Source organism: Rhodamnia argentea, chromosome 8, assembly GCF_020921035.1.
Source record: "Rhodamnia argentea isolate NSW1041297 chromosome 8, ASM2092103v1, whole genome shotgun sequence".
In the NCBI taxonomy this organism is placed as follows: Eukaryota; Viridiplantae; Streptophyta; class Magnoliopsida; order Myrtales; family Myrtaceae; genus Rhodamnia; species Rhodamnia argentea.
The window spans coordinates 10,490,273-10,612,168 of record NC_063157.1 but is presented as its reverse complement, the minus strand read 5'-3'; the positions used below and the strand labels follow the sequence as shown (position 1 = coordinate 10,612,168).

Here is a 121,896-nt window from a genome sequence, read left to right as displayed (position 1 = left end):
TGGTAAAAAATGGGAAAAAAGAAAATTCCCTTTCCCACTAGGATGTGTGGAACGCTGGTTGGTACGTTGTCGTATGCGAGCCCCACCAATGACGTGAGATGCTCCGGTTATTTCACCATCCTTTGGCGTGATCCATGAGCCACGAGCACACCCACTACGAGCATCGCCGGCCGGTCAAGTCTTCCGCGGCTGTCGTCCGTGATCCCACATTTGAATTAGGAAAATTATCCGCGGAATAGGTAAGAATCTTATCCAATTTGATTATTTCAAATTATTGTCTATTTTGAGCGGACATTATCTCATCCGATATTGACTTGGACATTCTTTTTTAAAATTTATTTTGTCATTTCCTGCTCGAGCTGGTCTCAAGCGATCACCCAGCGGCCGGCCACAAGGAATGCCCAACGAGGGCTGCCCTCACCGGCTACCCTTTGCCCGCGGCTGGCAAGGGTTTGGGTGGTGAGGAGGCCCAATCACCTATTAGCGGCGGAGAAGCATATGGAACGTAGAAATCGAGAGAGGCCTTTTGCTCTGATTCCCGTGTACTTGTGCGATGACCTCGTCGATTCTCGAGAGCTCACAATCACTACACGCTCGATAGGATCCGGGTTGCCTCTTGCTCGCTTCTTGCACAACCCCACCATCTCCGCTTCCTAGGATTCCAGTTACTCGGACAAGAGAAGAAAAAAGCTATGGTTTCATTGTTTTCGTGTTATTAAGTTTTTCTTGAGAAAACAGAGGCGTGTTTGATTATTCATGTGTCAACAGAGGTTGTTGGTGAGCATATTGCAATCTAACGCAGATCCTATGCGGTACCATCCAGTGAGACCAGTGCAGTATTCAGTAATGAACTGGGTTTCTGTCCACCCAGTGATAATCTACGTTTTTGCTTATTAACTTCAAGTGGAAAAGTAGGTCGAGCTTCTCTTTTCTCCGTCGAGTTCTTGATTGAGCACTTCTACGTCGAGATGTGAGTTTGAGACCAACAATCTGATGTAAGTATTCGGTCCAATCTAATGCAATCACCACCTGGTCGTAGAAGCGACAACTGTTCCGATTCACAACAGATAGATTTGGAAACTCTCGGCTTCACTTCACTTCCCCATTTTCATACATGTTCTGACGAAAAACATGCAATCAGACACATACTTCACATGGCCTTGCCTTGGACTCATTTCATTGGCCACTAGGGTTTCCAATATATGTCAACAAAACATGGGGCCTTCTTGTCAACATGAGCGCTCTTGGATTCCTCTCCTTTTTTGCCAAATCTTGGAAGCATAGAAAGAACTCAGCATCATGAGAGCTCGGATGCCCTAGGAAGTAGAAGCTATCAAAGGGTCCCATGAATGGGCAAACATTATAAAGCACTTACCATCTTTCATTTCTTTCTTTAAAGTAAACATTCTTGGCATTCATAAAAAAAATTATACAAGGAAAATGAGGCATGGGTTAACGATTTCTCCTGGCCAACAAATGAAGGAGAAGATATAATTATGCGAAATGACGTGTTACTTTTCGTAGCATAGGGAGACCGTCTTCTGTATGTCGTACATATCACGTGTCGGGATACCAAGGACGATCCTAATTATGGTTGATCAAATGTTCTAATGTGCATTCGTTGCCACGTGATTAGGCATAAATCTTTTAGTGATGTTGGATTTCAATTGCTTTGGAACCGGAACCTTCATTTGAACTGCTTACTGCTCTGATTGAATTCAGTTATCATGATGGAATCTGGAATAAATCAATCCCTACAATACGAAATCTGACCACAAAGATAACATTACATAGGAAGGCATCAGCATCAGGAGAATTTTGACAAAAGAGCACTTCATTGCCACGCTTCTAGACATGATCCAAGAAAGAGTTCCAAGTCATCTTGTCCATTTTCTTTTTGACTTCTCCGCCTTTGGGTCGGTTCAACCATGTAAGCTCGTCACTTGCTGACATTGCACTGGAAATTAAACTATATTCCTTTTGAAAATACACATTCCACTCATAAATAACATCGTGACTCCCCATAACCTTCGACAAAAGACACAAACCATGATCATAATCGATCAACATTTTCATTGTATTTTGATACCTCTTGTTTGATCATATGGCTAGCAAGAACAGAAAAACGATGATAAAAATTGCCAATTTGAAGTGCAAGCTAGATAGTACATATGATTACCGATAATGATTGATTCGGCAGTAGTCAACGTTGCTTTCCATCACCTACCAAATTTGAAGGGTATGTCACGGTTAAAAAGAATGAACAACGAATTGATAATGAATACTGAATAGAGTGTGCATGACTACACTTTCGGAGTATAAATCCGTTTGGTAACACAATTTTTAAATTAGAAATCCGTTTGATTGTGCAACTTTAGTTTCTATTTTTATTTTTATTTTTGGAGCATATATTTACTTCAAAAGTAGTTTTGGAGCCAATTGGAGAAGTAAAAAATTTTACTTCTCTCAAGAAGAAAAAAAATCCAACTTCTGCTCGGAAGTTGATTTTTAGAGCATAAGTGTTACCATGCGCATTAGGGTTTACAATTGAAACTCAAAGAATACCCAATTTCCATTGAAAGGATGATGACATTCCAATTTGGAGAAATAGAGTCCTTGAATCTTCTTCATTGTCCCACTGGGCTCGAGTCTCCAGTAGACGTAAGGGACTGACAATGTCGATCTGATAATGTCGATCATTAGCACCAAACTAGCTGAGTACCCATCTGTTTTAGGTCCAGAATATAAACAACATTTTGCTTGTCTTATGGTATACTGATAAGTTGTAGTAATGTAAGAAAACCGTTTCCATCAATTTTTGCACAGACAAAGGGAAATTAGCTAATAGTACCTATGCTTTTTTACATCATGGGATCGTGGTAAGATGAAAGTATATACCAATTGTTGATGTCTAATTTTTAATCAATTTTTTGAAAAAATTAATAGAAAAACAATAAAAATTTATAAAAATTGAAAATTGACTTTGGAACCCTTGGCCAAGCGCAAGGAACCGATTTTGAGCAAAAAATATTTTTCTAATTTTTTCAGTATTTTCGGAATTTCTTTTCATTTAAAAATAGCAAAAAATACCCAAATGAGGTTAGGAAAATCTGAAAAAATAGTCAAAATCTTCTTTTAATTTCATGTGTTTTTGGCCACTTTAGAAATCGAAAATTCGATACGGGTCATGAAAACTCCCTAATCCACACACAGTTTTGGCCTGCCGGTTCAAACCAACCGGACCGGTCCGACTGGTCTGGTCTGACTAAACCGCACCCCACGAAACCAAAAAGCAAAGCACAGTCGCCAACAGAAAATAAGAAAGCTGGAGCAAGAGCGGGAAAGGCAGCAGGGGCTGAAACGGAAGCGCGCCCCCACTCCCTTTCCGTCCGGCGGAAAGTCTGAGGGCCCCAAACGCCAAAACGAGCTTAAGCAACCTGCATGCCTTGGCCCACCCCCCCACCTAGAGGCTACGCCTAAAGCCCAGCTGCTCCTTGGGACTTGCTGAGCACAAAAGTGGAGCGAGAGGGAGATTTCAAAAGGAGGTAAACGAGAGCAGGCAACACAAAAAAAGAGTCCGGGAGGAGCTCTTTAAGAGCTGGTGAGCGTCTCAGAAAAAGGGGTAGGGAGTCGGCCCGCTGCTCTCTCCACTGGATTTCCGTGGGGGCTCTGGCTCAGTTTCAAGGGGGTCCCTTCACTGACCTCCACATCTACTACTCCACGAGCAAAACAGAGAAGAAAGGAGAGTGAAGAGAGAGCTCTTAGTGGGAGGTGTTAAGCGTGAGAGCTCACGCTCAAGGGCTTTTTTCCAAATCAAGTTAAAAAATAATAATGATTACCAAATCAAGTGTAAAAAAAATTTATTTACCAAATCAGGTGCCGCTCGGCAGCAAGACTGCCGAGCGGGCCAAAAAAGCAAAAAACATTGCCCGCTTGGCAGCCTTATTGCAGAGCCGACGGAGCGCATATTTTTTTAAAATTTTTTATTCCCGCTCGGCAATCCGATTGCCGTGCGGGAGGAACGCATACTTTTTTTAAAAAAAATTATGCTTGCTCGGCAGTATGACTGCCGAGCAAGCACTCATCTTTATTTTAAATTTTTTTATGGTTTTCTTTTTTAATCATTTTTTAATTTCTTTTTCTTATTTTCTTTTAATCATTTTTTTATCATTCAATTTGTTCTCTGGAATGGATAAAATATTAATGAAATTCCTATATAATACAACGGTCTGCGTTAACGAGCGAGCGAATGAATGATCGAGGCCGCGGAGCGAATGCTCACTCGTTCGCTCGCTCGGTCCGGGGGGTCGAGGGTCGCTTGTTCGTTCACTCCGCGGCCTCGATCATTCGTTCGCTCGCTCCGCGAGGTCGAGGGTCGCTCGCTCTTTTGCTCGCTCGTTCGTTCGCCCCGCTGAACGAGCGAGCGAACGAGCGAGCGTTCGCTCCGCGGCCTCGATCGTTCGTTCGCTCACTCGTTAACACGGAACATTGTATTATATAGGAATGTCATTAATATTTTGTCCATTCCAAAGAACAAATTGAATAATAAAAAAATGATTAAAATAAAATAAGAAAAAGAAATTAAAAAATGATTAAAAAAGAAAACAATAAAAAAATTTTAAAAAAAAGAAAGAAAGGGTTGAGTGCTTGCTCGGCAGTCATACTGCCGAGCAAGCAAAAATTTTTTTTAAAAAAAGTTATGCGCTCCTCCCGCTCGGCAATTAGATTGCCGAGCGGGAATAAAAAATTAAAAAAAAATATGCGCTCCGTCGCCTCGGGAATCAGATCGCCGAGCGGGCAATTTTTTTGCTTTTTTGGCCCACTCGGTAGTGTGACTGCCGAGCGAGGGGCCGCTCGGCACCAAGACTGCCGAGCGGCACCTGATTTGGTAAATAAAATTTTTTTACACTTGATTTGGTAATTATTATTTTTTTTTAACTTGATTTGGAAAAAAGTCCCACGCTCAACACAGAAGGAGTGAAAAAAAAAAAAAAAAAAAGGTAAGAGAGAGAGAGACGGACAAGGAGAGTTCTGAAGGGATTCGGTCTGCTGCTTCTTCGGAAAACGCTCACCTAGAGCTTAAGAAGGAAGCTCATACAGGAGAGGAGGGGTCTTCACGGGGCAGGGCAGTTTTGAGGGAGTGCTCCGGGAGCTCGTGTGGGAAATAGCAAAGAAAGCCGAGAAAGAGCTTCCCGGGATACACCACCGAAGAAGAAAGAGCGAGGGATCGAGCCACCATACGTACGGCGACGGAGCCGTCGTGGAAACCGACAGAACGCGCGTAGGGGAGGACTGTGTCTGAAGAGGCGGGCTCGATGGTTCTGTCGGCAAAAAAGGGAAAAAAAAGGGACAAAAGGTGAAAGCTCAGGAGAAAACTGTTAAGAAGGGAACCTTGGTGAAGAATTCTCGACAAACTCCTCAGAGAAGGTCGGCTCTGCGGAAGAAGCCAAAAGCGTAAGAGAAGAAGGCTGAGGGAGAGCTCGTGAGAGCCCGAAGCATCAGACCCCACGGCGGTGACGGGCAAGCAAACCCGACGGCTCCGACGCACGAGCGAACGGCTTCAAGCCTCGCAAGTCCAGGGAAGGAGCGCACGTGGACCCACGGCCGGCATCGGAGACGGCTGGTCATCACCGGTCCAGAGACGGCACGACGGCAGCCCGTGGTTGGAGGCCACCCTCGTAAGTTAATCGAACTTCGTTGATACTTGTTGCTTGCTCGGATATGGAAAACCGAACGAGAGAACGGCAAAAAATCGGTGGTCGGGGTAGTTGGTACGTGTGAGCCTGGTTTACCATGGGTGTTTCGCTGGAATTCTGTAGGTGAGACCGTGAAGAGGTCCGAGGGAAGAAGACAGATCCAGAAAACAAAAAATCAAGGAAAGAGAAGATTAAAAAAAAAAAAAAGAACGAAAAAAATAGAAAAGCAGCAAATAAAAAGAAAGGTTTATGAAGGTTGGGGTTGTGTCGTTCTTTAGCTGCACCCGCAGGGTTATAATTGAACTCGGGCAGATATTGGATTTTAAACTGAGCCCAATCAGCATAGAAAATTGAGCAAAAGAAGAAACAAAAGAGTGAGAGAGGTCTGGCGTTTTCGGGTGGGGGGGGGAGTCTAGAGCAAAGAGAAAGCGGCTAGCAGAGCTCGTTCATGAAGGAAAAGTACAAAGAACTAGTCTGGTTTTCGGCGGCTTAAGGAGAACGGGTTCGCTTGCTCTCGGTCTCGCCTGACTAGCCACCTCCACAGTACCATCCGTCTAACTTCCTTCCGGTCCATCTCTTCCCTCCGATTCCATCATCTCCCGCACTCACCATCTCGACTTCTTCGGAGAACCAAGGGAGTTCTCCCTTGAGGACAGGAAAGGGAGCTCGTTGGAGGGATTGAGAGCCCATTTTTCATACGAGAACCTCACCGAAAGCTAGAGAGAGGATACCTGAGGGCGAGAAAGAGAGTGCCATGTTCGAAGCCATCGCCGCCGCACCAACGCCGCTGTTGAGCCTCGCTGGGCTCGAATCTGTCCCTGGCCCGACGGCCACCGCCTGGCGGCAGCCCGTGGTTGAAGGCCACCCTCATCAGTTGCTCGATCTTTGTTCTACGTTTGCTTCGTACTTAATGTTGGAAAACGAAATATATATAATAAAAAAAAAGGGCAAAAATCGAGGTCGCAGGAGTCGTTCAGTCCAGCCGGAGTGTTGGTCCAATGATGTTGGTGTTGGTCGGCGTCGTCCGAAGTGGTGGGGCCAACGGTCGACGGCTGCCGACGACGGTTGAAGATGACGATCTTTTGGAGCTCACCGTGACGTTCATGGAGGAAATTGTCTGCGTAGAAGATGATGCGGGTAGAGATCAGAAAAAGATTTTTTTTTTAAAAGAAAAGAAATAGAAAATAGAAAAAGGGATTAATGAAGTACAAAACACAAAAAAACGTGAATAATGGTGCTCGGATCAAGTCAGATTAGAGCTGGTGTTGGGCTACGCATGAAGGCTGGGCCAGATCTAGTTTGCATTTGGCCTTTTTGTCTTAGACCAATTCGGGCTCTTAAGCCCGAGTTGGGCGTCTGTGGCGCGGGCCGGGTCTGTCGGCCCGGTCCAGATAATTTTTGCGAAATAAAAAAATAGTAATAAAAAAATTCGAAGAAATCATAAAAATTATAAAAAATCTCAGAAAATCACAGAAAATAGGAAATGGCTAGATTAGTCTAATTTCCCGACTTTTGAGACTTAGGACCTAAAAATGACGATTTTGCCCTTTTGGGCAAATCGTCCCGTGTTTGAAATCAAACCCTAAGTGAATATTTCTCTAAGCCTTCAAGGCTTCACTAGGGTAATGTGATGCGATTTACCTTTGTCATTGACTTTTTTATTGCGCACATTATATGGCTTGATTGTGATTGATAGGACAGACTCACACCCGCATGAACACGTTAGAAAAAACACCCAATTCTGGTACCGAAATGGCGTCGATGGAAGCATCGGCATAACCAAGTTCTCGGACCCTCAATCTCTGGCTGCATAGAATCGAACAACTTCTCCTGAGCATGTTAGAAAAAACACCCAATTCTGGTACCGAAATGGCGTCGGTGGAAGCATTGGCATAACCAAGTCTCCGGACCCTCAATCTCCGGTTGCATAGAATCGAACAACTTCTCCCGATCGCTCGATAAGGTTTTCGGTCTACCTTCTCCAAAAACCGGTGGCGACTCCTTTTTGCATGTACGCATACACATGTCACTTGATCACACCGAGATCGAACTCGATACCTCCCGTCGCGATTTGGTATAGGCTTGGAAAGGCCCGAGCTAAGCATGTCCTAGAGGCTTAGCAATCCATTTACCGGATGTTTTTGAAATTGGGTCGTGACACCAACAAGCTAATTAACACTTTTATTTTTGCTCGCAACTGATTCTTAATTGAAGTTAAAGAACACCAAGAAAAGAACTTTTTGGACAATTTAACAATGAGGCTACTTTTGTTAAATTGCAACATGCTCAAGAAAAGAACAAATCAAAGATCCAAAACTCGAAAAATACTTCTTTTGCTCCCGTGATTCCTCCTTCCCTAACGAGAGAACACCGCATGAGTGTGTTTAGACTTTAGCGAGAAAATATCTTCCCAAATGGTGAAGTACCATCAATTTATCTTGTTAAGGGTCAGAGTCCCAGTTAACAAAATCTTTGTCTTTTCAAGAAAAGAATGAAAATTTATCGTATAGTCAAGGAATTTAAGATGTTTTCATGCTTTTTCTTTATTCATTTGAGAAAGAACTTGAGTTGTATCGGCAACCATGGTAGAGACTTTCGTGCATCTATTTTTAGGTTCGTCCCCGCCCAGTCATGTCAGTTGTGGACATTCTCCAAATTCAAGCAAAAGTGTCGATTCCAATTCACATGCCTACGGATACATTTGAACTTTCCACCAAATGCCAATTTGGCTTAAATGGAATGATCTTGGAATCATTCTCCAAACTTTACATAAATTCAAACATGGCATAAGAAAAGTGAAAATTACATAATCTTTCAAACGAATTCGTCCAGTATTTATCAAAAAATGACAAAAGAGGAAATTATGGGCTCTCATGCCATACATATCTGTACAAATTCAGTTCCCATTGGAGCTCCACCTAGTCTGTAACAACCTGGGCCTATCACTCGCAAGATATTGTTTCTCCGAGGGCCGCTCATACAATCCCCAAAAAACGTGTCTCGTAAGTTAAGGGGCACTCAATTTTGTATGAGCTAGCCCAAGACCTTCCTCCTACGCGATGAGGGATATCCGTGGGATGTCACATAGTCAATTTGGAATAAGCTCATTTTGAGGCTATGTTGGATATAATTCCTACGGGAATGTGTAATAAAAAAATAGTGCCAAAATTACAGAACACTACCCCGTGGAAAGAGTAAATCAACTTCCACCCGTGATTCCTCCCTCCCTTACTAAAGAACAAAATTCTAAGTGTGTGTAGCGATATAAATCGTTCCATATGATGGTTTCTCTTACCAAATTCTTCTAAAAAGAGTTCACAGATTAGTAAGTAAAACAATGAAAGTTTAGTCTTTTTTTTCGTGGTTTATGTGTAGCTCTGGCTCTGACATTCCTAACAAGAATGTTCCCATGTCATTTGTTTGCAGTCTTTGGACATAGTCTTATCTAATTTTGTAGCATTACTTTTAATCATCATTTTTGAGATCCTTATGAATCTTACCCTATAAACTTGATGTAATATACTTGAATTTAACTTTTCACGGGAACCGGGTGTTGGTTAATGCAAATAATTTGCTCCAAGATCTTTGTAAAGAATCGTTTTATAAGACAAAAACAAGGCGAAATTCGCATTCAGTAGATAAAATGACCAACAAATTCTAGACTCACCTCTAAGATATGGAATACGTAGCCAATACTATAAATAGGGGATCATCATATTTTTTTCTGGCTTCAATATAAATGACAACTTCCATTAGGTTCTAAACACAAATCACCCTCCCATCTTCTAGAATTGAGACGCCAATGGCTTTTCTTCATTTCTTGTGGCTAATTGATTTGTTCTCTAATTGCGAGTCCTCTCCGGCTATCTCTCACTTTCAAACCTACATAGTCCACGTAACTTCCCTTGACGGCCATGAGAAATAACATTTCTTAGTTGAAAAATCTTGAATCCTATTACCATTCGTTTTTGCCCACAAGCTCTTTCATATCAGAGAACCAAACGCGTTTGCTTTACTGTTACAAATACATGCTGATCGGCTTTGTTGCGAGGTTGATTCTTGATGAAGTCGATACAATGCAGAATAATCTCGGATTTGTGGCGGTTGAACTGGACCAAATATATAGACTTCAAACAACGCACAACCCCGAGTTCTTGGGCTTACCACTACGTCATGGATCTTTCGATGGTTCGACTCTAGAAAAAGGAATTATCATAGTTGTCATGGATTTGAGTGTAACGCCGAACTACCATTCATTCAATGGAAACGGAATGCCTCCTCCTCCAGCCAAATGGAAAGGGAGGTGTAATTTCAAGCATTCCCAATGCAATAACAAGTTGATAAGCGTCAGGACCTTCCACAGCTTGGCTAATGTGACTATTCCACCTATTGATGATATGGGACACGGTACTCACGCAGTTAGCACGGCTGCTGGCGCGTCTGTACCGCATGCTAATCTGCTTGGGATGGCCAATGACACAACAAATGGCATGGTTAGGTATGCTCACCTGGCCATGTACAAAGTATGTTCAAACAAATTTTGTTTCACATTAGACATCATAGCCGGAGTTGATGTTGTATTGGCAGACGGCGTCGATGTTATCTCTTTGTCCATAGGCGGCTTTTTCTCCCCTCCGTTTTATATGGACGATCTTGCAGTGGCGAATTTTGCAACCATTCAGAGAGGGGTCTTTGTGCTCTGCCGGGAAATCTAGCCCTTTCTCAAGCAAGCTATCAAACGTTGCTCCGTGGAGTCTTAGTGCGTTGAAACCCCCCGAGTAACACCAAAAAAGAAAAAAGAACTTAAAAAAATGTTTTCTATAGTTCATTTTATTTTTTTTAGAAAAAGGGAAATTTGGGGTCAGAATCAATAAAAGAACGTAAGATGATGGGATTGGATAGGAATGGGGGCAACTCCAAATAAGCATCAGATTCCAACGACCATTAAGAACAGGAGATAGGAGAAGCAAATGGAAGAAACTCAAGCTCGCCCTCGACTTCGACACCGCCTGCCTCTACGTTCCTCAGACCCTCGATGACTCCCCTCCTTCCCATCCTTCAGACACAAGGTTCTCCGACTACACCTCACTCTCCCTGGTCGACCGCTTACTCTTCCACCGCAAGACCGTCGATATAAAATAGAGGGAAGGAAAAGCCACCGATAGATAAGGAGATAACGTCGACCCTGTCTACCAAGGCAGCATCAACTCTGGCTAGGATGTCCAACATGAAACAAAATTCGTTTGAATACACTTTGTACGTGGCCAGATGAGCATACCTAGCCATGCCATTTGCTGTGCCGTTGGCCATTCCAAGCAAATTGGCATGCGGCATAGATGCGCCAGTAGCCATGCTGGCTGTATGAGTGTCGTGTCCCACATTGTCGGTAGGTGAAATGGTCACATTAACCAAGCTGTGGAAGGTCTTGGCGCCTATCAACTTGTTGTTGCATTAGGAAGGCTTGAAGTCGCACCTCTCTGTCCATTTGGCTGGTAGAGGAGCATTTCGTTTTCGCTGAATGAAGGATGGTCCGGTGTTACACGCAAATCCATGATAATGATGATAATTCCTTTTCCCAGAGTTGAACCATCGAAAGATCCACGAGACAATGGTAAGCTCAAGGACTCGGGGCCGTGCGTTGTTTAGAGCTTATATATTTGGTCTAGGTCAACCGCCACAAATCCGGAGTTGTTCTGTATTGTAGTGACTTCATCATGAGTCAACCTCGCGGCAAAGCTAGTCAGCACGTATATGTAATAATAAAGAAAGCACGTCTAGTTCTCTGAGGCGGAAGAGCTTGTGGGCAAAAACAAGTGGTAATATGATTCAAGATCTTCCAATTGAGAAATGTTGTGGCCATCAGGGGAAGTCACATGGATTATGTAGGTTTGAAAGTGGGAGGGAGTCGAAGAGAACTGGCAATTGGAGAACAAAGCAATTAGCCACAAGAGATAAACGAAAGCCATTGGTGTCTTAAGTCTAGGAGATGGGGGATGGTTTGTATTTAGAATCTAACAGGAGCGGCCATTTGTATAGAAACTAGATAAAAATACGGTGGTCCGTTGTTTATAATATTGGCTATGTATTCCATGTCTTAGAGGCTGGTATAGAATCCGTTGGTCAATTTATTTACTGAATGTGAATTTTGCCTTGTGTTTGTCTTGTCAAATGATTCTTTATAAGAATATTGAAGCAAATTATTTGCATTGGCCAACACCCGATTCATGCGAAAAGTTAAATTAAAGTATATTAGGTCAAGTTTACAGGGTGAGGTTCATAATGATCCCAAGAGTGATGGTCCAAAGTAGTGCCACGAAATTAAATAAGATTATGTCCAAAGACTCTAAACAAACGACATGGGAACATTCTCGCTATGAATGCAGAGCAAGTGCCACATATAAACTGTGGAAAAAAGACTAAATATTCATTATTTTACTTACTAATCTGTGAGCTCTTTTCAGAAGAATTCAATAAGAGAGACCATCATATGGAACCGATGTGTGCTGCTACACACACTTGAAATTTTGTTCTTTCATAAGGAAAGGTGGAATCTCGGGTGAAAATTGATCTGTTTTTTTCACGGGTGGTGCTCTGTAATTTTGGTACATTTGTTTATTACACATTGTTGTAGAAACTATATCCGATAAACATGGTCCCAAAATGAGCTTATTCCAAGTTGACTAGGTAGAGCCCTAATTGGAATTGAACTTGTACAGATATGTATGGGGATGAGAGCTTGTAGGTCTTTTGTCATTTCCTGATAAATGTTGGATGGATGAAGGATTATATGATTTTCACTTTTGTTTTGTCATGTTTGAATCTATGTGAAGTCTGGAGAAGACCGATTCGTCACCGTGGCCAGTGTACAACCAAGAAGAAGGAAAAAAGAAATGGATTTTTTTAAAAAAAATAATTAAAAAGAAAAGTAATGAGAATGAGTGGAGTTAGGATACAGAGTTAAGTTAATCTATGACACACAAATTTTTAAGGCCACTGATTTTGTCTGTTTGTTTGCTGTTTTCTCCTTAAATCTTGAAACAATGGTGAATTAGCCCTCACCGGCCGCTCATGTAATGGTCGTTTGTGCAAATCTATACATGAGAGCCTGCCTCATCAACTCTCTTCTCTTGTACTGTTGATACGGCAGGTAGGTTACTTTGGACGAGAAAAAACAGTAAGTTAACACCCTAGATGATGTCTGCATAAAGGATGTCTTGCACTTCTTTGCTCTAAAAATCATAATTGAAAACTGCATGAGCTATGAATTAATGGAAGAGATGCTCAAAGAATATGTTTACAAGGAGCGACAAAAATCAATTGTACATCGGTCGACACACGAAGGGATATATGCTTCTGAATGATGGTTTATGAAGGTACTGGAAGCAAACACGAAATTTGTTACTAAGGATGCAAGAAAGGCTAACCTATTTTACTTGCCATTTCGCTCTCAATTGCTCGAAACCTTGTGTGTCACTCAGCATGTTGCAATTTACTTTTGCTTGTCATTTACTGAGGATTCCATCACAGCACTGGAGCATGTTGCAATTTGCTTTTCCTTGTCATTTACATCGAAATAGCTATTTTTCAATCACAATTTACTTTCAGAAGTTGGCATGCCACGTCTTTCACTTATGAAATCCATGTCCATCCGATTTTAATGACTCGCTTTGGACCAAGTAAATTGCAACATGCTCAAGAGAGCATGTTGCAATTTACTATGCCTCGTCATTTATATTGAAATAGCTATTTTTCAATCACAATTTACTCTCAGAAGTTGGCACGCCACGCCTAGCACTACTCAAATCCATGTCCATCCAATCTCAATAACTCGCTTTGGATTAAGTTTGATCACTCTCTGGTCGAGCTCGAACAAGAGAACAAGCTTTTTGGTTCGTTTTCCCAGTCACCTATCTGTCAGATTTGCCCCGATCAAATTACATCCTACACTTTTCACAAGCTAATCGCTCTCGTTTAATCGGACGATTTAGTAACAAAAGCATCAGACGTGCGGACAGTTGAGGTTAGTACACAGTTGTCCTAAAGAAGGGGCATAACATATTTTGGCAAACTTTCTCGACCACATACGTATCATCCCATGAAACAGGTTTAAGGAGGTGTAATCCGCGTCATTAAGTAGTTGTAATCTGCCCAAAATCAAAAGGCACTTCTAGGGGTGGATGCATTGGAAATTCGAGTCGCCCAATAGCGAGGGTTAATTGATTAGTGAAAGAAGGCTCCTCTCCAGCTGATTCCCAAACGAAAAGTAAATCCTGTCGTTTCATTTCATTTTTTCAATATCAAATAATTCATTGGCTTACCTGATGAAGAAACCATAGCGAATTTCATTTTTCTTTTTGTTTTTGCATCTCTAGCCGACGAGGGCTAGCGATCCTTGCCTAATTTGGGCGAGGGCATCACTGCCCTCGCCTGGATCTTGCCGATGGCCGTGAATGCCCCCGCTAGCCAAAGATGTAACACAAATCAAAGAAATGAAAAAAAAAAAAAAAAAAAAAAAGGAAAAGGAAAGAAAAAATTAAAAAAAAACTAAATATTTTTAAAATTATCCACGTGTACACCGGCCGCTCACTTCAACGATTTACACAAAAAATTATTCAAAAGGGCTATATTGGTGGATTTTCAAAAATTTTGGGGCTAAATTTGCGTAATTGATAGGTTTATAACTGAATCGACATCTCTATAATAAGTTTAAGACTTTTTTAATAATTTTCTTTTTAATGTGACATGAACTCACAATAAACCTCGCGTACAAAGTAAATATATCGCAAAAGCATGCCTACAAAAATAAAGATATCTTAAGAAGATTCTATTACCGATTCTTTTAATCATCTTATTGCCTTCTAATTGAGAAAAAAGGTATGTATGTGTGTGTATATATATCATTTTCCCACAAGGATGGCGCAGGTGGGTATGTTGTCGTATGTGAGCCCCACCAATGACTCGAGACGCTGGTTCACCATCATTGGCTGCGATCTGTGAGCCACGAGCACCCCCGCTGTGAGCATCGCCGGCCAGTCGAGTTCCCTGTCTGCTGTGAGCCTCGCAAATCCTTTGCCATCGTCTGCGATCCCGGCATTTGAATTATGAAAGTTGTCAGCAGAATAAGTAAGAATCTTATCCGATTTGATTATTTCAGATTACTGCCTATTTTGATAGGACACTATCTTATCCGACGTTAACTTTGACAATTTTTGTCAACCTTTTATCTTTTCATGTTCGGGCCGGTCTCAAGCGATGGCCCGGCAACCAGCCACAAGTAATGTCTGGCGAGGGCTGCCCTCACCGGCCAAACCTTGCTCGCGGGGCAAGGGTGGGCCTGGGTGAGAAGGCCCAAACGAATTGCACATGTCACTGATTAGTGGCAGAGGAGCTTGGACAAGAAAATCGAGAGAGGCTTTTTGCTCTGATTCCCGTGTGTTTGAATTGGTGCGAATCCGTCTCACATCGGTCACTTGTGCGATGACCTCGTCAATTCTTGAGAGCTTACGATCACTACGTCCGATAGCGTCCCGGTTGCCTCTTGCTCGCTTCTCGCACAACCCCACCATCTCCGCTTCCTTGGATTCCAGTCACACGGACGAGAGAGAGACAAAGGCTATGCTTTTATTGCTTTTGTGCTATTCAACTTTTTCTTGAAAAAAGTGGCAGATTTGATTATCCATGTGTCAGCAGGGGGGTTGGTCAGTGTTATTTGTGAGCTGCTGTACATTGATTGGGTTTTGCTCTTTTGACATGGAAGCAGAAACTTGCAATCCACTGGCCTTCCAAGGTTAAAGTAAATGTGATTCCCACCAAAATCAGCTGGTACTCCCTTAAGGCTAGCATGTCACTTTCAATTTGATGCTTGAAATTAAGGGTTCTATAATTAGATTAAGCCCTTAAGGCTTAAACCCTGTGTAAGCCGAATTTTGTCATACTGATTACTGTAGACTTTTCATTTCGTTCATATTGAGTTATATCTGTTATAGCTTTGATTATATTGCTGCATTTTGTAGTTTAATATCGAAAACCTCGACTCCTCTGCATCACTTCGATTCATTCTCCCTCCTTCAGTGGCCGGTACTATTACCGTTCAGAAGATCCACTTTGTCATTCGTTTTGCTCGTAAGAAAAACAAAACTGACATCCGTCTATCATTTACATACCCCTCTAGTGACCATGTGAGACTAGAACATACCACTGACTTCCTTTGAAGTGCATCAGCTTCCTGCATTTTCTCTTTTAACTTTGTTCTCACAGTTCGACATAGCCTTTTCTTCTTGCAGGGTCACTTCCCTCAGTTGGGCCTAACATGGATTAAACCTTAAGTTTACATTTCCATCTACAAAAACATATCCCATTGATCCCGAACTTCAACCGGCCGGCACCCCCTGTGAAACCTTAAGTGAACATTCCAAACACAGGCGATTGATCTGAAAGTTCGACCGGCCTTTGGAGCTACACTACGAAACGCGAGAAGTTGTGCCCATTAAAACGGGCAAGCATAACCAAATTACGGTACGATCTTCTAACAATGTCCTCAATAACGCTTTTACTTTGGGGCATGAAAGCAAGGCCTTTTCATCTCTATAATCATGTAATGCTTGCTTCTTTATACCAGGCAACGTGAAAAGTGATCGAAGTCTCAACATTTTTTTTGGGTTGGAGCTCCCGCAACCACCCTTCTGATTGGTGGGTCGGTTAAAGCATCGACATCTACCATATTTATTTACGTTTGTGGGGTGATGTGGAGGATAGTAGAAGAGGTCAACAGTCAACACTTGCTTACATATATATACGATATGTCACTGAGACGTCAGAGATCACAGACAAATTATCATGGTGACTGGTGAGGATATTGAGGTTGGAACTTATACACAGCTAGTGAATATACACCGAAATCTCTGAGACAAATCATCAAACAGGTGATGCGCGTTCGGTTGAGGAACGATACGAGACTGCAATGGATTCGGATTCCAGGCCAGACCTATACCAAGTCAAGGCGGGATATTCAAAATCAAAGAAGCAGTTTCAAGCACAACCGATCCTGGTTTCATTTATTATGTCAAAGGCTTCATGAGCTATTTTTGTTCAATATCATATTTTCCCCCCTTATCCAACCGCGGGTGTTTCAGCGACATTGCCTTTTTTGTCAATCAGATCATATACTCGGTTACAGCAATAATCATCAAGTCTATATGCATCCGGTGGTACCAGTATGACCATCACGTACGGATTGTCCTTCTCGATCACCACCTTCGCTTTGTCTCTGCTGTGTCCCAGGCCATACAGATCGTTTCCCTGCAATTGATTTATCCACCTCGATCTCAGATTATGTTATCGTGCCTAACTGAGGTCGCATTCCTCAACATTCTACGATACTTAAATATGCTTGAAAATAAAAATTATTGGTAGCTCTCATTACCAAAAGGATTGATGTATGATTAACAATATCGCAAGCTAAAAGAAGAGAAATGAAAGGAACATAAGCCTTTTGGGCGGCATACCCTTACGACACATCGGTAAAGTGCAAGTGCAGCAAGGTTGGTAAATGTCCATGCTTCTGATCTTCCTTGTGATCAAGTTAGAGGCAAATTATGGGTGTGTATGTTAATACTTCTTGAAGTGAATTTCTGTTCCAGAAGTGCTTATGGAACAAAAATTCATTTGGTAATGTAACTTCAAGAAAAAAATCCGTTTGGTAAAAAATTTTACTTACGAAAGAAATTTCTACTTCCAAAGTGAATTTCCACTTCTGAAGTTGTTTTTCCCCTAATTTGAGAAGTTAAAAAAAATAGCTTCTCCAATTCAAGAAGCACTTCTCGCTTCACCCTCTTTTTATTACGCCATCACCCTTTTTTCGATCATACCCTCCTTCGCCAACCTCTACCGCCGTGGATCATCACCGACCGTCCCCCATCGCCGACCTCCACCAGCTGTTGCCCACGACCACCGCCGATCATCATCCGCCCCCGCCCACCACAGACCTCCATCGGCCGCCACCTACCCAACGCCCCCGGTGGCCAACCACCGCCGACCTTCGCCGGCTACCGCCCATCGCCCCCCGCAACCACCTACCGCCGTCGCCACCGACCACGACTAACCTTCGCCAACCACTACCCAAGTCTCAAGTCAGCTAGTTCACAGGCAAGGATATCAAAAGCCTATATCAATTCGACCAAAACTCCCATTGCCACGATCATATTCAAAGGGACCACATATGGAGACCCAACTGCTCCCGCACTTACTGCCTTCTCTACAAGTGGCCCGAGCTCGGTTAGCCCCGGAATTCTGAAGCCGGACATTATTGGTCCCAGTTGGACATACTAGCGGCATGGTCATTTCCTGTCGGAAATGATACGAAAGCGAAGTATTACTTCAACATCCATTTTGGCACTTCCATTTCATGCCCTCACCTCTGCGGCATCGCCGCTTTGATAAAGGCTGCTCATCCAGACTGGTCTCCAGCGGCGATTAAGTTTGCTATCATGACTTCGGCTAAGCAGCTGAACATCAAACCAAACCCAATCCTGGATGAAAGACTTCAACCTGCCGGATGTCTTCGGCATCGGAGCAGGCCATGTCAATCCTGCAGAGGCCATTGATCCTGGATTCATTTACGACATTCAACCCGACAATTACATTCCTTATCTCTGTGATCTGAGATACACCAGACTACTCGACGAAAGGAAGCTCAACCAAATGAAATTTTTCGCTTGGAAAGAATATAAACAAGAAACAACAGAAACGATCCATTATGATGATTTGTGCTTAATTCTGAAGGAGGTGCTTGAAGAACGAGGGGTGTCGGTCTTCATTGGAAAGATTGCGACAGTCACTTGAGAAGAAACACAAAAATAGGGAGAAAAAGATTCTGTTCTTTGATCAAGAAAATGGGTTGTAGACAAAGTCAAATGTTGAATCTATCAATGCAATTTGCAGAAATACAAAAGTTGGGAAAATTAACCGCAACTCTCGAATTAATTTTCCATATGCTACAAAAATTTACGATAAGAAATCACCAAAGCATCTATTTATACGCAATGCATTCATGATGGAGATACCGTCGGTTTGTGCGTATCGGGTCGGTTGCAGGTCACTTCAGAATCTCCCTGGGGTCCATGGAATAATTTCGTTGCCAAGCGCATTACGGTCCGACTTAATTACAGAAGAAGCATCAAAGTTTAATGAACATGAACCCAAAATGTACGTTGTGCTATAACTAGACGCTTCATGATCAAGATGTCTCAGAAATACGTGGTCAGGAACTGAATAAGTTGAAAGCGCACTTGGATCAGTGGAACGGATGATTAATCGATCCGCGTGTGAACGCATTAATGGATGACGATCGCATCGCTCGGTCGGACCGCATGATACACCCAGAAAGACATTTCGCTTCGCTTATTCTCTTGAATAGTACCTCTCCATTGCAAAATTGAAACTTCAGACTACCCGACGAAAGGAAGCTCGACCAAATGAAAAAGCATATAAACAAGAAGCAACAGAAACGATCCCTTAGGATGATCTGTGCCTAATTCTGAATTGGAACGATTGCGACACGCACTTGAGAAGAAACAACAAAAATAGGGAGAAAAAGATTCTGTTCTTTGATCTCTCTGCGGTGCGATTTGCAGAAACACAAAAGTGGTATTAAATTAACCAAAACTCCCAAATTAATTTACCATATGCTACAAAATATGACAAGATACCGCCGGTTCACACGTAGCAGATCAGTTGCAGGTCACTTCCGAATCTCGGTGGGGGGGCCATCGAATAATTTTGTTACGAAGCAAATTACGATTCAACTTAGTTACAGAAGCATCAAAGCTTAATGAACAAGTAGACTCGGGTCTTAAATATACATTGTGATGCATAATGAACAAGACGACTCAGATAATACGGAATAGAAGATTAATCGCTCCGTGTATAAACGCGCTAATGGATGAGTAATGGATAATAGTTGACATATTAAGAACATTCCCCTTTAGTTTGTTACTTTTTTGTTCGATAGAATCTGGGTTTAGTGATGCGCATCATTTGTTTATAGAATGCAAAGGGGAAAACGAGAGATTCTGGCTTCTCTTTCAGTGTTTATTCACCAAATAAGACTTCCAAAATGATATTACGTATTACGGGATAGGACTCCCATCCAATGTCGAGAGCTAAGCCCGTCAATTGCAACATTTTTTTTAGCTCTTAAGCGCCGTTCCTTTCGCGAAAAATGACGTATTTCAGAAAAATATTTTCCTGAAAGTCATTTTTTTATGAAAATGACAATATTTTTTGGTATTTCGCTGAAAGTTGAAAATAAACTGAAAAATATTTTACGCCATTCGGTGAGGAAAATAAATTTCCTACATGCTCTCCTCTTAAAAAAAAATTCAAATTTTTAATTATTTTCATTTTCTCTTTTCTCTTTTCTTTTTCTTTTTTCTTCGGCCAATCGCCGGCCATGGCGACGGCCGACGAGCCGAGCCTTACAAAATCTAGCAAGGTCTCGGGCGAGCGAGCTCAAGCCTCACCTCACCTAGATCTAACAAGGCGAGCCTCGAGTTCGCCGGCCTAGGGCAAGTTAGAGGCTCGCCTCACCGACCCGGAGCGTGGCCAAGGCCGCCTATGACCGGCGACCTACAAAGGAAGAAAAAAAGAAAAGAAAAAATAAAATATAGAAGAAAAAAATTATTAAAAAAGAAAGAAAATAAAAATAAAAATGAAAATAATTAAAAAGTAAAGGAGAATAGGGACGAAAAATGAGAAAAAATATTTTCCTCTTTTTGAATGTGTTTTTTCATAAAAGAAAAATATTTTTCTTGACTCGTTGAATTTTTTTGAAACGAACGCCATAAAATTCAAAAAATATTTTTCTGAAAATTATGAAACTATACAGAAACTCATATTCCAAAACCATGATATAATACATATATCAAACCAAGTATGGATTGTTTAATTTGAACAAAATTTCATACGGCTTAGAAACATTCATTAAATCACCATCATAATTCAAACATCAACTAGCCGAGTTTATTGATTAATCTTTATCAAATCGCACGTCAATAGCCTATTCCATCGACATATACATGACATTTGCTTGACCTCTCACGGGTCTAAGCACGATCAGCAAAAAGGAATTCAAAATATTCGTAAGCCGCCAAAGCTACACCACACGCCGGCGGCACGCCAGCCAATAGCATGGCACGACACGGCCGCTCGGTTCACGGGGCTCCGGATCGTCCCGCTACTCGAGAAACCTCTCGTTTAATTCATGTGATGTCTTCACAACTCATGTGATGTCAAACGGTGCCGTGTGATCTTGGTTCTTTGTCACTCGCCAAAAAGTATATGACCCTTGCCTTTACTGCTAATAAAGACAAAAGAAGAAAATAAAAAGAGAAATAAAAAGACTTGCAAATGTTCGAACCGACGAGCCAGTAGCCAGTAGCCAGTAGCCACCCCCAACGAACAGGCGACTCAGCTTTGACCGCTCCTGTCCTTTTGATTTGACGTCCGTTCATTCTGCACGCGACCAACTCCCACGTGTGCTCTCTTGCTCGTGGGTCCCACGGCTCATGCTTAACCTCATGTTAAAGAGGCACACGCGCCAGCCCCACTCCCGGCTGTGAACCGCGGGGCAGCTCTCTTTGACCATTACTTTGTCCGTTTGTGACCAAAACTTGATTTTGATTGCATCCTCCCTGGACTCCCATCATCATCACTCTATCCCAAATCCCAAATTCATCACCACCGTCGATCAGCGCGACTGGTGCATGATGTGGTGAATCCCACCGCACGTCATTATGAAGCTGGTCATGCAATTGCACGTACTGTGCATCGGTCGTCGTCTTCTCCTTCTTCTCAACTCCTTTTGGCTTCCAATTAGGGCATATTAGGCTCTTAAATTACATGTTTCATTACAGATCTACAGATTCGGAGAAGAGTATTATATTTCTTATCAGAGTATTATATTTCTGATCTGCGCCACGTTTGATCCGGCACGGATTCATGTTGACCGCCAATCGGGTCTTGACCGAAAAGATCGGCTTGTCTTTTCGTGACACCATTAGAGATTGTGTAAGTATGTGAGTAGGCGGAAATTTATGCTTGTATTGCACGAGCTTATGATGTTTTACATGAGTATAAAAGTTTAAACCTGCAATCGAGTTTGTGGTATTGATGCATTTTAACCAGATCCAAACATTTGTTAATGTTAAATTATACGTCATCTACACCGATACCAAGGTTCTTGATAATTAAAAATGGTCTTAGTCTACCAAATGACGTTGAACTCGAGACCAGATCTAGCTGAGCCTCCTTGAATTGAACCGTCTTTAGGTTAAATTCACGAAGACCCAGAAAATGAATCATTACCATCCATCTGAAAACTGAATTTCAATTTAGGTTTAAGATGCTGAGAGAGAGATCCGACCCGACACGTATGGATTGGATTGCAAATTTTTATTTGTATTCATGTAAATGTCTATGAACAAGGCTCTCTACAGAGTGCTTCTGTATTTTTCTTCTTCTAGTCTCTAATCAAAACCCAAAATCTAAGAAGATGGCCAAGAATAAAATGGGGCTAGGAAGCTAGCATCATTTTCTCGATCTGATTTTGATCTTAGCTCTGTAAGAAGGTTTCGTGGAGGCCGCCGTCGCCGAAGCATGGACGTGACTCTCGGACGATTTCTGGATCTTGTGGTGATTCTGCACGGAAGCTTTGGATGGAGGCGACGGCGGCTTCTTCCTCCTCTTCATGCCGAAGGAAGAGGAAGACCTGCTCTTCTTGTCGCTCTCCCTTATCGTCTCGAGCTTCGGCTCCCACCGCCTCCACGACCCCACCAGCTGCGAGTAATCCCGCTCCAGCTGGGGCGTCGTGCACACCCTGCCGACGGGCTTCTGCTCGCCGTCGCCGCGGCTCTCGCTATTTGATTCCTTTTCGACTCGCCCTCCCTCCTCCATAAGCTGCGATATGAACTCGTCGGACATGCGTATCCGGAGGCACCCGGAGGGCGTCCTCTGGATGTCGAAGGGCTGACACCCGGCGGCTTTCCTCACGAACGCGTTCCGACAGCTATTGACGTCCCGCGAGAGCGGTCTCGGCTTCTGCGACGCGACGAAGGAGGCGACGGTGACGAAGGTCAGGACGGACTGAAAGAGGTGCTGGGGCAGGAGGAAGTACTTGTGGCCGAGCTGGAGGAGGTCGTGCTCGGACAGGGCGGGGATCTTCTGGCCGATGTAGAAGGAGTCGGAGCGGCAGACGAGGTGCTTGGGGAACTGGGCCATGAGCTCAGAGGCCGGGATCGGGCGGTGGTAGGTCTTGACGAGGCCGTCGGAAAGGATGAGCTTGACGGTGCCGGCGTCGGAGGGCGGCGCGGGGGAGGGCTCAGGCTCGGGCTGGAGCTGGACGCAGGAGACGTGGCTGCCCATGAGTTGGAAGCACCAAGGGATCATCTGGAGGTTCAGGAATTTATAGATGCCCATCTTTTCTGTCTCAGCTCAAAAGGGAGAACCAGAAAAGGGAAGAAGATGGGGTCCAAAACAGACAGCTGAGGTGAACAGGGGAGATGATGGTGGGTTGGCTTTGATCTTTGACTGACTGCAGCTATAAAGAATTGTGTATCAAAAGGTTTCAACTTTGCATACACAGAGAGGTGAGAGCTGGGTAGGAGATCAAAATGAGCTGGTGATGGGGGGGATGACGACTTTATAAGAACAACAAAGGCTGAATCTGAGAGACAGAGAGTGAGTGTGCGACTGTTGAACGAAGATGGTGATGGTGACTCTCTTCAAAGAGAGAGAGAGAGAGAGAGGCGTGAGAGCCGCGTAAAGCTTTTTCTTTCGCACACTACTGTGCATTATTAGTAGTTTATTACTATTGGAATTGATTTTTTGTTGGGGGGTTTGAAAGTCTGACAACTTGGTTTGACCGACTGGGATTCATTTGATCTTTTTCCCTCCTCCCCACGCCAATTGAGGCCAACACCATATTTTTCTTTGCGACTCTTATCTGGCAATCCATGTGTTGTTTTCAAATTCCGCCTTGCGATGATAATAAATCTCATCATACGAACTCGGAGATTCTCTCTCTCTATCTCTCTCTCTCTCTTCTGTGAGTGAGGAAGTGAGGGATTCTTGAAGCTGGGTCGTCTGCAACTTTTCTGCAGTTGGGGGGAGGGTGGGCCAATCATCCAACATGTCCCGTTCCACCAGTCCAATTTTGAGAAGCATCGGTGGGGGCTCGTCCCGCATCTGCCCGTGTGGTCACTGTGGAACCGAAGAACGAGGGAAGCGTAGGCTGACTTGTCTCACCGTTCGTACGTACTTGTCTCGAATGATGGGTGAATAAAAAAACGTAAAGCTCGGTTCGAGAAACACTTTATTTCCTTAAGGGAAAATTCCGAAAAAGTACCCCCAGTGCTCTCTATTTTTAAATTAGAGTTTGAGATAGATATGATTTTAAGAAAAAATTTCAAATAAGAGTTCGAAATCCTCTCGTTTTCTCAAATGAAGGCTCGAAGTGAATCTTACTTCAAATAAATGCTCGAAGTGACATTGTATGTTTTAAATAAGGGTCTAAAGTGAATCTAACCTAAATGATATTTTCATCATTTTCCATTTTAATTCTTTGTTCAATTTTTCTCTATTTTTTTTCTTTTTTAAAAGTTAACAAAATAAAAATAATAATAAGAAAAAGCCACACAAGCAGGAGGGGTTGTCGGCCCACCGCCGGTGGGGGGTCGGCGAGCGAGGCAAAGGCTAGCGGCGTTGCCGACACCTCGGTCAAGACCCGTGACTCCATCGACCGGAGGGGAGGGCCTTTGGCCCTCGGGAAAATCGGGAGAGGGTCGGGCCCTCTCCCGGATCCGGGCGAGGACCGGCGACCCCCGCCCAAATTCGGGAGATCAGTCCTCCCGCCTGTGTTTTTTCCTTTTTTTATTTTTTTTATTTTAATTTAATTTTAATTTAATTTAACAAAAAATTAGATTAATTTACACTTTTACAAAAATGCCCTTTATCGGCTGGAAAATTTGGCCGACCAGCCGGCAAGGTGAGGCCCTTATTTAAAACAACCATGGCCACTTCAGGCCTTTCTTTGAGATAGTAATTGCACTTTAGACCCTTATTTAAAATAAATTCGACTTCATGCCATTATTTGAGAAAATGATGGCACTGTGAGCCCTTTTTTGAAAATTTCCCTTCCCTTAATGCAAACAACATTCTATCACCTTCAAATTTATTTTTTTCTTCGGGAAGATTTTGCTGAACAAGATGAAGTACAACTTTTTGACCCATCAATTGGGGCACTTTTTCAGCTTAATGTATTCCGTAATGTCGAGTTATAGTGGCTTTGAGCATTTTGGATTTGTCTCGTGAATCGGTGCAATCTCACTACGTCAAAGTTCGGCTATTGCTATTGTTCCGTTGATAATTCGATTCGACTCACATCCGCTACCATCCCGTGTATAAATATAAAGGCGAGACTTCACGATAAGATGGAATATGATTTCCTTGCTTAGCCCTTTTTATTTACTTTGAGAAAGTGATTGTTGATACATTTTTTACCTATGTAGTAATAGTTGATTTTTGTGAAATGAAAGAGCATGGTACACTACTTTCTTGGTCAGTAGGTGCGCTATTTTATTTAGTATGTTTTATTCTATTTTATTTCGATATACAATATTGGTCAATTTCTTCTCTAAATTTTTTTTTAATATCTTAATTTTTTTTAAGATTTTATCCATAGCTATTTAATCGGTATTTTAATATGAAAAAACGAATTTTTTTTTCGGTTACTTTCAAAAACAGAACAAACTATTTAAGTAAACCCAACCAAGCCACCTCTAACTACATCGAGTGCATAATGGTGTAAAACTCAAGCTTAAAGGCGCTAACTAAATGCACAATCATGTGCTCTCAGTATTAAACAATTAAAGAACTACGTGTGTCGCCGGGTAAAAAAATATCCGGAACATATTTTTCTTATATCGTTTGAAATAAACAAAAAATGCACATTTACCGATACTCACACGAATTTTCCAATGTGCTTCTCAACTTATCAATTATACAATTAGATCCTTGAACTTATAGAATTTTAACAAATTAATGCCGCCATAGACAATTTATGCGAACCAAATTGCAAGTACCACTCCTAACAATACATTGGAGCAAATTTTCAATAGCTTTTCATTCCATAAAACACCGATCATCTCAACATCAAACTTCTCATTGGCACTGACCGATATGTCAATCTTTAGCTTGTTGGAAATTCGATCGTAGGTAGACTTGAATCGATCAAAAGGATTCTACAAGTTGAAGAATTTCATTGCAAAACTAGAAATTCGAGACCCATGTCGAAAAATAACGGAAAGTTCAAGGATCATCCATTCACCCTTTCCTGCGAAGATCGTCACGGTAAGGATTTCTTAACAAGGTTACTAGAGATGTACTAAAGGAGTACCCTTTAACAGAAGAGCTAGAACAATAATCAATGAAAAATCTGATTGTGGGGGGTTCGCATATTCACATAAAAAAAAAATCAAGACAAAGGAATATTTCCTTCTTTGGTCGACGAAATGGGTGACAAACTGCCTACAATTCCCAAAGATTGAAATTTTTAGGCCATTCTTAATGAGTTCGAGCTCAATGTCGGACCACATATATAAATTTAATTATTTCTTCACGGGTCCCAGGGTTTCTCTTCCTTCGAAAACTTTATCCGCAGATTTCCTATTCTCTTCGATCGAATTCTGGATTATTGCTTCAGCTGACCGAACTAGAAGGATATTATTAAACTAGACATTGCAAGGACAATGTTACCAATTCTACTACCACTTAAGATCGATCACAAAAGATGAATTTTAAATTTAAGTTCTAAATGTTTCTCAATACAGAAAAAGTTAAAATTTCAAAAAGCACATTCAGGGGCCTGTCTGTTTATACTTTAAAAAAATGGAAAAAGCTTTTTTTTTCCTTTTCCTTTCCTATCAAAATATAAATTATTATTCAGATTTATAAATAAAAAAAGGTATGAAAAAATGATATTGAATATTTGTGCCAACATTTGAACGTCGTGAAAGTCTCGACAGTTTCGAATTTAAAATAAAAGGTCCAAGTGCGTGTTTTTTTAAGATTTAGATCAAACAAGAAGTAAATATCGATCTAGACAGGTCGGGCAAATTGAGACAAACTCCCTTTGAAGACGAATTATAGTTCATACACGTATAATGGTAAATGCGATGGGTGCCGATAATTTCTATTTTTGCTAAGTGAAATTAAATGTGATGGGGGTTTTAAAAATGGATTTACACAACTCCAATTATTTTTGGCTCCCCTTTCCAACTGCCCCCACTGACATCGAGACTGCCGAAACGATGCCCGCCTTGTAAGCTACTCCTCAAGAGTTAAAATGATAGCGTGCGACTCGGATTTCTGTCTGCGACTTGTTGACCCATGAAAGACCCCGTCGAGAAAAATTTATTATAATTTCGAGGAATATTTCTTTTTTTTATTTTAATCTCTTGGGAATTAATTAAATAAATTGGTGAGGAAGTCTATGTTAGCTTGTGCTTCGTAGAGTCGCTGACAGTTCCGAGAAAAACACCGGCGCTTGCTAGTTTGACCCGACTTATAATAAGCTCTTCTGGCAGAAATTAGGGCACATTAATTTATTACAAACTGAAGGGCAATATGGTAAATACGGTTCAACTTTGTGACCTGGTGCCAGTGATGGCATTGCCGCGGGGGGGGGGAGTCCCTTTCAAAGATAAAAATGAAGGATTAGTGAATGATTTGAGGGATTAGTGAATGATTGAGAGGAGAGCAAATTTTAAGGAATGTAATGAATTCAAAGATGTGTGTTGAATATCTCGATGGATTAGATGGATTTATCGTCATGAATGACAAAGGGGGTTGCTTACGTAGAGACGTAAGAGTTTTATTTATTTATTTATTTATGGGCTTTATTGATTAACATTATAATTATTAATTGATCTAATAAAATAAAGAGATGAGATTTCTTGAAGATAAGGTTTCTTAATTAGTCCAACATGGGACTAGATAGTGTAGGTCGAGTCAAACCTTATCCGAAATGAGAGGGTAGATTACAAACTCTATAAAGAGAGCTCAAGTCTTTCCTCTAAATCCTAATGCACAAATAACCTCACATAAAGAGTCGTTTCAAGAAGCGATGTGTGAGGGGCAGTCTCCTTGAAGCCAGCAAAGCTCAATCATCGTTATTCTGCATCAAGAACTGTGGATTCTAAACAAGTCGTGTAAATTCCTCTATTTTAAGATTGTGATTCGTGTATCTAATTATGGTGATCTTACGGCGCTACTTAAGGTTACAATTGCAGCTTACATGGCAAACACAAAAACCCAACTTCGAGAGAAAAGGAGGCGAGTAAGGGGGTGTATGAAAATGTTTCCGAAATATAATTTCTTTTCCAAACCTATTTCTAGAACAGAAATTCTTTTGGTAACGCAATTCTATTTTTCTATTTCCGAAACAAAAAGTTGTTTCAGAAATAGATTTGAAAAAAAAATGAGAAATAATAATTTTCTACTTCTCCGAGAAACAGAAATAGAAATCTCACTTTTTCTCAAATACCTACTGTCACCTACCACCACCCGCCGGCCGCCGCCGCTGTCCGCCGTCGCCGGCGGTCACCGCCGCTAGCCGCCACCGGCCGTCACATTTTCTAGAAGTAAAAATTTTCAACTTTTGTCAAATAAATTTCAATTCTATGATCAGAAATTTTATGTCGTTATCAAACGCATTTTTTTGCTTAAAAACTTATCCAGAAACAAAAATAGAAAAAATTATTTCTTGCCATAAATCTATTTCTGAAATAGAATGATTATTATTCACCCCCTAAGAATTTGCAATAATTAACTCCGGAGTAGTGGCATAAATAGTCCAAACTTGATAGCCTGCCTCGAAAAATAGGGTACATGTGCGTCTATTCTCTAACACATCCTCTAACCTCTTAGCTCTGTCTTAACGCGAAAGCAACCCGTGAAATACCAACGAAACGGAAAATGATCTTGGGAAGGGTATAAAGAGATTCTTCGATTACTTATGCCAGATAAATGATCCTTTTTATTCGATAGATGAAGCTAAAAAAAAACTATTCAACATGAACAACATATGTGTTTGTCGTCTCCTGTTCCGCTTATTTGTCTTTCACACATACTCCCAAGTCCTTGCTTCTCGGCAGCCTCTACGATGTGATCGAACGCACGCAATCTCGGGTTCAGAATAGAAACTTCGATCCGCAAACCAAACAAAGAAGGAAATCGTGGCCAATATGCCAATCAAATCCATTCAATGATCACCTAATCTTTTGGGGATAGATGTTGGCATCAAAGGAAAGAGGTGGGGTTCCCCTTCTAGAGTCTCGATGAATACAAAGAAAAATTTAATCAATTGTTCGGCGGCTGGCCGGTGGTCTCGGAGCTGGGTGGGAACAGCAAGAACCATGTCAAAATAGGCGTCTGATGACGAGAGGCTTAAAACTTCCATGTGGCCAAATTGATCCATCCCAAGCTGATTACGACGGGCGATGAGGTGACGACCACGACGATACGAACGAAATCGACAGCTTTTGCTTTGTCGCTGTGGCTTCATCGTCCTCGGACTGTCCCAACGACTCAGATGTCGCTGCGGACCCACGTGGGAATATTTGCTTAAGCCGATAGCCTAATCTTTGACTCCGGGACGCACGTGCGAGGATCTTTGGCAGAGGCAAGGGTAGGAAAGAAATTGGGACGACAGGAAGGACAAATTCTGGTCTTGACCAATGCACACGAATTTTGAATTTTTTTTTTTCTCTTGGGATTGAAGCTGTTCGTCTTTTGAATGTGTTCACTGGTCGAAGCAGCGAGTCTTTAATGGGCGATGCCAACTCGATGATTTCGATGGTACGTAGTTGTTGCTTGCTCCGAATCCTAAGTCATTCGTTGAGATTTTGTCCACCTTGGAATAGTAGTTCGGATTAAGACAGAAGTTCACATGCTTTTTTTTTTTTTTTCTCTCTTAGGATTGAAGCTGTTCATCTTTTGAATGTGTTCACTGGTCGAAGCAGCGAGTCTCTAATGGGCGATGCCAACTTGATGATTTCGATGGTTATGTAGTTGTTGCTTGCTCCGAATCCTAAGTCATTCGTCGAGATTTTGTCCACCTTGGAATAGTTGTTCGGATTAAGACAGAAGTTCACATGCTGTTTTTGAAATTTTGCAATTAAATCCGAAGATTGAATAATTATATAAACGATCTATAAATTTTAGCCTAATATGACTCAATATGTGATCTGATTCCTAAAATTTTAATTTATTCTATTTGATCCATGAACTTTTAATTTATTCAATGTGGTCCTTGAGCTTTTGGTACATGTTCAATTTAGCCCATGGACTATATGAAAATATTTAGTATTATTCCTGATTTTGAATTAATGAAAGGACAACAATGAATATTTTCATATATTCCATATATCGTAGGAACTATAGAATACATACCAAATGTTTACGAATCACATTGAACAAATTAAAAGTTCAAAAATCACATTACACATTGAGACAATATTCAGGGACTACATTGAACAAATTAAAATTTCAAAAATCGCATTGTACATTGAGCCAAAGTAGGGGTGAGCAAATCGGATTGCCCGAACAGGACCGGGACCGGTGGTCCGATTCCCAATTCTAGAGGGAGCAGTCCGGTTCTCGATTCTAGGGTCCATCATGACCGAACCGCCCAGACCGGACCGATCGATTTTTTTTTTTTTAATCAAGAAAACTCCATGCGCATGAAGTTTTCTAAATCTTGCCTTTTTAGTCCCCAAACGAAATGCTGTTTTTTTGTCCACCTTGGAATAGTTGTTCGGATTAAGACAGAAGTTCACATGCTGTTTTTTTTTTCTCTTAGGATTGAAGCTGTTCATCTTTTGAATGTGCTCACTGGTCGAAGCAGCGAGTCTCTAATGGGCAACGCCAACTTGATGATTTCGATGGTACGTAGTTGTTGCTTGCTCCTAATCCTAAGTCATTCGTCGAGATTTTGTCCACCTTGGAATAGTTCCTCGGATTAAGACAGAAGTTCACATGCTGTTTTCTAAATTTTGCGACTCAACTAAATCCAAAGTTTGAATAATGATATAAATGGCCCCTAAATTTTATCCAACGTATAATTTAGTTCTCGAATTTTTAATTTGTTCAATTTGATCCCTGAATTTTTAATTTGTTCAATGTGATCCATAAACTCTTGATACGTATTCAATTTAGTCCATAGACTATATGAAAATATTTAATGTTATCCCTGATTTTGAATTAATGAAAGGACAACATTGAATATTTTCATATATTCCATATATTGCAGGGACTATAGAACACGTACCAAATGTTCACGGACCGCATGAAACAAATGAAAAGTTCATGGACCACATTATACATTGGATCAATGTTCAAGGATCACATTGAATAAATTAAAATTTCAGAAATTACATTGTATATCGAGCCAAAGTTAATGGACCATCTGTGTCATTTTCCCTCCAAAAATTGCACTTAATCCGTCCATCCGATGCTCATGCTGACGAGCCTAAGCAATGTAGCTCGAACGACAGGAAGGTGAAGCAAATTGGCCCATCCTTCAAACAGCCAAGACGATCGGATTTTGAGGTTTCTTCGGAGAGTCGTTGGGATTGAAATCAAAGTCAGAAGAACTAGAAACCGAAGTTTATTGAAAGATCGATTTGGGCAGAGGAAATTAAAGGGGCTATTTTCACCGAACTGGGAACTTAACCTATGAATTCCAAGCTATTGTTTGCTAGCCGAAGGCAGAGACGTCTTGTTCTAACAAACTAGGACTACGTGGTACTGGATATCATCCCGAGGCCGTCACGCGCGCTAGGATCGCGGCGAATGAATTTTCCAGCGAGATCGGCTTCGAATTAGAGGGCCAGGGTTTTCTAAACCCGCCATTCGATCTCGAGTCTCCTCCGAGACCGCCGGGCCGTTGGTCGGAGGCCTCGAGAGATGCAGCTGGTCAAAGAGGCCTTGCCAATTCGGAATATGGTCCAACGGTGGACTTTGATGGCTTTTACTCAAATAGGTCGGGAGCCATCAAACTCTATCGGCTAGGGAGTCTCGACTTGAAACGAGACCTTGAGCTCTTCTTGTCCATCAAACCCGTCACAATTCTTCGGTAATCACTCGACATGCGTTGATTGTGAAATTACTACTATTCAAAGAGGACCAATAAGATGTTTGAAGAGTCTTGAGAATTCAATTAAGTGTTGAATTTAAAGTGCGTTTGATTCACGAAAAACTTAAGATTTGAAAAGTATTTTTCAAAAAATAATTGCTTGTGTGGCCTACAAAAATAAATAAACGAAAAATATTTTTTATCACTCACGAAAATAGTTTAGTATGTATTATTGTCGATGATAAAAAAAATTATGTCGATTGATTTCTCTAAACTATATAAGCAATCATTTTTTGAAAAAAATGTACTCTAAAAACCTTGGATTTTTTGTGAAATGAACGCACGGGCTCTATTTGTTTCGTGAAAAAAAAATGATTTGAGAAATATTCTCCAAAAATGATCCATTCTCTTACATAAATGAAGGAACGGAAAAAAAAAAAAAATTCCCGTCCACAAAAATATTAGATATAAATTGTTGGGGATAATGAAAATATTTTTCATTGACTAATTATTTCAAGCAATATAAGCAATTAAAGGAAATATTTCTTTTTTTGTAAATCATTTATTTTTTGAGAAACAAACCGAACCCTAACGTGTGTTTGATATCGCTAAGACCGATGAAACCGTGCACGGCATTGTCACCGTATTACGAAGTGTTGTAACTTGCGTACGTTGCAAAACTTAAAACTAGGCGAGACAGCCTCTTAAAAGCCGTTACAACTATGAACAATTTGTCAATTATCTCGTCAAATTCGCAAAACTCTTTCTTATACTCGTAATCGCTGCAATGAAAGCCATGTCAAAGAGGCTCTCAATGAGATATTGAAGAGATTCAGTCAAATAAAAAAAGTTTTAACTTAATCGAGTCGGAAAGATAGGTCTACGAGTTGATGTAAAACCAACCAATAAAAATCAGACTAGGATTATGAAAATCTTAAAATTCAGTGTAATTTTCAATTTTAACACTCACTTTTCAATTTTTATCTAGCCAAGCTCTGTCTCTCATAAGTTCTAATTTTCCCGTATACTTCACAACTCTGGACACTATCATCTAGTAATTGTCTAAGGACCATGTAATTTCCCTCGACCGTGAAAAACCTCGGTAAATTAGAGAAACCTATCATAAATAATTGTCCTTGGATGTCGTAATTCCCCTTGTTCAATTGTAAAGTCGAGAATTCTTCCTTCTAACTCGCTTCTTGGTCTTCGATGCCCTCGGTTAGTACAAATGCTCTCGATCAATGTATTGGACTGTGTCCATTTATCTATCTCTTGACTCAAAATGAGAGCTGATTTAAAGAAGGATCTTAGAGTGTTTAGGGTCGGGCTACGAAGGTCCGTCTCTTAACACCTTCTTTTTTCTTGTCATCGAAATCATTTCATAAAAACTTGCCATGGTAAGAAAGAAGAAGGGAACAAGCACATTTGGATAGCTTGGCGTCCTTTTTAGGTACCTTGTGTACACTTTCTAGAAAAGCAATCGAGATGAAAGCCGCAAGAGAAGAGGCGACCGAGTGAGGATAAACTTACCTACCTTGGAGTAGGACGATGGAGAGCTATATGTTGCGTTCGGGAAAGATCAATCGCTCTCGAAAAAGAATCTATCGATCTTCTCCCAATTGGTTGAGCAGGACAATGGAGAGTTATATATTGCGTTCGGGAAAGATCAATCACTCTCGAAAAGGAATCTATTGATCTTCTTCCAATTGGTTAGAACGCATAATGGGAGCTCTGCCTCTTTACAGATCAAGAGAGTCGAACCCCTTATCTGATACTAGCATCTTCATCCCCATTTTTTCTTTACCTGAGCCCCATGCCTATATATATATAAGAAGCATCTCACTCCTGGTGCATGAACAGTGGAACCGCGGTAAGCTATTAACGGTGGAGGGAGGGGTTGCTGTTTTTTTTTTTTCAATAATCTAAAGGTCCGGATTTTTTCTGCCGTAATCCTACGGCTCAAAACGGGTCCTATATAAACGGGTAATGGAGCTTAGATTTTTTCCCATTCACAAAAGAAAAACAAATAGAACATCCAGAGGACCTTGCGTTCGGATCGGGGAACGTTCCCCCTTCTTCGTGATTCGCGACGTAACCTCGTTGGACTGAGGACTGACGTCGGATACATTTGCGTGCGACCCACGAATTCGTCATAAGTCCCCCTTTTCTTTTGCTCGAACGGAGGCCGCCGTCCTCAGCCGCCGTCTTCAGGTTGCGGGAGTTCGGGTGATTGGGGAGGAGGCTTGGGAGGGACAATGGGAGGCAAATGGTGGAAGATCGCCGTGTTCGTTGGGGTAATAGGGGTGATGAGGGAAGCGAACAAGCGATATGGGTGGGACAAGGAGGGTGCGCTCAGGGTGCTTGAAGAATGGTCTGACCGGCTTGGCATATGGGCGATCCCTGCGTACGTTGGGGTTCACACCCTCAGTCTCGCCCTCTGCCTCCCTTGCGCCGTCTTCTTGGAGGCCGGAGCTTCTCTCCTCTTTGGCTTCTCCACTGCCGTCCTCTGTGTTTTCGCCGCCAAGTTGCTTGGGGCTTCGCTCTCATTTGGGATCGGCAGGTACGGTTCTCTTATTCGATTTCTGTCCTATAATGAAGTTCGTGCTGGTTATTGTGTGGATGGGTAACATTCGGTACTTGGGTTTTGTATGAATCTGCATCTTGCTAGTTTCCCCAAGCTCCACTGTGCTTGTGCTTTCTTTTTCGGTGGGTTAATGCGATGAATGGTTCTCTTTTTGCTAAGCCATAAATATGAGGAAGGTAACTTTGTGATTGTGATCGTGTTTTCAGAGATGAGATGATTTTATCGCGTAAATCAACCTTTTTCGAGGGATCATGTGCGCAACAGGGAGTTCCCGGCTGATTAATTCGCATCACATTTCCCCTTATTGTACTGTTTTGGGTGGTTTTTAGGTTCCCGTGTGTTATTTAGTCTTCTCCCAATTCATAGGCCCATAGAATCTCAATTTCCATATGATAATTCGGTCTCGTCATGAGCATCGTTGCAATGGGTAAAAGGGTAGATTCGTTTTTCTTTTCATGGGGACAATGGTTGCTCTATTAGCCACCAATTCTAACTGTATGTATGATGATAGTTTTATGTTTCTATACAACCCTAGATATGATATGATATCATAAACTTAAGAAGAGATTCTCTTTTCTTATCTAAGAAGCCCTAGATATGTTGTGCCTATGAAAACCATTTCAGACGTTCCAAATATTTTGTGTGTGTTCTTATTGGAATTCCTTGTGTTTATATATGGATGCTGAGCGCCTTATTTGCTGTATGTCAACATTAGAGTACTTTTGCCTACTCCTAATTCTTGCCTGACTGTCCGATCATTAAGGTGCCAATATGTGAGAGGTTATGTGAGTATCCAAATGTAGTTTAAATCTTACATTAGTATTCGGCAATATGTGAAGATATCAAATGTTAACAACAAATAGCGGAAGAATTTTGATATATGCAAGCGGATCTGGTGCATCATGTATTTCAGGGTTCCTGGGCTTAGGCATGCGTTTAGGGTTCATTACATCAGATACAGATCTACCCAAAGAATGTCCCATAGTTGGCCTTCTTTCTATTGCTATAATGACTAAGGAGGCATCAACCTCGTATTATGCTTATGCTAAGCATAGGCATCAACTTTGTAGTGTGCTAAGGACAGAATAACGTTCTTTTGCTGATATTATTACCAGTATTCGATACTGGGTTATCATAGTAGTACTTTACTTTCTCTATTATGGTAAGTTGCTTTGGTGAGGTCCTGCAGAAAGTTTTCTTCGAGCTTTAGTGACATTCTCTAATGAACAAGCAATCTGATGCAGTTTCAATGTCATGCTTATCTTATCTTTTAAAGATACTTTGATTTTTCACTTTAGTGCCTCTGGATTGGCAGACTTGTCACTATGCTTCTGCTTAAAATAGTTTGTTCTTCTCCCTCCACTTTTATGTACTCAGCGGAAGCCTTCAGCTTCCAAGTTTCTCTACATCAATTGATATACTCTTGCTTTGTTTCATTTTGCAAAACAATCTCGTCAGAAGAAAGCATATCTGGAAAATGATGCCTGGATTGTGTGCAGCAAACTTGTTCGTCGTTATCATTGAAGCATAATTTTGATGCATGCGTATTACTATAAGAAACTCCTATATCACCCAATGTCCTCGTTAGAGTCGTAACTTCATTGGTCAACAGCTTTTTTGTTCTAATCCTTAACAACTCAACAAATTAACTACGATTCATGCTTTAGTTCGACTATCTTTTCCTTGTACTTGATTACTGCGTTTAGAATCTATCTAAGCTGACCTATGATATGTGCCCCTGAAATTTTTCTTTATGCTATGCCTCTTTCAACATTACTCCAATATGAATCAGGTTTCCTTCATTCACGAGAGACATTATAACGCTTTGGTTTCCTCAGGCTAGTTTTCAGGAATTCAAATTCGGCAATGGAGTGGGCTCAAAGCAACAAATACTTTCATCTGCTTTCTAGGGGAGTTGAACGAGATGGTTGGAAATTTGTTCTTCTTGCTCGGTTCTCACCAATACCATCATACATAATAAACTATGCCCTGGCTGCTACCAATGTTGGGTTCGTGTTGGATTTCCTCCTTCCCACGGTCATTGGTTGTGTGCCGATGATCCTACAGAATACATCCATCGGCAGCCTTGCTGGTGCTGCCGTGGCCACAGCTTCTGGAACTAACAAATCTAGGGTCTGGTCGTTCTTGTTTCCCATGCTTGGGATTTTATCAAGCATTCTTATATCATTGAGGATCAAAAGTTATTCCTCTGCTATGATGGTGGATGAATCTTCTGTTAATAAGGGTAGTGATAATCATGGCAGTACTACTGATTCAGCCCACAGTTCATCCGGCTGAAAAGAGAGTAAGGACGTCAAGAGAAGACGGTGATAAATCTAGAAACCCTCTTTAGTTTACATATCTCACAAGTCTTTTGGTTTAGAAGATGTTTGCCGCTCTGGAGATCTGTTCTTATCATCCAGAGGCGGCTCTTTCATGCATTGTTGACTGACATGTTAAAGTCTTGGAAGTTTGTTGCAAGGATAAGTCATAGCATTTAACAAATCACGCAGGGAAAGCTCTAGGCCTCTGCTCTGACTTTCATGGTAGATTGTAACATTGGTTCTCTAGAGCCTGAGATTTTATTTTAACTGGTTCCTTCCTTTTGGACTTGAGTTCAGGTACGTATCGTTACATTGTGAGATGCTCAATTTGAAGTCTCTCGTAGCGTTTGGCTTCCATGGACTATCACTGTTTCTTCTGTTTCTCTCTCTTTTTTCTTGATTTATTCAAAAAGCTGTGCCTTCTGCGATGATGATCATCCATAGTATTTGGCTAAAAGAAAGAGGACCAGTCCAATCGTTTTGCATGGTACAAAGCATCAAAACTCACTTTTAGGAGTGATCAGGACGGGCATTTGTACTTGCCTTCTATTAATGTTGATTTTGAGTTCCAATTTGTGGCAGTTTGCAAGGTCCAAATTGGTTCGGCCCATTGTGTTTTTGTAAGAAGTGAGCATGAGAGGCCTTTTACATGTTGAGAGATTTGCTTAATGAGCCGCGTCATATCCTCCCATCCAAAGAGGCCTTTGTCAGGCTTCTCTGCAACAGCAAAAGTAGCATATTATCCTAGCTCTGCAGATGCAACGAGATCAACTCAGCATAGCTCGGCCGAGGTTGGTCACGAGATTTTTGTTACCATATGCCATATGGGTGCTCATTAGTTACTATGAACTTTGGGCTATGTTTGTTTCGTGGGAAACATTTTTCGGGAAAGTATTTTCCTCATCTTCCGGTGTTTGATTCGCTTAGGAAAATGAATTAATGGAAAAAGGTTTTCCTAGTTAACAGAAAAACTATGCTTAATTCAAGAAAATAATTTCTCCTTTAAGTAATCGAAAATCATTTTCCAAAATATAACTAAGTATCGGAACTTGGACCCGAAACTCTATGCTTGGTCATAGAAATCCCAATGCTAGTTGTCGAGTCCATCGACGTCGGGCCCGATGCCTCGGTGCCCAGGCCCAGGGCCACATAGGTCGAGCTCGGATCCCCAACACGTGGGCCCGGTCCACAAAGGTCATGCTAGTTCCTTGGTGCTTGGGATCGGGTCCCCGGTGTCCGAGCCAGGGACTATTGAGGCCGAGCCTCGGGACCCCACTGCCTGCGCTTGGGTCCATCGAGGCTGGGGCCGGGACTTTGGTGCCAGTACCCAGTTGCTCGGCTGCCCATGTGCAAATTACTAACACTTGAAAAGTGCATGTCTATTTAGGAAAATCAAATTAGATTTTTCATTACCAAATGACAGAAAATATTTTTTAGGTTATTTTCAGATTTCAGCAAAATATAAAAAAATAGTCTTTTTTAGCGAACCAAACGGAGCTCTGTTGTGCTCGAATTTTGAATCGGAATATTTGAGGAAAGGGGTACATGGAAGTTTTATTCCGTTCCTCTCTTAGTCCTGCACTACCGCATTCTCAATCTTGTAAAATGAGAGGTAGTTCTCGTATATTTTTGTTTCTAGGGATTCTTTGATCCAGACTTCATGGATGCTTCCTTCAAAATCCCTCAGCTCGCGAGCAAACCATTGTGAGGACTGCAAGACGGAGAATATAATTCTCTCCGCCGGGGTTGACTCAGAGATGTTAAGTTTCGCGAATTCCTTCCTCCTCATGCTCGTCCCTGAATTGTCGAGTACTCTTACTCTATACTTAGTCTGACTCCGATCGTCGACCACTTTCTAACCTTTGATCACTAATTCCTCCCTACAGCTTATTTTCTGGGCGATTTTGAAGTTCAACGACAAGGAATGGTTATCAACCACTCGAAGTGGGCGAATCCAATGATGAAAATGGTCATTCCCATCCGTCAAACGTCCATAATGTACTTTGATTGCGAGTTTCCCGCACGAGGCAGCTTCCCGTTCGATCCTGTTCGGAACATCAGGCGGCTATCAAAGATCCCACCAATGACTTCAATTTGACGGATCGATACGATGCTCTGCTTGCCGAGTCATCCAAACTTGACCCTCGAAACCCGCAAGATTTGATAGACGAGAAAAGTTTGTCCTAGCGGCCAAGAGCCACATTTCTTCCACAGTCCTACCTATAATTTCCATCGCCATTGACTTGGTCTCTCGATACGAACAGGCAATTGAAGCTTCACTTAAGAGGAGTGAACCAAGGGAAAACCAAGTTTTGAGTGCGCTTGAGACAACCAGCTACTTCCAAAACACGCAGCGGTTTCTGTGGGCAGAAAGAGCAGACAGTCCATGTACAATCTGTTTGAATCGTCAACGTTGAAGCATTCCTTCCTAACATGTCGTGGAGTCAATCTGTGGGCATAAGAAGAAGGGGAAGCGAAGCGGAAGTGTGCTAGGTGGGCCCTTATGCAACTTGGAAGATTCCAAGTTGCTGGTGAGACATCATTCGTGACCAAAGAGACGATATCGCACAGGCCTCAACTTTCAACAAGCCTAGATCTGTTCATTGACTCAATGCCAATTTCTACTTTTCTCTGTTACTTTCTTTCCTTTCAATATTCTCATATGTGAAAATGGAAGAAATTATTCAAAAAAGTACTGATTCTGTTACATTTTTACCAATTCAGTCCTATGTCTTTTAATTTTATCGGATGTGTCATAACCCTTTTTTCATGTTCTGCCAATTATGTATATCCGGCGAATTATAGTCAGGAATCGATAAAGTAGACGTCAGCCATTTTACGTAACATAATTGACGTTGACGTGAATAATTTTTAACTATGATTGAAAAGAGCTGGCGATCCTTATCTGGTCTGGATGAGGGCGTCGGCGCCCTGACCTCGATCAATCATTGATCTTTCACTCGGTTCTTCCAATTCACGCGATTGAGACACATGACGATGCCGATCGTTGTCACGATTTTGGAACAAAGCTAAAAGGGGGTCCCCCCTCGGCATCCACATGACCAATAGTGGACAAGTTGGTGGCATCTCATGATCGTCTTATCAATTAGCATATCCTCTCCCCAATACCAATGCACACGTGTAAAAGATGGCTGGTGAAAAGTATGAAAACCATTTAAATAAAACCGAAAATATAACGAGGAAAAATAATTAAACAGATCTCCCGAAAATTCAATGATTCACATGCTAATTGTCCGAAAACAGCCGTCCATTTGCGCCTGTCAATTTAGAGTAATCATCCTTCCTTAGTGGCGTGGTTTAGTGGGACTTCCCACTACAAGAGAAATCGTTCTCGTACCAGCTGTAAATAATATGCATTCGTCGCCTTCCACGTTTAAGACCTCGGTGTTTTTCAAAACCAAATCTAGGATTTCGTGACTCAAAAAAGTCGATTAGCTTTGATCTTTCCTGTACGATGTTTGGTCCCTCGTGTCATTAAATTAATCGAAAAATCCAAAGTGGGTTGGTTCAACTGATAAGAAAATCGTAACAATTCCAACTCTTGATCACCGATAAAGTTTTGATCAAGAGTTTCGTGGAATCATATATTGCAAAGCATACATGTCCCATCAACAGATGATAATCTAAGTAGCACCGACATTAATGCGCAACACACGATACAATATGTCTACACATCAATTTTAAAAAGATAGAGAATATCAACACATTAGGACTCGTTGTATATTAAATATATATTTTTATATATACATAATAAATTATTATGTCGGCGGTGTTTCTTTTTTTAGTGATTCGTGATTAGTTTTTTTTTTTTTTTTATGACTAGATATATTCATTTTGAGGTGGCTGGATATATGATTTAAGTATAATATTTGATAAACTTACATTTTGACCCCTAAATTGTTAAAAATGCTTAAAATTGATTATGTGCGTGTCGGAATGTTAGACTCGCGTATCACTAGCGCATCTGGAGCACTAAACACTTGTCTGTTGCATGTCGGAGAGTGTCGAAGTGTTGGATAGTATCGGACAAGACACGACATGCCCTCGGAGAGCAAGCGTGTCGGTGCTTCTTAAATAATAATCAAGGGTATTTTCAAGGTATCTAATTGATGAATAAATCGAAAATTAAGTAAGGAAAATGAACAAAGAAGTGATCCTATAAACTTCGGGTATACATCTCTGGTTAGTGTTACTGTTACACGAGAAAACAACTCCCTATATCTAACTCTATATTTGCAATTGCATTTTTTATCAGCTTAAAATCTAATATGAGGCCGTGTCATTCGAATCCCGAGTAGGGACAAATTAATCTCGAATTAGTATGTGCTTACGCAAAAAATTACAGTACCGATTTTCTACGTATACGACGCCGCTGCCCAGCTTTATTTATACAACTTTCTTGTTGGCCTGCAGCATCTTTTTCTTCAAGCTTTCTTCAAAAGTTCTCCTTGTGGAAGTCGAACTTGGTGGAGGTCTTGTGAGAGAAATCCAGAGCCAAGTGCCTCAACTCCTTCGTCAACGCTGGCGCCCCACAATAGAAGACTCCTGCAAAAAGTTGTCGCATCGTGTCCAAACCAAACAACGCATTACGGACACAAATAATGTGACGAATGGTCCGAATCAACAAAACATCACTAACTAAAAAGATAATGGCAGGCAACGGTGTCAGGTCAAGTGGGGACGCACCGACTCTAGTGTCCGGGTGATGCAGCGCGATGTCCTTGTAGACCTGGCGCCAGTTGGGCTTGGCGAAGTGGGACTTGACCCGGGTCCCGGACACGACGTCGACCCCGTTCTTGGCGTGGTTCAGGGACTGGAGCATGGCGATGAGGGCCGACCGGGCGTCGCCCTCCTCGTACACGCTTGTGCAGTAGTTGTGGAGCTCGATGACCCGACGCTCGTCCATCCCGGCCACCTCGTCCATGATCCCCTTGAACCAGTCGAACGAGCCCTGCTCCCGGGTCACCCAGTAGAAGTAGGCCTTCCTGGTCCTGAACCCTCCTCTGCCATGGCTGCTGCTCCTGTGGCTGGCCTTGTGATTGCTTCTGTCGTTGTCGTCCGGAGTTGGTGGCGAGATTTCCGACGAAATGACGTGGTCTTGCTCATATTCTTTGACTTTGATGTTGTTGATGATGTCCTTGACGATGCTGACCATGGGGGTGGCCCCAATCCCTAGCCCCACCAGGAGCACTACCTCATACTTTTGGTAGTCTTGTGCTGGGGCTCCATATGGACCGTCTATCAATATCTTTGGGAAGCTGAACAAATTGATTAAAAAAAAAAATCATGGATCAACTAAGTATTCAGTATATCTCCTAGAACCATTGCTGATTATACCTTAAGATTAAAAAAAAAAAAAACTAACAAGACTTTTTCGGGTCTTAATCTTCTTATCTATGTTGGATTCGGTACATCTTTTCTTGATGCGATACGTTTGATCACAGGGTCATTTCCTAGTATTTGGAGTCTCGACTTTCATAAACCTTGACTCAAACATTCTTTTTAAAATTATGCACGCATGATTCATGTGAACTGCACCTGTGTAGGTAATTTTCTCACCGTATAATTGCCATATGTCTTGGGAAAAAGATCGATAATCTCCAGATTTAAATGTTTTAATTTTTCTCTAATCTCTCTCTAGTTAGTGCAACTTAAAAAGAAAGTCTTACCAGGGGATGCTTCCTCCCGGAACGCAATCAGCTCTCAGCAATCCGCTCCTCCCAACGGGTGGAGGTTGGCACACCTACCAATCCATAATAAATTAGTAAATAGCTCACACGCAAAAGAAAAAACCCTAGAAGAACTATTAATCCCGCTAATTAAACCAACCTCCGAGAATACGGTTTTCAGTTGCCTCGTCCAATCTCCCAATGTCCGAATGTGAACGCTGAGGTAGTCATCTCCCGGCGACGAAGTGATCGAGAATGGGTGCCTGCTCATGGATCAAAACGCCATGTCTTTACTATGCTCGAAACTTTGCATAAGCTTTACATATGCATCAAACCCTATTGTTCTCCAGCAACGACCGCTCAACTTCGTGCATCATCACAAATCAGAGCCAAACATTTTCACGTTTTGTAAATTGAGATTAGGCGATCAATTTTATCCGGGCATCGCCGACGTGGACGCCTTCCGACCGTTTTATGTGGCGCAACCGGTGCTGATGTAGACAATTTTTAAAATATTGATAAAATTAAAAGGTTTGTAACTAAATTGATCAAAGTGCGATAAGTTTAGGACAATTTAGACAATTTTCTTATCAAAAATCATCACGAGAGAGAGAGAGAGAGAGCTACCATTCAAAGGGAGAAACAGCCTTGCAGTTCAAGAACATGTACTGCCCACTTCGGTACTTGAAGCCATGGGGCTTCGACATGTGAAGTGCCAGTACATTTCCTGGGTAGAGCGCCACCTGCATACATAACCCATCAAATTGTAATTAAACATGCATGACATCTTCATCGGTTGAGGAATATATTATTCCTTGATTATTTGCACTTGATAATGATAATCAGAAATATGCAGATTAATTACGGCCGCCTTGGTTCAGGGTTTATATTAGAAGACCTTGAGAATCTTGACCGGTTTGATGCTGGACCGGAAAGCCCGTATCAACCTTTCACATGCGTAGAGCGTCACCGGCACCGCCAAGTACATCCATGTCTGCGACAATAATTAAGGAAGATTATAACGATTGTGACTAAATTTGTAACAAATTGGAAGGAGGGAAAGGGAAGCTGACCGTCTTCTGGTACCATTTGTGGGTGAGGTAGAGCTTGGCCCCGTGGACGACGAGCAGTGAGTAGACCGCGACGAAGAGGTGGTGCGAGTACCAGAAGGCGTTGAAGCCCGTGAGCTTCTTCAAGGGCTCCGGCAGGTCGACCTTGTTCCGCCTGAACCACGGCATAGCCAGAGTGAAGGCGATCGCCATCAGGACCACCATTACGATCCCCGTCACGCCCTCCGCTCCCTTCACGAACCACCAGTAGTTCGGGGGCTGGACCTCCCCGAAGTAGGGCTTCATGGGCGCGTACACCTCGGGGCTCGCGTGCAGGATCCTCGGGAAGTCGCACGTCAAGTGCGAGATCGCGTGCAAGCCGACCCCGACAGCTATCCCCGCTGCGATCACCTGTGATTTGTACACATATAAGGATGAATATGATACAAGACGAAGGCGTTCATCGAGATTATTTTGAGCAACAAAAGTCCGTGTCCACTTACCGAGGTTTAATCACTTACGATGAGCAAAATGTTAGTATGAATTTCAAGCAAAAGATTGTAGTTTGTACAATAGTAGATGATGTGGAGTCCCTCCTTTCATCATTAGATTAGCAATTATCACCATAGTTGAAAGAACAGAAATGAAGCATCTCGACCTGATCGAAAAGAATTTCTGATTTACCTTGTGAAAGTTAAGGTTGTCGTCGAAGGGCACGGCGATGCCCAGCCGGGTCTTGTTCCTGAGCCACGTGATGGTGTTGCGGCAGACGGGCAGCAGGATGAGGGCCATGTTGAACTTGACCGTCTCGGCGCCACCCTTCGCAACGCAGACGCAGTAGCCCATCACCCCGAAGGCCGCCTTGTTCCGGTACTGGACGAACTTGTAGGCGAAGAGTCCCGACACGACCACGACCCACAGCGCCACGACCCACAGCCTCTTCCAGTTGTCCATCAGGAAGTACTTGGCGCTCTCGGACCATTGGCGGAGCGGGTTGTGGTCGACGGTCGGCTTGAGCTTCTGGCTTAGCAGCTGGCTCAGGACTTTGCTGTCTCCGACACGGACGGAGTGGTTTGGAGCTTGCAAGAGCAGCGTCTCCAGGTTCTCAACCTGCGTGTAGGGCAAAATCAAGAACGCGTCAACAAGTTGCACAAGCGATTCTAATTAATTGCCAATAATGACCACATTAAATATCGTAATTTATTGCCGATAATGTCTATTGCATAAGTTACCCTTTGTCCTGTCCAACTTACATGCGATCAAAACAAAATTTCTCACTAATTACCATGATGTAACCCTTGTTATCAGGGTCCAATTCCTCCATGATTAGAGCTGCATATTCCTGTGCTTGCTTCTGGATATTCGACAGCTTATTCGCTGATGCGCTCAGGCTGATGATCTACAAAACCAAGACTTTATTTTCCATCAATCGAATAATAATGATAATGATAATAATAATAATTCATCGACATTTTTCAGCGTATATACCTACCTCCCGGACTTCGTCCTCCGTGATTCTCCCATCGGCATTTTTGTCCACCCTAACATTTCACCAAACGACCAATTATGTCGTTTTCATAATCACGAAAATCAACTTCATAATAACTATATTAACTTGTTTAATACCTATACGAAAACGAAAAAATTTAGTGTGAAACCCTCGCACGTACGAGAGTGCTGTCGCTTTGCTTACATGTCGAAGAAAGTTTGCAGCCTCGATTCGAAGCTCTCGTCGCTGATTTGTTCCCAGAACTCCTCGAGCAGATCCTTGTTGATGGAGTCGCCGAATATGTTGCGCCTCTGCGCGAGCGCTCGGAACAGCTCGTTCGCGAATTCCTTCGACTCTTTGTTCATCCCTAATTGCGATCATTAACGCACAAATCAGACATTAGAGAATTACCAAATTGTTGTGCGATAACCGAAAAATGGGAAGCATCTTTTCAGGGTTTTTGTTAATTCACCTATGCATTCACAGAACTGGGAATAATGCAGGAGGCCGGCGGAGGACGCGGTCAACTGGTCGAATCGCTTCTCCACCGACGGCCACCCGGCGGCTCCGCCGCTGCTGCCCGCCTTGGCCGTGATGAACTTGAGGCCCTTGAGCGCGTGCGTCGCTGCCGACCTCGTCCTGTCCAAGCGCCTCGCTGGCGCCGTCGCCGGCCGCAGCGAGAGCGAGGCGATGCGCCTCAGCTCCCGCGAGACCTGCCGGAAGCGGGACGAGGTGCTCCGGAGGACCGACGACCCGAACGACGACGACTTCCGGGTCTCGAACGTCCTCCTCGCGAGCCTCGCCAGCTCCGGGTCCTCGAGGTCGGTTCCCCCGCCGGCGGTCTGCACGCTGTGGACGGCGACGCCGTCGTCCCGTATGTCGAGGGTGATCTCGACGTAGGGCTCGTCGTCGTCGTCGTCGTCCTCGGCTCGCGAGGCGGCGCTCCCGCTCCGGAGCCCCGCCGTCTCCAGAGGGATGTTGAACCTCGCGCTCTTTCTCGAGGCTCGCTTGGAGGAGCTGCTGCGAAGGGCGGATCCGAGCAGCCCGCTGAAGCCTGCGCGGCGGCCGTCGCTGCCGACGCTCTCTGCGTCCGAATTATTGTTGTCCTCCGATGAATAGTAAAAAGCTCCCGTTCCATACTCATCACTTCTCATCTTCAAAAAACTCGAAAAAAAAACTGCAAAATCTCCGAAGCAGAAAGAATGATGAATGGATCGAACTGGAAGACACAAACAGACCCAGAAAAAAGAGAGTTTGAACTAATCTACTAGAAAGAAAGGATCAATTGACCCAGCTCTGCATCAGTAGGAATCCGGGGAAAACGACAAGACCTCTTTCCCGGGAAAAGCAATAGATGAGATCAAGAATCCCCGAGAAAATTAGGTGGGGTTCTTCTTCAGAAGGTGGTGGAGAGAGATTTCAGAAATTTCGAAATGTAAAATTTTCTTCTCTACAGAAGCGAAAGTGGTCGTGGGGGGGAATCTGTGCTAAGTGCAAGCGAGAGGGTCCATCCATATATATGTCCATAGAACACAAATATGAAACGACGAAAGTGATGGCGGTCAAGGGCCACGTTACGATTTGGAACAGAAAATGAGCAATTTACAAGCTGCATAGTAATGAAATATATATATATATCTCTCTCTCTTAGGGAGGTGCGGAAGTTTCTGTGCTATGGCTGTGGATGGCAGTTAATATATTTTTGACCGATGCAGGGGTTCGGTGAGGAAAGTCAGACGAAACTACGATATAATATCAATAATGGATCTAAATTTAGCCTCTTGGAAAGTGGTGCTCGGGGATCCGCGGCAATTCGTTCCAATTCTACTTTGCACCTCCTTTTATTTCTAAATCCGCAAAACTTAGGTCGAGTCTTTCCGTCGGTGAACAACAAATTACGCGCCGCCGTAACTTAAGGGTCGGCTTGTCGGCGAAAAATTCATTTACGGGGAAGTTGTTTTTGGAGTTCCCGCCGTTTGGAAGACGGAAAGCAGCGAGCTTAAGTCGGGGAAGAAGCGAATTTGGCCCTTATGTCATGAATTCGATTGTTTTTCTCCGATTTCTATTTTGCTATCTCTCGCTAATTTTTTTTTTCTTTTTCAATAAATTTAATCTGTTCTTTCTTTTTTCATAAAGGATATATTTCATTTTCAATATTCACGAAAGTAGCGGTCAATATAATATCATAATCTTTCTTATTTACGATACCGGTTGCCTTTACTAGATTCACTTATTATGAAGCACCATAAAATCATTTTTTTTTCTCAACTTATTTTCCCGTGCAAACCAACATCAGAAAATGGTTTACTTTCTTTGAAATTGAGTTCTCAAAAATACATTTTCCAGGAACCAGAAGTTTTCGGTGAAATACACAGCCTCAATGTCATTTTTCCTTTCAAAATATCTACCGCCGCCGGTCCCCTCCCCTCCCCACTCTCTCACCACAACTGAAAGCCCCCGCCATCGCTCGTTACCACCGTCACCTTCAATGCTTGCCTTGCTATCGAGATCGAGACCGAATGAAGGGGAGGGCGGAAGGGCAATAGGGTGGCTTGGCTTTCGGGAAAAGTACCAAAAAAGTCATAAACATTGGTATCACTCAGTCATAAAACCTTTTAATTGTACTAATTTAGTCTTAAACCATTTCACATCAGTACCAATTCAGTCAATCTAACCAATTTAGGCCGAAAATCACTCACGTGGATACCGACCTTCCTACGTGATACGGTCGGCGCCGACCTGGACATTTATTTTATGTATTTTTTCTTCTTCTTTTTTTGCCGGTGTTCGGTGAGGATCAGCCTCGCTAGTCGTCGCCTAGGCGAGGTAAGGCCCGCCGAGCCTCCCCTAGGCAAGGCCTCCTTGGCTTGGGCGAGGTCCGACCATGCCCCGTGGCTAGTCCGGCCATTGGCAAAAAGAAAAGGAAAAGAATGAAAAAGAAGGAAAAATATAAAGGGATATTAAAAATATCAATATCGTTGTCGGGTGTGTTACGTAGGACAATATTATTCATGTCATCTTATTCGGCCAAAATTAGCTGGATGACCCGAATTAGTACTACCGTGGAAAGTTTTGAAATAAATTGGTCCAATTAAAAGATTAACGACTAAATTAGTATCAATGCAATAGTGGCTTTTGCAATGATGATGGCGACAATTGTGAAGTGGTTTTCGACGGAGGTCGACCCAAGGTATAGGAAGATTAGGGTATGCAAGTAGATTCTTGGTTTCGATTGGAGGTTTTAGAGCTTTTTCAAGGGTAGTTTACTCTTTTTGCTTATGCATTGTTATCGTAGAGAAAGTTTCAGATAAGAGCCTCAAGTAGCTTTGTTTTCTAAAAAAGATCCCGGAATGGACTTTGTCCCAAATAAGATCCTGAAATAACTAACTTAGTCTCAAATAATAGCTTTAAAATGTATTTTTTTCTCCAAAGAGGACCAGTAGTAAACTTTACTTCAAGAGATGGCTTGAAGTAACCAATTTAGCCTCAAATAAATGTCTCAAGTGATCAACTTGGTCTTAAATATGTGCAAGCTGAATTCGGGCCTTTCAAACTCAATGAGTATGTGCCAATTCAGTCTTAAACATTTATTTGCACCAATTTAGTTATAAACCTTTTACATTTATGCCAATTGAGTCTATCCAGCCAATTATAATCGAAAATTGCTAATGTGGACACCAATCATCCCATGTGGCACGGTTGATGCTGACGTAGATATTTTCATATTTTGAATAATTTTTTTAATTTTTAATTTTTTCTCTTTCTTTTATGTACTTTTAGTCTTTTTTATTGAGGGCCGGTGGTTGACTACTGCTAACCCTAGGTGAGGGCATGCGGCCCTCGCCGACCGCCAGATGAAGGCTCGTGGGCCCTCACCCAGATCCGGCAAAGGCCATGGCGCCCTTGCTTGGGGCCGGTGAGTGTACAGAAAAGAAAAAGAAGAAAAAACCAAAAATCCAAAAAAATTATTAAAAATATAAAAGAAAATTAAAAAAAATATTAAAAAATATCAACATCGGCGCCGGTCGTGCCACGTAGGACAACCGATGTTCACGTCGGCGTTTTTCAGCCAAAATTGATAGGATTGGCTCAATTTGCAAAAATGTAAAAGGTTTATGACTGAATTGGCACCAATATAATATATTTATGATTTTCTTAACACTTTTCCCATGATATAACCTAATGATTTGGATATGACCACTTGTTGGGGCAATTTGTGGTATCAATATAACCAATCAAGGTTCGAGTCTTGAAAGGACATCATCTAATTTGAAATATGGACAAAATGAGTAACTCTTGAAAGTGGGGCAAATTGTCAAAAAAGTCCTAAATCTTTTTTACTTTTGCCAATTCAGTCCGAAACTTTTTAAGTTTGCCGATTCAATTCTAAACCTTTTTACCTTCGTCAATTCAGTCTTATTGGCCGAAAATAGCTGACGTGGACGTCATTTATCTTATGTGGTACTGCCGGTGCTAATGTGGACAATTTTTAATAATTATGTGATACTTTTTAGTATTTTTTTTATTACCTTTTTTTTTTCCAGAAATGGGTTCGGGGACCGGCGGGGGTCGCGAGTCCCTAAGTGGCTGGTGGGGCTACAAGTCCCCGAACCAATTTTTGAAAAAAATTAAAAAAGGAAAGAAAAAACATTAAAAAAATATATATAATATTTTAAAAATTATCCACGTTAGCACTAACGGTATCACGTAGGACAACTAGCATCAACATCAACAATTTCCGGTCAATATGACTGAATAAGGTTTAGGACTGACTTGACAAACTTAAAAGGTTTATAATTAAATTAGCAAAAGTGCAAAATTTAGGACTTCTTTGACAATTTTTCCTGTGGAACTGTTCGACCGTGGTTTTCTATGATCTTTCCCCCTCAAGTCCCTTCCATTCTTTCATTGGAATTTTCGTGTTTAGTTAATTATATGGGAAAGAAAAGTAAGAAAATACGAACATAGTAACATTGGAAGAAGTCCATTTCAAACCCTTACTTGAGACTAAGTTAGTTTTTTCATATCCTAATTTGAGACATGATCTACCTAGGCGCTCTTTTAAGAAAACAGCCTCACTTCATGCCTTTATTTGAAACAGTGTCCGCTATGCTCCCTCTTTGAAAAAAGGATTAGTACCATGAAATGGCAAAATTTGAAAATGACCTCACTTCAAGCCCAAACTCGTATACTTGTACAAATTTACCCTTTTACCCTCCATTAGTTTTCATTAAATTTTACCGTCAAATTATTGAGTTAGATGATACGTGACGGTTGATGGATGTACCAATTTGGTAATAAGCCAATTTAACAAAATATAAGGGTAAATTTGTGATAGATGTACTAGTTTGGTTTTTTTTTTTTTTTCAAAAATTAATTTGGGGTAAATTTATCATAGGTATACTAGATTGGAATTTTTCGTGGTATTAATCCTTCAAAAAACTGATTCATTTTAGGTCCTTACTTGTAATTTTCCTGTTATCTTATTATAAAAAGTGGTAATTCGTTAAATGTAGTAGACAGATTGGAATTGATGAAAATATTGGTAAGGATATTTTGAGTTTTCCTTAATAATTCCCCTTGTTACACCCTCATGTTTCAATATCGAATTTATGATGATTTCGTAAATACGATATTGATAGAAAAAAAGAAAAAGAAAAAAGGATAGTCCCTTAACCTCATTGCTCTCCAAAGTAAATTGAAGACGCTAATTGAGACTATGGTGGTGTGGACCGTTGAGGTGTTGAACAAGCTTTATAAAAAAATTTGCAGTGACTATCTCTTCTGAATAGAGAAATTCGTCATAGCTTAATGACACCTGCACCAAATACTCCTATCTACGTTCTTGCACAGAATCACATGAAGAACATCCATAAATCAATTTAATTAGATAAGTTGTGAAAGCACATGCTTACAGTTATAGATCACTATCTCGCATAATTTTCTATAGAACTGTTGATTAAGGGCCACCTAGCAGCTAGCACGTACTTGTCAAATACTATATCTTGTACTAAATAATTCTACTGATATGATGGCATAAAATCACATGAAAAACATCAATGAATTGATTTAGTTAAGTAGGTTTCCAAAAGCACATGTTCACACAGGGAAAATTACCAAAGAAAGAAAATTCCTAAGCCTATTCCAATTGTGTCAATTCAGTCCGATACTATTTTCCAACAAATTTTGGCCAATTTAGTCATAAACATTTTGCAATTGTGCCAATTCAATCCATTCGGTCGCTTTTGACTAGAATCACTTATGTGGAGCCAGCCGTGCCACGTAAAACAATCGACGCCGACATAGATAATTTTTTTCCTTTTCTTCCTTCTTTTTTTTTCCCCACTAGTCGACAAGGGTTGGCTTGCCGGCCCTAGGCAAAGGTGGCCTCACCCACGGCTGGCAAGGCCATGGCCGCCCTTGCCTGCATCCGGCAAGGCCATGACCCCCTTTTTCGGCGGCCGCGTCTCACGATGGTCCGGGCAAGGCACGATTGACGATTGGCAAGGGTGACATGCCCTTGCTCGCGGCCGCGATGGCCGACCACAGCTCGTCAATCAATGGAAAAAAGAAAAGAAAAGAATAAAGGAGAAATAATAAACAAATAAAAAATTTCAAAATATTTAAAAATTGAGGAAAAAGTGCCGGCTGTGTCACATGAGACGATCGGTGTCCACGTCGGCGATTTCCAGCCAAAATTAGTCCAATGGACTAAATTGACATAAATGTAAAATGGTTAGTACTGAATTGGCAAAAAAAAAAAAAAAAAGAGTTTAGGACTTTTTTTTGGTAACTATCACTATCCGCAGAATTTTTCAAAGAACTTGTAATAAAGACTAACCTAGCAGTTAGCACATACTTGTCGAAGACCATAATTTATTGTGTCCCACAGGTAAAAAATCATTTTACATATACATCAGTTGACGTGGCGCTACCGATCGAACATCCTATTAGCTCTGCCGATCGAACATCCTATTCGCATCACATCAACTTAATTCGTGCGATTCGCATTTTACATATCCTCACCTCCAAATGACTCTGATTTTTCATGACGCTTTCACGTAGGCCGTAAGTATTGGATTAACTAAAACCAAGGTGTCTAATTGGGGATCACTTGCTTATTTTGTTTCCGAGGTGGCAAGTTATAAGTTGACAAGTTGACCGTTTGACCACGCGAAGCACGTCTCGACGGAGTCCGACATAACGGCACCACGTCTGTGGATCGCACTGGTTACTAAAAATAGAAATTAAGCGCTGCGGAAAGAGCCGCCAAAATTAAGAGTGTGTTTGTTTAAATGAAAGTGTTTTTCGAGAGCTAATTTCTTGGACTTTCATGCGTTTGGTTTCCTAAAAATGATCGGTCAATCAAAAAATCATTTACGATCAAAGAAAATATGCATGCTTAAAGTTAGATTGTTTAGTCGAGATGATGTCTAGTCAGAGTCCCCACACTCCACTGAAAAATCGGCGTTGTTCAAAGGTAAGCGGCTAAACTGATTGTTTAGTCGAGATGATGTCTAGTCATTTAAATATTAGATCGTCCATCCATTTACCAGCTTGAATTAGTTTTTGAAATAGTTCGCGGTGATTGTGCAAAATTTTAATTGGTGTTAGAGCAAGAAATCTCGTGTCTAAATCTTTGCAAGCCTCTATTTATCTTAATTAGGATAGATATCGATGTACGATTGCAAATTCGTTACATAATTCAACATCTTAGTTTTGTCCGATTTGAATTTGAATATGAATGTACTCAAAAGTTAGGGACAAATGCATTAGAAATCCTAAAACTTGTCATGACAGTGCGATTGGATCCTAAAACTTTTCGAAAAGTGCAATTAACTCCTAGAACTTGTTAGAATCATATAACTTTCAAAAAGTGCAATCAAGTCTTAAAACTTTTTAGATTGGTGAAATCAAATCCTTCGTCAATTGCACTATTTTAAAGTTTTAAGGCTCGCTTACACTTTTTTTTTTATAACTCTTAGCACTTGATTGCACTTTTTGAAAGTTTTATGACTCGATTGTATTTTCGTGATAAATTTGAAGACTTGATTGCATTGTTTTGAAAGTTTTAGAATTCAATTCTGCTTTGATGATAAGTTTTAGAGCTTCCAGCATATTTATCCCTCAAAGTTATCTCCAATTCACATGTCTGTGGAGGTCTAAAGGTACGGAACTACTTGTTCCGTATGCTATCGACCGTAACTCTACGACTGTCAAGTAGATATCTTCTCCTACATCTCCGAAACCAAAATAAAGATCGGATTTTCTTTATTCTTGCTTCATTTTTCTTTTCGGTACTTTTCTCGTGATGCCAAGAACACCGTCTTCGTGGAGAGGAATTATTTGCAATATTATTCCTTTACTCCCTTTTTTTTTTTTCCAGCATGGAGTATTTACTCTCTTCTCTCTCTTTTTTCCGGGCAAAGGAGTATTCACTTCGTAGGACCTTTTTCTTGGATATATGTAGAAATAGAGTACATAACATATCAAATTTTTGTAAGTCAATTTAGCAATAATAATAATTTTCCTACTTTCCTACAATTTTGGTGACGAGTAATTAGGTGCTCATTTTGACCAAAAAAAGAAAAAATAAGTTAGGTGCTCAGACGAGCACGAATATTGCTACCTTTACGTATTAAGACCAGCACAATCGTGCTTCAAAAGTCCAGGAGATTAGTGAAGTGTTTGAAAAGTTTCAGATATCCCATCATAAATCGCGGAAAAATCAGAATGTCACATGAGCTCTGATCTAATCTCAATGCTTTTTAGAATACTACATATCAACGTCTTTAGATCTAAGTGCCTCTTTGCTTTGACATTTTTGGTAAAAAAAGAAAGTCACTTATATTTTTTTATATGAAAAAGATATTTGCACTTTTAAAAACTATGAACAAATTTTCTACATGATTGCAATTTAATACAAGAAGTGGAAAAGATTACCTCTATCCAAACATGCACGCTTTGCCGAATATAGCTAGATCAATATATAATTCATGACGACAATAAATAATTTCATGACCGTGTCCCATTAAGAGTTCTAATTATAGGGCATGCTAGACAATACTTATGGAGTGGAATTTTTGCTCTAAAATTATTTTTAGAATAGAAATTCGTTTGATAACGTAACTTTTCGGGCATAAATCAATTTGGTTACACAACTTCATTTTTTACTTTTGAAGTATTTTTTTTTTCTCCCGAAGTAGTTTTGGAGCCACTTAAAAAAGTAAAAAAAAAAATTACTTCTTTCCGAAAATAGAAAAATCATCTTCTGCTCGTAAGTAGAAATAGAAACATTAATTTCTGACCATAAATTAATTTCTAGAGCAAAATTACTGCCATGTGCGGCCGCCCATAGCTGTCGGGTTTCGGGAGATCCGTTTAAAATGGAATTCGGCGGATTGACGGTTCCGATGAATGGATCGAATAAGAAATTCATGTTTTGGTTTTGGACCGTTCGATCGGCTTGGGGATGGAAAAACAGAGAAAGTCAAAGAGGGCTTTTTTGTCCTTTTCCTTCTCTTTTATGCTCTTCTCCTTGGCGAACGCGGGATTCTCCGCGAAGCAGACGAAGTCGAAACTAGTGGAAGGAAATGAAAACGTGTTGCTAAGATCCAGCTACTCTATTCTTTGACTTTTGACCCCGCAGCCTACTCTCCCAACTGGCTTGGATTATTTCACATAATTTTACTTGTTTTTGTTCTTTTTTCGTTTCTTTCTTCTTCTTTTTTTGCTTTTTTTTTTTTTGTTTGAGGAATAAGCAATAGTTTCGGTTTTCTTTTCCTATTTATATTTGTTGGGCAAGGAAGAATTTGACAGCCGATGGTGGCTGACGTTCCACGTGCCGCGAGATGTATGGTGTTGTTCTTGTCGATAAATTTTGGTATTTGTCGCGCTTTTCAAATTTTTCACGCAATGTCCTTGTACGTCGCCTTTTGAAATTTAGATTTCTATGCCATGTAAACATACAAATATTTTTTTCCATCTAAATATATAAATTTTGGTAACTATTTTGTATGTTTTGTACATTGTGGCATCAAATGTATGGTTTGATAATTTCGTCTATAGTCTTTTTCACATCGTAAATGAATCCATTAAAATGTGTTCTTGACTTCGTAAATAGGCAAGATTTACCTAAGTCAACGACAGATATAAAGTAAACATTACTCCGGATTTTCGAGCATAATTGATCAACAGGTACAACGACTAATTCAAAGGACGGAACGCTAGTATTATTTAACTTTTCTGGTTTTCATATTGCAGGAAATCCAGATTCTATGTGAAGCAAACCAAGATTATTCTTCAGATACGTGGATAATTGTCTTTTCCAAGAGCGTGGATATAATTGGTCGAGTCCAAAACATGTTCGGTTCTAATTTAGGATTCGTTTGATTCGCGAAAAAAGACTAATTCGAAAAAAAATATTTTTCTAAAAATGATCGCTTGCATTGCATAAAAAAGTCCCCCAAAAAATTCTTCATTCACAAAAAAGTATAGCCATCAAATGTTGTTGGTAAAAAAAATATTTATCATTAATTATTTTAAATGATACAAACAGCCATTTTTAGAAAAATAGTTTCCAACCTATTCATCTCCCATAAAACAAATGGAACATTAGTAATCTCAACATTTAATAACAAGTTTTTTAGACTATTATGATCCTTATGTCTATTTCCTTATCTTGGTTTACTTCAAAAAGATTTTACTTTTTGAAGAGAACAATGTATTTCATGCTCTAGAAAAGCTAAAAAAAAGGCCCCATGGAATGTGCATTTAGTGAGAAGCTCAATTTACAATGTATTTTGTTAGTACTTTCCAATCTTAGAAAGGAACAATGGCACAAATGATTCTAAAACTTTGGCCCAATATACAACATGAACTCTGAATTTTTAATGTGTACCTAAATTAGTGTACAATATGTCCCCGAACTTTTAATTTTTTTAATGTGGTTCCCGAACTTTCGCCCAATGCGCAATATGATCTTTGAAATTTTAATTTATTTAATATGGTCCATGAACTTTAGCCCAATGTACAATGTTGTCACTAAGCTTTCAATTTGTTTAATGTAGTTTCTGAACTTTTGATACTTGTTCAATTTAATTCATGTATTATATGAAAATGTTCAATATTCTCCCTGAATTTTTAGACTAATGGAAGGATAACATTGAACATCTTTATCCTTACCAAAAAAAAAAAAACAAAAAAAACATTGAACATCTTTATATAGTTCAGGGATTAACTTAAATATGTACCAAAATTCTAATGACCGTATTGAACAAATTAAAAGTTCATGAACAATGTTGCACATTGAACTAAAGTTGAGGACCACATTTAACAAATTAAAGTTTTAGAAATCGCATTGCATATTGTGCTAAAGTTCAAGAATCATTTGTGTTATAATCTCATCTTGAAACCATAAAGGCTTAAAAAACATTAAAAAAATCGTTCTACACTAGAGATGGAACTGATAAAGTAGTCTTTGTTTTTTTTTTTTTTTTGAAGAAATATGAATTTGAATGTAGAGCAATTGTAATTAGGTTTGCCCCTCCATCTAAATCACGTAAATCCTTACATATAAAAAATACAAACGAACAATGTCTTAACACCTAAAACCAGCAACGTTATACAATTCACAAATCAATGAATTCGTGACGCATAGAAAAAATATGTTTTCCAACCTTGAAGCGTGATTTTATTCTCATGCCGAGCTCGCGCGAAGTTATTAAAAAAAATTCTCCTACCATTGTAATTCAAAAGGAAAGAGGAAATAAGTTAACAATTAATTTTTTGCTTCGGGAACTTAGTCAAATTTGATAGGCAAAGGAGAGTGAGAAAAAGAGAGTAATTTTCGTAAATACTATCTCGAATTTTGTGATTGAGGTTAATTTGGTCGAAGTGTGTTTCAGAAATAAATAAATAAGACATGGAAATGGCTCCACCCAATTTTGATTTTTGAAAAGTAACTTTTTTTTTTTGGGGGGTTTTTTTTTTTTTGGTCAGTTTTGTGGGGCAAGTTGGAGATCCCAAAAATCACGCGGAAAGTGACATGAGCAGTGACATGAGCAGTGACATGAGCAGTGACATCTGAAACGCCATGTCAAAAAGTCAACTGTCCAAAGTCAACATGCTGGATTGCAACAAACCTGTAAAATCTACAAATAGATATATATTTTGTTTAAATTTCTAAAGCAATCACGGGGCTCATAATTGTGCCAACGCGTTACTTTGACCTAGGATACGACCGAAGAACAATACAATTCGTTCTCTTTTTTCAAACCATGTTTGCTCCCAATCAATGCATTCGTGCCACATTTATTTCAAACTGATTTTCATGTCACAAAAATTTCCAAACTAATAGACCAGTGGCATATTTTACCCTAGAAAATTTCAAATTTATCATAATTTGAGGTGAAATGTAGTACGTGTATATCCGTTTGGGAGTAAATATGACACATATATACCGGTTTGGGAGGGTAAATGTAGCACATACAGGAGTTTTTGTGACACGAATTGAGGCAAATGTGAAACGGGTGCACCCATTTGAAATTTTTTATGGTATTAACTCTCAGAAAATTATGCTATTTGACAGGTCAAATGAGCACTTCTCCCCTACGTAACGCGCGTGGAGAGCATTTTTAAGGAGGAAAAAGCTAACTTAATATCAAATTGTGCAAACCTAGGAAGAACTAATACTAGTATTAATTAAGGATTGAATTGAAACAGAATCAAAGTTGAAGGACTAAATTTAACATTAACCAACATAGTACAGGGTCGTTTTTTGGCGCTTTTTTATTATTCTCCGAGTTAGAAGAACAAGGAGGGGGGAAAACGTTTGAAAACTTTATCGGGATCGGTCCGTTTAAAGGAGATAGAAAGAAGGAGTAGGGCGAAACCCTCTTCCCCGCTTTGTCCAAATCAAAGCAGTAATCCATGCAGATAAAAAAGATTGTCGTGAAATTTGTAACTTAAGTAACAACGTATTGGAATAAATATTTATCTCCTATTCTACAGAGTCGCGGATTATAGACATAGAATGCAGAAAGGAAATTGAGTATCTGCACATCCTTTTATTTATTTTTGTATTTTTTTTCTCTTTTTTAGACTTATACTTCTTATTTTTATATCCTAACTGTTCTACAATATATTAGCGTTTTGCAACGAAAAAGGAGACATTTGCCAATTTTGTTTAAAAAGTCTCGAATTTGAGCCGATCTAATGAAATTGGACTTGAATTGAAATGCTCTTGGGATTTGCTTATGGGGGCGGAAATGATAACCATTCGGTTCTTGGGAGCTATTTTCTGTTTCTAATCCCTAGGAGAGTTTTTTATCAGAAAAAAGCATTTGACATCGACACAAAATTTCTACTCCCAAAATAGAAATTCATTTGATAACAACATAAAATTTCTACACTTGCCAACCGCCGAGCCTCGGCCGACAACCGGCGACAGAAACACAAGAGAGAGGGAGTGAGCTATAAGAAAAATTCTTATTTCTATTTCTATTCCAAAAAAGTAGAAAATTTATACTACTCATTTATGTTCCAAACCTATTTCGGAGATAAAAAATCGTCCCGAAAATAGAAAAATGAAATTATTTTATTAAGTGAGTTTCTATTTCAAAACTATTTTCGATAATAGAAAAATGAGAAACGAAATGGTTATTATTCGCACCCAGAGTGGACAACTAAACAAAAAGGGTTATTTGAAAGTTCCTCACCAACCAGAAAGGAAGATATTGACCCTTCTCTTCTTCGAGAGAAGACTGGAAAGGAAGATATTGGTATTGCTCATGTTCCCTCTTCAGACATCTTCACGAAAGCTCTAGGTTGCAGAAACTTCCATCGTCTTTCGTTCATGTTCCCCGCGCTGTGGAACTCCACACGTTTTCCTCGAGTCTGCCACAAACTTTGGGGTTGGCAAAACGAAGGTATGGTCCAATTTGGTGATCAAACCCGAACACGACACGAGTCAAGAGACATCATGATTTGCGACTCCCATCTCGTTCGAGGATTCGGGTTCATGGAGAACCCATTTGAGATCGTGAATATTAGGAGTTGATCATCGGACTTCCCACATTCGAAAGTGTTCTCCAATGGCAATCGCTAATCTTGGGTCCAAATCGTGGTTGTAGTTTGTATTCGGGTCGTCTTCTTGCGGTCTACTGTTGAGAAGTAGGATAGGCGAGTCCCACAGAGCAAAGCTTGGTCTTCGTAATTTGAGCCTTTCCTTTTGTCGGGGTGTAGACCGGGTTGGACCGCCATGATGGGCCGGCGAGCCCGAACAAAATCGTATGGGAAAGGACAGCGGCCCACTTTACCTATTTTTTTGGAAAGGGGGTTTTTTTTCCCCCCAAGAGGACGACGTTTCTCCAAGGCTCTGACTTGTTTTCTGATTAGTGGGCAACTACTATTTACATCCCATATATATGTTTACTTTTTTTTTCCTTCGTATGTCTTATCTATAACTCTCCTCTTTCTAATTTTTACTCAAAGCCTGGAAGTTAAACGTATGATGCTAGTATTCCCACCCCCAATCCCTTTAACAGCACGACCACATGCCTATTGGCTATATATGTTAGTGATATCCCTATTTTTGTGCCCACGAACCATAAATAATAATAAAAAAAGGTCCTAAACCAGAAATCTGATTGAGTTTCATTCTATTATGGATGAATGAAAACAAGACTTGAAAGTAGAGTGGAAAAGTATCAAAAAAGTCTTAAATCTATTGTATTGGTACCAATTCAATCCTAAATCTTTCAATTAGGCTAATTTAGTCATAAAATTTTTCATATTTGTACCATTTGAGTCCATCATGAGTACTATTTGAGTTCATCGGGCCAATTTATATAAAAAAAATTGCTGATATAGACGTTGATTATCATTCGACGTGGCACGAGCTTGTCGAACGCGAGGGTTGGAAGAGGTTGCCTCTCGCCGGCCTCTAGCAATGGCAAGGGGCCTTGCCCTTGCCGATCGCTAGTGACCTTCGCCGGCCATCACGGAGGTTAGCAACCCGCAGAGGGACATATGGAAAAAAAAAAAAAGAGAAAGAAAAGAAGAAAATAAGGAAAAGAGAAAGGAAAAAAAATAAAATTAATAAAAATATTCTAAAAATATTTAAAAGCTAAATAAAAATGTCCACATCGGTGCCAACCGTGCTATATAAGACGGTCGGCGTCCATGTTAGCAATTCCGATCTAAATTGGCCGAATGGACTTTATTGGTACTAATGTGAAAAGATTTAGGATAAGATTGGTCCAATTGAAATATTTAGGATATAATCGGTACCAATGCAATAGGTTTAGAACTTTTTCGATACTTTCCCAAAAATAAAGCCAACCAAAAAGGATTGTTCAAGTCCACCATTCGAAGTCAATAACTCCTTCCAATAGACACTAGGACGTGAATCGCGCGCCATTCTGGGATAAAGAAATTCATTTGGCAATCATGAAAGGAATTGACAACTTCGATGGGTTCAGCATGTTTGTGCCTTAAAATCGAACCTTTGGAGTTCCATCTCCGAGTTATTGCTTCCAAAGTTTTCAAAACGACAAACATGATCTCCGGATGTCAATCAACATTATCCAAGTACAACACATAAAATTTAACTTCGAGGCCATATGAGATATTAGGAGTTCATGGTCATGTTAAACAATTTTTAGTTTTCTTGCCTGTAACTGGTACTATTATTTTATTTATAAAAATTATACATTAACAACGTGGCTCTTTTTTGCGCTAATACATTAACTAATCTTTCAAAGGTTTATATGGTACGCATGCCAAACTTTTTACTTTTAGTGGCAGTGTAAATTATGTGAGTGTATGATCATGCAAATATTGGGTACACGATGTAGGATTGCATATCCCATATGCTAAAAAGAGAAGGAAACAACCCCCCCCCCAAATAAAAAAAAAAAAAGGGCAGCTAAAAGATGAAAGGATAATTGAGAAAGACAAAATCGAAGAGCCGTCTATTCTTTAAGAGACGGCACATTACCAAAAAAATCCTAGACCTATTACAATTATTTGACCCGCCGACACTAATGTGACGCCATCGATGATGATGAATAATTTTTAATAATATTTTAATAACTTTCAATATTTTAACTATTTCTTAAATTTTTTTAATAACTTTTTTCCGATTCTTTTTTCTTTTCTTTTCTTTTTTATGTTAGGGTAAAAATTGTCTACGTCGGCGCCACGTTAGTGTTGGCTAGTCAAATGGGCTGAATTGATACAAATGTAAAATGTTTAGGACTCAATTGGCAAAATAATATATTTAAGACTGAGTTAATACAATTGCAATAGATTTAGAACTCTTTTTTGTGATTTTCACTTACATAACTTGGTTTACCATAATATTAAAAAAAAATTAAATCCTCTAGAATTTGGCATGTATTATAAATCATATTTGCCGTGTTAAATTTCGTCGCAATAAGGAATCCACTTTAGTTTTGTTGCTCTAATGTTAACTGCAACGACATAATGCACGTCGTTAACTATCTTTGGTCTCCGACCAAAAAGGTAAAACACTATCTTTGGGTTGTTTTCTCATTATCCATATGTTTGATACGAAATAACCATATTCCATATTAAATTTCCAGCAATTATCAAAAATCCTTTTTTTTTCTTATTCTCAGCATTTAAAAATTGTCAGCGCTTCTAATTTTCAGCATGTATATATATTTTTTCATTTATTAGTCTTGTACACGAAAGCTAATTTGGATTACCCATACATCAATATAGAAAAACAATTCTTTACGACATATTTGTTGAAAAAGTACTAAAAAAAGTCATAAACCTTTCAATTAAATCAATTTAGTCATAAACTTTTTACATTAGTACTAATTCAGTCAATTTGGCTAATTTTGACCAGAAATCCCTAACATGGACGTGGACCGTCCTACATAACATGATTAGCACTGACGTGGATAAAATTTATAATCTATTAGTGTTATTTATTATTTTGTGTTTTTCTTTTCATTTTTGTTGGCAAGGGTTGCGGCCGTCGCCTAGGTTACCTCTCACCGGATTCGGCGAGGGCGACCCTCGCCCAAGCCATGAGGGTCGAGCCCTTACCAAACCCAGTGAGGGCTTGACCGTCACAGCCTGGTTGAGGGCTTGACCCTTGTGGTGGCGCGAGGGCTGCCAAGCCCTTGCCCATGGCCGACGATGGCTTGGGTGAGGGCCGCGACCCTTGCCAGTTACAATCAAAAAAGAAAAAAAGAAAACTTAGAGTGAAAACTAATAAAAATATAAAAAAAAAAATATTATAAAATATGTCTACATTAGCATCGGTCATCAATCACGCCACTTAAGACGAACATCGTTATTGTCGGTTATTTTTTATCAAAGTTGGCAGTTTGATCTAAATTGGTATCAATGCAAAACATTTATGGCTATATTGATCTAATTGAAAAGTTTAAAATCAAACCAGTATAAATATAATAAATTTAGAATTTTTACGGTACTCTTCTCCATATCTGATCAACGCAAAACCTTTTAAAAAATCGATTGAAAATCCGGACATCAGCAGTATTATTACTGAAATTAATATTGGCATGATGCGCTTTAGTCGGCAGAGAGGGATCGTTTGCTTTTCGAGGGCTGGAAGGGATCACAGGAAGGGGTCGTTTTCCACTTTCCAGCCGCGTCGGCACCCTCGAATGATGAGAGCTTATCTGCTTCTGACGGGGCTTATCGACCATCATGCAATCCGATTCGTCGCAGGTTGGGGCTGGTGCTTTTTAACTTTTTTCTGCCGTGTCCGGACAAGACATTTGTCGAGCAAATTCGAGTGGCCACAGTTTAATTCGGCAGGCGACCACTCCTAAAGACGCGCTGATTTTATGGGGAAAAAAATACGACAGCCTTGCCAAAAATTTTGTGTCATCTGCATAGCATGTCTTGCAAAGCCGTCGTCAAAATCATTAAAGTGGGAATAATTTCATGGGAAGTTTTGAAACTTGTGCGATCAGTATGTTCTAGTCCTAAAAATTTTTACTAAGATCACTTAAACTTTAGAACTGGCATAGGAAATTCTAGCCGATCTTTTGTTTTATCGATTTTTCCGTCTTATTTAGAACATGCCGAGTTTGTTTCGCGAAGATTAAATAATTTGGAAGAGAATTTCATAAATATTGCATCGCTTTAAAAGAATAACGAACAAAAAAAGATCATGGCCCATAAAAATATTTAGACATAAATTGTTACCGATTATTAGGGGTGTCAAAAAAGCCCGCATCGGCCCCGACCCAACCCCACCCGACCCGAAAATTCACCCTAATTTTCGGGCCTTTCAGGTCGGCTTGGTACTATTAGGATCGGGCCAGGTTGGGCCGGCCCTGCCTCCTCTTTTTTTTTTCACTAACGTTTTCTTTTTAATTTATCTTATTTTCATTTTTATTTTTTATATTCTTTCATTCGATGGACATATCAAATGATTTTGATTCAAAAAAAAGAAAAGAAACTGACCCCGACCCGACTCTACCGGAAGAGGGTTCGGGCCCGATCGAGCTTGGCACTATTCAATTTCGGGCCAGCCAGGGCTAGGCCGATACCCGGCCCATTGACACCCCTACCGATTATGAAATTTTTTTTTATTGACTAATTATTTCAATTGATACGAAAAGTGTGTTTTCAATTTAAACGTTTAAAGCATTTATTTTTTGCGAAATAAATAAAGAGAAAGTCCATTATTTGCATGTTGGCCATAGGCCCGGCCCGGACAAGGGGCCCATGGCCTTCACTGGCCCCGCCCCTCCCAACCCTCCTTTCTCTCCTTTAACTTTTTTTTTTCTCTCTGTCTTTGAAGATGGTCCACTTGTCGCCATGTCCATGCCACGTCTCCGAAAGAAAACCTCGTCACCATGAAAACGATCACGTAGGATGGGGACTCGAAAATAAAACCATCTAGAATCTTTCCGTCTAGTGAAAATAGGCGGAGCTAATTAGCGAGTCGCTACTCATCCGGGAAAAATTAGATATTAGTCAATTTTTCACAGTTAAGCTACTTAATTTTGTTTTCAATCACTAAAAGCACCAAACATTTCTTTCTTTCCCAAAGAATGCACTTTGATCGGAACTTAATCGATTTTCAATTAAAGTTCCTTGCGCACCAGCCACCTATCGCGGGAAATTTGGCCGGGTCCTTATTAAAGTGCCGAAGAAACGAAACGTTAGCGCTGTTGAAAATACAGTCCAGCGATCCAACCGTGAAACCTGTTGAGAATCGGAGATCACTGATAAATTTATCCACATGAATAGCAACATTTATACTGATTGGATATGTTGAGAACACCAACAGGCAATAGCACGAGCGGCCCAAGTGTTCTTGCTAATATACAGCTCGAGGATGATGTGAAACCTAAACTAACGTAAGTTGGGCACGTTGCCACTGCGCGGACAATTCATCGAACACCTAATGTGCGTGCAGCTGCTCCCGGTATTTTCAAGCCCGGCGTTATCGCCACTTCCCAGATTTTTGCCGCTTCAACAACCAGCAATGCCCCCCATCTGGACAGCTAAACCCGACGAGAGGGGGTTTTTGATGTGATGCTTTTGCGATTCGAAGACACGTAGCCCGCCAATCTCGATCCATAGCTCTCGTCACGAACCTGTCAAGAAGCATTAATGTGCCCACATGTCTTGGCCGAATCATCGGACCCCATCCTCTGTTTCCTGAGGGTTTCGGTCGGGCCTGAGCTGCCAATTTTGGTGACGTGGACCCAATCAAGCATTGGGATTTTCGGAATCGTTGTTTTGTTAAAAGTGATTGCTTGAACGGATTGGGCGAGTTAATCATAGGTCTAATATCAAACTCTTTTATCTTCCCATGTTAGCCATCTCTTTTCAGGCGTTGTTCACGTCGGTGGGATCGAGTTAGAATCGTTCGGGGCTTGTGTCCTGCTGGTTTTGTCATCTCGGTTTTATCGACAGACGCTTTGGAAGTTGCTTGAATCATGGCCCGTCACATTGTCCACTAGAATGTCGATGTGTGGCAAGAAAAAATCGTCCTTGAGATTGGCTCAATTTAGGTCTCGATGGTTCATCACTTATTTGGCCGTCTTTATTAGGCACCGGTACAACATTAGAGAGCCAGAGTGGACACGCCATAAGCACAATGAATTTAGCTTCTTCTTTTTTTTCTCGTTTGTCTGATGATTTTCACTTTTATGCTTATTTCAATCGATAATGCTTAAACATTGTTCTGGGGTTACTCATTAACACAGCTCTTTGCGAATTTCATTAGAAAAGTATCATGGTGCAATGGGATTAGTCAAGTATTCTAATAAAGATGGGCAAAAGCTGATGCGATTGATGAGATTCCGTGGATCAGAAGAAAATCAAAAAGAAGAAAGTTGCGGGGGGGTTTCACATGAAGGCCATTATGGTATGAAAATGATCCTCAAAAGTCTTAGTGGGACGAGAGAAATTGACCTGAATTGATTGTCAGCTTCTGTTATAATATACAGAGAATGGATTGAGATTGGGGATTGAAAGGAGTGATTCTTCAAATTTTGAGTTTAAGGAAAGGAGCAGGAATCATCTGGTTCAGGTGATACCTGATGCTGCTGCTGCTACTTGGACGGGGTGAGTCGCCTTCGCACGCACGGGCCATGATTGCCGAGTTTCCAAGGCGTGTCAGCATCGCCTGAATAAAGAAAACAAGCCATTCACGTTGTGTCATGAACTCAAACCCCAAAAAAGAAAGTGGAAACAGAAACCACAAAATCTATATATATATATATACACACACACACACTCAAACCCCAAAAAGAAAGTGGAAACAGAAACCACAAAAAAAAAAAAATATATATATATATATATATATATATATATATATATTTTGAGATCGGGATTGTTCGAATAGAAAAGGAAAAACGGAAAATAGAGGCCGAGGCGCAGCGAGGATGTTGGCAACATTGGAGGAGAATAAAGAAGTTCGAGATACGGAGAGAGGTTACTCTTATACTATGTTAAAAAGTTCAACCCTTAGGTAGAGGGAGATCATATGAATATAAAGAGCATATAGAAACCGTTGACAAATAATGTGGGGCAACCACTTCAACATGACTTGTGATCGGTTAAGTGAAGAGTCGTGCGATGCCGCTAAAGCATTTCGAGCCTTTTTGAACTTGAGATGTAGTGAGTTTGAACTAGATGAAGGATTTGACTTGATATGATTAAACTCGTGGTTTTCGAGTTTAATCATACGAAAGAATAGATATGAAATGAGCTAAAGATTGAATTATTTTTGTCCGAGCCAGGATAATGCGACGGATATAATCTTTTTGTGGTTAGTTCACGAGGCTAGCGAGAAACGTAAGTTGCATTTATTATACAAAGGTGATTATATGCTGAGACATATATGTTAACTTTGCCTATCGAAATCGAACTGGAATATACAATTAGTCCATTTTGCTGACCACCGGTTGGCAACTTCTAAGGATGCATTTTCTAGGAGCTTTGGCTCACATACATGTTCATGCCGAAGAACGGAGATTGCGCCATTCGAACGACTGAATGTGTGTTTGTTTTCTTTCAAAAACTATTGTTAGAAGTAACTTAGAGATTCTCCAAGGATACGCACAATCAAACGAGATTTGGAGAATTTCCTAACCATCCCTCGTGTACAAGCTTGAGATTCCTTAGGCCACTTTTGATCGTCCAGATTTTTAATCGGGAAGATAAGAAATCCAAGAATTTTGTTATATCCTATTCACTGTTTGGTGAACTGTGGATTTAAACTTGAATAAAGCATAAGCAAGGCACGGTTGAGATCGATTCTATTTTGCCGAAACATTAAGATGCTTTAAAAATTATTCAATTATGAGTTCTTATAAGTGAGTCATCATTGAGCAGAGATTTGTGCCATTTGAATTAGGGCACAACGACGGCGTAGACTTCGTAGAATCGGGGGTTTTGATTTGGAGTCGAATCCTTTAGCCTTGCTTGTTATCTTATCAAGTGAGTAAATAAGTGTTGAATAATCTAATTATTTGGCCTCTTTTTCCAAGTTGAAAATGCACTCATGCAAGTCGCCCGAGAAAGCTCTCTTGAATGTTGAGAGCCATTCCGAAAGTTGATGATCAACCTCGAGTTCTTCATAACATGACGAAACCCCTTTTGATTATTGAAAATATTCAAGTTGTTAAAGAATGAGGGGCATGATCATATATCACGCCAAAAAATCAATTAAAGAACAAGGTTAGGGAGATATCTAATTTTGCGGCTAGAGACCCCAGCTTGGCATCGCCAAAGAGGCGGCCATACTTGACTATCACTGCTGCAAGAGAGGTGCCCACACCCCGCCCTCCCCTCGAGGTGACCCAAAGCGACGGAGAGGCGGTGGTGTGGGAAAAATCCGATTCTTCTCTTGTCTGCTCTATTGAGAAATCCTAACTTGGTCTGTCCCACCCCTCCCCTGAATTTTTTTTTTTAAATCCCGGCTATCTTCACCCTTTGTCCTATCCTGGACAGCTGATAAACACCGGATAGAATAAAATGTATCCTATCCTAGCTCATATCTTGACGATCAAATGCAGCATTATAAGAATAAAAAAGGATACGGCTCGCAATAAGATTAGGGAAATAATTCTAAAGTGCATATCTATATTATGTGCACTTTGGAATCCCATGCAGGAAGAATGCAAGAGTTCAAAATAGAGCAAAAAACTGACCTTTGGATGTTCATTTCAACTGGGCAAAGAGAAATGACGATGGATCCTCCCTAGAGATAGAAGAAGGAAGTTGAGTGGAGATAAGAGGGAGAGTTGAGCTAGATCTCTTCCTTCCCTCCTTCCTTCCTAGACTGATTCAGTTCTTTGTTTCTTTTTCTTGCTTTTCTCTTGTTTGTGGAGCATTTTTCTTTCGATATAGTCTAAATCTGGAATCTTCTTTATCCCGTTTTGGGGAGTTTTTTAGTGTATGTTTTCTGGATTTTGCTTTCCTTGAATTTTGTTAGCATACAAATTCAATTTCGAAAGAAATCGGAGGAGTTTCGTGAAAGTTTTGCTCTCGCTATCATATATGTGCCCATTCAATCTTTTTTATTTTGCATGACGATGGTGTTAATGCCGAACCTAGACGCATACTCCCGAAAGGTAAAGTCGCAGCAACAGATAAAGATCTCGGTGTGTACTTGTTATTGAAGACGGATTCGACCGATTTTGGTTTGAAGAATTCATAGATTCACTCTTTGAGCGTGTGACTCCTATCCTTATTATGACAAATTCATTGTATTATTTGGAGCTTGTTTTGTTTTGAAGTTGTAGCAGTTGGACTACGATGTTTCTCTCTCTCTCTCTCTCTCGCATGCAAAAATTACATAGATCTGCCTTTGCCAAGGCCAAAAAAGGGAATCGATGCACTTACGCAGTAATTTTGTGATGAAAATAGAGGATTAGGTTAGCCAAATTAACCAAATGATTAGAGATTAAGCTGATGGTATTCTGGTGGGGATAAAACTAAAACAGGGAGCAGAAAAGGGTACCGTTCATAACATCTCTCTTTCTACTTTAAATTGACTATCCGGCAATGACAAATAAGGATTTGATTATGTTGTGCAACACCAACGAGAGTTAAAAATTTTGGTCCTACCATAAAATAAGTGGACATGCATCCGTATTGGTTCGTTAGGTATCCATCGAATATACCTATAAACTGAAATTTCCCTTTTAAGATGTGAAAAAAGTCGAGGGCGCGCTCATTAGTATAGTTGTGATTAGATCGTAATTGTGTTGATTTTTCATGTTTATTTGATTTCCTAGTTTAATTTTTTTTTACAAAAATTTAAAATAGTACTTTTCGGACTAGGGTAGGCCATTTCGGGCAAAGCCCTTTGTACCCCGAAAGCCCCGATCAGCTTGATGATAAAAATAAAATAAAAATAGGCTCCAAAACTGGACTAGTTCTTTCGTGCTCTCTGACTTTCAGACCGACCCTATTTGGGTTTTGTACCCCTACTTATAAACACATCCCTAGTAATGTTCTTACCGTGTTTGTTGGGATCTTATTAACGAGTGGTCTCGAAGCTTCGCATAAACATATTTTATAAAGACACATTTTGATTTTGACGACAATGATTACATATAAAATGAGGAAACTAAGTCCACTAGAAATTATAAATTCTCTTTCTTTCGTTGTCTAAGAACTACCTATGATCACTCCTTAACAAAATCTACACATTCATTGCCACCTGCCAAAAATCTCTTGAGAAGACTTGTCATTGTTTTTTCATTGAATATATCACCCCTTGATTGTGGCCATCTATTGCTGCACGACTTTGGTGATTTTTGCGAAAAAGGAGAACAAAAGTCTTACCTTCTTTTTTCTTTTGTCTTCTCGGGATAAATGCCAACTGTTTAGTTTGATTGGTAGCAACAAAGAAAGTAAATGCAGCTAGCGAGATTAGTTGTGCTTAATAATTAAATGCGGCTACACGCATAATAGTGCTGGTAAGCATTGATGTTCCCCAACCCAAACCCTACCTTCTATTTTTAGCTCGAAACCCTAGATTTGCAAGTTCAGAAAATCGCGCAGTCTTTCTTATCTAACGGCCACAATGCTTGAAATATCAACTCGGAAAAATAATTAATGGGTAAACTTATTTTTCGTTATATACGACTTCTAAAAAAGGTCGAACAGAATTTCTTACGGGTCAATTCATAGTTTCGATGATGGTCAAATCGAGTGACACCTAAATTAGTGCAATGCATGAGGAATTTCGCGATGATTCCATTCGACTACAAACTTACATTCAACCGTTTTCAATTAGTATTTTATATGTTAGATTAGATTAATTCCTTTGTCCCTGCTAGAATTATGAAGTGTTTGGATGGGAATAGTTCGGCATAATTGGTAAATTCGCTGACTGATGAGAAGTAAGTATAAAGGGTCAAAGCAAGCAATGATATCTCTCTTTATTTTGTTTGTCAAAGCTAGGCACATGGGTTGACACTTTAGGTATATTAAGTTATTTGAATTAGTTTCAATGTCGATTTATCCCCTTTTACCAAGATGCACGGGGAAACACCAACATTTGTCCATTCATAAAAAGAAGCAAAAAGGTTCAATCAAAGGCAACTAAGATCGTTCATTAAAGTAATTAATCACTTTTCCTTGCAATATAAAAACCTAAACGATACGTTTGGTCGTCAGAATAAAAATCATGATAGGATATGTATTATCATATCCCGTGTTTGGTGGATATCCGGGATAAGATAAAAGGGATATAGAGGAGATATAAACGGGATAAAAATATCCTGGGAAAAGGGGTGGGCTAGAAATGAATAGGAATTTTCAAGAGAGCATACTCGAGGAGAACCAAGTTTTTTCCACAATCACCGTTTCCGCTCCACACCGAGCCACCTCTCCACCGTGCTTGGCCGCCTCTCCGACGACAAAGGGTCTCCGGTTGCAAAGCCGAGTATTGTCACGACATCGTTCTTTAATTGATAGCTTGGCATGATATGAGATCACATCCATCGTTCTTTAATTACTTGAACATTTTCAACATTCGCAAATATTCTTAATATGTTATGAATAACTCAAGGTTAATCATCGACTTTCAAGACAACCATCTTGGACGACCCGCATGAGTGCATTTTCAACTCGTGGATGAGCCAAAATAATTTTATTATTCAGCACTTGTTTACTCACTCGAAAAGACAACAAGTAAGGCCAATGAGTCATTTTCAAATTATTTGATTTCAAATTAAGACCCCCGGTGTTGCTAGATCGCTTTGATAAATGTGATGCTCAAATTTAGATGTCACAAATCTTTATTCAACAATAACCCACTCATCGGGACTTATCAATGAATAATTTCCAAAGTATTCTGATGTTTTAGCAAAACAGAGCCGATCTTAGCCACACCTTTCCTCTACTTATCTCATATTATATCTGCAGTTCACCAAAAAGTAGATAGGATATAACGAAATTCTTGAATTTCTTATCCTATCATATACGAGCATATCCTAACTAAAAATTTGAATTACCAAACACAATCAAAGTTGCTATGAAATGCTCATGCAAATCTCTTTAAGCACTCGACTAACATATAATGGACATGCTGACCACCGGTACTATAAATATTAGGCAAGTATTAGAGAATATGTAGATTTGAGCTCCTATCGGTGGTTTCATGCATTACGTCAATGATAGAGTCTTATGACCTCAATTAATTATCAAGAAAGAAGTGAACGAGATAACCACTACATGCTAAACAGCTATCGAGTCTTTCGTTTTCTTTGAGTCCCATAGGTTTGATCCTGTAAAATATGTTCACGAATTTTACTCTTAACAATTCCTATATTCGAAGCAACTTCAAGCACTATTAGAATATACCTAGATAGGTTTTTTATTTTTATTTTTTTACATCTTGCTTAATATTAATGTCGCAATTCACGCATTTTCTTAATTTATTTACTCAAGATATATGAGTATGAAAATTCCAAATCATATAAATATGCATTTTGAAAATTTTACTCTTTATGAGAGATTCGCGAAATATTTATTACGTCACAGCTTTGATCCCGTACATGAAAACGAAGGACGCTGCTTGGATGAAGAGGCGTGTCCGTGTCCGCCTGTCAATGGACCGAATCAGGGAATCAAGGAGCATGCGCTAGTGGGGGACCCACAAGACATACACACGTGGATGGTCTCAAACATTGAATGTCGACATCCTCATCCGCGTTTAATCAAACTCAAAAATGGGCCCTGTTTTTTTTTTTTTTGGATTTGTTGATTTTGCGAAAAATTTAAAAATATCTAAAAATTGATCGTTTATATCATTTATAAACTTTCATAAGTGAACGAAAAATATCTATATCATTCACAAAAATATTTAAATTTAATTATTATTAATAATGAAAAATCGATTAATTATTTTAAGTGATACAAACTTTCATTTCTTGTTTTAATATTTTTTTAAAATAATTAAAATTTTTTACAAATTTCAAAAAATAATTTCCTAAAAGTTATTCTTCGCAAAACAAATGAAAGGCGTGCATGACAACAGTTTTATTTCTTATTTTTTTTATTTTTATGTTATAGGGAACAAATTTGGAATATAAATCCATATGGTAATACAATTTCATTTTTGTATTTTCAAGATAATTTTTTGACCAAAAACTAGGTTTGTAATAGAAATAAGAAGTAGAAATTTTCTACAACCTCTCTTCTTGGAAGAGAAACAGAAAAAAAGAATTTTTTTCATTGCTTACTCGCTCCTTTTTGCATCCCTGTCGCATGCGACTAGTCTCCACCGTCGATCTTTGACCCCCCATCCCCGGTTGCCGATCACCGTTTACCGCCGATTGCTTCTATTGCATCTTTGCCGCTCGTCGCCGGTTCTCGACTTTCGTTCGCCATGAATTGGTCTCCGATTGCTAGCCACCCTCCACCGCTTTTGGGCCATGGCCCAGTGATCTGCAATCGTAGAAATTTTATACTATTTTCAAACGAATTTCTATTTGCGAAATAGATATTTTATGCCGTTATCAAACGCGTGTCTATATTCAGAAACTCGTTCAGGGAATGAAAATAAAAAAATCTATTTTTTAAAAAAAATAAAGTCCGAAAAAAGTATGATTGTCATTTGCGTTCTTAAGTCAAAGTGAGATGATGTTTAGGCTTCTTCCAGCTACGCCCGAGCTGCCCCTTCTGTCTAAAGATACATGGTTGGTGGGATATCATATGTCACCATTAAATCTCTCTTTTGTTTTCTTCCTCCCATGCATGAACCCTAGCTCTACCCCGCTTTTCCTTATTCATGTAGATTATGTACTAGCCTCAAAGATTGCAAATCGTCACTCGTTGATTTCATCGTACATTTAAACCGGAAATCCCGACATGATCGATGCGTCACTTGCAAAATAAGAACCCAAATGATAACTTTGAGATGTAAGTTGAGCGCCAATGCGCAGTTCAAGGTATGGAGCATTACGTGAATTGGTGCATTTCCCGTAAGACTTTCCGATGTGAATCCCTTAATCTAAAGACGCATGAATGACCGAATTGACTATGGTCCTTCAGATTAAATGGGTTTTGCCATTTGGAGGTATTCAATAGCGATTAGGGTTTTGGGCACTCTTAATTTCTTCCCTTTATGTCATCGAAATGATCAAATTACACGAGGATCGTCCCTCCGCTTATCTTTAATAGGCCGGTCTTGAAAGTTGAAAGGATAGGCGAATCTTTTAGAACTAGACAAGAAGCTCCATAACGAACATATGAAAGTTTCATGAACGCATCACGTGATTCTTTAAGTCGAAATTAGATCGACGTTGGCTTTTTTTTTGGTTTGATAAATAACAAAACTAAAGAATTTCTTTTTTTTTAATCTATTAATTTGATATTCTTTTCCAAGCCGCCCATAACTTTTACATCATTTTTAATATAAGAACTGATGGACGCAAAATCATTTAGTTTGAATGAAAAAAATGCCAACGTGGAAAAGTTATCCTGAAAAGCCCAAAGCGCATTTGCGAAACCCTAGACATGAAGGAAAATTGGGAAGAGCTTGTCCCCTTAATACCATGAGCAAGACAAAACACATACCAATCACTCTGCAGTTTTGACACAACAAAGATACGTCGAGGTTTAATGAAAATCAAATACTTTTTTATATGTTTTTTTTCACCCCGAAAATGCCGCCAAAAGGAATAAAAAGACACGACAGGACGATTTTTAACATTGGCAGGTCCGTGGCCCATGCTGTGTGGTCGCAGCTCAATCAATATGAATGAATGAAGCAGTAGGTGCATTGGATCGTGCATTATGATGTTAGATAAGGTCCACAAAAAACGAGTCATATTAGGTATATTGATGTTCAATGTATGCAATTAGTACGTCCAAAATGACAGGACGGACAACTGGCTTTTAGATAGATGAGTCATATTGAACGTTCAATAATATTTTCTCTATCGAGTATTCTTACTAGCGGATACATGCTCGGTACGAAACATTTCGACATACTAGCATCGAAAAAAGAACATTCATTGACAATCTCAAGCTTCTTCTGTGTTTGGCCGACGAAGGTACAGGAGGCGCTCGTTCAGGTTAAAAAAGAAGTAAAAAAGAAGAAGACCACAAACCCAAAAAAGGCATAGGATGATAATGCCTCCTTCATTGCCACAGAAGCTCGCACTTTCTCGTCGGTTGGCGAAGATTTGGCAGGTCGGCAAGTGCGGATCCTTATTTGAAATTGAGTTAGTCACTTTGAGGTTTTAGTTAAAGTAAGATCAATTTTGAATCTGTCTATTGGGAAAATGGAATCCCTTCAAGGTTTATCTGTTTCACGTAATATGAGTGATTTGAAATTATTTTTCTAAAAATAATCACATATGTCGCTTAAAATAATAAGTCGATAAAAAAAATATTTTTACTACTGACAATAATTTGTGTTTAAACATTTGTGTAGACGTTGAAAGTAGTTTTTATTTATTTTTTTATAAGTGATATAAATAAATAAATATTTATTTATTTTTTTATGAAATAAATGAAGCTTAAGTATTTAATTGAACTTTTTCCGAATGTTTTTTTTTTTCCATTTTTGTCTCTCTCTCTCTCTCTCTCGCTCGCTGAGTCTCTCTACATGGCCGACGAAGGTTAAGTATTTAATTGAACTTTTTCCGATTTTTTTTTCCCAATTTTGTCCTTCTCTCTCTCTTTCTCTCTCTCTCAGTCTCTCTACATGGCCGACGCTCTTATTTAGACATCGCCACACCGACACGAACACGAGTACCGAACTCCGAAACAACATAGAAAAGAAAACAACGAAAGAATGAGATAGAGAGAGAAAGTACTCGTTTACACCTTTCCTCGAGTCTCTCCCCAAAGTCCAAAGAGGGGAAAAAGATAAACAATTGTTGTACCACCTGCCATGCACGCTGCACAGTCTAGCTATATTGCCACTGTACCATTATTGGCCATAAATGATTGGATCGAAGCCATTTTTTTTTTTTTTGCCAAACTTCAATTGGGCCATGAAAATTTGAAATTGTTTGAAAAAAAAGAAAACTAAAATTTCCTTGCACACCCTTCAATAATACTCATTCTCTCCTCTCCCTGTGGATTCAAAAATTTCTGACCCCTACATATACAGCTTCCCTTCCGGCACTTTCCCCTCATCTCTGTCTCTCTCTCCCTCTCTGTCGAAAGGGTATTGATCCCGAGCTCCATTGGCTCTGTTATGTCGTTTCTCTTGCTGGAAGGCTATGAGGGAGCGTTTCATTTTTTGATTTTCCATAGCTGAAGTTGCTTGTTCTGTTGCTGTTCTTTTTGCAGGAATCAGATAAATGGCTACTTCACACACATGGGCTCTGTTTCTGGGTGTTGTTCTGTTGGCTTCTGCAGCAATGGGGGCTGCTCCAAGAAAGCCTGTGCCAGTGCCATTCGGTAGGAACTATGTGCCCACATGGGCTTTTGATCACATCAAGTACTACAATGGTGGCTCTCAGATACAGCTCTATTTGGACAAATACACTGGTGAGTTTGTATGGACGCAGAGAGTGTGGTTCGGAAGTTGGAGAAAACATGCCACCTTGAACATTTGAAGAGACTTAACTCCCTCTTTGGCTTTGATTCCTTCTCCATTCTTGGCTTACTTTAATGTTTTCGTTTGATTCTTTTGGTCAATAAAGGTACTGGCTTTCAATCCAAGGGGTCTTACCTGTTCGGGCATTTCAGCATGGACATCAAGTTGGTTCCTGGAGATTCTGCAGGGACAGTCACTGCTTTCTATGTGGGTAACTCTTGCCCCTTTTGTCGAACATTTCGTGGCATTGAAAGGCAGAATGCCTCGTCAGTGTATGATCTAGTTATAGAAATGGGGTTTACAAGGATGGATGTTTGTTTTCTAAAGTGATCATCATCTTGGTTTCTTCTCGAAATTGCTTCCTTTGGGGCTTGTCTTGTTGCTCTGTTTTTTTCCCCCTTTTCCCCCTTTCTTCAGCATGGGATCATTCATTACCCGAGATGTGATCTTTCATTGCAGCTCTCATCTCAAAACTCAGAGCATGATGAAATAGACTTTGAGTTCTTGGGGAACAGGACTGGGCAGCCATACATATTGCAGACCAATGTGTTCACGGGAGGAAAAGGAGACAGAGAACAGAGGATTTACCTGTGGTTTGATCCCACTTCCTCCTACCACTCTTACTCTGTTCTCTGGAACATGTATCAGATTGTGTAAGTCCCCAGTTTCTTTCCTTTCCTGTTCTATTTCTACGCTCTGTTTCAACACCACCCGATGACCCTGTTTTTTTTTTTTCACTAAACATAAATTTGAGATATATTCATGAAGTACTTAAGGAGAGAGAAATTATATCTACAGGGTAATCATCAATTATAACTAGAATCCACGCTCAACCGTCAGTTCGTGTTCCTTTTTAAGCTGAATCTTGTTTTGTGCTGTCTGTCAAACCAAGTTTGACTTGATAGTGAGACGGGGGCATGAGCCTTTCTAATCAAAAGTCTCGATCTCAAGAACCGGTCAACATGATTTCTTGTTCTCTCTCTCTCTCTCTCTCTCTGTCTCATGGCAAGTGGGAATTGTTATTATTATTCGTTACAATACATAAGAATCCGCTAGAGAGAAAGAACAGAGCCAGCTAGCGTCGTAGCGAGCAGCAGCTGATCTTCTTACTGGCAACCGGGCTAATTCCCATAGAACAGATCTTAGATCAAATCTTCACTCTGACTTGGGTTGTCGTCTTCCCGAGCTCTGGTACCAACTTTAAGAAACTGCAGCTGTACTGTCTCATCAACTTTCCCAGAAATGAATTTACCCCACTACCTCCTTCCCTTGAGAAAAATAAATAGAAAAAAGTGTCTCTTCCCTTTGGTTACATCTCTCAACACAATCTTTTCTGGGATTTTTTTAAATTTGCTGGTTCCAAGTGTCACAATCATCGGATTACAGAGTCCCCTGGATCCAGCTCACACATCTCACTCTCAAACTAGTCCCCGACAAAAACAGAGCACCTATGTCAAACAGATGAGACAAATCAAGAGCGATTCCTGCAACTGTTTGCTCTGCTTTTGTCATTGGGGGTTGTGTTTTTTTTTTGGGTCGAATATCAGTGGGGGTTGTTAGGACTCACTTTTTTGAGGCACTGCTTTTTCAATGTTTCGATTCCGACAAGACTTGGGCAAGAGATTGCTACCAATCACTCTTTGTTGGTTTCTTTCACTGTTTTTTAAACTTCGTGGGTCAATTGTGGGGGAGTGAATCAACAGTTATGTCCATCTTGGTCTTTGAGGATGTGATTGCTGCTTGCTAATCACAGCTCAAAAGCACATGGAAAACAAGGAAAAAAAATTCAAAAATTGTTTCACACTATGTAAAAATCATGAGTAGTTGAACTTCTTATTCATAGAATTAGTCTATCTAATAAAACTAAATTTATGTTTTCATCTATAGATAGGAATTGGTTCTCGCGAATGACTCAACCTATGATCCTATGGTTAAATCGAGCTCGTTCAGTATTGATATTCAATCTGCTTTCGTGCAGGTTCTTCGTGGATAGCGTGCCGATCCGGGTGTTCAAGAACAGCAAGGACCTGGGGTTGAAATTCCCCTTCAACCAGCCGATGAAGCTCTACTCGAGCCTGTGGAACGCAGATGACTGGGCCACACGGGGAGGGCTCGAGAAGACTGACTGGTCGAAGGCGCCATTTGTGGCCTCCTACCAGGGGTTCCACATTGACGGGTGCGAAGCTTCGGTTGAGGCCAAGTTCTGCGCCACTCAGGGCAAGAGGTGGTGGGACCAGAAGGAGTTCCAGGACCTCGATGCCTTCCAGTACCGGAGGCTCCAGTGGGTGCGCTCGAGATACACCATCTACAACTACTGCACTGATCGGAAGAGGTACCCCACGATGTCCCCGGAGTGCAAGAGGGACAGGGACATCTGATCAAAGTTCTGATTTTGGTGATCACAAGAGACTAAGAAGCTAAGCATGAAAGATGAGCATAAGAAGTTAGATATTGGTTGTTATATTGCTTGTTACTAAAGTTATGTTTTACCACTATTCGTTCATCTATTACCGTCTCTTCGATAAAAGATGTGTGTGGGGCTGGGGACTCCAATTAAGCAGAGTGTATGCCATTGTAAAAGTAAAACTCATACCTTGTGAGCTTCTAGATGTACTCGATTCATCTGCTGGGAAATAACAAGATTGATTGCTATTTCTGTTCTGATTCGCCCCTTGAGTTGAACAATATGAAATTATGTATGGGAACAGAAGTTGGGTGTTCTGGGTTTGTCTCTGATAACTTGAGGACCTTTTGAATGGTTGCTAAGAGTTGCTTAACGCCAGATGATCTAAGAAACGATCCAGACTTTAGATTGCTAGGAGGGGCAATGCCGCTTTGATAAACTAGGGGGATGCTTCACGTTAAAATTAAAGAAAGCGTTGCCTAAAGCCGGACTGCATGTTCTAAATCACACCAATCTGTAAACAGCTTGTAAGCTAATCCGATGCTCCTGACACGGTTGATGTTCCTGTGATTTAATGTTTAAAGTGATCACAATGACCAATCCTGTTCTAAATTAGGAGACTGACATGCTTCCATATTTGAGATTTAGATATGTCCGGACGACAACGATCTATGATTTTAAGGTATGCTTTGATGGAAGGAAAAGAACTTTTCTAAGCTCTGCAAAATAGCTCATCGGTTCTCAGAGTATGCCAGGAAACTTGACGAAACTCTTACATTCAGACGATCGCAAACGATACTAAATTGAAGTGTGTCGAATGTCATTCCACTGAGAAGCCAAAGCTGATGACTTACAGTCGGTTTCTGGTGCCAATCCATTTGCAAAATTTAGTCCTAGAATGCTTGGTGGATCAGGAACAATCTGTCTCTTCATCTATGTTTACTAGATTATATTATTGCAATTTGACAGGGTTGACCGTCTAAGCTTCAGGAACTTGGACTGGACACGAGCATAACTTAACTTTGGTATTTCTGCGTCATGATCGGATCTTGACAATTTCCTTGTTTCCGCTGTGCAGTTTTAGCACTTTTCTCGTAAGAATTGTAACTATTAGGAGTATACAGGAAATTTGAAGGGCAGCAAAAGCGAAATGTCCAAGAAGTGTTGGTCTTTTAAGTTTGATCAAGCTAAGGAGGGTGCTTCAGCCAACTGAAGTATTGTACTGGACCACTAAAATTGCTTAATCTCAAAGGTGAGTGAATAGAACAACTACTAGATTGGTCATAACATTTGAGCAACACCAATATTGCTGCTGTAGATGTCGGCTCTCGCACATCTTGCCTGTCAACTCCATGGCGTTAGAGCGTGACCAATCTGAAAATGTCTTAAGAATTTATTCGGGAAAAGAGCTGAAGTACGTTGAGTTTTGTCATTCTAGGAGCAGATCAGAATTTAAGTACAAAATCAATATTGATCTTGACTATCGCTGACGTTCTTGGCCTGGTCTGAACGAGGACTTTCAATGATCCCAAGAATTGATATACTCTGGCGCCAGACGAAAGTTTGGGGCTTAAAAATATAAACCAATAATCTGAAATCACATAGCACGAGATGTAGCAGTTAACCGAGACCTCAGATTAGCTAAAGAAGTAGGCAAAGGAACATGAGCACCAATTCTAGGGATCAGCATGCTGAAGTGAAAACTTGCAGTATTGGAAGAGTTGAATGGAACATGAGCTTAAAAAAACTGGACATGAATTTTCAAGAATCACCATAACAATCCAGCTGGACAAGGGAGCGAAAGACCTGGAGACCTTTATTAGCATCAAACAGTTTCATCTCGAAGGTGGTGAAACAAGAAGGCCTGAAGACTGATTCTTGATCTCAGTTTCGCTAACTTGTTACCTTAATGGGATTTTTATGGTTGCTTTGCCCATATAAAAAAACAATTCTTAAATTCCGCTAAATAGCTCATTAGTTTTCAGTTAGTCAAGGAAGCTTCAGGAAACTCCTCATCCAAATGTTAGCAACTATGATAGACCTACATCTATAATAAGATGTCATTCCAACTCAGAGGCCAAAGATGATGATAGAAGATCTGTTTCTGGTGTAAATCACTTCATGGGTGGTCTTATCAATACTTCAGGTTCCATCACTGCAAGTTAATGGGTTTAAATGCCTAAGCTTCAAGAACTTGAACTCCACACGCATATCATTCAAGAGTTTCAGTACTTCATCATGATCATATGCACAGTTTTCTTGCTTCCACTGTGCTCTTCTGTCATAAGATCTATGAATGTATTGGACATCTTCAAGGGCATCATAATGTCAAAGAAGCATCAGTCTGTAAGTTTGCTGGAAAGGTAAATGAATAAGAAATGACAGTTTGATTGATGACAAAGTTCGAGCACCGCCAGTATCATCACCTCTTTGAAGCCCATGTATCAGTTCTAGCTCGGCTCTTTCAACTCCACAGTGGAAGAGCGTGACCGTCTAAAAAAGATCTCAATTCTGTTTTGCCAAATAGCTGGAGTACGTTTCTTTTTATTATTCTCATCTACAACAAGCTCAGAATTGAAGTGCACAATTAAAGGCAATTTTCAATATTTGCTCGAAAAGCAAGGCTCACTGATCAGATAACCATATGTTTGTAAGAAATCAGAAAGCTCAGCTCTAGCACAATTTGTTGCATCAAAATGGCAACAATTTTAACACTCGACCCATGAAATCCTTTTAAATGATCTCTACAAGTACAGACTACAAAAAGTATCTTGAGAAATCTTAACGGTTCAAAGCCAAATCTCTTATTGGCTCATCCTTTATGAATTATTGGCATAACGTGAAAAGTGAGTGCGATGGTTGCTCCAGGGATGTTGATGCAGTAGATGTCCGCTGCTTATTGCCAAGGGTGATTACTATAACTGTTACATCATCGTGATACTTCCTTCTCCGTCCCGCAGGAATATTCAAGAGCTCATCGGTACTAAAACCTGCAATACGAACAAGAAACATTCACTGGAAAAAACGAATGCTATCTTGGTACTTTTATAGAAGTTGCCATTCCAAATCAGACGGACTGGTCGAATCAATTAATCTTTTTGCAGGTTCTGTTTTCTTTTTTCACTGCTTAAACAGCGGAAACCAGAGGCAATTACTAGCTTGCTCTAACATTACCGTGCACATCCATCGATGGGGGTGTGAGAGAGAGAGAGAGAGAGAGAGAGAGAGAGAGAGAGAGAGAATCTTGCTTCAATTGCACCACCAATAAAAAGGGGACCTAAAAACTGAGAGACACTATCTCAGAAGCAATTAAAAATTACCTGCATTATTGGCTGCTCTTTGAACAAGCTCTTCAATGAGGTGCTTCGCAGGATCACCAACAGGATTCTGCTGGATGAAGAGATGAACAAGCTGCGCAACCTCATCATTACTGAAGAAGTCAAATAGCCCATCACTTCCCAGAACAACAAAGCGATCCTTCTCTGACACTCTATGGCTCGTCGTGAACGGATGGGAATAAACATAAGGAGGGCTACATAAGTTCTGAATACGGAGTATGCCCATCAACATATCATTCATTTTGCTCTGCGAGGATTAAAATAGTTTGGAACTAATCAATTCGGATTAGATAAATATATTTATGGATTCAAGGTCTTCATCTTTAATAAAAGCACGCATAAACAATTGGCTACCTCTTTGAGGTAACCGACTCCAAATGCTCGAGTAACCTTTAGTTTCCCCTTCACTCTTCCATTTACAATGGGACGAGGATCGTCAGGGTGATCCTCCAAAAGCTTCTTCTTCTCTGAATCATTATCTACAGTATGAGTTTCCGTCAGCTGAATTGTCTGCAAAGCACCATCCCGCGTGCCATCACTTGTCGCCAATATAGCCCTGCTGTCTCCTAAATTCAGAAGATAGATATCATTCATGTGGAGAAGCGCCACCAACACACATGATCCGACAGATACCAGATCAGGCCGGTCTTTCATTTCCCGTTCGACCATATACAGGAAATCACTTTCTGCTTGAGCAACAGCATCATTGAGACAATTTATCACCCCATGGAAAAAAGTCTTATGTGTGGATGCATCATTAGAAGACTGAAAAGGGTCAATTTCTCTATCCTCCACACTTAAAGTGTATGGATAAGTGGTCAAGGAAATGTCGTTATTGACATTGCCATGCTCCAATGAAGCGCTTCCAGAAAGTTGATGCAGTGAACTACTTTCACATGACACATGTAGCTTCCTCGTCCGCCATTCCAGGTTATGCAGAGAAGAAGCGATTCTGTCATAGAGTGTCCCTGCTAAGAAATCGGCAGCGTCACGCCCATTAAATCCATCATATATTCCACAAAAGAGCCACCCATTTTCTTCTGAGCACACAGCCTGGACTCTATCCTCACCTGCAGCCCCTCCTGCCATTTGTACATCCATTGCATTAAGAAAGCTCGAGGACTCTGTCCTAGTGGGAGTACTCTTAGACTGACAAAGGGTCCTCTCATCCTCAACAATCTCAGAGTCCGGTGATCCACTCCCAACCAAGGGAGAAGTGCTATTAGAGAAGGACGATGATACAAGGTCCAACCGAGATAGAGAAGGAGAAGATGCCAATCTTCTGAATGATTTTGGAGAGTCCATGCTGGGCAAGATTTCCTCTCCTATGATGCCATTGCAGATTCTCGTGTTGGCTAAAGTTGCATTGGCACTCAGAGCAGCACCGGACAAACAAGAAAAGGAGCCATTCCTCATCTTCATGGCAGAACTCCAAGTCATGACACTTTCCGAAGCATTGAACTCATCTTCGATGCTCACTGAGCTAGTGTAGCTAGAGGTATTGCATTGATAGCCAAAACTGACACTTAGCTCCCTCGCAGGCATGGGGTCATCAATGTTTAATTGTTCCACAATGTCTTTCATAGAAGACAGATGTTGCAGATGAGTCAAATTCCACTAGCAGGACATGTCCAATCTCAGAGCAATAATTCCTTCCCATGAAAGTTGACTAAAGGCAAAGTTTCAAACATTTGGATATCGATAGAAGTTGTGCCTGAAGAATTCAGAGGAAGAAAGCAAGATTCAAGGGCTTAATATAAGTGACTTGTGCTAGAGGCATCAATTCAGTTTGATAAAGGACAAGTCATTTTCAACAACACTTGCTTTTGATACGTGAACAAGCAAAAACTACCAGTGTCTTACCAAGACAAAGAGGAAATTATCAACATCGCAGGCATTTTCTGATAATGAAAGGCAAATACCACCCAGTGCAGCTGTCTTTTATTAATTTTTATGAATGATCAAAAGCTACGTAATTCACATGCCAGCAGCCAACATGGATCAAACAATGAATACTTCTCAGGAAATAACCTTATTAATTGCTCCTTGGATTGACCATTCATAAAGTCACCCATAAAAGTTGGCGCTATTACGCACAAGTAACATGAAAATCAATTAAACGAAAAAACCTTGTGTTTTGCATGCTTTGCGAGAGCATGACAGCGTTTCTGTTCCATTTTATTCAGTAACAGCATCATTGTGCAAACGAGTGGTTTTCATTTAGATCTTCTATGCATTTGCTCTTCACCCATATAATTTATCATTTATTGACAGTCAGTATTAGAAACCTACTGTCAGCATCTGGAAGTCTACGTCGAAAGTAAAAGAAAACATACTTAAAGATGTCAATTTGGGAAATCGCAATTGTGAAGGCTAAACATTGAAATTCACTAGATTTAGATACTTCTGCCAAATATAAATTAAGGTGATTACTGCGTTTATATGCTATGTTTCTACATTCTTCCATCGAATCAGTTTATTATCATATTTTTGGAAACCAACAACAACACTAAGTACTTTTAACTTTTCCCTCAAAGCTCCATATTTCACAAAAGTAGTGCTTCGACACGGGTTGATTCCGACTTAGCAATTGAGTCCCGCTATTACTTGGCTCAGAAATCACTCTAGGGAATAGTGCATCTTATTTTAAGAAATAAAGTTAATCCACAACAATGGGTATCTCCAAAAAAAGGTATTCAGAGAAATCAAAAGTTCACCACAGCAGCTCTTCGCATACAATCACACCAAACACCAGCACAGTATAAACTGACGAGTTACTAGCAAAAGGAGAGGAATAGGGGGTAATAAATGGTGAAACTTGAAATTGTTTCTCAGTTCTGACAAGCAAATTCTATTGGGAGAACAAAGGAATTAATTAAGATTGAGTCCACACAGATGAACCTGTTGAGAGATGCCATTTTCAATTGAATAACCAAACACTCACGTCCATTTAAACCCAAATTCCAACGTGATCGCCAAGCACAAGTACAAACCTGCTCAGAAAATGGTTTTGCTCTCAGCAAATGAGCCCAGGACTGCCAATTGATTAAAGTGCCTAGGAAATCCTGGGCACAACAATAAAAGGGAGATTAGAAGAAGGCAAAGAAGAAGACACAGAACAGAGAGAGTTTTGAGGCACACCACCTCACTAATCAATCACTGACCACAAAGAGGAAGGAAAAAGACAAAATTACCGCTAGTTTCATTCTGTCAAAGGACCAGCTGGGTCAGTGTGATTTGCAGTCCTAACATCCCCAACTGATACCAATCTCTATTCTCCCCTGAGCTTCCAACAACACCAAAACTGCTAATGATCAAAGTGATTGATGAATGAATTGGTATGAAATCACGAACATCCGAGAGCATAAGAGAGGGGAGATTCCAAACCTCCAAAAAAAAAAAAAAGGGACAATTGAAAACGAAAATCATGAACATAAGAGAACAAAATCTGAAGTTAACTCAAAGATGACTGAATTTCCATGGAAGTCGACTCGAATGGTAAGATAAACGAATGCACAATGTTCCATGGGAAGTAGTTTCTTTCCTCCTTTCCCCGTTCTTATTCTGGGTTGGAGCTAAAAGACTGCAGAAAAGCAGTAAAGTAAGAGAGAGGAAGATTCAAACCTGAATTGTAGGGATTACAGATGTCAGAAGCAGAAACAAGCCCGACCCATGATTCAAAGAATGATATTTTCTCTGGAATCGGCAAGAAAATCTTTGAACCGAGGGACGCGAAGAGAGAGAGAGAGAGAGAGAGAGAGAGAGAGATGATACGCAATGGAAGGAATTACAAGAAGAATCTGAGGCTATTGTGGGGGGCGTTGAGCAAAAAGATGGGCAGGGAAAGGAGCAAGAAACATTTACATAAATAAAATGAGCGTGCATTTAAGAAGAAGATGAATATAAAAGTTGACCTTCCTTCCCGAAAACGACAACCGCTGTTTTAGATAGAATTGATTGGAAAATGGGGAGAGAGATGGGGGGACCAATAAGAACAATGCAAGGAGAGATTTACGAGGCGAATCGACCCCAGAAGAGGAGAGAGAGAGAAGAAGAGCAGAGAAGTGTGGTTCAACGCTTCCGATGGCCGCCCGCATCCAAGTTCTCTTCTCCATTGGGTCTCTGTCGTGTCGTTTCGCCAACTGAACCTTCTTTGGCATGTAAGAATGATTTGATTGCGACGACGATTCCCCGTCGTGTTCTTTAAAAAACCATTTGCTTTTCGGTGCTTGATCATGAGTCGGCTGAAAGTAGATGCAAGAATTGAAAAAGAACGGCCAAATCTGGATTTCCTTCGATTAAAATTCAGGGTGTCGATTTTTCGGAACATACTAGGCATGAGAACGCAGATTTTATCATTTCCAGCCACCGATTTCGTTTCTCAACACCTTCTTGATTTCGAATATAATTTCATGCTCCAAACTTTATTAGTAGCGACAGAATTCGAGTTTTCCTCCTCCTTCTTCTTCTTCTTTTCCGAATGATTGGTAAATGGACCTAAAACTTGTCACCACTCGGTCCTCTACTTTGGTCCTTCTGGTTAGAGATACAATAGACATAAAAATTACCTGACATTTTTTTTAGCAGCCAAATAAATAAATAAGTTATGTGGCATTTTCTGTCCACTTAAAACTGATGAAATTAAATAGATAGAGTGTGCGAGTTTCTTATGACTTCAATGCACGATATAAATGCCCTTGCCTCTAGCTTGTCGTTGAGGTCGGGGGATCGAGCAGAGGGAGAAGGAAGGGAAGAAAAAAAAGGAAAAATAAAATAAAATCAAGATAAAAAATTAGAGAAATATGGAAATATTATTTAAAAATTATCTCGTCAAGTGCCGGCCACATTGTGTACGATGGACGGTGTCCATGTCAATAATTTTCACTTAAAATTAGCCAAATGGACTAAACCGACGTAAATGTAAAAGATTTAGGACTACATTAGCAACAAAAAAAAAAGTTTAGGACAAAATTGACAGAAGTGCAATATGTTTATGACTTTTTTGATAATTCTCCCATGATAAGTCCATATAATTTTATCAATTCCTGAATATTTTTCAATGTGACACGAAAAAATAGCCAATTTAAATGGAAATAGTTTTTGGCATTTAATAAGGACACTTTCTGGCCTGCCAAGGAAGTTTCTGCTTAATTAACAAACATCAACTTGTTATCGGATTGGGAGATCTCCAGTCGACCTTCGCACCTCATCGCATTCTTTGCAAATTTTGTGAACTCGACTTTGAGGGCTTGGCTTCGACGACCCCACTAAAAAGATCATAACCAGACCAAGGAATTGGAATTGGTTCAATTGTGAAGAATCTCAATGAAAGAAAATTTGGGATCAAAGTATGGTATACACAACATCAAAATTTTACTTCCACAGTAGTGTTTAGACTTTAAAGTGTTATCTTGAAGACTATATAACTAAATTCTTTTCTTGTCTTTGCTCAAGACTCAAAAATTAAGGGTGCGAATGATAACTTTTCTGTTCCCGAGAGCTATTTCTATTCCCTAAACTAGTTTCTGAGTAAAGAAACACGTATAATAACGATACAAAATTTTTGTCCATGGAAGAGAAATTTGTTTAATATCAAAATAAAAATTCTACGGTTCCCAATCATCGGGCCTTGGCCGACGGTCAATGGACGATAGATGGCGGCCGGTGATAGGTACGAGAGAGAGAGAGAGAGAGAGAGAGAGAGAGAGAGAGAGAGAGAGAGAGAGAGAGAGAGAGAGAGAGAGAGAGAGGTAAGAAGAATTTTTATTTTTATTTTTGTTCCGGAGACAAAAAAATTAGAAAATTTCTATTTCTCATTTCTGTTCCAAACTTATTTCCGGGCTAAAACTTTATCTCGAAAATAGAAAAAAGAAATTTTTTTACTAAATGGATTTTTGTTTCAAATTTGTTCTAGGAAATAGAAAAAATAGAAAAGCCGAGAAACTGAAGAATTACCCAAAAAGTCCTAAACTTATTGCAATTGTGTCAATTCGGTTTTAAACTTTTTTTTTGTGCCGCTCAAATCATAAACCTTTTGCAATTGTGCCAATTCAGTCCATTTGGTGAATTTTGGCAAGTCAGAGTTGACATGGACATGGGCAAGCTAGCGACATAATATTTTAATATTTTTTTGAATTATATATTTTTATTTTAGTTTCCTTTCCTTTCCTTTTATTTTATTTTATTTTTCTTCCCTTCCCTCTTCTTCCTCTTGCGGGTCGTCGGACCTAAATTACCGGCCGGAGGGACGGCCCGTGAGGCCAAGCCTCGCCAACCCGGATCTAGGAGGTCGAGCCTCGCCCAACGGGGTCGGCCATCGAGGTTCGGCGACTAGATGGAAGAAGAAGTGGTCGGGGGAAAGAGAAAAAAGAAAAGAAAAAAAACAAAATTTTAAAAAATTAAAATATTATGTTGTCAAACGATCAGCGTCCACATTAGTACCAGCTGGCCAAAATTCACTAGATAGATTGAATTGACACAATTGCAATAGGTTTAGGATTTTTTTTGGTAATTTTCCTCAAAAAAACATAATGGTTATCATTCGCGTCCTAAATAGATTACTTTAGTAGGGCCAGTTTTCATCTTATCATCCACTTTCCATTCATTTTCTTTGCTCTTCCAAACAATGCAAATCAAGTATTTTCTCCTTATGTTCATACCTTTCCTTCATCCTTTCCGTTGACTTTGTAACCCCAAACAAAGCCGTAACACCGTTTGAAGAGTGACAAAGGCCTTGCAAGAATGTCCAAAGCAAGATATCAACAATTCTTAAAGCACATATGTCATCCTTGAATAGGGACAAGAAAGAACCTTGAACCCAATATTGACAAGAATTTCATGTACAAGAGAAGCGATGAAGATGCTGTTTGGAAGGGAGTGAGCTAATCACCAATTTTCCATTCATGGGGACAAAATGCAATAGCAGAGCAGAGACAGACGGTCCTAGAGAGAACCAGCTAATCAATGAAAGCTAAGTTTGATTAAAGGCCCCATTTATTTTAATCCTTTTCTCAGAAGAAGACAGGTCCATGCAAGGTAAACCCCCCCTCTCTTCTCTCTCTCTCTTGTGGACAATGACGAAACGCTAAGTAGTTTGACAGCGAGATTTAGGATAAGAAAATGGTATTTACAGGACCAATAATTGGTGTATTAAAAGAGAAAAACCAAGTGATGTAGATCTTATTTGACGTAGAAAAACTTGTGGCGTAGTCCGTTTGCTGCATCACATTGTTGGTTTCCAAGGAGATGGATGGTGACAGAAGGAGAGAGGGGGATGAACAGTACAGCACCAGTTGCTGCAACATACTGGCGACCGTAGCTGATCTTGAAGGGCTAAAATCCACAGCCACCTCCATAGCATAGCTTAACACATATACCTTTGAGGGACTGATCTCCCTTCCCTTTTTTTTTTACCCCTTCTTTTTGTGTTTGAGTTTCTCGTTCATAATCATTAAGATGCACGGTTGATGCGCATTATATCGGGAGCTTTGACCCTTTTCTAAAAGTACTAGAGAAGGTCGATGATATTAGAATACTAGTAGAGAGTTATGAATATTTGCCCCTCTAAAAATGTTTCGAGTAATTTAGTTTAGAAAATTGTTGACGGAGCTATGATAAGCAACTATGCCCTTACAAAATTGTTGCGGTCAATGCGACCTCAACCTATCTTAAGTCCGATTGTTGCCTCAGATCGACTTAGGTGAGTTTCTCTTTCCTAGGTCGTGTCACTTGAGAAAGGGGTGATCCATCATTATGCGCGCTCATGCACATCTCTCTCTCTCTCTCTCTCATAAAGTATGTTTTATGTAACCATTTTTTGACAATTAAGTTTTTACATTGAATATGCATGAACAAGTCTATCATAATGAATAGATTCTGCTTTTTTTTTTCAAAGCACGTTAGATGCTGATGATTGAAATAAGGACTTTATTGCATAGGAAAAGTTTGATAAGTGGAATTGAAAATCAATACTAGTAAAAAGACTAAATTAGTCTTAACGTGACACGATTTTGAGAAGTGGTGAGAGTTGAGCTTGGCGAAACCCTTGAACACTGTTCTTGGTATCATTTAGAAAGTTAAAAAAAAGAAAGATCAGTATCAAAATGGACCATCTGATGGCCCTGAAAGTTTTGGGAGGACTTGAGTTACACTTCCAGTAGAGTGGCCCAACCCAATTTGAGTTTTAATGAAGCTAGCTTGAGTTGAGAAGGTTACCAATAGGCCGGTTCGGGCACGTTTGTCCGGTTCTTTTCAAATGATATGGATCCTCTTTATCGCACAGTGCTCCTCTCAAATGTCACAGATAAACCTCAACGGTTGATTTATTTAGATCAGGTTCCCCAACAATGGCTGAGATATGCTGAGAAACCAAGAGAAACACCCAATGAATAAGAATAAAAGTTCCCTGCCTCTTTCGAAACTCTTTGGCCCGTCTGAAATCGTGAAAGCTCCCCATATAAGTACTTTTAATCGCCCACACGCATTCGTGTATCGATAGCCCTGGAAGCTTTTGGACACGCCATGTTCCGAGGAGGAATTTTTTTGTCCAAACTTGGGGGCAAGCACAAAAGTAGTGAATAACCTTTAATCAAAGAAACCAAGGCACTTTCTCATTGAGCAAGAAAGGAATGTCCTACCGTTGGTTTACTCGGGATTCAAACTGAATGTGTCGTACGTGATGGTATAAATATACGTAATATATAGATACACACATATATCTATATAAGCTCTACTTGCTTATGGGATTAGTCCGCTTTCGAATTAAATCCAAGTACTACTCAATTGGAGCTCATAGACCGTTATAATGGATCCAAATGCTTCTCGATTTGGAGCTCGTAAATGCTGGTGCCCCATTTATGCTCATGTGATTTGAAACCAACAATTAAAAAAAAAGAAGAAGATAAAAGCCGCACAAATAATTAGTTTAATGTCGAAAGTTTGACTTTCTCGGTATAGTTTGATTGTCCTGTTAAATAAACGAAGTCCAATTAATTCATACCAAAACCTTTTATTTTAGGCAGACACTCATGGGAGAAATAGAATTCATGTGGATTGCGGACCAAGCAATTCGATTCGTACGGCTTTCACGGGACATGCTTAAACACGTCCTCTCGGGCACAACAGAAATTTGTGGAACCTGTGAAACTTGCGGAACCATGGATCTTTTACAGCCACCGCCGTGCCCGAACGAGCGCAACTCGATCGTCCAAGTCGAAGAGAGCCTCAGGAGCAAGACCTCTGGCGATCGACGGAGCTGGGACAAGCTATCCATCTACAGGGTCCGCGGCTCCATCGCCGACCTCAACCGCCAGGCCTATCAGCCGCAGTTTGTCTCCTTCGGCCCCTACCACCAGGGCGCTGAACACCTCCTCCCCATGGAGGAACACAAGCGCTGCGCACTTGTCCACTTCCTCAAGCGGTCTAGGAAGCCCCTCAAGCCCTTCCTCGAGTCCCTGGGGGAGGTGGCGCGGGACCTCGAGGAGAGCTACGATGCGCTGGACCCAAAGTGGAAGGCGGGCAACGGTGAGGATGTGGCGGTCCGGTTCCTGGAGCTGATGATCACCGATGGCTGCTTCATGCTCGAGATCCTGAGGACCGCAACGCAGGTGGTGGATGACTACGCGCCCAACGACCCCATCTTCAGCAACCACGGGAAGCTCTACATAATGCCGTACATACGGCGGGATATGCTGATGCTGGAGAATCAGCTTCCGATGCTAGTGCTGGATCGGCTGGTCTCTGTCGAGAGCGACGGCAAAAAGGTTACTTTCTTTATTAAATCTATCGCTACTGTCGGAAACTTCATTTTCGTTTTTTTTTTTTGTCCCTTTTCCACAAGTAGTATCAATACGACCACAATCTCGGACGCGATGTACTGAACTCCAACAACGCAGGACGACGAATTCGTCAACAACCTCATCCTCAAGTTCTACTCCCCCAGCACGCGCGTCACAAAGATGGGCAAATGCCTGCACGTCCTGGACGTCTTCAGGAAGAGCAGGCTGACTGACCACGACGAGATGGTCAAGATGGGGCACGGTGGCAGGGAGGAGATCATCCGGTCGGCCACCGAGCTCAGCGAGGCCGGGATCTGGTTCAAGAAGAGCAAGACCGACAGCCTCAAGGACATCTCCTTCTCCTACGGGGTCCTGAGGCTCCCCGCGATCGTGGTGGACAACACCACCGAGTCCATGTTCCTCAACCTCATAGCATTCGAGCGCTTCCACGTCGGGGCCGGGAATGAGGTCACGTCCTATATCTTCTTCATGGACAATATCATCGATAACGAGCGGGACGTCGCACTGCTCCACGCCCGGGGCATCATCCAGAACGCCATCGGGAGCGACAAGGCGGTTGCCAAGCTGTTCAACTCTCTGTCCAAGGACGTGACCCTCGAGCCCGACAGCACCTTCGACGCCGTGCACAAGCAGGTCAGCAGGCACTGCGAGAAGTTCTGGATCGTGTGGATGGCTAAAGCCAAGCATAGTCTCAGCCGTATCCGCTCCAGCAATATTTATGTGACATTGTCTATCATTGCTGCCATCGTCCTTTTCGTGCTCACCATTATTCAGACCGTATATACCGGGCTCAGCTACTACAAGGAGGAACCGCATCCCCTGCCATAACATTGCATCCCTGCCTTTATGGCAGGGAATCCAGAGGCCTACAAGGAGTAATTCTGTTTTTTTTCCCCTTTCTTTTTTGGTTTTTTCTCCTGATGGCTCATGCTCGATCCTAATATTGTTCATTGTTGTTGTTGTTGTTGCGGATACAATTAATCAAACAATAATAAAAATTGTAGAATAAATCGAAGAAAGAAATAAATCAGACACCCGAATTTATATAATTCGATTGATATGATCTACGTCCACAATAAGAGCAGCACAAAATTCCATTGTAAATCAAGCGAGACAAACGTATATCAACCGTACTCGAGTCATTTAAACACTCCTAATGTACCACAACCATCAATTACAATCAATATTTCCCAAGTGTTTAGCTATACAATTCCTCACAAAAGAATTTTTCAATCCTACAAATGAACTATACAAATTTTTTTACCACAAAAACCAATCGATTCCCGCGCTTAAATTCTTGATGAAATCCTCTGAAGAAAAACTTTCGCTACAACGAATTTCCCAAAAACCCACTCTGCAACTTTCAGGGCGTCACCTGACACGATACGATACGCCGACACGTGATTTTTCAAAAATAGAGAAGTTCGACATGCTGGGACCCGTTGTATATTAAATATATACTTATATATGATAAATATTTATTTTTATGATTTTATAAACAAATAAATAAATAATAAAAAAGCCATAGGATACATAATCCTTGAGGTGCTGACTTGTTTTCGGTATCATGACCGGCACATTCTCTCCCATTTAGTTCGAATTTTTCGTTTACTTTTGTGTCCCACATTGGCCAATAAGTCGAGAAAGAGAAGGAAAGCATAGTATAAAGGGGCGACTGGCCCCGGGGTAGCACACTTGCATGGCTTAGTTGATGGGCCATCAAGAATGCCCATGGTCAGAGGGCAAATGATGGCCTAAAAAATATGAGTATTTTTCCAAATTACCTCTAGGACTCGCGTGTCCTATTGATTAATTGCATGTCGAAAGTTCGGACACGCGTGGCCGTGTCTTGGCATGTGGAACACGTGTCCACAATGTCCGATCTTGTATGACACGTGAAAATTATCTTTGACGGCGTGTCTGTGCTACATAGGGCAGGACGCATTACCACAAGGATATATCCTTGAATATATAGTACCACCGCCGTGAAGACCGAGACGGGATAGGAAACAAAGTCTAAATTAGAATTTTCCTTTTTCTTTTATTCTTCGCCACCCCCAACAGAAATTTCTTTTTTCTTGTTGATCGCGACTTCAGCATGGATGAAATTTCCGCATCATGTAAAGATTCGATTTTGAACTTTGTTCTACTAGGCTAATAAGCAATTCAATAGGTTGGATTTGGGCTTAATCAGGAGCCATGTTTTAATAATCTCTATCTTGACGTGAAGTTTGGATCAAGTCACAACCGATAGAATTTAACTTTTGTTGCTATCCTCCCAAGGCCCCTCATGGGCTCAAACACCACATATATCTTTTAAGTCCAACTTGCGCTTGAACATAGCTATAATTGTGGACCTTATAGAACCACCGGCTCCATTTGCGCCTTTATCTATTCCACAAGGATTTTCCGACATAACCTCCTCAACCATAAATAATGCAAATACCATCCGTGTCGATCACCGCTCAAGTATCCGCTACCTTAGAAGTTTCTGGTTGCAACTCCACCTTGAACAGAACACTATCCGGATTAATATAAGCACTGCAACAATCACTCCTTCCTAGAGGTATCAAAGTCTCATAATATGTAACTTCTCAACCGATAGTTCATGAATTTAATTCCGGGCACCACAACCTATAGCCCCGCTCACTATGTGCATAGTTTAGAAATATGTATTTTCTTGCTCTCCTATTTAGCTTGCCATCACTCACCCGTATATGAGACAAGCAACAAAATACCCTAAGAACAGAATAATACATACCAGTATTTGACCACACTTCTCGAAAGTCCGATATACAATCGTAGCCGATGGGAATCTATTCACTAGATATATTGCTATTTATAGTGCATTCTCCTTGAATCTCCCAGCCATACCAACACTAGAGAACATTTTATGGACCGTCTCTAGTAACATTATGCTCATCAATCTTGCAACATGCTATGCTTCATTGGCATTAGTGCCATGTCTCACTGTGCCTCCTTTACGCATGATTCTTTTAATAGCTTCAAGCAGAACTTCATATTACTATTAGTTCACACATGCTTGATCGTTTTAGTAGTCTCCATTTTGATAGAAGCTCTCAACGACTTGATCCTCACATTAGCATCAAAACTTAAGCTTCAACACAAACAACCACGTCCTACTCGAGTAGTCATCCACAACTATTAGCATGAATTTGGTGCTCTTCCTCGAAGGAAATGATGAGAACATGCGAACATCTAAGTGAATAAGCTCTACAAGCTTCGTACTTTTCTAATAGTTGTACCGAACAACACTGTCTACCAATTTCCTAAGTCATATCACCTGTTTACATTTGGTTTTCAACTATATAACTTCATAGTAGGTTCCTTTCACTTAGGATCTTCGAACATTTCTCGCTAATGTACCTAAAACGCGTAAGCCACAATTCAAACTCTCAAATAGATGCATTCGATGTCTTTGTGGAAAAATTCATTTTTTTGTCTCTACTCGAAGCTTATACAAGCCGGAGGTCGTGGATGAAGCAGACAAGATGATGTTTGAAATGATAGTAGATACTAGAATCATAGAAGTGTTCTTGGAAGAGGAAAGAACTCGAGAGGCCAATGGCATGATAAATCTAAAATTTGATGCTATCATTGTAATTAACTTGGTCATTATGCTTTTGAGTGTTGGTACAAAGAAAATAGCGGAGCGGGCGAAGAGGTAAATTTGGTTAAGAGCCCGTCCTTAATCCATGCTCCGATACCAACATTGTAAGGAGCTGTCCTTAATCCCATTTGCTATGATATCAACATTGTTACGTGCCCGTTCTCAATCCAATGCTTTGATACCACAATGTCGCAAGCCCGCCCTTAATCCAAGCTATAATCGCGTTCTGTTTTAATATTATATTACGTAGAATAGGGTCCATGCGAAGACTCGGACTAAAATACAAGTGCGGGACAAACGGCAAGCACGGCGCCTAAGGAAATGGCTTTAATCTTAGGATTCCTAAATCTATATCGTATGAAGTAAGATTATTCAACAATTTGTGAAAATACTAACCCTTGTGTATAATAAACGTTATAAGTACATCATTCGGAGTTGAAATAGAAACAGGAGACCATAACAAAAAGGATGACAGCTCCCCAACATCAACTATCGCCAGCGGCGTACTCCATCGACGGCCCTCAATCACCGTATCCCATCATGGCTCCATCCCCGTACATGTCCGAAAAGCTGTAAAAACCAACGAGGGTAAGCTAAAGCTCAGCAAATATAACTCTAATCAGACAACTACGCTATCCATTCTTCATCTCTTCGACCAAGAATTTGACAATCACCCATTCAACATAAGAAAGCCATAGAGTCACAACGATACATTCCCGGAAAGACGATAGAAACAAGAGAAATTTTCAACCAGCCAAAGTAAAGAGAGAATCTACTTGAACCTCTCCTCCAATCTTAAGGCCGAAAACTCCTACAACCCCAAATTCAATCCGACTCAAGCTAGCGATTCACAAGGCAATCCATCGCCACGCTCAATCCATCTAAGGTCAGATAACCACGGATTACGTAGCAAATTGACAAGCGGGCGCTAAACATCAAGGAATCATTCCCTAAGACCGACGGCCAAACCATTCATATACACGGTGCAGCTTAAATCCGAGGCGAATCAACGACATATTTGATTATCCGAGCACACATTCCAAGTACCCAAGACCTAGAGAAGCCAACCTGAGCATCCGATCGGACACACAAGATCATGTCCCCAACCATGAAAGCCAAACACACACTCGGCATTACCCAAATTCAAAGCTGTCATTACAAGCGAAACGAATGGAAGAAGGGCAGCTCAGTAGCAAGATTAGGAGTCTACTTGCCTCATGTTCCCGTATGAAGAAAACGGGGCTCAAATCGCCGCTCGAACTAGCTTGGGTCGTTTCCACATTCTTCGGACGTCGTGCGGCCGAGGACGAGCGAGAGGGAGCTATGGTAGGCGAAGTGTTGGTGAGGCTGAATCGAATATGAAGGTGATGTCGCGGGGCTCGAGCTCGAGCTAGGAGCGGCAACGTCGGGGCTAGGATGTTCGAGCGGAGGGGGGGCTGTCCACAAAGATGAGGGAAAAGTGAGGGGGGAAAGAGAGAATGGGGGTTATATATGGGTGGAGGGTGAGTGGGGTCGGTTTCAAGGCTTGGAGCCCAATTGCATACAATTTTCGGCCCCGAACCACTCCTTTGTGATCCAAACTAGTCATCACCCCAAGATGTTCGGGCAACTTAAATATTATTGCGTCCGTCGACGCCAAGGTTCAATAGTCCATTGCCCCATTATTTAATCCCTTATTCATCATCTTGAAACTCCAAGCTTGACAATTCACTAATTTGCTCGTTAAACCAATCGGTTAGAAATTTAGACCGTCACGGTGGATGATCATTCATGGTTGTGGCATTTGAGGTTCGGTCATCTCAATTTCGGTGGATTCAATTTATTTTCCCACAAAAAGATGGTTTTGGTCACATAATTGATCAGCCCGATCAATTATGTGAAGTGTGTGTCCTTGTTAGGCACTCCAAAACTAGCTTTCCAAGGGAAGCACATATCGAGCAAAGAAGACACTTTAATTGGTTCATTCTGATGATTGCAGAACAATCACTTCACAGTCATATGATAATCATCGATTCATCAATGTTTTCATACTTTTATCGATGATTTTACTCGAAAAGCTTGAGTGTATTTTTGGATAGAAAAATTAGAATTGTTGGATACTTTCAAACAATTTAAGAACTTAGTTGAAAATGAGAGTGACTATTTTATTAAAGCCATGAGGACTGGTCATGGATGAGGATTGACTTCAGCCACATTCAACAAATTCTGTGAGGATCATGTTATTCGGAGTTCTTGACGGCTCCATATTCTCCTCAACAAAATGGCATGGCTGAATGAAAAAACAGAACCGGTCTCGACATAGTGCGAATTAGGAGTGAACGGTTCCCGGTCCGGTCCGATTCCCATAAAAAATTGGGAATCGGATCGGTGGTCCCGGTTCTCACTTTTCGGAACCGTGGATCGGATTGGCTACCCTCGGAACCGGAAACCGGATTGGACCGGACCGTCGGTCCGATCCTATTCCCGAGCGGTTCTAAGGATTTCCAGTCCGCGGTTCCGAAAAGTGGATACACACTTTGATAGAAGATGTGATCGAGCTCGAGGTTGAGGAAACAAGGGTCGATGTACCACAAATTCGGTGGAGTCAAGGCCTTTCCAATTGGTAGCTCTAGATCGAACCCTAAATGACCTAAACCTAAACAAAAAGTAAACGTTAGGTTTATTTTTTTAAAAAAATTTTAAAAAAAAGGACCGGTCCGCTTCTGGGCCCTGGAACAGGGAATCGGACCGCCCGATCACCGGTTCCAATTTTAGGAACCGGGAACCGGACCGGATCCCCCTAAAATAGGGAACCGGACCATCGGTCCCGGTCCGGTCCGAACGGTTCCGGTTCGGGCGGTCTTTTTTGCTCACCCCTAGTGCGAATCATGTTGAAAAGTAAAAATATGTCCAAGGAGCTTTTGGGTGAAGCTGTCGTGTGTGCTGTCTATCTATAACTCATATGTCCCATATATGGACTTGAAGACATAACTCTAGAAGCTGAAGCAGGAGAACACCTTATATTTTGCAATTGAGAATCTTTGGAAGCATTGCCTATGCTTATGTTCCTGGCCAGAAAATATCGAAGTTGGAAAACATGAGCAAAAAGCTCATTTTTATCGGGTATGACTCCTTATCCAAACTCTATAGATTTATTTGATCCTAACATTGTAAAAGCGTATATAAGCAGAGATTTGAAGTCTCATGAAGAAGGCATGTAGGAAGACTATCCAAAAGTTGAAACGAATATTCATGGTAATTCTAGTCAAATGGAGTTGAAGGATCACTCACCACCTTCTTCTCCAATATCTTTTTCGAGTCCATCACCACAAACTTCTTCAAATGGTGTTGATGAACCTATAGTACCAATATCGAGGAGATTATCTGAGCTTTATGAAGCCACCAATGAGCTCCACCTTCTATGCCTTCTTGTAGATTGTGAGCCGCTTGTCTATGATGATGCCGTCAAAGAAGAACAATTGAGGAAAGCATGAATAAATTGAAGCTGTTAAGAAGAATCAAATATGGGAGCTTGCTGATCTCCCAAAGGGCAAGAAAACAACATAGAATTTTGTTGATATTATTTCTGCTATTGCTTTGACAAAAAAAAAAAAAAAATTCCAACTGCTCATGAATGATGCAAACATATAGATGTTCGATAGCGCTTCATTTGAGAACAAGTGAGAGAGAAAGAAAATGAAGTTGCACATGTGAAGATGGGAGATCAAGTTGCAGATATTTTTACTAAACCTCTCAAGATTGATGCCTTTTGAAAGTTTGTTTGATGGAAGAGAATTTGGTTTAAGAGGGAGTATTAGTAGGTAAAACAAATTCATAAGTGTTTTACATGTATGCACCGTAATTGTTCGTGCTTCTATGTCTAGTTTTGTAAATAGTAAAATTAATAATTATGTGACAAGCCTATATAAATATGATCATTTCATTAAGGCGAGATAAAAAAAAAGGCATATCCGTCTCATTCTATTGATCAGAATCGAATTGTGTGAACTGTGAGTGTTTTACCTGCAAATTAAACCATCGGGATGAGATATTATGACCTTTCCAACAATTTCTTGTTAGACGTGAGAATTTTGTGATCCAGATTTTAAGGGCCTGACTTCAACCCCACCTAAAAGAAAATGACCAGACCAAGGAGTTGAAATTAATTAAACTGTGACGAAAAGATATCTAGAAAATATCTGATCACAATGCAAAAGAAAGGACCCTTTGCTTTTAGCATGTCACCCCTTCTATAGACCACTTTGTCGGTAAATGCTACAGAAATGATGAAGTTTAAACGGATTACTTGAGTAGGGCCAATTTTTCATCTTATCCTCCACTTTCTATTCGTTTCTTTGCTCTCCCAAACAATGCGAAATTATGTATTTTCTCCTTATACTTTTCCTTCACCCTATTTCTTTCCTTTCCCTTCACTTTGCACTTCCCCGAACAAAGCCGTAACGCGTTTTGAAGAGTCACAAAGGCCATGCAAGAATGCCCAAAGCAAGGCATCCTCAATTTTTAAAGCACATAAGTCACCATTAAAAAGGGACAAGAAAGAACCTTAAACCCAACTATTAAAAAGAATTTCTGCCATAAGAGAAGCGGTAAAAGATGCTGTTTGGAAGGAAGTGAGCTAATCTCCAATCTTCCATTGGACCATCAAAGGGAACAAAATGCAATTGCAGAGTAGAGACAGAACGGTCCCAGAGAGAACCAGCTAATGAATGAAAGCTAAGTTTAATCAAAGGCCCCGTTTATTTTAATCATTTTCTTAGAAGAAGAAAGGTCCATGCAAGATAAACCCATCTCTCTCTCTCTCTCTCTCTCTCTCTCTCTCTCTCTCTCTCGTGGACGAGACGAGGACGATACGCTAAGTTGTTTGACAGCGAGCCTTAGGATAATAAAATGGTGTTTACAGGAGCAATAATTGGTGTATTAAACCCGAAAAACCAAGTGATGCAGATCTTGTTCGACGTAGAAAAACTTGCGGCATAGTCTGTTTGCTGCATCACATTGTTTGTTTCCAAGGAGAAGGATGTGACAGATGGTAGTGGGGGTTTGCAATTTGAGGGCCTTGTGTAACTCCACATTGTTCGTTTGGGTTGTCTGAGGATTGATGCTTGGGATGAACAGCACAACACCAGTTGCTGCAAGATATTCGCGGCCGTAGCTGATCTTGAAGGGCCAAAATCCACAGCCACCTCCATAGCATAGCTTGTACATGTATACTTGAGAGAGTGATGTCTCTTTCCCTTTTTTCTTTTTGTGTTTGTGTTTCTCATTCATAATAATTAAGATGCACGGTTGATGCTCATTATATTGCGAGCATCGACCCTTTTTAAAGGCACGTGTAAAGGCCGATGATATCAAAATACTAGTCGAGGGTTCAAATTTACCCCCCTTTCAAAAAACTTCAAGTAATTTAGTTTAGAAAATAGTTGACGGAGTTATGACAAGCGATTAAGCCCATAAAAAATTGTCGTGGCTAGCATGACCTCAACCTATCTTAAATCCGATTTTTGCCTTATATCGACTTAGGTGACTTTCTCTTTCCTAAGTCGTGCCACTCGAGAAAGGAGTGACCCATCATTGTGTGTGCTTGTGCAGCTCTCTCTCTCTCTCTCTCTCTCTCTCTCTCTCTCTCTCTCTCTCTCTCTCTCTCTCATAAAGTATGTTTTATCTTATCAAATCGAATATATATATATATATATATATATATATATTGACATTAAATATGCATTAACAAGTATATTGGAATGAATAGATTCCATTTTTTCTTTGAAGCACGTTAGATGCTGATGATTGAAAGATTTGAGGGGACAAATGAAGCATATCAAAGGACTTTATTGCATTATTGTATTAAACGATTTTATTGCATTATAATATTAAGGAAAATTTTCAAATAAGGACATGAAGAGGACCTTATTTTGAAGAAAGGCTTAAAGTGCTCTCATTGTCTCAAAAAAGGACATGATTAAGGGCATTTTCATCATTTAATTTTTTAATTTTTTTCTCCTTTGTTTTCTTTTCTTTTTTTCCTATTTCTTTATCTTCTTTGTTGTCGGGTGAGGTCTTTGTTGTCGGGTGAGGTCCCGATGACCCTCACCTATAGTTGGCCATCGCCGGAGACCGACCAACGGCGAAAATGAAGGGAAAAAACAAAGAAAAAAAGAGGAAAAGAAGAAAAGAAACAAAGAAACAAAGGAAAAAACTAAAAAAAAAAAGTAAAAGATGAAAATGCCCTTGGTCTAGTCCTTCTTGAAACAACGAGGGCACTTCGGTCTCTTATTGAAAATAATATTCACTTCGGATCTTTATTTAAAAATGTTCTTTAGCCTAATTTAAAAGAAAAAAAATTAGTTGCATTTTGCAAAAGTCCTTTAGCCCAATTTGAGATGCAATTGCATCTCCCCAAAGAAACCCACAAAAATGAACCAAACACCATTTGCATTTGGCCAAGGAACTTTAGAGCCCCAATACTCATTTCCAATGCCAAACCAAACATGGCCGTCTTGTAGATGATTTTCGGATAAGCTCCAGGTGAGCATCATCCATATCTAACAAAAACAAGCTATTAATAAAGCATTCGCTCATTAGGTATATGAAAGAATAACAAGATAAAAAGATATATCAATGACTTATCACACTCAAACTTTTCCACATTCATGATATTAATTGGCTTGTTATCCAGCATATGACTAGATGTGCTGAAAGTCGTCTTCAAAGCAACGATTATTACGGGAATAGCCAAAATATCTCGAGCCATCCAAGAAAGGATTTTGAACTTTTGGCCAGCAGTATTTCACCACATCAAAAGGTTAAGACCACAATTTTCTTCACGTTCAGATTTAAGATATTTATTGAGCTCAGATACGTTTGCTTCGGAAGATATTTGGTCCTTCTCTTCATCATGGCACAGGAACTCCAACTCCTTGTCCCAATCATCGAAACCGAGCTTCTTTTGGTTATCCTTCTCGTGGCTATGATGATCCTTACTACTACTACTACATCAACTACTGGCATGAGTCAAAAGTTAACCACCCAAATATTTGTCACAAGAACAAAGATAAGATTTCTTATTACAATGAAATAAGCGTTCTAGGGCAATCCTCATATTATCGTAACTCTCATCAACTGTTGCCTTATCATCATAGTTGAGTTTATAAGAACACCGAACATAATGCACCTTCAATTAACCATCATCTTATCACCACGAATCACCAAAGATAACGAACTACACAACAAACAATCATTAATCAAATGGAAATCGGGGCAGGTAAAGGACTATCGTCAAGTAAACTTTCTCCGATAACCCCAAATTCCTTGTTTGGGCTCTTGGCCGCCATTCCTTCACCACCAACTTGAGAATTAGCTCCCGTTTTTCCAAATTTAACTATCGATTTAGCCAATCCAGAATCCAAAGAGCACCATTCAAGCCATAGAGACGATATACAAGCCATTTAGAGGTCCCTTGTGCATTAAGACCACCAAAATCGAACCCCTTTCTCTTTGGAAAAGCTCAAACTGCTGCCAATTTCATCGATCCGTCTATCAATTTCACAAGCCTGACACCAAGAGAACCTTATCTAGCTATAATCTGTGACATACAACCAAGTTTAAGGCCGTTCGCGCCCATACTTTCACCCTAGGACCTACACATCTAAACCATCAATACGTCGCTTATTGCGACAATCCAACCACCAAATCAGTTCACCCAAGCCTCAAGGATATCCATTCTACTAGAATCCAAGACATGCAAGCGGGATCGACAACCAATGATTGGAGAATTCGAATTTTACTTACCTTGTAACCGAACTCTGAAACAATTGCAATCTGTGCCACCGCTAGCTCCGGCGCACCCATCTTCCTTCACATGGTGAGAGTGCAAGACGAGAATGAGAGAGAGTGGGCAAGATTTGAGTCGGCAAGGGAGAGGGGATGAGGGAGTCACAACTAAAGAGCAAAGGAGAGGAAGAGAGAAGAGCTTATCGAGGTTTCCACCAAAATGAGAGAAGAGAGAGAAATTCAAGCTTATATAGTTAGTGGGAGGTTTCTTGCATGAGTGACACTTGTCATTCTTGTGCGCCTTGGCTTGAACACTTGTCCATCATGCACTCTTTCATTTGCCTCGGCCCGCTAAATGGAATTTTCACTAGTTGTACTAATTTTCCTCATAGTTAAGCTCTAATGGACCGAAACTAATTACTAGGCGCTCCGTCCTTTCGTCAATAATTCTCCGTGTTATTTATTAAAATCCCACAATTATAATTTCTAAACGACCACCGCCAAAATAATTCCCATTTTGTCCATTCAACAAGTCGGTGGAACTCAAGTCGTCACAGGTTAATACAACGAAAAACCCCAAATTAGTACACGCGTGATAAATTTACTTTTCGTTAGTTTCTGTTAAATTGGATTAATACTACAAAAATCCCAAATTGATACAATAGAGGGTAAAAATTCCAAACGTGTATATTCGGCAATTGCCACGAGTCATCGAACTCAGCAATTTGACGATAAAATTTAACGGAACTTAATATAGAGTAGATTTGTCATAGATGTACCAGTTTGAAGTAAAGTTGTTAAATGTGTACCGGTTTCGGGTTTTCGGTGGTAAAAGAAATAGTTTGGGGTAAATTTGCCATATGTGTACCAGTTTGAGATTTTTCGTGGTATTAGCCCTTTAGAAAAAGAGAAGATCAGTATCAAAATAGACCATCTGATGGGCCTGAAAGTTTCGGGAGGACACTTGTAGTAGAGCGGCTCAACCCAATTCAAGATTCAATAAAGCTGGCTTGGGTTGTGAAGGTAATCCAGAGGTAAATCCTCTTAATCATACATTGCTCCCCTAAATGGCATGAATAAACCTTAACGGTTGATCTATACAGATTGGGCCGACAACAAAGGTTTAGATCTGCTGAGAAACCACGACAAACAACGTAGGAATAAAAGATCTACCTCGCCTCTTTCAAAATTCTTTGGCCCTCTTAAATCGTGGAAGCTCCCCATACAAGAAATTTTTTGATAGCACGCGCGCATTCGTGTAACACGATAGGCCTAGAAGCTTTCTGACACGCCTTGCTCCGAGGACAATTAGTTTTGTCCGGGCCCAAGAGAGAAAAAAAAAGAGTAGAGAATAACTTTAATAAAAGAAATCGAGGCACTTTCACATTGAGCAAGAAAGGAATGTCCTACAATTGGTTTACTTGGGATATGAACCGAATGTGTTGTCGTACGTTACACGCATGTCCATATAAGCTATAGTTGCTTATGGGATTAGTCACTTTCGAATTAAATCCAAGCACTTCTCCATTGAGCTCAGAAATGCTGGCGGCCCATTATGCTCACGTGTAATAAAAATAAAAATAAAAATAAAAATAAAAGCCACACTAATAATTAGTTTAATGTAGAAACTTGACTTTGATTTGAGTGCTATTGTATCTTTTCTTACTTGAATTATTTTTTGCCCATATGAAACAAGCAGAAGCTCTTGAGTTTCACGCAAGATGGTTACAACTTGTGTTGGATTGCCCGAGGATAAGCGGGCCATGCAATTCGATTCCTACGGCTTTCACGGGACATGCCTAAGAAAAGATATATATTAGGTTGTCCTTACGGCCAAGTCAGCCATAAAATGCTCCATTAGTTGATCGACACGTGTTAGGTGAGCCCGCATTTCAAATTTTTTAGAAAAAAGCTTTCAATTAATGAGTGCTTTGTATAAAATACGCGGTGATGATGTGTGAATTTACGATCAGAAATAACTGACAAGATTATTAGGCTGTCAGGAAAGCATTTCCCAACTCCTTTTTCACTCACCTTCTCTTTTCCATGAGTAAACACGTTCTCTCTTCAGCTCTTCAACTTGAAGCAATGGGCCAAACCCTCTTCACTCTTCCCATCTCTCACCATAAATTCACCTCTTCTCATCTCACTCCCTTCAGCTTTAAGACAAAAACGATAACATGAGACACTCCACAGTAGAAATTTGTGGAACTTGTGAAAATAGCGGAAGCATGGATCCTTCGCCGCCACCAGACCCAAACGAGACCAACTGGATCGTCCAAGTCGAGGAGAGCCTCAAGAGCAAGACCTCCGATGACCAACGGCGCTGGAACAAGCGGTCCATCTACAGGATCCCTGCCCGCATCACCGACCTCAAAAGCGAGGCCTACCGGCCGCAGGTTGTCTCCTTCGGTCCCTACCACCACGGCGATGAACACCTCCTCCCCATGGAGGAACACAAGCGCCGCTCGCTTGTCCACTTCCTCAAGCGGTCCGGGAAGCCCTTCAAGCCCTTCCTCGAGTCCCTAAAGGAGGTGCTGGGGGACCTCAAGGCAAGCTACGATGCGCTGGACCCGATGTGGAAGAAGGACAGCGAGGGCGCGGCAGGCCGGTTCCTGCAGCTGATGATCACTGATGGCTGCTTCATGCTCGAGATCCTGAGGTTCGCAAATTCGGAGGTGGACGACTATGCGCCCAACGACCCCATCTTTAGCAATCACGGGAGGCTTTACATACTTCCAAACATTTGGCGGGACATGCTGCTGCTGGAGAATCAGCTTCCTCTGCTAGTACTGGAACGGCTGGTCGCCGTCTGTAATGGCAAGAAGGTTAGTTCCTTAGATTTTGCTCCGTCGTAAGAGAGATTTTTCGCACGCATGTAAACCGCCGTACTGGGTTCACAGTACATCTTGGCAATCTCAGAGGAATCAAATCTAATGCTCCAATCCTGATCTATAACCGATATTAGAAACTTCTTTTTATACCTTCTACTCAAGGACAATCCACATGACATCAGGAGGAAGGGAAATTGAACTGACTTTACTCCAACAATGCAGGAGGAAGAATACATCAACAGGCTCATCCTTAACTTCTGGAGAGCCAGCGAGAACAATCCAAGCACAGGAAAATGCCTGCACGTCCTGGACGTCTTCAGGAAGAAGCGGGTCCAGCTCAATCCGGACCAAGTGGTGAGCATGGGCAACCTGAACAATGCGTGCATGGGAACAAGCCTGGACGTCTCCGAGAAGAGCCTGCCGATGGAGTCCAAAGAGAACAAAGAGTGGAAGAGCAACGCCAGCGTGGAGACAATCCCACCAGCCACCGAGCTCCGTGAGCACGGGATCCAGTTCAAGCAAAGCGAAACCAACAGCCTCAAGGAGATCTCCTTTGCCAGCGGGGTCCTGAGGCTCCCCGTGATCGTGGTAGACGACGACACCGAGTCCATGTTCCTCAACCTCATTGCGTTTGAGCGCTTCCACGTCGAGGCTGGGACCGAGGTCACGTCCTACATCTGCTTCATGGACAACCTCATCGATAAGGAGCGGGACTTTGCTCTGCTCCGCAAGAAGGGTATCATCAGGAATTACATGGAGAGCGACGAGGCGGCAGCCAAGCTGTTCAACTTGCTGGCCAAGGACGTGATGCTCGACCCGGGCAGCAGGCTCCATGACATGATCAAGAAGGTCAAAGAATACTGCAAGGAGAGGAGGCACAAGTGGAGGGCCAGTCTCATGCACACCCACTTCAGGAATCCTTGGGTTATATTGTCTCTCATTGCCGCCTTCCTCCTCTTCGGGCTTACCATAATTCAGACCATATATACCGTGCTCGGCTAGAAAAAATGAACCCTCCCTTTTCCTCTTAGTACAATATATTTTTTCTCCATTTTTCGGGTTTTAACTTTTCGCCTAACGGCTCTCTTGATGAGTTGTTGATTGTTGTTGGTGTGATATACTCTCTTTAGAATACTCCAAGATACTCTCTCTCTCTCTCTCTCTCTCTTAGTGGTATGTGAATTTTGTAGAAGAAAAAAAAAATCTTGGAAGCAGCTAATTTTTGTAATAAAAGAAGAGTCTACGTTGAAGCTCGTGGAGAAGACTTTCATGTACTATGACATCTTCAGTGTACTTAAAGCCTTTGTGTTGGGATTTATGGGAGTACCGTTAACGACCTGATTCTTTGCCCATTAAGTTTATAAGCGGGATAGAAAATTTTATCGGACTCGGAATATTAAATGGACAAGTTTTGGGGGAATCAAGATGTTTTAGCACGGCGGACTAACTGAGCTCAATACTATAGTTGGGGCCATTAATGGGGACGGACTATTTGAATTTAATCAGCCGTATCCGTTGAAGTAAAATTGGTCCGGCGCAAAATTCGGTTTCCGATTGGACTGCGGAACCTTTTAATCAACCTCCCCTACACCACCTGCCCTCTGACGTCGCCACCCATTTCCCTTATTAAGGCACCTCACGTTCTCTCTCTCTCTCTCTCTCTTCATTTTTAGACAACTTCCCTCTCCCCTCTCTGTTTCCTCCCTCGGTGCTCTCTCTTCTCACTCTCGCCCGAGCACTCCTCAAGCTCGATTGAGCTCCGACAGCTGCAGCAATTCGTCGCCAGCAGCTCTTCGAGACCGGACGTCGCTGCTCCACTCCTCTGCCCAGCCGCTCCCTCGACCCGCGATGCCTGAGAAGAAGAAAAGTGAGGCTCGAGCTCGTCCTGAAGCCGATTCCACTCTCGTGTTCGCCAAGCTCCAATCCTAGGCAAGTAGTACTTTTATGCTTTCTCCTAACCTATCCGATAGTCAAGCACTTGAGCGCGTTCAGTGATCTAAAAGGCTTGGGTCTAGGGGTATGCGCATGATCCGAGCTAGTCTAGTCCCGATATGGAACCGGGGACCGGACTAGTAGTCCCGATCCCCAAATTTTCGAGATTGGAGATTGAATTGGGACCTAACTGGTTCTAGTAGGACCGCTAACACTAACTATTATAGAAATCTATCTCTTGGATCTAAGTTAACAACTTTTAATCTCAACCTTCCAATCTAAAAAAATATACACATGACCATTGTATGACAATCACATGAGTACTTATAATCCTAAAACAATGAAAAAAGACTAAATTAGGATAAAAACACTTAAAATAACTGAAATAAGATTATGCTCTTGTATCATTCTCCTTGAGCTAGAAAGAATCAAGCTTCAAGTAAGATTACACTTGTATTTCACTGAATCTAAGTGAGAACAAAATAACGGGTTTGGGATAAAGTACACTACAAGTGCCACAACTTGTGATCGACGCTTACTTTAATGCCAAAACTTTCAAAAATATCACTTAAATGCTAATTTTTTTGAAAAATGCTTACTTCAGTGCCAGCTTTCGTTTGAGCTGACGTGCCTCACCAAAAATTTGATGTGACATATTTTTATTCATATTTGAGCTGATATGGCTTGCTGGAGTTGACACTGAAGTTAGCATTTTTTTAAAAAAATATGCGCTTAAGTGAACGTTTTGAAAGTTTTGACACTAAAGTGATCGTTTTTTAAAAAAATTGATACTTGAGTCAAGAAAAAACACAATAGACTTATAGATTGGCTTGCATTATAATTAGAAACACCCTTTGATTGAATCCCTTGGAATGATACGAGCGCTCATCATCCCAGAACAAGAAGGGTGAAAAGCTTAAAGCAGTCACTTCCCCATAAGCTTATAGTTTGCATACAAGCCAGAGCCAAGAAAAACCGAGAAATTACCCAGCAACATTCAACTGAACAAAGGAAACACGGGTTCAGGACAATGTTAAAACTTAAAGCTGATGCATTTATCATATATAATAATCAGTTGCGCGTTGAAGTTTGCAAAGAGATCAAATTCTAATGACGAGGAAGAGTGCATTACTCACAATGTCAAATGGAAGCCCACTAAAGATAATCCAGCCAAGTCCAACCGTAAAAAAATCCTATAACAAAAAAAAAATGTAAATACATAGAAAAGTGATAGATGAAAATATCCTATTGTTACTAGAGGGAGAAGTCTTGTATGAAACAATCTTTATGGGTCATTCCAATGGAGGACCACACCCTACAAACAAAATAAGTACACTCGAAGTCTTAAAATCTCATCACATGTATTCCTTTCACTTCATCTTATAGATGATTTCCCGATAAGCTCTAAGTGAGCATCATCCATATACACTAGAAGTCTTAAAATCTCACCATATATATTCCTTTCACTTCGAGCCTGTTTGATTCAACATTTGGCTAAGTGACTTTGAGAAAATGCAAATACATTTAGGCTAAACGTCTTTTTCCAAAATGCAAGTAGTGTTTGGTAAAGTGTATTTTAAAAACACATTGGAAAACAACTTTGACATAAATGCTATTTGGTAAAAAATGAACTTTGTAAATTATTTTTACTTTTTGAAAAAAAAAGCGATGGTCGGCCGTGGTGGGAGGCGGCGGTTGGCGCCGGCGGGCGACTATCTGCAAGCAGCGGCGATAGGCGGTGGGCGACAGTCGGAGAGTGAAGGCGGGTGGTTGTGGTGGTCGGTGGCAACGGTGGCGGTGGGCGACTGCTGGGTGACGGTGGCGGTCGTCGGTGCCGATTGACGGGGAGCGGCGGTTGGCGGGCAACAGCAGTGGGCGATGGCGGAGGTGGTCGGTTGCGGTCGGCGAGTAGTGGTGGGCGGCGGTGGCGGCGGCGACCGGTGGCCCCAAGCTAAGGTGACAAATTTAAAAGAAAAAAAATTAGTTGCATTTTACAAAAGTCTTTTAACCCAAAGTACTTAGGTACTTTAAGCTAAAAGACTTTGAATATCATTTAAGATGCAATTACATTTCTTCAAAGTGAGCAAAAAATGAATCAAACAACATTTGCATTTGGCCAAGAGATTTTAGAGCCCTAATGCTCATTCCCAATACTGAACCAAATAGGGCCGTCTTATAGATGATTTCCGGATAAGCTCTAAGTGAGCATCATCTATATCTAATAAAAACAAGCTACTAATAAAGCATTCTCTCATTAGGTATATGAAAAAATAACAAGACAAAAAGATATATCAATGACTTACCACACTCAAACGTTTCTGCATTCATGGTATTAATTGGCTTGTTAACTACTCACAACAAATCTTTAGTGCAAATCAAAGCTTCCGCTGCTCTAGGAGTCAAATAACTTTGAAAGTTATCCAGCACACAACCAGATGTGCTGAAAGTCATCTTTGAAGCAATAGTTGTTACAGGAATATCCAAAATATCCCGAGCCATCAAAGAAAGGATTTTGAACTTTTGGCCAGCAGTATTTCACCACATCAAAAGGTTAAGATCACGATCTTCTTCACGTTCGACTTTAGGATACTTATCGAGCTCGAATACGTTTGCTTCGGACGATATTTGGTCTTCCTCTTCATCATGGCACAGCAACTCCAACTCCTTGTCCCAATCATCGAAACCAAGCTTCTTTTGGTTATCCTTCTTGCGATTATGAGGATCCTTACTACTACTACTACTATTACAGGCAGGAGTCAAAAGTTAACCACCCAAATATTTGTCACAAGAACAAAGATAAGATTTTTCATGACAATGAAACAAGTGTTCCAGGGCAATCCTCACATTATTGCAACTCTCATCAATCATTGCCTTATCATCATAGATGAGTTTATAAGAACGCCGCACATAACGCATCTTCAATTAACCGTCATCTCATCACCACGAATCACCAAAGATAACGAACTACACAACAAACAATCATTAATCAAATGGAAATCAGGGCAGGTAAAGGACTATCGTAAAGTAAACTTTCTCCGATAACTCCAAATTCCTTATTTGGGCTCTCGACCGCCATTCCTTCACCACCAACTCGAGAATTAGCTCCCGTTTTACCAAATTTAACTATCGATTTAGCCAATCCAAAATCCAAAGAGCACTATTCAAGCCATAGAGACGATATGTAAGCCATTTAGAGGTCCTTCGTGCATTAAGACCAGAAAAACCGAACCCCTTTCTCTTTGGAAAATCTCAAACCATTGTCAATTTCAGCGATTTGTCTATCAATTTCACAAACCCGACACCAAGAGAACCTTATCTAGTTATAATTTGTGACATACAACCAAGTTTAGGGTTTTTCGCGCCCATACTTTCATCTCGATCTTACACGTCCGAACCATCAATACATCGCTTATTGCGACAATTCAACCACCAAATCAGTTCACTCAAGCCTCAAGGATATCCATTCTATTAGAATCTAAGACATGCAAGCAGGATCAACAACCAACGATTGGAGAATTAGAATTTTACTCGCCTTGTAACCGAACTCGGAAACAATTGCAATCCGTGCCGCCGCTAGCTTTGGCGCACCCATCTTCCTTCACATAGAGAGAGAGAGAGAGAGAGAGAGAGAGAGAGAGAGAGAGAGAGAGAGAGAGAGAGAGAGAGAGAGAGAGAGAGAGAGAGAGAGAGAGAGAGAGAGAGAGAGAGAGAGAGAGAGGGCGAGATTTGAGTCGGCAAGGGAGAGGGGATGAGGGAGTCACAACCAAAGAGAAAAAGAGACGAAGAGAGAAGAGTTAATTGAGGTTTCCACCAAAAATGAGCGAAGAGAGAGAAATTCAAGCTTATATAGTTAGTAGGAGGATTCTTGCATGAGTGACACTCGTTATTCTTGTGCGCTCTAGCTTGAACACTTGTCCATCATGCACTCTTTCATGTGTCTTGGCCCACTAAATGGAATTTTCACTAGTTGTACTAATTTTCCTCATAATTAAACTCTAATAGATCGAAACTAATTACTAGGCGCTCTGTCTTTTCGTCAATAATTCTCCGTGATATTTATTAAAGTCCCACAATCATAATTTCTAAACGACCACCGCCAAAATAATTCCCATTTTGTCCATTAAACAGGTTGGCGGAACTCAAGTCGTCACGGGTTAATACAACGAAAAATCCCAAAATAGTACACGTGTGACAAATTTGTCATTTGTTAGTTTTCGTTAAATTGGATTAATATCATAAAAAATCCCAAATTGATACAAAGAGGTTAAAAATTCCAAAAGTGTATATTCGGCAATTGCGACGAGTTATCCAACTCAAGAATTTGACAATAAAATTTAACGAAACTTAACATAGAGTAAAATTGTCACAAATGTATCGGTTTGAAGTAAATTTGTCAAAAGTGTACCAGTTCCAGATTTTCGGTGGTAAAAAAAAATAGTTTGGGATAAATTTGCTAAATGTGTACCAGTTTAAAATTTTTCGTTGTATTAACCCTTTAGAAAAAGAGAATATCAGTATCATAATGGACCATCCGATGGGCCTGAAAGTTTCGGGAGGACACTTGCAGTAGGGCGGCCCAACCCAATTCAAGATTCAATAAAGCTGGCTTGGGTTGTGAAGGTAATCCAGAGGTAAATCCTCTTAATCATAAATTGCTCCCCTTAATGGCATGAATAAACCTTAAGGGTTGATCTATACAGATTGGGCCAACAACAAAGGTTTAGATTTGCTGAGAAACCAGGACAAACAACGTAGGAATAAAAGATCATCTCGCCTCTTTTGAAATTCTTTGGCCCATCTTAAATCGTGGAAGCTCCCCATACACCCATTCGTGTAACACGATTGGCCTAGAAGCTTTCAGACACGCCTTGCTCCGAGGACAATTATTTTTGTCCGGGCCCAAGAGAAAAAAAAAAGTAGTGAATAACTTTAATAAAAGAAATCGGGGCACTTTCACACTGAGCAAGAAAGGAATGTCCTACAACAGTTGGTTCACTTGGGATTAAAACCGAATGTGTTGTCGTACGTTACACATATATCCATATAAGCTATAGTTGCTTATGGGATTAGTCACTTTCGAATTAAATCCAAGTACTTCTCCATTGAGGTCAGAAATGCTGGCGGCCCATTGCGCCACGCCCACGTGTACTAAAAAATAAAAAAAATAAAAATAAAAGCCACACTAATAATTAGTTTAATGTAGAAACTTGACTTTGATTTGAGTGCTATTGTATCTGTTTTTACTTGAATTATTTTTTGCCCACATGAAACAAGCAGAAGCTCTTGAGTTTCGCGCAAGATGGTTACAGCTTGTGTTGGATTGCCCGAGGATACGCGGGCCATGCAATTCGATTCCCACGGCTTTCATGGGATATGCCTAAGAAAAGATATATATTAGGTTGTCCTTGCTGCCAAGTCAGCCATAAAATGCTCCATTAGTTGATGGACACGTGACAAGTGAGCCCACATTTCAGATTTTTTAGAAGGAAGCCGTTAGTCTGACAGTGTAACAAGATTGTCATTATTTTCGACTCTACGATTTTTTAATTAATAAGTACTTTATGTAAAAGACGCAGTGATGGAGTGTGGATCTACTATAAAAAATAATTGACAAGACTGTTACACTGTTAAAAAGCATTTCCCAACTCCTTTTTCACTCGCCTTCTCTTTTCCATGCGTAAACACGTTCTCTCTTCACCTCTTCAACTTGAAGCAATTGGCCAAACCCTCTTCACTCTTCCCATCCTCTCCATAAATTCACCTGTGCTCATCTCACTCCTTTCAGCTTAAGACAAAAACGATAACATGAGCCACTCCACAGCAGAAATTTGTGGAACGTGTGAAAATTGCGGAAGCATGATCCTTCGCTGCCACCGGACCCGAACGAGTCCAACTGGATCATCCAAGTCGAGGAGAGCCTCAAGAACAAGACCTCCGATGACCAACGGCACTGGAACAAGCGGTCCATCTGCAGGGTCTGCGCCTGCATCGCCGACCTTAACCACAAGGCCTACCAGCCGCATGTCGTCTCCTTCGGCCCCTACCACCACGGCGATGAACACCTCCTTCCCATGGAGGAACACAAGCGCCGCTCGCTTGTCCACTTCCTCAAGCGGTCCGGGAAGCCCTTCAAGCCCTTCCTCGAGTCCCTGAGGGTGGTGGCACGGGACCTCGAGGAGAGCTACGATGCGCTGGACCCCAAGTGGAAGGCGGGCGGCAGTGAGGACGTGGCGGACCGGTTCCTGGAGCTGATGATCACCGACGGCTGCTTCATGCTCGAGATCCTGAGGATTGCAGAACAAAAGGTGGGGGCGGGAAAGGTGGAGGGCGACTACGAGGACGACGACCCCGTCTTCAGCAACCACGGGAAGTTCCACGTGATGGCGTACATAAGGCGGGACATGCTGATGCTGGAGAATCAACTGCCGATGCTAGTGCTGGTTCAGCTGGTCAAAGTGGAGAGGGATGGCAAGAAGGTAAGTTTCTTAGACGAAAGAGGTCATTGCATGAATGCAACCGACAATTTCATTATTTAATCTATCTATCGGAAGCTTCGTTTTACACCTTTGATGCAAATAGAATCCATTCGGCAACAACCTCGTGTTCAATGCACTGACTTTACTCCAACAACGCCAGGGTATCGAATTCATCAATGGTCTCATCCTCAACTTCTACTACCCCGACCAGCTCATGCGCACCGAGGGCATCGGCCAATCCCTGCACGTCCTGGACGTCTATAGGAAGAGCCTGCTGCTCCATGAGGGGGGGTCCAAGAAGGTCCAGCCCTGGCAGCGCCAGATCGGGAGCGTGGGCGGTGAGGAGATCATCCAGTCTGCCACTGAGCTCCGTGAGCACTGGATCCGGTTCAAGAAGAGCAAAACCCGCAGCCTCAATGACATCTCATTAGAAGGACGGGTCCTGAGGCTCCCCATGATCGTGGTGGACGACACCACGGAGTCTGTATACCTCAATCTTATCGCGTTCGAGCACTTCCATGTCGGGGCCGGGAATGAGGTCACGTCCTACGTCTTCCTCATGGACAACATCTGTGACGCCCGGGAATTCGATCCATGTAAATTTGCCCGAATTCAATAAAAAGGAAGAGAATTGAATTTTAGTCGGTGCAAATTTTGGATCGCAAGGACAAAAGTGACGAATTTGGACTAATCCCGAAATGTCGTTCGATTTCGATTGGGTCTCGAAATCGTGGTCATCGCGACTTAGGATTTTTGTTCCTCGCGCCTAAACTTTTCCGGACCGAACCTAGCCGTGAAAATCCAAATTTTATTCCCAATCGATTGAGCCAAAAATCCGATCAGTCCCGAATTGTCAAATTACGGAACCGCCCTTGGATATTATACGTATAAGATAAGATAAGATATTTAAAATATCTTGTGGGCCCCATCTAGTGAAATTTGGCCAATTCTTCTGCTACCCACGTGCCCCTCTCCCTTCTCTTTCTCTCCCTCACGTCTGCAGCCCCTTTCTATTTTTCCTTCTCGCGACTTCCTCCCCCTCCATCACCGAACCATCTTCTTCCTTGGCGATTTTTGCCAAATCACCACCTCTATCCACCACCTTACTCCTCAATCCACCACTCCTTGCCGCCACCACCATCATCCCGGCCGCCGTTCGCCACCGGAAAGCCCAGAACAGCCCCGGCGAAATTTTGCTCTGTTTAAGCCCCTGTTTTGCCCGGTTCTGTTTCCAGCCGTTGTGCACCGCTCCACCGCCTTCCTCTGCCCATATCCGACCACCACATACTCCTCAAAACTCCATCGAACCATCCCCACCAGCCCCGCGACCTCGCGTCACCGCCGGAGCCCCGAAACAGCCCAAAACCGTCCCTCCCCTGATGCTGTATAGTGCAGTTTTTAGAGTCTGACTTGGAGAAACAAAGCTTGTTCGCATAGCAAACGGACCCGAAACCACCCGAGATTTTGTACACACCTTCCTCTACCTCTCTACGACGTTACCAGCTAAAGAAAACCCCCAGATCAGTCCTCGAAATCGAAACTGTACATGTCGCCGTCCGGACTGCTCAATCTGCCCTGTTTTTTTTTAGAAACCGGACTGTTCTGCACCGTTGCTGTTCGGTCGCTTCCGGCCACCATCCGCCGCCCCCAGCTGGTCCCGAAGGTCGTCCTCGACCTGTAGGTGAGTCCCCCAGCCTTCCCCAGCCTCGCCTCAGCCCGTGAGATCGTTTTTCCTCCAAATTCAGCTCGGTTTCCCCTATTTTTATCTCTGTTGATTCTGTTTTTCAGCTTCTGTCGCTCGCCGGACCTCTAATCGTTGAGCTGCTGCTATTTGCAAAGATTTCTCTGCCGAACTCGTCACTGCTTCGGCCGTGAACAGTGTCTCCGGAACAGTGCCGCCGGTGAATAGTGTTTTCCGGCGTGAACAGTGTTTTTGGTGAGTTGACCCTAATCCTTGGTTAGGGCGCTAATTGCGCCTAGAATTAGTTAGCTAGTCGGTAGGAATTTTAGGTAGATTTGATTATGGTCGGATTAGTTAGAAACCCGGTTTAGGGTAAATGGCCATAATCGATTAAGTTAGAATTGTCTGTGGCTAATTGTTGTTAGGCGAATTTGATTGTATGTTGTGATTTGATCGCGAGCGAGCGATAGGTTAAAGATGAGCGATCGATTGGCGATTATAAATCGAATTGGCTAATTAATAAATTTGGCACGAAATTGAGCTTTTATGTGGCCTAATCGAATTGGTTAATTCGTGTTGAATTGATGACTTTGTATGGGCGGATCGCCGTATTGAAATGTTGAATTGAGTACCCTAAATGCTCGTTGAGTGATTTGGTGATTGTTTGGGAGTTAATTGTTCCGTGTGTTCTTGCAGTGTCTATTTGGCAATCTGCATATGCATATGACCGTGTGCAAGATCAAAGACATATTTTAGCATGAAAATGGCTTTGGGCCGAGTCTTTGAGCACGTTTGTGTGAGCATCCGGCCTAAATCAAAGAGAATAAATTGATTGATGTGTCGGGTGTGCTGTATGGTCATATGACGGAACGATGATGGGTTTTCCTGGCAAGTTCGTCTTGTACGCGTAGTACAGACCGTACCATTTTTATGGAACCACACGACTTGCCGGAAGCACGATAATTCATGCCCCGTATGGTACGTACGGTTTTAAGGGATTATCGGATGCCGGTCGCAGCTTGTGATGGACCGACGCCCCGTATAGGGATGCCTACTTGCCGTGCCGTGCAGAGTGCACTGGATACACCGCTTGTAGTAGCCGTTGCCGAGAGGGAAAAGGAACGTAGCCCGGTCCTGCCGGAAGAATGCGGGATCGCATTATTTGTGAGAGTTGATCACGCCGGTTGCGTAGATCCTCATCACCGTGGCGCCAAGGGCGCGATCATCGTTAATAAATGGACTTGTGTGGTGTCCAGGGCATACTTGTGAGTGTGATGCGTGTTCGATCGGTTGTCCGATGTGACTGTTGAGTGTAGTCAACATTGCATTATGTGTGGCTGAAGGCCGGTAAGTATGCAGGTGGATGATTATTGTCATGTGATATGATTGTTGGATATATGGTTATATCGTGGTGTTATAATCCTCGTGGTTAGGATGTTTTAGGCGAATCAGTGTCCTAACCGAGCTTAGGCTTGATTCACTGAGATTTATATCTCACCCCGTTGTGGGAACCATTTTTTTTTTCCAGGTCCCAAGTGATGAAGTTTTATGGATACCAAGGCCAGGTTATGAGGGTAGTCTTTTGGAGTAGATGAGAAGTTAACCTTATTGACCCGGCAACCTTTTGAGGTTATAGTGAGCCACCCCGAAGTATGGGGTTGTATATATTTCTGTAGCTCGGTGGGGTTAAGACTCATATGCTGTCTGATGACCGTATATGTCACTTTGGATTATCTGCCTTGGTATGTATCTTCTGCTATGCTATCCCTGTTTGTTCATATGTTGTCCGGGAGTAAACCGTTTCCGCATGCGTATATAGTTGAAAGGTCGATAACGCGCCTGGGACGTTATCCTTCATGACCTCGTGGCGATTTGGTAGGGATGTCGCGGGCTCGAGAGTCGGGGCGTGACAACATCATCAACAGCGAGCAGGACGTCCAGCTGCTCCATAAAAAGGGCATCATCCAGAATGCCATTGGGAGCGACAAGGAGGTCGCCGATCTGTTCAATTCGCTGTGCAAGGACGTGACGCTGGAATCCAACAGCGGCCTCGACCACGTGCACATGGATGTCAGCAGGCACTGCAAGAGGCGCTGGAGCGCGTATTGTGCTATCCTCTGGCACGACTACTTCAAGAGTCCTTGGTCTGGACTGTCTTTCTTCGCCGCCATCATCCTCTTTGGGCTCACCACGATTCATACCGCATATACCGTGATCTACAAATGAACCCTTCCTTTGTCTCTCTCTACAATAATTTTTTTTTTCGTACTCTTTGGTTTTCCTCCTGATGGTTGGTGCTCGATCATTACCTCTTGATTGTTGTTTTCAGTCTTGTTCATTGCCTCTCTTTAAATATTTCGAATAATAGACGTTTGGCTGTTTTTTTTTTTCTTATCACTATCAAATGATGATTCTCTTTCTTCAATCTTGATGTTTGTCCAATTTGGTTAGGTAATATGAAGGATGATCAAGTTTTAGGCAAACGAAATCTTCCATCGCACCATCTTCTTCTTGATTAAAATTTTATTACGAATTGCAGCGAATTTAAGTGAAAATACAAAGTCATCTACATATTTCCCAGTCGTCAAGCAATCAAGCATTAACACACAGAACATACTTTTATGCCTGAGAGATATATTTTGAGACTTACCAACATCCTTCCTGAAATGAAGAGAGCAAAAAGATGTTCACGGCCGTAGACCTCCCATATCGAAGTAAGCTAACAGCGAACTGCTAATTCTGTACGGAGAAAAACCGACAAAATTTACAGGAAAGTGCAGTTCTCTAACCTTAATGAACGAAACTCATATTTTCCGTATGAACTGCTGTTCTGAAAATGAAGCCAGCGATCGGACAAAACGGACTGAAAGAAGCAAATAAAAAGGACACAAAATATATGTGATCCAATCGGTGTAACCTACGTCCGCGAGAAAGCAGCACATAATTCCACTGCATAACCGGCAATAAAGGAGATTACAATCACACTCGAGCACTTAATTCTCAGTATTTCTCCATCCTTGATTATACCCAATAACTCAGTCAGTGTTTAACTCCTTAGAGTTCTCAATGAAATAATCTCTCAACATTACAAAAGGAATAAATTGTTTATTAATACAACAATTTGACTGGATAAATCACCTGGGTGCGATTACAACGAAAATCTCCCTCTGCCAAGAACTACTGAGTTTTGGTTCGGGAAAGCTCCAAGTCTTTCACTTCCTCTCTACCTCTTAATATGTTGTTGAAGGCGGGCCTATTCACGATTAAAATAATATAAATTCTCATTCTTTATTATTCTTTGGGCCTGGGTCTACGTTATCAAACTTGCAGCCAGTAAGGGCCTGTTTGGTAGCATTTTTGTTCCTCCGATTCTGTTCTCCAGAACAAAAAAGGGCCAGAAATATGTTTGGTAACGCAAATGATTCTAATTTTTCTCCCGAGAACACTTTTGGACAAAAATAAGAACAAAAAAAAAGTTGGTTCTAAAAAAAAAGAACACTTTTGAGAATAAAAAAGGCAACGATAGTCTTCTCTCACTTTTGTTGGTGCCCGTGAGATGTGGGTCAGGTCAACCCGACCAGATCGGGATAATTTTTTTTAAAAAAATTTCAGAAATTAATTAAAAAATAAAATAAGAGAAAATGATTAAAAAATCCAAAAAATGGACAATTTATAAAAAGGAGTCAGTGTGTCCAGCTAAAGGAGTCTATGCCTTGTTTTTTTTTTTTTTTATGCTTCTAAACTATTTAATTTCCACAACCAACCGTGTGCGTGTAGGGCCATAATTCTCCATTTTTTTCATATAAAAAAATTATAAACTTTTTTATTTTGCCAATTGAGCTTTAAATCTTTTCACATTTTGTCAATCGAGTTAATCCACAAATTTTAGTTGCAAATCGCTAACATGTACGCTAGCCCTCCTATATGGCACGGTTAGCACCGACGTTGATAATTTTTAATAATATTTTTATATTTTCTGAATTTTTTATTTTATTTTCCTTTTTTTATTTTCTTTTTGATCGGCACATAAAAAAGTAGATAAAAACAACAAAAAAATTCAAAAAAAAATTCGAAATATGTTTCTGTCGCGACCTAAAAAAAATAGACAAGTTAATTTTCGGGCTAATGGATTATCAGGTTAATTAATTAACTAACCTAACTCAGACTCTCCCAAGTCCATACCAAATCGCAACTTAAGGTTCAAATAATTAACATGCAACGTGTTTTGAATTTGGAGTCGCCACTAATCATTTTCGGTAGGTTGATTAGAAACCTAAATAAAATAGCGGGAGAAAACTATCTTATTTCCGCGAACCAGAGATTTTGAATTCGGGGATTTGGTTACGCTAGATTACTCTAACGCCCTTTCGGTACCATTTTCATGAAAAATATTTGATTTGGCAATTTTGATGGATTTTACTTGAAATTCAAAGATGTAATTTTTTTGGTTTTTTCTTCTTTTTTATGGGGATGTAAAACATTGAACTTTGTACGATATACACCATGGGTGATTTAGAAAGAAAGAAAACGCAGCCAGTCACGAGTATTTATAAAAATAAATTAACATGTAATAATGCTAAAATTTGGAACACGTGGCATGTCTAAAATAAACGAACAAATATTCAAACCAAACGATTACATTTTTGTAGATCGAGATGGAAATGATTACCTTCTATTACACAAAATCTTACTCACATACACGTTATAGTTCCCTTCAAGATCTCAGAGCTGGAAGAACGCGGCTGTCGTCGAAAATGGCAAGCAATGGCGTTGTTGGATGGCGAGAGGCGAAGTACGTGTCGGGAATCGTCGAAGATGATGCTCGACTAAAGCTCTTTTCTTCACTCTCAAATTTCCTCTTCTGATTTTTCTCAAGAACTCTCTTTTTCCTCTCTAAAAATTCCTCTCAAAAACCCTCTCAAAACTCTCTCAATTCTCTTCCACTCTCTCCTTCTAAAACTCTTCTCAAGAGCTCTCTACCTTTTCTATCACCAAAATTCTCCTCCTCAATTCTCAAGAACTCTCCCTCTTTTATAGCCAAATTTCTCCACCCTTCATTCTTCATCTTCATTTCTTCACCTTCCATTTTCATCTTCCCTTCTTCATCTTCATTTCTTCACCTTCCATTTTCATCTTCCATTCTTCATCTTCATTTCTTCACCTTCCATTTTCATCTTCCCTTCATCACCTTCCCTTCATCATCTTCCCTTCTTCATCTTCTTTTGGTATTTGCAATACAGTCCCCGAAGTTTCAAGTATTTGCAATGCAGTCCCTAAAATTTTAAGTATTTGCAATACAGGCCCTGAAGTTTCAAATCTTTTCGGTGTATTTTTCCATCCCGTGCCTAGTCTAGACGCATGCTAAATTAAGTGTTCTGCTTGCCCATTTATATGCCAATGCAATGTACGCTAAAAATAAATATGTGAGATGATTTTTATTTAGAACTAAAATTAGTTCTAATTTTTATGCAAAAAATAGATTAGTCAAAATTTAGGCGTCAACAGCTGCCCCTCTTTGAGTGGAAGCTCGTAGAGGTTCCGCTCAAAGACAAAATTGAATCCTAAATTTTGACAGTGCAAATTATGGATGAACTTTTTGGCGGGAGTTTTAATCCCATTTTTATGAAGTGAAGTGATGCATGATATGCAAGACTGTAAATAACATGTGTCATAATTTTCCTTTTTCATGTTAGAGAAACCTGCACATGGATCGCATACAAGAATACCTGTTTTATCAAATTTCTCGTAAGCTAATGGTTCTCTTAATTTTCAAGCTTCTTTTTGCAGATGCAAGGATTTTAAGGTATTTGGCCTATCTGTTATCAGAGACTTCTCCCTAATGCAAGACAGCGCAAGATATGTGTGTCGTTTGAGATCACAAGAGCTACGTCGTTGTGAGTCGAAAGAAGTGAAATCAAGTTCACAAGAGCTACGTCGTTGTGAGTTGATTAAATGTCGAAATCGCCGGTGCATATGTCTTCACGATTCGACAAAGGGGAATCAAAATCATAAGAGCTACGTCATTATGATTTGGTTTGGATCAAAACCATGGGTGCTTATGTCTTCATGATTTGATAAAGGAGCTGAAAATCATAAGAGCTATGTCATTATGAGCCGACTAAAGGTCAAGATCACCGGTGCATACGTCTTCGTGATTCGAGACCGAAATCATAAGAGCTACGTCGTTATGATTTGATAAGATGTCAAGATCGCCGGTGCATATGTCTTCACGACCTGACAGAAGAGGCATATTGCCCGAATTGAACAATATTTGATAGGAGCACCATCGATTGGAATCGATAAGTACAAAATGGGCATATTGCCTGAATTGAATCATAACAACTATCATCAGAAGAGTTGTTAATTTGAAAAGGGGTTCAGAAAACTTACCTGGGTTCTCCAAACGATTAATCAAGGAACGAAACAGATTGCTCGTATCGTACCTGGTAGGCATTTGCCAGCAAAACTT

General features: G+C 40.8%; 7 protein-coding genes, 1 long non-coding RNA gene and 2 pseudogenes across 15 annotated transcripts; 6 read left to right on the top strand and 4 right to left on the bottom strand.

Annotated features, from left to right (window-relative positions):
• The first annotated feature begins 6,694 nt into the window (after positions 1–6,694).
• Positions 6,695–18,536, top strand: LOC115745369 (annotated as a pseudogene).
• Positions 18,537–22,037: 3,501 nt separating this feature from the next.
• LOC115745402 lies at positions 22,038–23,436 on the bottom strand. Its single transcript, XM_030680928.2, has one exon. It carries the CDS (start codon positions 23,166–23,168, stop codon positions 22,281–22,283), a length of 888 nt encoding a protein of 295 aa, XP_030536788.1. The 5' UTR covers positions 23,169–23,436; the 3' UTR covers positions 22,038–22,280.
• Positions 23,437–33,923: 10,487 nt separating this feature from the next.
• LOC115745431 lies at positions 33,924–37,083 on the top strand. Its single transcript, XM_030680965.2, has 2 exons — positions 33,924–34,444; positions 36,307–37,083. Exons 1-2 carry the CDS (start codon positions 34,140–34,142, stop codon positions 36,764–36,766), a joined length of 765 nt encoding a protein of 254 aa, XP_030536825.1. The 5' UTR covers positions 33,924–34,139; the 3' UTR covers positions 36,767–37,083.
• Positions 37,084–40,919: 3,836 nt separating this feature from the next.
• LOC115745403 (respiratory burst oxidase homolog protein D) lies at positions 40,920–46,536 on the bottom strand. The gene is made up of 12 exons (XM_030680929.2): positions 45,493–46,536; positions 45,225–45,387; positions 45,024–45,072; positions 44,817–44,930; positions 44,216–44,641; positions 43,556–43,942; positions 43,381–43,476; positions 43,110–43,225; positions 42,643–42,745; positions 42,483–42,556; positions 41,500–42,071; positions 40,920–41,358 (listed from the first exon to the last, which is right to left on the bottom strand). Exons 1-12 carry the CDS (start codon positions 46,172–46,174, stop codon positions 41,249–41,251), a joined length of 2,892 nt encoding a protein of 963 aa, XP_030536789.1. The 5' UTR covers positions 46,175–46,536; the 3' UTR covers positions 40,920–41,248.
• Positions 40,920–65,157, bottom strand: LOC125316196. Its single transcript, XR_007199499.1, has 3 exons — positions 65,145–65,157; positions 52,047–52,056; positions 40,920–41,185 (listed from the first exon to the last, which is right to left on the bottom strand). It is a non-coding gene; the product is annotated as an uncharacterized LOC125316196 (long non-coding RNA).
• Positions 65,158–74,583: 9,426 nt separating this feature from the next.
• On the top strand, positions 74,584–78,228 carry LOC115745351 (xyloglucan endotransglucosylase protein 2). Of its 2 annotated transcripts, XM_030680871.2 has the most exons (6): positions 74,584–74,603; positions 75,000–75,003; positions 75,316–75,518; positions 75,674–75,774; positions 76,027–76,220; positions 77,546–78,228. In XM_030680871.2, exons 3-6 carry the CDS (start codon positions 75,329–75,331, stop codon positions 77,943–77,945), a joined length of 885 nt encoding a protein of 294 aa, XP_030536731.1. In that variant the 5' UTR covers positions 74,584–74,603; positions 75,000–75,003; positions 75,316–75,328; the 3' UTR covers positions 77,946–78,228. The 2 variants fall into 2 exon arrangements, with proteins under 2 accessions (XP_030536731.1, XP_030536730.1); XM_030680870.2 differs by lacking the exons at positions 74,584–74,603; positions 75,000–75,003 and adding an exon at positions 75,088–75,192 and having other exon boundaries at positions 75,318–75,518.
• Positions 78,229–80,210: 1,982 nt separating this feature from the next.
• Positions 80,211–85,352, bottom strand: LOC115745348 (probable protein phosphatase 2C 40). Of its 7 annotated transcripts, none has more exons than XM_030680861.2 (6): positions 84,504–85,205; positions 84,303–84,374; positions 81,664–83,023; positions 81,292–81,556; positions 80,758–80,961; positions 80,211–80,528 (listed from the first exon to the last, which is right to left on the bottom strand). In XM_030680861.2, the coding sequence occupies exons 3-5, from the start codon at positions 82,891–82,893 to the stop codon at positions 80,798–80,800; spliced, it is 1,659 nt and encodes a 552-aa protein (XP_030536721.1). In that variant the 5' UTR covers positions 82,894–83,023; positions 84,303–84,374; positions 84,504–85,205; the 3' UTR covers positions 80,211–80,528; positions 80,758–80,797. The 7 variants fall into 7 exon arrangements, with proteins under 7 accessions (XP_030536721.1, XP_048139391.1, XP_048139390.1 ...); XM_048283434.1 differs by lacking the exon at positions 80,211–80,528 and adding an exon at positions 85,224–85,352 and having other exon boundaries at positions 80,642–80,961; positions 84,504–84,613; XM_048283433.1 differs by lacking the exon at positions 80,211–80,528 and having other exon boundaries at positions 80,642–80,961; positions 84,504–84,613; positions 84,743–85,205.
• Positions 85,353–90,443: 5,091 nt separating this feature from the next.
• LOC115745368 (UPF0481 protein At3g47200-like) lies at positions 90,444–91,934 on the top strand. The gene is made up of 2 exons (XM_030680894.2): positions 90,444–91,070; positions 91,203–91,934. Exons 1-2 carry the CDS (start codon positions 90,465–90,467, stop codon positions 91,932–91,934), a joined length of 1,338 nt encoding a protein of 445 aa, XP_030536754.1. The 5' UTR covers positions 90,444–90,464.
• Positions 91,935–104,680: 12,746 nt separating this feature from the next.
• LOC115745350 (UPF0481 protein At3g47200-like) lies at positions 104,681–106,441 on the top strand. The gene is made up of 2 exons (XM_048283435.1): positions 104,681–105,332; positions 105,561–106,441. Exons 1-2 carry the CDS (start codon positions 104,685–104,687, stop codon positions 106,338–106,340), a joined length of 1,428 nt encoding a protein of 475 aa, XP_048139392.1. The 5' UTR covers positions 104,681–104,684; the 3' UTR covers positions 106,341–106,441.
• Positions 106,442–113,075: 6,634 nt separating this feature from the next.
• Positions 113,076–117,775, top strand: LOC115745329 (annotated as a pseudogene).
• Positions 117,776–121,896: the final 4,121 nt, after the last annotated feature.

What these genes read in the sequence shown, in the direction of transcription:
- LOC115745348 (XM_048283434.1), bottom strand. Translation starts at nt 82,893, where the DNA reads ATGAAAGACATTGTGGAACAATTAAACATTGATGACCCCATGCCTGCG. An exon ending in GAGTCGGTTACCTCAAAGAG is followed by an intron (nt 81,557 to 81,663) that starts GTAGCCAATTGT and finishes TAATCCTCGCAG; the next exon opens with AGCAAAATGAATGATATGTT. An exon ending in AAGAGCAGCCAATAATGCAG is followed by an intron (nt 80,962 to 81,291) that starts GTAATTTTTAAT and finishes TTCGTATTGCAG; the next exon opens with GTTTTAGTACCGATGAGCTC.
- LOC115745350 (XM_048283435.1), top strand. Translation starts at nt 104,685, where the DNA reads ATGAGACACTCCACAGTAGAAATTTGTGGAACTTGTGAAAATAGCGGA. An exon ending in CCGTCTGTAATGGCAAGAAG is followed by an intron (nt 105,333 to 105,560) that starts GTTAGTTCCTTA and finishes CCAACAATGCAG; the next exon opens with GAGGAAGAATACATCAACAG.
- LOC115745368 (XM_030680894.2), top strand. Translation starts at nt 90,465, where the DNA reads ATGGATCTTTTACAGCCACCGCCGTGCCCGAACGAGCGCAACTCGATC. An exon ending in TCGAGAGCGACGGCAAAAAG is followed by an intron (nt 91,071 to 91,202) that starts GTTACTTTCTTT and finishes CCAACAACGCAG; the next exon opens with GACGACGAATTCGTCAACAA.
- LOC115745431 (XM_030680965.2), top strand. Translation starts at nt 34,140, where the DNA reads ATGGGAGGCAAATGGTGGAAGATCGCCGTGTTCGTTGGGGTAATAGGG. An exon ending in CTCTCATTTGGGATCGGCAG is followed by an intron (nt 34,445 to 36,306) that starts GTACGGTTCTCT and finishes TGGTTTCCTCAG; the next exon opens with GCTAGTTTTCAGGAATTCAA.
- LOC115745351 (XM_030680871.2), top strand. Translation starts at nt 75,329, where the DNA reads ATGGCTACTTCACACACATGGGCTCTGTTTCTGGGTGTTGTTCTGTTG. An exon ending in GGACAGTCACTGCTTTCTAT is followed by an intron (nt 75,775 to 76,026) that starts GTGGGTAACTCT and finishes CTTTCATTGCAG; the next exon opens with CTCTCATCTCAAAACTCAGA. An exon ending in TGGAACATGTATCAGATTGT is followed by an intron (nt 76,221 to 77,545) that starts GTAAGTCCCCAG and finishes GCTTTCGTGCAG; the next exon opens with GTTCTTCGTGGATAGCGTGC.
- LOC115745403 (XM_030680929.2), bottom strand. Translation starts at nt 46,174, where the DNA reads ATGAGAAGTGATGAGTATGGAACGGGAGCTTTTTACTATTCATCGGAG. An exon ending in TGAAAACCGTATTCTCGGAG is followed by an intron (nt 42,557 to 42,642) that starts GTTGGTTTAATT and finishes ATGGATTGGTAG; the next exon opens with GTGTGCCAACCTCCACCCGT. An exon ending in CCGGGAGGAAGCATCCCCTG is followed by an intron (nt 42,072 to 42,482) that starts GTAAGACTTTCT and finishes CAATTTGTTCAG; the next exon opens with CTTCCCAAAGATATTGATAG.
- LOC115745402 (XM_030680928.2), bottom strand. Translation starts at nt 23,168, where the DNA reads ATGGGCATCTATAAATTCCTGAACCTCCAGATGATCCCTTGGTGCTTC.